Consider the following 141677-nt stretch of genomic DNA (forward strand, 5'->3'; position numbering starts at 1 on the left):
CTTTTCTGTTGGTTCACCCCCCAATGGCCGCTGTAGCCAATGCGCTGCAGCTAGCGCACTGCATTGATCTGAAGCTAGGAGCCAGGTGCTTCTCTTGGTCTCCCATGCGGGTGCAGAGCCCTTGGACCGGGGCCATCCTCCACTGTCTTCACAAGCCACATTAGAGAGCTGGACAGGAAGAAGAGCAACTGGGACAGAATCCGGCACCCCGACTGGGACTAGAACTTGGTGTGCCAGTGCCGCAGGTGGAGGATTAGCCTATTGAGCTGCGTCACCGGCCAATTTGACAATTTTTAACATTTTTCCATATTCACTTCATATATATATACCTACAAATTCATATGATTTTTCTTGGAAGTTGAGATATTAATTATTGTAAAGTGAAATTCAAGAGAGTGATCATAAAATGAGGAAAGAAGGGCTTATTATTATATAGAGGGTACAATTCATATTATTTATGAATTTTTATCTGCCAAATAATATGACATCCACACATTTTGTTGCAAATGTCATCTTTTTATTTAACTAATTTATTTTTTAATGAATACAAATTTACAACTTTGGAAATATAGTTATCCTTCCCTCCATACCCGGCCTCTTACCCACACTCCTACCCCACTTCTCCTTCCCCTTCCCCTTCCCAGTCCCATTCTCCATTAAAATTTTCAATTAACTTTGAATACAGAAGGCCAACTCTGTACTAAGTAAATATTTCAACAATTTGCACACACATGCATGCACACACATATACACACAAATTGTTTGAGAATGAGTATCTAAGTTAACTCTCATAATACTACCCATTGAGAACAGAGGTCCTGCATGGGAAGTTCGTGCACAGTGACTCCTGTTGTTAATTTAACAATAAACACTCTTATGTATGACATCAGTGACCACCCAAGGCTCTTGACATGAGCTGCCTATGCAATGGAAGCCTTTTGAATCCACAAACTCCATCAGTATTTAGACAAGGCCTCCCTTCAGAGAAAAGTACATCCTTCTTTGATGGCCACTTCTTTCTGCTGGGAATCTCACTCACAGAGATCTTCATGTGGAATATTTTTGCCACTGTCTTGGCTTTCCATGCCTGAAATGCTCTCATGGGTTTTTCAGTCAGACCAAGAAGACTTAATGGCTGATTCTGAAGTCAGAGCATTACTTAAAGCAATGGTCATTCTATGAGTCTGCTGCATGGACTGTTTCCCATGTTGGAGCATTCCCTTATTTTAAATTCTATCTATTATAATTACTTGACACTTGATCCTATTGTTCACTTTAACACTTAATGTGATCACTTTGACACCTTACATGGCATTTTTATCACCCAGCTTAATGGAATTTGGAGTCCTAAGACAAGTTTTCAAACTGTACCCTTAGAAGTTAGTTCTTAGGAACAAGTATGTAGAACTATACAGCTTTACAGTTATAAACTTCCTCCTCCCTCTTTTATTCCCGCTCTTGTTTCTTACTGAGGTCTATCCTCAATTGACTTTATACACATATGATTAACTCTATGTTAAGTAAAGAGTTCAACAAATAGTAAGAAGGAAAAAAAGTGAAAAAACAAAAAGAATACAACTGTTCCTTGCCAGTCAAGACAAGGGCAGCTCAAGTCATCCCTTCTTGATGTGTCAATTTCACTTGTGCAGATTTTGTTTTATGTGCTCTATTCATTCTCGCAGATCAGGGAGAACGTATGGAATTTGTCCCTTTGGGACTGGCTTATTTCACTAAGTATGATGTTTTTCAGATCATCCATTTTGTTGCAAATGACCAGCAACAAGGATGTCAAAGATCTCTATGATGAGAATTACAAAACATTAAAGAAAGAAATAGAAGATACCAAAAAAATGAAAAAATCTTCCATGTTCATGGATTGGAAGGATGATTATCATCAAAATGTCCACTCTTTTGAAAACAATTTATAGATTCAATGTGATACTAATCAAAATACCAAAGTCATTCTTCTCAGATCTAGAAAAATGATGCTGAAGTCCATATGGAAACACAGGAGACCTTGGATAGGTAAAGCAATCTTACATAACTAAACCAAAGCCAGACGCATCACAATTCCAGATTTCAAGACATACTACAAGGCAGTTATAATCAAAACAGCTTGACACTGGTACAAAAACAGATGGATAGACCAATGGAACAGAATAGAATCACCAGAAATCAATCCAAGCATCTACAACCAACTTGTATGTAACCAAGGAGCTAAAACCAATCCCTGGAGCAAGGACAGCCTCTTCAACAAATGGTGCTGGGAAAACTGGATTTTCACTCAAAATGGATTAAAGATCTAAATCTCTGACATGACACCATCAAATTATTAGAGAATAGTGGAGAAAACCTGCAAGACATTGGCATAGGCCAAAAGCTCTTGGAAAAGATCCCAGAAGCACAGGCAGTCAAAGCCAAAATTAACAAACAAGATTGCATTAAATTGATAAGTTTTCATACTGCAGGAGAAACAGGAAAGTAAAAAGGCAACCAACAGATTGGGAGAAATTATTTGCAAACTATGCAACTGATAAAGGACTAATAACTAGAATATACAAAGAGATCAAGAAACTCCACAACAACAAAACAAACAACCTAGTTAAGAGATGGGCAAAGGACTTAAAAAGACATTTTTCTTTCTTTCTTTTTTTATATATTTGACAGGTAGAGTTACAGACAGTGAGAGAAAGAGACAGAGAAAGGTCTTCCTTCCATTGGTTCACTCCCCAAATGGCTGCCACGGCTGGCACCGCACTAAATCCAGGAGCCAGTTGCTTCCTCCTGGTTGCCCATAAGGATGCAGGGGCCCAAGGACTTGGGCCATCTTCCACTGCCTTCTCGGGCCACAGCAGAGAGCTGGACTAGAAGAGGAGCAATCGCGACTACAATCTGGCACCCATCTGGGATGCCGATGCCTCAGGCGGAGGATTAACCAAGTGAGCCACGGTGTCAGCCCCAAACAGACATTTTTCAAAGGAGGAAATCCAAATGGCCAGCAGACACATAAAAAATGTTCAGGATCACTAGCTGTTAGAAAAATGCAAATCAAAACCACAATAAGGTTCTGCCCCACCCCAGTTACAATGGCTTTCATACAAAAATCAACAAAGAACAAGTGCTGGTGAGGATGTGGGGGAAAAAGTACCCTAATCTGCTGTTGGTGGGATTGTAGACTGGTATAGCCACTATGGAGGACAGTATGGAGATACCTAAAATATCTGAATATAGACCACCATATGCCCAAGCCATCCCATTCCTGGGAATTTAACCAAGGGAAATTAAATCAGTAAATAAAAGAGTTATCTGCACCCCCATGTTTATTGCAGCTCAATTCACAAAAGCTAAGACATGGAACCAAACAAAATGCCCATTAACTGAAGACTGGATGAAGATATTATGGAATATGTACACTATGAAATACTACACAGCAGCAAATGTCATATCTTTAATCATCATTTATTTGTTTATAAGTGTGTGAAGTAAGGAACCTAAAATTTTATTCCAAGTACAAAATGAGTTATGCTTAATAAATTAATTACACTTTCAGATTTCATTAAAATATAAATATTGACAATGCTACAAAATACATATGAATCTGCTTTAAATTTCCCTTCAGCTGTTCCATTATCACTTTCTCGCTGCAAATCTCACTTATTGGATTGTGACAGCATTCTAGCAAGACTAAAACCCTTCTGAGGCTCAATCCTCTCGTTAGAATTCAAATCTAATCACAGCTATTCTCTACATTTGTGTTTTCTATAGCATTACTTTGTGTGGTTGTACGATATGGTTGTACGCTGTGGTTATTTCAGAAATTTTCTTTTCTTGTGGAAATTGAAATTTCCTACTGGGTGATCAGGGCAAGGAATAGCAGTTAATGGGTCAGAAAAAGAGAAATTTCCTGACCGAGACTGCCCTGGGTGTCTGCACCCACATCTCCCTCTTGCCTCTGAACTACAGGACTTGCAGTGTCCTGTCTCTCATCCACCTGTGCCTGTGCATGTCCAGGAAGGAAAATGTCCACAACTCAGTCTGAAACTGACTTTTCCTACCCTGAGACACAGGTGGAAAAAAAAATAACCAAGTCAGTTGTCTTGTAATTAATCTAGTGTGCTGTCTTAATGGTAATTACTGTTGGAAAGATACCTGGAAGTTGTATTTATGAATGTGTTTGGGAGACTACACCTGGCTTCTCTGGTTTGCTGAGGTAGCAAACTTAGAATTAATCAATATACAGATGCAGCCCATTGAAACATGGCAATGACTGCTGTGTGGTGATGCACTATAAAATGGAGACATCTCTTCACACACAGCAACATATTTATGTAAGGCCGTGGCCCTCAGGGGTGGTGTGGAGACCTCATATGCTCAGTCTGTGTTACGGTCCATTTTAATATGGTGTTGAGGAATGAATTCTGGTTTTAGAATTCGTGCTGGGCCAATGTCTTCTCTCTCTCTGTCACTCTCTTTCAAATAGTAAATGAATCTTAAAAAGTAATAATGACAAAAGGAAATACAAATTAATGTGGAGAACTGGACTACCTCAGGTGAGAAAGAAAGGAAAGGCATGGAAGTGAAGTATTACCCATGGTAGGGGGCATAGTCCTCGAGAATATAATATTTGAAGGCATGTCATCATACCCAACTAGGACTGACCCGTACAATGCTAGAAAGCCTCACACAGATAACCTCTGAATCCAGCAGCCTCCTGCACCCAACACCACAACTCTCTACAACTCTCTACACCTAGAACTTAATGAAGGGTCCATCTAAACTTGGGAAAGACAGTCTTTCAAGTATATAGATATGAAGCAAATATCCATTTAAATTTACTTATTTATTGACTTGAAAATAAAAAAAAGGAGAGGATGATGGAGAGACAGAGAGCGAGAAAGAGAGAGAGAGAGAGAGCACTCCCATATTCTGATTTCTCACAAAAACCAGGGGAGTGACTGCTTTATAACTGCATTTCACATAAGTAAAATATATCTTTAAATAAATGAATAAATAAAATTAAATATTTGGCTGGCACCACAGCTCAGTAGGCTAATCCTCCGCCTGCAGCACCAGCACCCAAAGTTCTAGTCCAAGTTAGGGAGCCAGATACTGTCCTGGTTGCTCCTCTTCCATTCCAGCTCTCTGCTGTGGCCCAGGAAGGCAGTGGAGGATGGCCCAAGTGCTTGGGCCCGGCACCCACATGGGCGACCAGGAGGAAGCACCTGACTCCTGGTTTCGCATCGGCGCAGCAGCAGTGCGCTGACCATGGCGGCTATTTGGGGGGTGAATCAACGGAAAAGGAAGACCTTTCTCTCTCTCTCTCTCTCACTGTCCACTCTGCCTGTCAAAAATAAATAAATAAAATATTCTATACTTAACATTTTAAAATATGGCTTGAGAATCGATTCTGAATTGTTCACCTTTGTTGATAACTCAAAACTCCTGCCTGTTTCTGGACAAGAGAAATCTCTTTTGTTGCAAGAATTTCCTGAACGCATTCTTCACATCTTTGTTTCTCAGAGTGTAAATGAGAGGGTTTACCAGGGGGGTGATCACACAGTAGAACACTGAGACCACCTTCCTGGTGGTGAAGTTGTACTTGGTGGGAGGGTGGACATAGGTAAAGATGATGGTGCCGTAATAGATGGTGACTACAGAGAGATGGGAAGCACAGGTTGAGAAAGTCTTCTTGCGAGCCTCCCGGGAAGACAGCCTGATGATGGTGACCACGATCTTACTGTAGGAGGACATAGTGAGAAGGAAAGAATTGAAAATCACAACAGAGGTGCAAGTGTATCCCACAGCCTCCACCAAGAATGTGTCTGAGCAGGAGAGCTTAAAAATGGGATCTGCATCACAAAAGAAATGGTTGATCTTCTGGGGACCACAGAAGCTCAGATGAGTGATAAGTATGGTAGGTGGAAGGGGGGCAATGAAGCCCCCAATCCAAGACCCTGCAGAGCAGCACAGGCAAATCTGGAGGCTCATGAGGAGGGAGTAGCGCAGAGGGTTGCAAATGGCCACATAGCGGTCATAGGCCATCATGGCCAGCAGGATGCACTCTGTGGCTCCCATGGAGAAAAAGAAGTAGTACTGGGTGATGCAGCCAGCAACGGAGATGGTGACAGCCTTGGAGAGGAGGGTGGCCAGCAATTTAGGCACCGTGGTGGTCGTGTACCAGATTTCCAGGAAGGACAAATTTCCCAAGAAAACGTACATGGGCGTCTGCAGTGTGGAATCCATGAGAACAATGACAATGATGAGGGTGTTTGCCATGAGGGAGAGCAGGTACATGGTGAGAAACATCACGAAGAGCATGCGCTGCAGAGAGGGCGTGCCTGGGAACCCCAGGAAAAGGAACTCTGTCACTGTCGTGTGGTTTGCACCACCCATGTCTCATCTGCTATCGTCTGAGAGGGAGGAGAGCAGGAAGCGAGAATGGATGATTCTGATGATTCTAATGAAGCCCTTGATAATAAAGGAAATGATGGCTTTGCATGGATTATCTCATTTGATTTTCAAAAATATTTCCAATAACTCACTGTTTAGAAATGGAGGAACTGAGGTTTAAGAGCTTTTCCCTCAGTGGCCCCACCCACAAATGGCATGGTAGGTCTGGGGCCCAGGAGGGGTGTCTGGAAGGACCACTGCCCACACTGATACATGAATGTGGGTATGGGGAAGAACATGGTCCTGGTCCCCCATAATGATCTCACAACCTGAAGTGAACACAGCAATGGGGAAATCAACAATGAAGCGAGCAGGGTCCGGTGACTGGGGCCTCTGCATTCACACAGTTACTCTGTGGAGAGAGACTCCTGACAAATGAAATGTTGCCTCCAGCACCATGACCCCTGGTGCACCCTGTGAGTCAGAGATGGGAGGGAGATGGCTGCAGGAGTAAACCCCGTCTGCAGGACAAAGTGAGGGTCCACTCAATATGGCTAAGAAGTTTCATTCTTGAGTATTCTTCTGCCTTTCCTCATCTGTGACTATTTGCTATAAAAATGGTTGTCTCCCCATATTGGTTAGGAAGAGTCAACAACCAATTTTTTAAGAAGGTCAGAAAACTCGTCCGTAGAAAAATAAGCATACCCAGTAATGTATTCATGCTCTTGTGATGTGTTCATGCACTTCAGTGCTGAAGCTTCCAGAAAATAGGTGAAAGTAAAGTGAAAAATCATCCTAGCAGTCATAAAAATGTTTTTGTTTTTGTCTAGAAAAATACCTTTCCAACATATTTAAATTTCTGTAGTAAAGATCCAGACGTGACATCTGTGTTCACAGTGGAAATGGCAATGGAAGGTAACATGGAAGTGTCAGTCTCCTGCCTGTAGATGCCTGTGTCCATTTGTTCTCAAGGTTTTGAGTCATTGACACTGTAGGAAAACAGGTGCCTATGCATTGTGCACCATCTGGGCACTCCCTGTGGGGCTCCATTCATATGGCATAGACCTTTTTCAGCTACACTTTCTGAAATTACAATTCACGCCTGGTGAAGCTGTCCTGGGATGTTTGTGTGGTGGGGACATTTTACTGTCCCAATTCCTGACCCAATTCCCAAAAGCATTAAGGCTTTGACACATTGTTGTTAATGCCAGAAATGAAATTGTCCTTTTTGCATTCTACACTTTAACTCTACTTATTTTGAAAATTATCAGTTCTGGCAATTGCAGCCATTTGGGGAGTGAAGCAGTGGATGGAATACCTCTCTCTCTCTCTGCCTCTGCCTCTCTGTAACCCTGCCTTTCAAATGAATAAAAAAGTCTTAAAAAAAGAAAACTTTCATGAAAGAACTTGAACTGCTTTTTAAAATATTCTCCCATATTTTTAATTATTTGCTGCCATAAGAAAAACACTCAGAGCTATTTGATTCATACAAGAACAAAGTTCCATAGGCTTTCTGGTTACTATCATGAAAAGCATACTGAGGACCACTCTATCCTATTATTCACAAAATTCAAAAAGGAAATACCTAGAGCTTGTGGACAGAATCAGACCAGTGTTACCATAATGAAGAAGATAAAAAAAAAAAAAACCCTTTGCTTTACTTAAACCAGATCATGATTGTTCAGTTTAGCCTAAGCTACAAAAGGATTGCACATTCCTCAGAGGTAAACAATCTTAGAAAGGAACTAGAAGATAGAGAAAATTCATCCTAATCAATCAATACATCTAGGAAAATGAACTAACACTTATATATAAAAAGGAATCTACATACATTTAAATTTTATTTTGCAGTTTCAGTTTGTAAACTGCATGCATTCATCTAAACGAGTATCTGAGGGAGGGAGGGCATTGCTTCAGACCAAAGGAGGATCCTAACTTACAGAAGCACTGGGGTCCCGTCATTTGGCCCACCCCTCCCTCACTCTGTGGGTGGGTGGGAGCAGCATGGATAGTGTCTCCAGGATACACTCACTGCTTGTGTTCTGTTTTGTGTTTTCCAAGAATGTTCTGGTATGAGGTCGATCTTCATCAGTCTCTTTTCCAGCAGGGCTGTGTCTGGGAGCATCCTGTGTCCATGGCATCACAGGGGAATGGACCAGGCGTCTCCTCACTGCTGAGTCGCTGGTGTCCAGACCTGCTGCACTGTGGATAAGTTCCAAACTCTTTTATTTTATTAACATTTTTTGTTGATTTCAGCTGTGATTTCCCTGTGGCCAGTGAGCAGGGAGAAGCAAGGCCTGTGAGACCCTCGTGAGCAGCACAGGGATCATCAGCCTGGGGCCTGGAGGCGCTGCCCTCCACCTGGGACCTCGACCTGGGTTCCCCAGGGCCTCTCCTTGTGAGGGTCAGAGAGTGCTCCCTTGGCAGCAGGAGGAGGGGGGGGAGCATCAGGAGGCACAGAAATGTTGCCTCAGGAACCTAGGGAGAGCACTCTCAGTAGCGTCATCAGCTGCCACTGTCTCTGGTGTGCACCCCTCAGAACAGGAGGGCAGAAATCCATCCCTGCTATTCCAGCCACCAGGAATGTGGGCAGAAAGTTGTGTTTCAGCATTCAAAGTGTAAATTAGATCAACCTTCAAGAGTCTTCCTTTCCCATAGCAGAGCTACAAGAGAAATCACATAAGCACTAGACTGGCATCTCTTTATAACAAGTAACTCAAAAAAGGAAACATTTTCCTCCCTCCCTCTCCCTCTCCCTCCCTCTCCCTCCCTCCCTCCCTCCCTCCCTCCCTCCCTCTCTCTCTCTCTCTCTTTCTCTCTCTCTCTCTCCCTCTCTCTCCCTCTCTTTCTCCCTCTCTCTCCCTCTCTCCCTCTCTCTCCCTCTCTCTCCTTCTCTTCCTCTGTCTCTCTCTCTCTCTTTCTCTCTTTTTCTTTCATCTTTATTTATTTGTCTGAAAGGCAGGGTTACAGAGAGAGAGAGAGAGAGAGAGAGAGAGACAGAGACAGAGACAGAGAGAATGAGATCTTCCATCTACTGGTTCCCTCCCAAATGGACACAGTGGCTAGGGTTTCCAGGCCAAATTCAGGAGCCAGGTGCTTTCTTCTGGGTCTCCCACATAGGTGGCAGGGGCCCAAGTACTTGGGCCATCTTCTACTGCTTTCTCAGGTACATTAGCAGGAATCTGGATTGGAAGTGGAGTGGCTGGTATTTGAACTAATACCCATTGGGCATCAGTGTAAAGTTAGCTTCCTTTTTTCCAATCTGAGTTCATGTATTTATTTCTGATTATTTGTGCAAGGACTCCCAGTGTCATCTTGAATAAACCTGGTGAACTTATGCATCACAGCCTTGTTCCACATCTTGGAGATTAAGCTTCCATTTTTTACGCATTTAGTAAGGGCTTGTGATACTTGGCCTTTATTATGATGAAGAACATTCCTTTTATACCCAATTTATTCTAACCTTTTTCTTGTAAATCATGAAGGCATATTGTATTTTAGCAAATGACTTTTCTGCATCCTTTGGGATGATCATGGGGTTTTTGTCCTGTGTTGTGTATCATATCTACTGATTTGCATATATTAAACCATCCTTGCATCACTGGGAAATATCCCAGTTGATCACAGTGAATAATCTCTGTAGTATGCTGTTGGATTCAGCTTGCTAGTATTCTGTTGAGGATTTTTGCATCCATGTTCATCAAGGTTGTGGGCCTTAGCTTTGTCTTTTTTTGTATATTTGTCTGATTTTGATATCAGGGTGACTCTGGCTTGGTAGAATGGGATTCAAAGAATCTTTGTTGGAAATAATTTATGAAGCTGTAGTATTATTTATTCTTTAACTGCTTGGTCATATTCAGGAGTGAAGTCATTTGGTCATGGGCTTTTCTCAAATGGGATAATGTATATTGCTGACTGAATCGACTGAATCCTGTTAGCAATTATTTTTCTGTTCAAGATTTGTATTTATCCATGATTCAATCTTGGTAACTTGCATGTATCTAGGGATTATCAAATCTGGTGGCATAGAGTTGTTTATTTAATTTTTAATGATTCTTCATATTTTTGTGATGTCAATGATGTTTTGCTTTTTTTTTTTTTTTTTTTTGGACAGGCAGAGTGGGCAGTGAGAGAGAGAGACAGAAAGAAAGGTCTTCCTTTTCTGTTGGTTCACCCCTCAATGGCCGCTGCGGCCGGTGCACTGCGCTGATCCAAAGCCGGGAGCCAGGTGCTTCTCCTCGTCTCCCATGCAGGTGCAGGGCCCAAGCGCTTGGGCTACAGCAGAGAGCTGGACAGGAAGAGGAGTGACCGGGACAGAATCTGGCACCCCGTCCGGGACTAGAACCTGGTGTGCCAGCTCCACAGGAGGAGGATTATCCTATTGAGCCACAGCACTGGCTGATATTGTCCTTTTTATCTTTGATTTTTTTTTGAGTCTGCTTTTTGTCTCACTTCAGTTAAGAGTTTGTCTATTTTGTTTTTCATTTAGAAAAATCAGCTCTTCATTTAGTGATATTGCATATTGTTTTGAAAATCTGTATTTTGTTTGTTTTTCTTTTCACTTTTATTTCTTTCCTTTCATTAGTTTTGGTTTGGTTTCTAGTCTCTTGATGTGTAATGGGAAGTTTTTTTATTAGAGATATTTTGCTTTTTGATGTTGGTGTTGATTGCTATAAACTTCCCTCTTAGTTCCACTTGTTCTGTATCCAATACATTTAGATACATTGTGTTTCCATTTCTACTTGCTTCTAGAAAATTTTTGTATTTGCTTTTTAGTTTCTTTCTTGATCGATTGGTTGTTTGGCAGTAACTAGTTTGACTGCCATGTGTTTTCATCATTTTGAAGTTTATTTTTCTATTGGTTTCTAGTTTATTTCTTTATGATTGGCAAAGATTTTCAATATTATTTCAATTTCAAAATTTGTTGATATTTATTTTTGACCTACTGTACCATGTATCATGGAGAATATTTCACATGCTGTTGAGAATATCGTATTTTCTGCAGCTGTTGGATGGAAGGTTCTGTAGTTGCTGTTATGTCCATTTGGTGTAGGGTGTAATTGATATCTTGTTTATTGATTTTCTATCTGATGATCTCCATTTTGTTGAAGATGAGGTGTTGAAGTCCTCCAGTGTGATATTGGAGCCTATCTTTCTCGTTGGGTCTGAAAACATTTGCTTTATGTAATTAGACAATCCTGAGTTGAGTGCACACATGTTTATAGTTGTTATTTCCTGTTGTTGAATTGACTGCTCAATCATCATGTAGTAATCTTTAGTGTCTCTTCTTAGAGGTTTTGACTTAAATCTATTTTATTTGAAATCAGTGTTGCTACTCCTACTTCCTTTCAGTGTCCTTTTTTTTTTTTTTTAAGATTTATTTATTTACTTGAAAGTGAGTTACTCAGAGAGAGGGAGAGGCAGAGAGAGAGAGAGAGGTCTTCCATCCTCTGGTTCACTCCCCAGGTGGCTTTAACAGCCGGAGATGTGCCGATCTGAAGCCAGGAGCCAGGAGCTTCTTCCAGGTCTCCCATGTGGGTGCAGGGGCCCAAGGACTTGGGCCATCTTCTACTGCTTTCCCAGGCCTTAGCAGAGAGCTGGATCAGAAGTGGAGCAGCCAGGACTCTAACCGATGCCCACAAGGGATGTTGGCACTGCAGGCGGCAGCTCTATCCACTACACCACAGTGCTGGCCCCTCAGCTTCCTTTGAATGGAGCACTTTTTTCCATCTTTTCACTTACAGGCTCTTTATTTATTTATTTATTTATTTACTGTCTCATATATTTAAGTTGATAGTATGCTCAGAGAGACAAAAACAGCTGCCAAGATAACTGAGTTTATTACCAGAAAGAACTCCAGGTACTCATAACTTCTGGATGCATAATCCACTGTGGCCCAGGGCTATTTTGCCAGTCCTGATCTTATGATGTGTGTTATCCATGAGATTATCTTTGCCTAAGATTATCTAGACTGTCAGTTTCTCCTATGAGATGATTTCTTAGCACCATTGGCCTGATCAATGTGGAACTTACTTCAGTTGCAATTTGACATATATTTCTGTAAGTCTTTCATGCATGTCTTTTTTTAAAAAAATGATTTATTTATTTATTTGAAAGTCAGAGTTACATAGAGAGGAGAGGCAAAGAGAGAGAGAGAGAGAGAGAGAGAGAGAGAGAGAGAGAGAGAGAGAGATCTTCCATCTGCTATTTCACTCCCCAAATGGCCACAATGGCCGGAGCTGCCCCGATCTGAAGCCAGGAGCCAGGAGCTTCTTCTGGGTCTTCCATGTTGGTACAGGGGACCAAGGACTTGGGCCATCCTCTACTGCTATCCCAGACCATAACAGAGAGCTGGATCAGAAGGGGAGCAGCTGGGACTAGAACCGGTCCCCATATGGGATGCTGGCACTTCAGGCCAGGGCGTTAACCCACTGCGCTACAGCGCCGGTCCCGAGTGTCTTTTTATACCAAACTGTTACTCTCCACATTTGAATCCTTAATGTTGAGCTGAGCATATAGTCTACAGTTAGCATTCAGTAAATATTTATTGGACAGATAGGTTAATGTACACTACTCACATCTTTTCATATTGCCCCAGAAGTTTGCTTTTACCCTTACCTTAGAACTTCTTGGCCTCTTGTTTGTGCTATGCATATTAGATTTATTCTTAATGTCTAGAGATTTTTAAAGGTATTTGTTAGTGTGAAAGATTGAAAGCATCTAGTGGGAAAAAAGTCATCATTAAACTTATTTTAAAATGAATTAATGAACACAATTTAATTATCATGCCTTTGAACCTAAGAATACTTCTGTGTTTGTAATGAGTTGCCTTGTAATTCATTTTAACAGTAGTGGATTTACTTTACATTTCAAAAAATTTTATATTCTTGAGATTTTACAGTTTTTATAATATTTTAATATTCATTTCATATGTGAACATTATATACCAACACATGTATGTTTTTTTGAAAGTGGGGATATTAATATCATGTAATGTGTGATTTATGACAGGGATTATAAAATGAGGAAAGAAGTGATATTATAATGTAGAGGGTATAATTCATCTAATTTATGACTTCATATGCCAAATAATATGACATTCACACATTTTTATTTTCTTACTATATTTATATATATATATACATATATACACTTTTTTTTTTAAATTTAACTTTTATTTAATGAATATAAATTTCCAAAGTACAGCTTATGGGTTACATTGGCTTCCCCCTCCCAAAACTTCCCTCCCACCCACAACCCTCCCCTTTCCCGCTCCCTCTCCCCTTCCAATCACATCATGATTCATTTTCAATTCTCTTTATATACAGAAGATCAGTTTAGTATATATTAGGTAATGATTTCAACTGTTTGCCCCCATATAGCAACACCAAGTGAAAAAAAATACTGTTGGAGTACTAGTTATAGCATTAAATAAGAGTGTACAGCACATTAAAGACAGAGATCCTACATAATATTTTTTTTAAAGATTAATTAATTTTCTATGCCATTTCCAATTTAACACCAGGTTTTTTTTTTCCATTTCCAATTATCTTTATATACAGAAGATCGATTCAGTATATAATTAGTAAAGATCTCATCAGTTTGTACCCACGCAGAACCACAAAGTGTAAAAATACTGTTTCAGTACTAGTTATAGCATCACTGCACATTAGACAACACATTAAGGACAGATCCCACATGGGATGTAAGTACACAGTGACTTCTGTTGCTGACTTAACAATTTGACACTCCTGTTCATGGCGTCAGTAATCTCCCTAGGCTCTAGTCATGAGTTGGCAGGGCTATGGAAGCCTTTAGAGTTCGCTGACTTTGATCTTATTCCGATAGGGTCATAGTCAAAGTGGAAGTTTCTCCTCCCTTCAGAGAAAGGTACCTCCTTCTTTGATGGCCCCATTCTTTCCACTGGGATCTCACTCCCAGAGATCTTTCATTTAGGTCTTCTTTTTTTTTTTTCTTTTCCATGGTATCTTGGCTTTCCATACCTACAATACTCTCATGGGCTCTTCAGCCAGATCTGAATGCCTAGGGGCTGATTCTGAGGCCAGAGTGTTGTTTAGGACGTCTGCCATTCTATGAGTCTGCTGTGTATCCCACTTCCCATGTTGGATCTTTCTCTCCCTTTTTGATTCTATCAGTTAGTATTAGCAGGCACTTGTCTTGTTTGTGTGATCCCTTTGACTCTTAGACCTATCCGAGCCATCGAATGTGAACTGAAATTGATCACTTGGACTATTTAGATGGCATTGGTACATGCCACCTTGATGGGATTGTATTGGAATCCCCTGGCACATTTCTAACTCCATCATTTGGGGCAAGTCTGATTGAGCATGTCCCAAATTGTACATCTCCTCCCTCTCTTTTTCCACTCTTAAATTTAACAGGGATCACTTTTCAGTTAAAATTTAAACACCTAAGAATAATTGTGTGTTAATTACAGAGTTCAACCACTAGTACTAGAACAACAACAACAACAAATACTAAAAAGGATAAAGTACTACATTGTACATCTAGAGTCAGGACAAGAGCTGATCAGGTCATTGTTTCTTATAGTGTCCATTTCACTTCAACAGGTTTCCCCTTTGGTGCTCAGTTGTCGCCGATCAGGGAAAACAAATGATATTTGTCTCTTTGGGACTGGCTTAATTCACTCAGCATGATGTTTTCCAGATTCCTCCATCTTGTTGCAAATGACTGGGTTTCATTGTTTCTTACTGCTGTATAATATTCTATGGAGTACATGTCCCATAATTTCTTTATCCAGTCTACTGTTGATGGGCATTTGGGTTGGTTCCAGGTCTTAGCTATTGTGAATTGAGCTGCAATAAACATTAATGTGCAGATGGCTTTTTTATTAGCCAAATTAATTTCCTTTGGGTAAATTCCAAGGAGTGAGATGGCTGCGTTGTATGGTAGGGTTATGTTCAGGTTTCTGAGGAATCTCCAGACAGACTTCCATAGTGGCTTAACCAGTTTGCATTCCCACCAACAGTGGGTTAGTGTCCCTTTTTCCCCACATCCTCTCCAGCATCTGTTGGTAGATTTCTGAATGTGAGCCATTCTCACCGGGGTGAGGTGAAACCTCATTGTGGTTTTGATTTGCATTTCTCTGATGGCTAGTGATCTTGAACATTTTTTCATGTGTCTGTTGGCCATTTGGATTTCTTCTTTCGAAAAATGTCTATTGAGGTCCTTGGCCCATCTCTTAAGTGGGTTGTTTGTTCTGTTGTTGTGGAGTTTCTTGATTTCTTTGTAGATTTTGGTTATCAACCCTTTATCTGTAGTATAGTTTGCAAATATTTTTTCCCATTCTGTCGGTTGCCTCTTCACTTTCCTGACTGTTTCTTTTGAAGTACAGAAACTTCTCAATTTCATGCAATCCCAAATGTTAATTTTGGTTTTGACTGCCTGTACTGCTGGGGTCTTTTCCAAGAAGTCTTTGCCTGTGTCTATATCTTGCAGGGTTTCTCCAATGCTCTCTAATAATTTGATGGTTTCGGGTCGTAGATTTAAGTCTTTAATCCATGTTGAGTGAATTTTTGTGTAAGGTGAAAGGTATGGGTCTTGCTTCAAGCTTCTGCACGTGGAAATCCAATTTTCCCAGCACCATTTATTGATTAGACTGTCCTTATTCCAGGGATTAGTTTTGGATCTTTGATCAAATATAAGTTGGCTGTAGATGTTTGGATTGATTTCTGGTGTTTCTATTCTGTTCCATTGGTCTATCCATCTGTTTCTGTACCAGTACCATGCTGTTTTGATAACAACTGCCCTGTAGTATGTCCTGAAATCTGGTATTGTGATGCCTCCGGCTTTGTTTTTGTTGTACAAGATTGCTTTGGCTATTCGCAGTCTTCTGTGTCTCCATATGAATTTCAGCATCATTTTTTCCAGATCTGAGAAGAAGGTCTTCAGTATCTTGATTGGTATTGCATTGAATGTATAAATTGCTTTTGGGAGAATAGACATTTTGATGATATTGATTCTTCCAATCCATGAGCATGGAAGATTTCTCCATTTTTTGGTATCCTCTTCTATTTCTTTCTTTAAGGTTTTGTAGTTTTCATCGTAGAGATCTTTAACATCCTTGGTTAAGTTTATTCCAAGGTATTTGATTGTTTTTGTAGCTATTGTGAATGGGATTGATCTTAGAAGTTCCTCCTCCGCCGTGGCATTGCCTGTGTATACAAAAGCTGTTGATTTTTGTGGATTGATTTTATATCCTGCTACTTTGCCAAACTCTTCGATGAGTTCCAGTAGTCTCTTAGTAGAGTTCTTTGGGTCCGCTATATAAAGAATCATATCATCTGCAAAGAGGGATAGTTTGAGTTCTTCCTTCCCAATTTGTATCCCTTTAATTTCTTTTTCTTGCCTAATAGCTCTGGCTAAAACTTCCAGAACTATATTGAATAGCAGTGGTGAGAGTGGGCATCCCTGTCTGGTACCAGATCTCAGCGGAAATGCTTCCAACATTTCCCCATTCAATAGGATGTTGGCCGTGGGCTTTTCATATATTCCTTTGATTGTATTGAGGAATGTTCCTTCCATACCCAGTTTGCTTAGAGTTTTCATCATGAAAGGGTGTTGTATTTTATCAAATGCTTTCTCTGCGTCTATTGAGAGAATCATATGGTTTTTCTTCTGGAGTCTGTTAATGTAGTGTATTACGTTGATTGTTTTGCAAACGTTGAACCATCCCTGCATACCAGGGATAAATCCCACTTGGTCTGGGTGGATGATCTTTCTGATGTGTTGTTGCATTCTATTGGCCAGAATTTTATTGAGTATTTTTGCATCTATGTTCATCAGGGATATTGGTCTGTAATTCTCTTTCAATGCTGCATCTTTTTCTGGCTTAGGAATTAAGGTGATGCTGGCTTCATAGAAAGAATTTGGGAGGATTCCCTCTTTTTCGATTGTTTTGAATAGTTTGAGAAGAATTGGAGTTAGTTCTTCTCTAAATGTCTGGTAGAACTCAGCAGTGAATCCATCTGGTCCTGGGCTTTTCTTTGTTGGGAGGGCCTTTATTACTGTTTCAATTTCTGTGTCAATTATGGGTCTGTTTAGGTTTTCTATGTCTTCCTGGCTCAATTTAGGTAGGTTGTATGTGTCCAAGAATATGTCCATTTCTGATAGATTTCCCTGTCTGCTGGCATACAAGTCCTTGTAGTAATTTCTGATGATTCTTTTTATTTCTGTGGTGTCTGTTGTTACGTTTCCCTTTTCATCTCTGATCCTATTGATTTGGGTCTTTTCTCTTCTTTTTTTAGTGAGTTGGGCCAATGGGGTGTCAATTTTCTTTATTTTTTCAAAAAACCAGCTCCTCGTTTGGCTGATTTTTTGTAATGTTTTTTTGGATTCAATCCTGTTGATTTCTTCTTTGATTTTAATTATTTCTCTTCTCCTACTGGGTTTGGGTTTGGTTTGCTGCAGATTTTCTAGATCCTTGAGATGACTTGAAAGCTCCTCTATTTGGTGCCTTTCCAATATCTTGATGTAGGCACCTATTGATATAAACTTTCCTCTTAACACTGCTTTTGTTGTATCCCATAGGTTTTGGTATGTTGTGCTTTTATCCTCATTTACTTCCAGAAAACTTTTGATTTCTCTTTTAATTTCTTCTATGACCCATTGTTCATTCAGGAGCATGTTGTTCAATCTCCATGTGTTTGCACGTGCTCTAGGGATTCCCGAGTTGCTAATTTCCAATTTCATTCCTTTGTGGTCTGAGTAGCTGCATGGTATGATTCTAATTCTTTTGAATTTGCTGAGACTTGCTTTATGGCCTAGTATGTGGTCAATCCTAGAGAAGGTTCCATGTACTGCTGAGAAGAATGTAAAGTCCTTGGATGTAGGGTGAAATGTTCTGTAGATATCTGTTAGATCCATTTGGGCTATAGTGTCATTTAAATCTACTGTCTCCTTGTTGATCTTCTGTCCTGTTGATCTGTCCATCTCTGAGAGTGGAGTATTGAAGTATTGGGGTCTAAGTCTCCCTTTAAGTCCCTTAACAAGTCTTTTAAATAAGCTGGTGCCCTGTAATTAGGTGCATATACATTGATAATTGTTATATCTTCCTTTTGAATGGATCCCTAAATCATTAAATAGTGCCCCTCTTTGTCTCTCCTAACAGTTTTTGTGGTAAAGTTTATGTTGTCCGATATTACGATGGCTACGCCCGCTCTTTTTTCATTTCTGTTGGCATAGTATATCTTTTTTCAGCCTTTCACTTTCAGTCTGTATGCATCATTGTTGGAAAGATAAGTTTCTTGTAAGCAGCAAAAAGATGGGTTTTGTTCCTTAACCCAATCAGCCAATCGGTGTCTTTTAACTGGACAGTTGAAGCCATTAACATTCAATGTGACTATTGAGAAGGAGTAACTTTGCCCTGTCATTTGCCAAAGATTTTTGCTAATATATGGTTTGAGATTCCTGTGATGTTTTGCTGTGAGGTTTCCTTCCTTTATCTTCTTTCATATTGGTGACCGTGTTTCTGTGTTTCTGTATGTAACACATCTTTAAGCATCTTTTGCAGGGCTGGATGAGTGGTGACAAATTCTTTCAATTTCTGTTTGCTGTGAAAGGTCTTTATTTCACCTTCATTCACAAATGAGAGCTTTGCAGATATAATATTCTGGGCTGGCAGTTTTTCTCTCTTAGTACCTGGGCTATATCTCGCCATTCTCTCCTAGCTTGTAGGGTTTCTGATGAGAAGTCAGCTGTGAGTCTAATTGGAGATCTTCTGAGAGTAATCTGGCATTTCTCTCTTGCACATTTTAGGATCTTTTCTTTGTGTTTCACTGTGGTGAGTTTGATTACGACGTGTCGTGGTGAGGATCTCTTTTGATCATGTTTATTAGTGGTTCTATGAGCTTCTTGTACTAGGATGTCTCTGTCCTTCTCCAAACCTGGGAAATTTTCTGCTAGTATCTCACTAAAAAGGCCTTCTAATCCTTTCTCCCTCTCCATGCCTTCAGGAACTCCTAGAACCCGAATGTTGGGTTTTCTAAGAGTATCCTGTAGATTCCTGACAGTATTTTTTAGATTTCTGATTTCTTCTTCTTTTCTTTGATTTGATTGTTTCCTTTCCTGTTCTCTGTCTTCTAATTCCGATATTCTCTCATCTGCTTCACCCATTCTGTTTTTAAGGCTCTGTAATGTGTTTGTCATTTGATCTATTGAGTTCTTCATTTCATTGTGGTTTTTTGTCACTATCACAGTTTCCTGTTCTACTAGTTGTTTCATTTCATTTTGATTCCTCCTTAATATTTCATTTTCACAAGAGAGATTATCTATCTTGTCCATTAAGGATTTCTGTAGTTCAAGAATTTGTTTTTGAGAACTTCTTAATGTTCTTATCAATTTTTTGAGATCTGCTTCTTGCATTTCTTCTATCTCTTCATCTTCATAATCTTGGATTGGGGTGTCTTGTTCATTTGGGGGCATCATAGTGTCTTCCTTGCTCTTGTTACCTCGGTTTCTATGTTTGTTGTTTGGCATGTTGGAGGTAATTTATGGTTTTTGTTTTTTTTGCTGTGGTGATTTTTTCTCATTATACTATGCCTTTAAGTGGGCTGTCTGCTTTGATGGATCCTTAGAGGCTGTGATGGGTGTGGCCAGAGAGCTCAGCTTGATTCTTAGGGTTTAAGGCTGTGCAAAAAGCGACTCACCCAGATTGTTCTCTCCCTTGCTCCTTGCTGGATTGCTCTCTCTCTCTCTCTCTTTTTTTTTTTTTGACTCAGTTGGGAAGTTATTCGGTACAGGTGAGTGGAATTGAGTGTAGTTGAAATCTGGCCTCTGTGAGTATTCGTTTGATCTACCCCTGGGACCACACAAAGAGTTTATGCAGCCCTCAATGTGTTCTCAAGTTTCAGGTTACTGAGCTTGTGAACTCCTTGGTGGCGCTTTAGGTATGTAAAATGGCTCCTGCTTTTTGTTTTGCTCGGTGAGTTAATAGAGAGGCCTCTGCTTCCCCCCCCCCCCCATTGTCTCGGGTTTCTGATGCCTTTGTCTTACCTTCTGTTCGTTCCCGCGCTGGCGAGATTCTGAGGCTCGGCTCCCACGGTTGGGTTTCCACGCGGTGGGCTCCCTGTAGGTTCTCTGTGTCACATCCACTAGACCTGGAAGCGTTTCCTCTGCAGTTTTTTTCTTGAATCTTTTCCTGAGGCTACAGTAATTCCACTTTTATGAAACTTTATTTTCCCTAACTATGGCGCACGTCCTCACTATCCGCCATCTTGGCTCCGCCCCCTATATACTTTTTTTTCCTAAATGGACTTTATTTTTTTTTATGTCCGTACGTCTTCATTGTTCTTTGAAAAGCTGTACGTATGTGTGTCTGTGTATGTGTGTGCGCATGTGTGTGTAAGTGTATAAAGTTGAAATGTAGCACACATACCCATTCATGTAATTACTGTAAGAGATCCCAAAGCAAACATTTTAGGTCTAGAAAAGCATAAGCAGGCATTATCTTGTCTAATTCCTGGATGTGATGTAGAAAGGAACTGGAATGGACAAGTACAACCATGTTGGATTGGATGGTAAATATCCTACATGGAGTTTAGTCAATTGAGTGGCCCTAAATAGAATCCTTTTTTGCATGCTATGTATTTTCTCTCATGAAAATAGCATTACATAAAATCTCATGAGTTTGGGGTAAGGCTTCCTCTTGGACGAAGTTAATGGTTTCCCTAAAATAAAAATACAGCTGAAATCCTGACCTCTTCTAGGTTGGAGAGGACTGAGGGGCACGTGGTATTTGTGTGTTAGTGTTGAGGGCTGGAGGGAAGAGCAACCTCTACCTGTGAAGCTGGAGAGCTAGTTGTGAGCTGAGGGCTGCACTCCTATATTCCTGACTTCACCAAGGATGATTTGAGGAGCTGGAAGCCAGTATTTGAAGTGAAAAGTGCATGAGGGAAACAGACATTCTCTAAATCCTGAGTACCTGTTTAAGTATTTTTAAAAGAGGATGCATTGTTAAAAAGCAAGAGCATCACTATCCCCCAAATATGGTGGCTCCACATTGGAGCTCATACACACCTAATTCCAAGTCCTCACTCAGTGAGACTTTATCCAGGAGAAGATAACTCATTGTGCAGTTTCTGGGTCCTCACTCACATAGGCTGTGTTCTGGAGAATTACCACTGAGTGCAGTGCTATGGGTCCTCACCCAGGCTGTGTTCAGGAGAATTAACTCTGGTGCAGTGTTCTGGGTGCTCACTCACATAGTCTGTGTTCAGGAAAAGATACCACAGAGTAGAGAGTTCTGTGTCCTCACTCACCCAGGCTGTGTTCAGGAGAAGCTACCTCAGAGTGCAGTGTTCTCAGTTGTCACTCACACAGGCCCAATTCTGGGGAGTTGACCTCAGTCCTCTGTGTTCAGGGATTTTATCGCAGAGACCTTTATCTTGTCACTTAGACACTAAGATACTGGAGGCAAAGACTCTTGCCCACAGTCTATGGTATCCGCATCCTGCTTAGTTTTCCTAATATCCACTTTCCTTCTCTGAAAAATGAGTTTGGAATTTTCTACACTCCTACTGCGAGTATTAAATGTGCATGTCCTATAAAGTGGTGAGCAGTTTCCAGTGTAAAGGAGATGTTGATGACAGCTGGCTTCTCATCACTGCTGCCATGACCACGGCACAACACACCTTTTCTTGTCACTGGGCTGTGCCATTTGAGTCAGGCACAGAGGCCACAGCTGCTCAGATCTGAGCACTTGTGGAGGTTTTTTCTGAGATTATGTCTGTAGCCTGTGCAACATGGAGTGAGCAAAGTGCACAAGACAGCTGACTGCACTGCTCTCAGCAACATGGTGGTGGTGGTTGGGGGCGGGGTCTGAAGTTGAGCGACTTGACTGCTGGAAAACAGCGCCACCATGAGGTGGCCACAGCTGAAAATGCCCAAATGCTGCTTCCCAAACACTCAGGATAGCCAGGGCTGGGCCAGGTGGAAATCAGGTGCCAGGAACTCAATCTGAGTCTACCATGTGGGTGGCGGGGACCCGAGGCTTGAACCAGCATTGCTGACTCTCAGAGTACTCATTAGCAGGAAGTTGGAGTCAGGAGTGGAGCTGGAACTGGAACCCAGGCACTCCGATATGGGATGTGGACTTTGCAACTGTGTCTCAATCACTAAACCAAATGCCCTGCCCTAATCCCATTCTCCACACAGCTTCTGGAGTTCTGTGTGTATGTGTGTGTGTGTATGTAGGGTATATATTACATACATGCCAAGTGTGCATTATAAGTGAAACATATCAAGCATCTATGATACATAAAATCTCCATGTGTGCATCAGTATGCACCCGTATACACAACACATTCTTGCATACATATTTTTCCAGAGTAGGGGAGGACCTCTCTATAACCAATTGGAAGGAAAGAGAAGATTGGGGATTCATTTACTTGATATTTCCCACAGCACCAAATGCAGCTCAGAGACACTCGACCATGTGGGATGAAGCACAGCAGCACGTGGAAAGACTGTGTCTGCAGGGAAAGAGGACACGTCACTGTGGCCTGTGTCTGAGACTCCTCACCTCTCCATGTTGTGTTAATTGTCATAGTGAGAAATACAGAGAGCAGAGTCTTTTCACCAGATTTACTATCAGAATCAATTAAAACATATTCTAAAGTCCATTCTGAAATACTTGAGTGTCAAAAAATGTACTTGCATTTTTATCCTTGGATTTGATGAGATTGCCAGAAGGCTAGAGCCCTGATCCACTTTGGTTAGATTTGAGGCACACGTGTTCACTCTGTCCTACATCAGTGACCATAGACCTGACATGAAAGGTGGTAAAATTTCAAGATTTGCATTCCCACCATCTACAAGTTGACATACTTGTTATTTTTTAAGGATAAGTATTGTGATTTTGTGGTTTTTTTTTTTTTTGTGGTTGTTGCTTGCTTGATTTGCTCTCAAATTTTTACCCTGGGACTTTGTTCTGTCTCATGCCCAAGTTAAGAACTTGAGTGAGTGAAACCACTCTCATTAAAAGGCCACCTTGGGGGATAAACCTCCAATGACCGGCGCTTGGCAAACTGGTATAATTCTCATTGTTGCTGCTGGGAAAAATGGGCTCTGGAAGTGTGGTGTGCACTTTGCTAAGGAAGTGTGGTGTGGATACGGCCAACTACAGGGTGGAGAGGACGTGTGGTGTGGACACTGTTAACCTCAAGGCTGGCGAGGACGTGTGGTGTGGACACTGCTAACCTCAGGGCTGGTGAGTCATCTAGGAGTCGGTCAGAACAGGAAGAAAGACATGAAGGACTTTTAGGTGAGGTTTGTTTCATTGAGAATCCAAAATGCTTGGCAGAGACCCTGTGATCCATCCCATTAAGTGAGTTTAAATTCTAGTAAATTCAAAGTCCATCACCGCTTGCTGATACAGACCCCAGGTAAAGCAGCACTGGGCAGCAGCACTGGGTGGTACTGGTGGTGCTCGCCTTATGCTTGTTAAATGCCACCAGCTCTCTGCCTGTGGGCACACAGACCAGTGCTGGATCTTTTAAACTGAAGATCGCCGATGCAAAGTACACATTGAACAATGTAAACCCTAATACTCAAAGGAAACAGTTGTGTGTTAAGTTCTGCGCTTTATAAAAGCTTGTGAAGCCCTGTTTAGTGTTGTGGCTGCCAATGGGATTATTTTTTCATTGTTCAATGCGTTTATTTGGGTCTTGATCAGCCAAGCGCTTTTCAGTTGCTCAGTTTAGGGCAGTGAAGGGAACAGCACATCCCCTCTCCTCCTGGAGACTGGGGTTTCCAGAGAATCAACCCTGCCTCCCCACACAAATGTGCAGCTGGCACGAGTCCTCAGGAAAAGGAAATGGCCTGACTGAACCGTGCTTTCAGTTTTACAAATCCTGAAGACTTGGAGAATGGAGAGTTGGTAGTGAATTTTAGAAAAATATTTTGAGCCATTCTTGCTGAGAAAATACATTCAGAGTTATCGAACTGGTGACACAAGTTTTATATGCCATGGCAGAGTTTGTAAGAAAGTTCATTCTGAATGAAAACTGCCAGGTGCTCTCTCCTTCACTCTTCCCTGGGAGCACATATTTATTTCTGTTTGTACAGAACAAGACATAATATCAGAGAATTTCTGAGTGACGTGCAATCTGCATGCACACAAACACACACACATGGACTTGCACCAACATGAATGTTCACACACACACGAATCCATACACAGGGACAAGCACACACATCCACACACATCCAGGCACACAGGGCCATGCACACACAGGGACATGCGCACACATCCATGTACACGTGTGGATGTGCACATACAGGGATGTGCACACACATCCAGGCACACACATGGACATGCACACATGTCCATGTACACTGTCTATGCATGCTGTCTACTCCAAGAGGAGGAGTCACACCCTACGACAGGACCCCAACCCACTGCAGCTAAAGCAGTCCTAACTCTACTGCTTAGGTGTGTTACAGCTATTTGTGTACAATACTTAAAAACTAGTGGAACATAGCAGACAGGAAATCATCATAGGTAAAAACAAAATTAATAATCACTGATTTAATAAAGGTTCCTTTAAAAAGGTCTAATTCATTTAAAATACCTCGCATCTATCATTGATCTTTTTGTCTTATAACCAAGATGTCATCCATCTGTATCATGCATATTAAATAGACAGTGATGTAGAATGAGTGGCATCGCCCAGGGTGTCCACAGAGTGCTTTGGGAACTTATGAACACATCGCCCTACACAGCAGAAGGGGATGTGCAGGTGTGATTCTGAAGAGTGCTGGTGTGGTTTGTCATCGCCAGGGTCCCCACAAGGAGGATGCAGGATGGCAGGAGACAGAAGACGCAAGGCTGGCAGCAGAGGGAGCAGAGAAAAGACGCAGTGCTGTGGACAGTGAGGATAGAAGGGCTCTGGGCCACGGGGTGCAGGTGGCCTTCGGGAGCTGGAAGCAGCAGGTGGGTCTCCCTTGGAGAGTCCAGAACAGGGGCCTGCTGATGCCCTCACCTGCAGGTGTGTCCTCTGGACGCCAAGACACTCGGACCATTTGCTGCAGCAGCAAGGAGAGCCTCAAGGGCCGTGTGGCACAGGGTCTGAGCGAAGCTGCTCCACGCGTCTCCCAGTTCAGCCCAAGGGCAAATTCCTGTAACACAGATCTGCTCCGGAGCAAGGGGGTGGAAGTCCCCATGCTGGCTGTGTGCTCTGACTTTGCGACTTCCCCAAATTAAAAACTGTGAACGCTAGGGGTGTGCCGTGAAGAAATGACTCTAGAGAGATGAAATCAGCTCCCAGTGACCCCAGCGAGGGAGCTGTGGCTGCCTGGCTCTCCCCCGACCCCCCTTCTTTCTCTGTCCATCTCCGGCTGCCCTTACACGATGTCAAATGTCACCCGCGTCTCCGAATTTGTTCTTCTTGGGTTCAGAGGGGGTCCGGGAGTGCAGACGGTGCTCTTTCTGCTCTTCCTGGTGCTGTACGTGGCGGCTGTGGTGGGGAACCTGGGCATGGTTGCGATCATCCAGGCGGATGCACAGCTGCACACCCCCATGTATGCCTTCCTGCAAAGCCTCTCCTTGTTGGACGTCTGCTACTCCTCCACCATCGCGCCCAGGGCCCTGCTGAACTGCCTGCGGCGGGACCACACCATCTCCTTCGGAGCCTGCGCCGCTCAGTTCTTCTTCCTGTCTCTCTTCGGGACCACGGAGGCTTTCCTGCTGGCGGCCATGGCCTACGACCGCTTCAAGGCCATCTGCAGCCCTCTCCTCTACTCGGCCAGCATGTCGCCCCCGCTCTGCGCGCTGCTGGTGTCGGGGTCCTACCTGTGGGGCGTGCTGAATGCCAGCACGCAGACGGCGATGACCTTCACGCTGTCCTTCTGCGGCGCCAATCAGGTCAATGACTTTTTCTGCGACGTGCCCCCGCTCCTGTCCTTGTCGTGCTCGGACACCTCCGTGAACCAGCTGGTCCTGCTCGGCCTGTGTGGCTCCATCATCGTCAGCACGTTCGCCGTCGTCCTGGTCTCCTACGTCTACATCGTCTCCACCATCCTCAGGATCCGCAGCCAGCAGGGCCGCCGGAAGGCGTTCTCCACCTGCGCCTCGCACCTCGCGGCCGTGTGCTTGTTCTTCGGCACAGTCTTCTTCATGTACGCTCAGCCCAGCGCCATCTCCTCCCTGGAGCACAGCAAAGTGGTGTCTGTCTTCTACACCGTGGTCATCCCCACCCTGAACCCCCTGATCTACAGCCTCAGGAACCGCGACGTGCAGCGTGCTCTGCGCAGGAGTGGCCGACAGCTCTCCGTGTTACTCATGCGGCCCGGGCCCGCCTGGCGCCCCGATTCTCACTGTTGCTGTCCACTGTAGAATCTTCATCAGCATTTCTCTAACAGTGGCGGTCCAGTTTTCCTGCATTTCATTGGCTGTTTGTGAAGGGATTGTTCAAGTCATTTTCCTGGTTTCCCTTGTTTTGTAGAAATGTTTTACACTTGGAGGCTCTAAATCCGTCTGTCAGCTGCGTGCATGACAAATATATTCCCACGCTTCTGCAGCATGATTTATCAAAACGCTTGCAATAAAATTCTGATAATTAATTTTGAATTTTGACATATGTAAGTTCTTAAATTTGATCAACTCTTTACTTTCTGTTTTGTTCCTTTTGTTTATTTTATTATCCCTGTACATGTCTTACAGCATGACTTAAATAACTGTAATTAGACTTAATCTCTAAAAAAAGTGTATCATTGAGTGGTAATTACCACAACCTTATTAATCTCCAGCAATGTTCTAAATTAGCTCCCCGGTTTGTGTTCCTTTATAGTTTAAAGTTTGTGTCCCATTGCTGCCACACCCTGGTTCATGATAAACACTGCTCTTTCTACTTCCAGGACGTCGATGTTTTTAACTTGTCTTAAATTCCACCTGTTAGTGGTGCGTCCAGGCTTCCTTTGTAGGTTAGAAGCCAAGGTCATGGTAGCTGAGGTTTCTCATTTGCACACATAGCTATTAACTTTGCCTCTGAGGAAGAGCCCATGCCACGTTCTGCCAGAGTCCTTGGTATTGAGCAAACAAGGCACAGACTGGGTAAAACGACACTATGGGGGCCAGGGTTTGACACAGTGGTTGTGCCTGCTCAGGACTCCCACATCCCATATCAGAGTTCCCAGTGTGTGTACCAGCTCCCCTGCTTCTGCTCCAGGTCCAGGTTCCTTGTAGTGCACCTCTGGGGAGCAGCAGGTGATGTCTCAGGACCTGAGTCTCTGCCTCCAACATAGGAGACCTGAATGGAGTTTCAGGCTCCTGGCTTGGACTTGGCAGCTCTGGCTGCTGCAGACCTTTGAGGAGAGAACCAGCAGATGGAAGATTTGTCTCTCTCTGGCTTTCAGATAAATAAAAAGAAATAGAAAAATGGAAAATGGTACAGCGACTTTGAGAACATATCTGGTGGTGTCTCATAGAGTTGAACACATTTTTGTCCTTGGTCATCAGCATCTCCACTCCTTGATGCACAAGTGCTTGTACAGGAAGGTTCACGGCAGCTTTGTTCATAAGATCGAGAAACTGGAAACAGGTGGCCCTGGTGACCTTTAGCTCCTGATTCTGATGTGTGGGTGGCCTTGTGTAGACATAATATGAGGTACTGCAAAATGATCAGGGGAAAATGGAGTTGAAAGATGAGTTTATTTTGGTGCAAGAAAAGCTTGAAATGCGGCATACTTTTTCCAAATAAGTGTTTTCTGTGAACTTCTTGAGGACCCTTCATACAGTAGAGGTAACAGCGTGTAGCACTGACACAGACTACCGACTGTGGTAGAGAAGGTAGTCTACTCGGGAGCTAAGTGAGGAGTGGTGTCAGTGGGGGTGCAGGCCGTTCCAGGGGACAGCAGGCTAGCAGGCGCTTTCTGAGGAACAGGATTCATTTTTAAAGTTTATTTGATGTTTTAAAACTCAACAGGCATAAAATTACATGCATTTATGGAGTACTATATGTTTCAAAATACGTATACAGTGTGTGCTGTCTAATCAGAGAAAAAATATGTATATCTATTCAACCATTTAACAATTCTTTATGACAAGAACATTTCAATCCCATCTTCCAGTTTTTGAAACAGAAATGTACTGTACACTCCATCACCTGTGGTCACCCCAAGGTGTGGCAGAACTGCAAGACTTCTCACTCCTGTCCAGCTGTAGGTGAGCATCCATCAGTCTAGCTCTCCCCACTCCTCCTCACTCCCAGCTTCTGGTGACCACCTTTATGCTTTAACTTCCATGACATCACCCTCTATTTAGACGACACAAATGAGTGAGATCATACAATACTTGTCTCCCTGCACTTGGATTTCTTCATTTAACACAATGATCTCCAATTCCACCCCAGTGAATGAGAAGATTCAACTCAACTTTATGGCTGAGTAGTAGTCCATTGTGTCCATACCCATCTGAGGAGTCCACTCAGCAGCACCCCATATGGGAGCTCGTTCGAGTCCTGTCTTCTCCACTTCTGATCCAGCTCCCTGCTAATAGCCTGAGAAATCAGCAGAAAATGGCCCAAGTCCTTGGGCTCCTGGCTTCAGCCTAGTTCAGCCCTGGCCATTGTGGCCTTTTGGGGAGTGAACCAGCAGGTGGAAGATCTGTCTCTGTCTCTGTCTCTCCCTTTGTGACCCTGCCTTTCAAATAAATAAAAATAATTCTTTAAAAAATTGGCTTTCCCCTTTTTGTTCCAGGTTTTCTAGTTTTCGAATCCTGTTAGCTATGTTCTAATTTCAAATAAGCATAGTCTTAACGAGTTAATTCATTTCCATGCCTTTTATTATCTAATAATTTTTAAACTATTGTTTAAAATTTTTTTGAGTAGCTATACATATTTTTTTCTGATTGGACATCATACACTGTATACGCATTTTGAAACATCATATAGTACTCCATAAATACATATAAGATTCCAGGAAGTCTGTTCTTGGTATTTCATATGGATGCACACAACATGGACAAATTAAACCCAAATTTCATCTTTTCATGATATTTACACTTAGAAAAGGCTCTCCTTGCAATGTCGGCATTTATCTCCAATTGATTTCTATGTTCCTTTGCATGTCCTTGCTTTAATTTTTATTTTGTCCCTCATCTGATGGGGGTGGCATTACATGATAGCCTAAGTAATTAAACACCCAAAATAAAGCTGTACCCTGGGTTTTCATCTGAGCAGGATGATGCTTGCTTGAACCATGATGCCTGATTACTGGGTGCTTTCTGTGTAAAATCCTGGGTTAATAAACAATTCCGCAAGCTGGAAGCCAGACATTTTGTTTATTGGAATTTTCTCTTGAGACCATCACACTAAGCCTATTTATGTGCAAAATTGATTGCATTTAATACATAAAAATATAAACTGTCATTTTTTTTACTATTTTTTGTTTTTTTAAGAGTTACAGCTTGAGATCTCCCTTGTCCCTTGCAGCAACATTCTGAAGGCATGATCAAGTGTGGTGGGGATGGAGGTGGAGATAGTGGTGAGGATGGAGGTGGGGATGAAAGTGGGGATGGAGGTGATGGTGGTGGTGATGTGGTGATGGAGGTGGGGATGGAGGTGATGGGGGTGGTGATGTGGTGATGGAGGTGGGGATAGTGGTGAGGATGGTGGTGGTGATGGAGGTAGTGATAGAGGTGAGGATGGAGGTGGAGATGGAGGTGATGGTGGTGGTGATGTGGTGATGGAGGTAGGGATGGAGGTGATGGAGGTGGGGATGCTGCTATTGCTGCTGCTGAAGACCTGCCCCCACAACAGAGCTGAACAGGACATGATCTGTAGTCCATCCTGCACTGTCGACCACAATACCTCCCTGGCTTTCGCTGGAGACCCAACATGCTTCTTAAGGAAGTTGTGTTTACTAGTTCTCTTAACCCTTCCAATTTGGAAAACTTTCTGTTAACTAGAGTTTTCTTTATAAATTAGTCTCTGGAGACCATGGTTCTGTGTGAAGTTCTGCCTCTCGGGAAGTGGCAGTAATGAACCCAGGCTCCTCCTGCTTCCAGTCTCCAGCAATCGCAAGACGTGGTCACAGACGTTTCAGAGTTCCGAATGTCGTTGCCACAAGGCAGTGCCTGGGGATATTTGATATCAGTCTCCCTCATCCCCAGTTCATTCCCCATTTGTTTCCTAACCTTACACGGATGTCAGAAGAAGTGACCCCGGCCACAGACAAAGCCACAAGACCATGTGCTGAGCTTTCCCAGAAGGCAGTCTCCCCACCACACCTGAACTTAGTGAAAACCATGAGGCTGCTTCAGCAGGTGAGTAGAGACCTGGTCGGTGCTCTTCTCCTGTGAGAAGGCTCTTTGTTCCACTCCTGTCTCTTGGTTTTCCCCAGCACTGGCTTTCTCTGCTCTTGCTCCCTGTGTGTGTCCCTCGGTGACACCTTGTGTGGAGTTCACTGACTGGATCTTTCTTATCTGGCCCCTTGTGCCAAGCATCGGCTTCCCACAGCTGGTGCCCCTGGATGCAGCTCAGCCACTCGCAGGCCAGCCACAGGGTGCTCAGGAGGCCCCAGGAAAAGCTTTGCAGTCACCACTGGAGGCAAATCCATGAGCACACGCCTTCCGTCGGCACGATTACTGGAATGTCAGCCATGGCCCTGGAGACCACGTCACCACAATGACACGTTTAGTTCTTACTCGCTGAATTTCTGAATTCAGATTTTGGCATTCAAAAAGGTCATTGTAAGGTAAACTCCAATTTTGATCCAAGTTATTTATCGTTCTCATTTCATGAAAAGCTTAATACGCATGTCAGGATTTTATCTGTCTTTCCTTGCTTCCAAATATATGAAGAGAACACATAATGTCAAAACGTGAGCATAGTCAGCAGTAATTTTTGAAAATGTCACAGGTTTGATGCTTTCCTTTCCTTGTGAAAGGTCTGTGGACATCTCATTCACCTTGAGGTGTGATTCTGTGTGGAGATCACACAAGGCTGATTTGATTCCCTCAGTGACCAGCTTGACAAGGCGTAGGTTGGAGCTCGCAAGTTTGGGGCGGTAGCTATTATGTGATCGGGTGGCTGGTTTATTCTTTCTGTATTTTTTGTTCCTAACCATAAAATAAACAGCGTGTAAAGACGCCTTATACACAGATATGAACACTCCCATAGAATTGTGCCGTGAGTCTGTACCTTTCTAGCTGAATGGATCAAGGGCACTGTGATGTCTGTCCTCAGAATGTGTTCCTCCTGCGCCAGTTCAGGACTTGTGTACAGAGGGAGCCGCAGTCTGGTTCCCGTGGGAGGAGGAGGCTCCTGGGTCTGTCTGAGGAGAGCTGGAAGCTCATCAGCTTAGTGTGAACCTGACACAACAGCTATGGCAGAATCTCACACCTGAGCTTTTTGCTGTGTTTGGGTCACCCTAGAGCTGTTTGTAGAGCAACAGTCACCTGTTTGCATCATCAGCCCTCTATGCCTACGACAGAGTAAATCTGTACAGGAGGGGTGCTGCCAGGGTACAGATGCGAAGGCAATGACAAGCTTCTCTTCCTGTCACACCTTGATGGGTCACAGAAACCAGACCAGAGTCATGGAGTTCATCCTGCTGGGCTTTCAGACTGAGCGAGCGACAGGGATCCTTCTGTTGTGCACTTTCCTGCTCATGTATGTGACTTTGCTGATTGGCAACACCATGATCATCCTCCTGGAGTGCGGGGACCACTGCCTGCACTCACCCATGTATTTCTTTGTAGCCAATCTTTCCTTCCTGGAGGTCACCATCACCTCCACAGTGGTGCTGAAGATGCTGGCCACCAGCTTGTCCCCCTCCAGAGCAATCTCCTTCATGGAGTGTCTCACACAATCTTTCTTCTACTTCCTCCTGGGGTCCACAGAATTCTTCATCCTGGCTGTCATGCCCTTGGATCGATACGTTGCCATCTGCAACCCACTGAGGTACACCGTCATCATGAGCAGATGCACGTGTCTGATGCTGGTTCTGGGGTCCTACGTGGGTGTGTTTCTGTCTATTTTGGCACCGTCTGTTCTAACTGCTCCTCTGCCCTTTTGTGGGCCCAACGCAATCCATCACTTCTTCTGTGACAGTGGCCCTGTGCTGAAGCTGGCCTGTGCCGACATCTCTGGCTGAGCTGGCCAACTTTGTTTCCTCTGCGGTGCTGCTGTTGGGCGCCTTGCTCGTCACAGTGGGGGGTCCTACAGCTGCATCATCACCACCATTGTTAGGGCCCCCTCTGTCCAGGGACGGTGGAAGGCCTCCACCTGCATCTCTCACATCACCGTGGTGACACTTTACTACGGAAGCTCCATCTTCATCTACGTCCACCCCAGGAAGGGTGACGGGATGGACGTGAACAAGTTTGCCACAGTTCTCAACACGATTGTGACCCCCATGCTGAACCCTTTCATCTACAGCTTCTGAAAGAAGAAAGTCAAAGAAGCTTTTGGGGATGCCTTCAAGAAGCATGTCGGCATGCTGACAACTTCAGGGGCTCAGAAGTGACAGCTTTACCAAGGGCACTCTTCACATCTAATCCTGCAGTTGTGAGAAGCTGTCCCAGATAACAGGAACGTGAACAACACTCACTCTTCCTGAGCCTTGTCCAGTTCTCTCGGGAGAGGCGCACAATTTTCTGTAGGGTATCACAGAGATCGAAAAGCACGCACCTGTAGCCATCACTCACTGTATATTTTCATTCTATAATTCTTCAAATTTGCTCTTTTTATTCTGGAAACATTGCCTTTTTCAGAACATGACAGCTAGCTGGTCAAGTCTGGTAAGACATTTAGCTATACTTGACCAGAGGTTTCAGAAGCTACTCCGCCAGGTGGCTAGTCTTAATGCTCATGTTAAATGTGAACATTACTTTTAAGTCCTCCTGAAGACTTGCATAGGCTTGTTTTAAATATTTTAAACACCTGTAATAAGCTACAGAGTTTGCTCCTGGTAGAGGTACTCTGGCTAAGGAACAAAATGGTGTGGCCAGAGGAGAAACACGCATTATAAGTATGAATTCAATTCTTAGCAACACACACTGAGTCACTTTTCTCAATAAAAAGGCCGATCCAAAAAAGATCTTTCTATAACGATATATCATGTCCAAATCACAGGGAAAGGAACTGGAATAATTTACCAATTTTGTTTCCTACTACGTGCCTTAGAGTTACCTCATTCAAAATTGGTATTGGACACAGCAGAATGGCATTTGCAGAATGTAAAATTGTAATGACAGGACTGAGGTTGGTTGTGACATACCATTAAACTCTTTGAGTATGAAATGGCTTCCTCTTAATTATATATGTGGAACATTGGTCCAATAACAAAAATAGAGAACAACATTTGGAAATTTATCTCATTCAGTGTTCGGAGATAAAAAGTTAGCCATTCTTTCCATTACTATTCTCTGCAGGTAAGTCCTTGTTCACAATGAGATCTGATGGCAATTACATTGTGGCCTTTCCCCAAGCTACTGTACGAAGAGGATGCTGAAGGCCATCACGACACAGCACACAGCAACTTAAGGACTCTTCGCTCACCAATTCCAGTGCACTTCCAAAATATACCCAACAGTCCAATTTTATTTCTGTCCAGCAGGCTGGGTGCCAAGGATTGGATATAAGCACAGCTACATGTAAGCAGCAAGATTACAATCAACAGAATCTGAAAATTGAAAATGGCAGACATAGTGAGGTCAGCGGTGCCTCAGCCACATCACCCTTCCGGGCCTGCAATCTATTGTTTAAACAATCTTATTTCTTCTTCATTTATTGGAGAGAGAGAGGAAGAGAAACAGAGACACAAGCACAGAAAGAATCAGAGAGCTTCCATCCATTCGTTCACTCTCCACACGTCCACAAAATCCAGGACTAGGCCAGGCCAAACTCAGGAGCTGGGCAGTCAATCCAGATTCCCACATGGAGACAGGAGCCCGAGCTTCTGGGCCATCACCTGTGGTCGGGAACAAATACTGTCATGAGAAAGACATCTTTGGGATCTGTGCCTTTTTATTGAGAAAAGTGACTCAGTGTGTGTTGCTAAGAATTGAATTCATACTTATAATGCGTGTTTCTCCTCTGGCCACACCATTTTGTTCCTTAGCCAGAGTACCTCTACCAGGAGCAAACTCTGTAGCTTATTACAGGTGTTTAAAATATTTAAAACAAGCCTATGCAAGTCTTCAGGAGGACTTAAAAGTAATGTTCACATTTAACATGAGCATTAAGACTAGCCACCTGGCGGAGTAGCTTCTGAAACCTCTGGTCAAGTATAGCTAAATGTCTTACCAGACTTGACCAGCTAGCTGTCATGTTCTGAAAAAGGCAATGTTTCCAGAATAAAAAGAGCAAATTTGAAGAATTATAGAATGAAAATATACATGCAGTTTTCATTCTTTTTAATGTCATTTCTTAAAACTGAAATATTCAGTTGCCCCAAAATGGACTGTATTTTTGTTTTTTAACATAGCACTTTAAACCTAGTTTGTCAACTTGAACTGGAATCTCTTGTGTAACTTTGTAGGTGATAGACAGTTTACGGACTACTTTCCAGTGTGCAATGACATGCATATCCTTTAATTTTGATAGTGAAGGAACACCTCCAGCAATTTTTTGTCTAGGCAAACATGATTTACACATTTTACAATAGGACAATTATTACAAACTTATGATTTTTTTTTGTGAGAGGCAGAGAGATCTCTGATCTTCTGGTTCCTTCCTCCAGTGCATGCAACAGCCTGGGCAAGGCTGGAGCCAGGAGCCAGGAACACAGTCCAGGGCCCCACTTAGGTGACAGGAACCCAGTTACGTCAGCCACCACCACTGCCTTGCAGGGTCTGTGTTGGTTGGAAACGAGCCCGATCCAGGAATTAAATCCTGGCGGATACAGAGGTGTTAATCACAGTGCCTTCACTGGTTAACATTTCTTAAAGTTCAACTCAAACCCAGCTAAAATTTCAGTGCTGAGAGAAGATTAAAGCTTGAATTATCCAGTATTAACTAGATACAGCTGTTAACTTCTCTGTGAAGGTTTAAAAACAAACTTTTTAAATAAAATTATTTACAACAAACTTACAAATTACTATTTCCAAAGTAGCTCTTTCTGCAGAAACAGCATGGAACTGAAAGCCCCTTAATTAAAAGCCCTTTTGGATTACTTGGCGTGGTTCTGGAAGATGTCTAAATAAAGCATATTTTGTGTTGCCTGGTTTGTGTTTTGTTTTGGGAGCAGTTTTGACAAAATACAAAAAGCTGTTGTAGGTTGTTTTTGGAAAAAAAGTAGATTGCAAAGTTCTCATGCACTTTCATAAATCCTCTCACATATGCGCACATGTCTTTCATATGTTGTTTACACATACACACATATAGAGAGGTTAAATAGCATTTTATGTTTATTTTTAAAACTTTTGTTTATTTGAAAGGCAGAGAAACAGAGAGAGAGAGAGAGAGAGAGAGAGAGAGACCTTCCATCTGCTGGTTCACTTCCCAAATGTCCTCAACAGCCAGAGCTGGACCAAGCCAAAGCCAGGACCCTGGAAATGCATCTGGGTCTCCCATGTGGGTGTCAGGGACCCAGGTATTTGTGTCATCATCTGCTGCCTGTCAGGGTGTGCATTAGCTGGAAGCCAGATCAGAGCCTGTGCAGCTGAGACCTGAACCAAGCATTTCAATACAGGATGCGGGCACTTCTGGTGGCGACGTAACCTCTGCGCCACATGCCCAAGCCTCATGTGGTTTCTTTTTCTAAATGAATATTTGCATGACTGATGATGGGTGCATAGTTCGTTTCATTGTGGTAAGAACTATGTAACATAAAATTTACATTTCTTCTCTGTTGGACCCTCACCAGCGAGGGTCCAACGCAGTCATGACATGGTCAGTGTTCATCGGTTCTCAAGGAACTTTCACCCTTTCTCGGTTCTCAAGGAACTTTCACTTGTGGGGGGCAAAAGGAAAGTGGGGAGAGGAGAAAAGAAGAGGAGGGGCCGAGGCGGCGGTGGCGGCCACTGGCGGTGGCAGCTGCGCCGGCCTGCCCAGATCCCAATGTCTCTTTATGCTGATATCGTCCAATCAGATGAAAGGGCACGTATAGCCTCAGGTCGAAAGTTCATCTGTTTCACCTGGTTCTTCCTAGTTGTTTATGCAGAGTCCATTCTGTTTCATCTGGCTGTTTTCATAGGACTTGTGGTCGACCAATTGCTGCAAACTATGTAGATGAGGAGGTTCTCACAGGTGGCCAGCCTGCGGTTCCCCACACTTTGTTCATTGCAGCGGCATTATGTACACTCACAATGCGGTATAATTTTTATCACTACTCATTTCCAGACATCTTCAGTCAACACAAACTGAAGCAGTTAAAGCAGGAACGCCCCCCCCCCCCCAATACTGCCTACCCCAGGCACCAGTAAACACTGTCTACATTCCTTTTGCATGCATTTGAGTATTTTCGGCACCTCTTGTGAGCAGAACCAAAAGATGTTGGCCATTTTGTGGTCTACATTATCTTGCTTAGCTTAATGTTCCAAGGTTTATTCCTGTTGTGGCAGAGATCAGAATTTCATTCTCTTAAATTAGATCAGAATTTCATTTTCTTAAATGACTGAGTAATCCAATTCCCCTTGTCCTGTTACCTGCTGATGGGCATACAGGTCACACCACCTCCTGGGTGTTGGGAACAGCCTTCCAACAGCACGCCTGGCTGAGTACTGCTTTCAGTTCTTCTGAGTATGTAACAAGAATGAAACTCATGTATCCTGTGTAACCATACACGCATTGAAATGTTTAATTTTTTACCACTGACAGATATTCACACTTCACTTTTGAGGAATTACCATTGTGTTGTCACTAACAGGGTGCAGAGACTTCAACTTGTTGCATCCTTGTCAAACGTTAATTTCTGTTCTGTTTTGTGAGTAACAGACATCCTTCTTTATCACAGTGCTATCATTGTATGGTCTTAATTTGTATGCCCCTAATAATTAGTGAGTCTGAATGTATTTTTGTGTGCTTATTGACTATTTGTATATCTTCTTTGGAGAGTCAGTTCAAATCCTTTGCCCATTTTTGAATTGGGTTATTTTTAATCGAGCCATCTTACTATTCTTGAGTTCCCTATATGGATATGTTCTGAACATCAATTCCTTATCATGTATATTACTTGAAAACAATCATTCCCATTCCATGAGTCGCCTCTTCATCTCACTGATAGTGTCCTTTCATACACAGATGTTTTTAATTTGATGAAGCCCAGTTACTTATTTTTTTCCTTTTGTTGCCTGTGCTTTTGATGTCATATTCGAGCTTTCTCTGTTTTCTGGTGACTCCATTGTTAGTTACTCTTTTGGCCCCACCTAAGAAACATAGAATGTTTAGTTTCTTACAGTATAATCTCTGTAAATAAACTGTCTCTCTCTCTGTCCACTCTGCCTGTCAAAAAAAAAAAAAAACAAAAAAACACTATGGTAAGCAACCTGACTGTAGCCACATTTTTTACTTCATTTCAACAAATACCTGACTCATTGAATTCCACTTTTGGGGAGGTCAAATTTTGCATCCCCATCAAAAATCATTTTGGACTGGTTGTTGATAATATGTGCATAGAGATTTAAACCATTTTGCAAATAAGTCTGTTACTGGAACCATAGGCAAGAATGTAAATGGATAAGAAAGTGAAATTATGGGAAGATGATGTGGAGCAAAGCCAGTTTCTTGAAGGATTAATTATGGGATAATTTATATTTAAGTAATGGTAGCCTAACCATCCCAGAATTCATAAACTGATGGTAAGAAAGAAGTTTCTGAATTTTAGACTATTTCAGCAGACACACACACACTCACACACACAAATGAAGACAATTTTTTAGAGGTTTATGCATGAGTCTGGAGCTATAAACACGGTGAGTTTGACTCTTTGAGAAGAGCTCACTGGTCCAATAAATTAGGGATACTGAGGGCCTGGGATTGTGTGTGTGAGTGTGTGTGCCTGTATGTGTGAATGTGTGTCTATTCATGTGTGTGTCTGTGTGTCTGTGTGTATGTGTATATACATGTATGTGTGAGTGCCTGTGTGTATGTGTGAATGTATGTTTATATATGTGTAAGTGTGTGTGTGTGACTGTGTGGATGTATGTGTCTGTGCATGTGTGTGAGTGTGTGTGTAATACAAGGGCTTAATAATTAGATCTTCATTGTGAGTTCTAATCAAGTGCAAATTTACAATGTTGCTAAATAATGCAAACCAACTTTAATTTTGGTCTCTCTCATCTGTGGTCCAAACCACTTAAATCATACTTATATTCACTCAGGAAAAAAATGATTATATATTTTTGCTTATTGAAGCTACTTTAAGTCACCTTCTGATTCATTGCAAAGTGCCATTGCTGTGTTCATGCAACAACATACTGTGACATTTCTTACCTTGAATGTTATTTTCTCAATGAATTTGCTTCTTCATTGAGCATTACTGAATGTAAATAAAGGCAGCCTACACAACGGGAGATCTGGAAATCATGCATCTGCTCAGGGGTGTATTTATAGAATCAAGAATCCGTACAAGTGAACAGGAACAGACAAACCCGATTAAAATGGGTAAGGACATTCAGACACATATCCCTGAGAAAATATGTAAATAGCAACAGCTAATCATCATCATGGAAGCTCAATATGATGATCTCCTCAGACCTGATGATTTAGCAAGTGCTCCTGAGGAGGAGGTGAAGAGAGGATCCTTGTACACCTGGGTGGGTGTAACTCACTGCAGATTTATTTATTTATTTGAAAGTCAGAGTTACACAGAGAGAGAAGGAGAGGCAGAGGAAAGAGGTCTTCCATCCATTGGTTCACTCCCCAATTGGCCACAACAGCTGGAGCTGGGCCAATCTAAAGCCAGGAGCCAGGAGCTTCTTCCAGGTCTCCCACATGGGTGCTGGGGCCCAAGGACTTGGGCCATCTTCCACTGCCCTCCCAGGCCACAATAGAGGCCTGGATCAGAAGTAGAGCAGCCGAGACTTGAACTGGCGCCTATATGGGATGCCAGCACCACAGGCGGTGGCCCTACCCACCGGCCCACACACTCTGTGTTTAAACTCTGAAAACTCAATGCCACAGCCAGCCCTTGGCATGGGATTAGGCTAATTGGAGACACTAAGTTCTGTGAGCCTCGTATTCACCTAACACACAGACCAAACCTCCATATTTCTGCAAGTGTGCACTTGGCCTAGAATGGAGAATTCTCACACTCATGGGAACATCATTCTTCTTCTTAGATTAATTTATTTATTTTGAAAGGCAGAGTTGGAGAGGGAGGGGGAGGGGGGGAGGAGCAAGGAGAGGGGGAGGGGGAGAGGGAGGGGGAGAGAGACAAAGAGGGAGAGGGTGAGGGAGAGGGAAGGGAAAAGGAAGAGGGAGAGGGAGAGGGAGAGGGAATGTCCATCTATTGGTTCACTTCCCTGTTGTCTGAAAAGACCAGGGCTAAGCCAGGCTGAAGCCAGGAGTCAGGAGTCTCATCTGGATCACCCATGTGGGTGGCAGGGCCCCATGCACTTGGGCCATCTTCTGATGACTTTCCTGGGTCAGTAGTAGGGAGCTGGATCAGAGGTGGAGCAGCCAGGAGAGGATCCAGCACCCATATGGGATCCTGGCATCCCTGGTGGTGGCTTTACTGCTAAGCCACAGCGCCGGCTCGGAGCCCATCCATTTTTAACAGTGCAAAGTGGAGGAGATGGAGCCGTGCTCATGGCTGCATCATAGAGCCAATGAGTTCCCAACCCATGAGTCACAGTTCCTGCCCATTTCTGCGAAGCCTCAATGGCTTCCCATTAAAAGCTGAGCTGCAAAGCCTTGGCATTGTTTCTCCTTAATCACAGGGATGGCATCAAATAGCTTCAGTTGGATCTACAGTCAGGCAGGACCATGACCTTCAAAGGAATCCAGAGCTCCTCTTCCTTTCTCCTCTGTCACACCAGGGTGGCTGCTGAAAAGCTGCAGCTGTGACCAGGAGTAAATTATGGAGCTAGGTCTGTGTGTGTTGGGGGGGAGGTGGGGGTTCAAAAGTGTTTCTCTGACTTCTCCTTGAATGTGGGTCATGGAGGATTGATGCGGCCACCCTACTTAGAGTGACTACCTATTTAATCCATGAAATCTCAAGTTTTCAATCATGCAAATATTTCAATGACATGTATTTCAAAGTTATCCTAGTAGTATAGTTTATTGCTCAATTTCAGTCTTTGTAAGTATTCTAAATTTAGGAGGATGGGACATAAGGGGCTAATTCTGCTGTAAATTAAGTATTTCTGTTGCAGATTAAGGTGGAAATACCATCCTGAACTGCCATATATCAAAAACATTAACGAATGACCCATGCGCACAATTGATTTGAAATTGCTTGTATCACCTGCTACAAGCAGCAGAATGTTAAAAGGTTATTGAAAAGTATAGATAACAATGGTTTAAACTGTTCATGTCATCGAATAGTCTATTCTGGTGTCACTGGTACCAATAACATTGCATTGCTTTTGGTGAATCTATGCATACTATGAGGGAAAACATTTATTTACATACAGAATGTCAGGTCACTCAGAATCTTTTTTCTACCTAGTTATGTTGCATGAGGATGCTGAGCTCAGAGTAGAATTGTAGGCTTTTAGGAACTCAGCAAACAGAAATGAGCACCTGGTTGTTAGGGCCAGAGTTACATGGACTGTATAGAAAGACGAGGCTGGGCAGGGTTTGCCAAGAGCCTCGGCCCTCTGGCTCCCACTGTTGGCTTCCAAAGCCCTCCAGTTGCAAACTCAAATGTTCACCCGCTGCTGTAAACACAGTCCACGCAGGCAGATTGATCACTGTTTTGCACACTCCCTGAAACTGCCCAGGACGCCTGCAGGCCTCAGATAACACAGACTGCAGGCTCCTCAGCTCACTGTGCTGCTCAGCTCCCCTGCAATGCCCTCCCCTGGGGGTCCTCTTGCCCCCCTGTGCCTGGTGACCCCGCCCCAGGGCCCTTGGGCTGGGGGTGTCCTGCTAGAGGGACTTCCCCCATTGGAGCCTGTGGAAACACCGTCCAATGCAGTGCTGTGCGGCCTCATCAGTGGGCAAATTCCCCAAAGTCACAGCCGGAAGTGACAAGAGGCCCTGTTTACAAACATCAGGATTTCTTTCTCACTAAAATGTAACACAGCTGGTGAATGATCTGTTAAACAACGGGGAATCAATGAGGGGTTTTAATCCAGATATTTCTAGTTGCCTGGAAGTGAGTGGGAAAGGGTTGGCGTTAGGAGGGGCTGAATTCAGAGCAGGTGAGGAGTCCTCTGGTTCCTCTGGTGTTCCTCACTGCCGGTTTTCCCTCTATGTTCCTCCTTCCTCTGTCTCCCCAGTTCCTGCCGTGTCCCCAGGTGGCCCAGGCACTCCTTGCTGCTCCCTGGGTGCAGGTGGAAGTGCTGTGTAAACACAGGGCTCTCCCAGTGGTGCTGAGCCACGTTTATGCCCCCGCTTGTGCATGGCTGTTTGAGCTGATCATAGTACGAATGAGCCATTCCTTATGATTCTGTATGCGTCTCTCCTCCCTTCCATACTGGAGGCCACGCTGAAGCCGAGTCTGCCCTGACCCCTTCCATAAGACTGTGTCCTTGGGAACCCAAGGGCTGACATGTAGTAGGGGATTGAAAACATTTGTGGGCCGGCGCCACGGCTCACTAGGCTAATCCTCCTCCTGAGGCGCCGACACTGGGTTCTAGTTCTAGTCAGGGCACCGGATTCTGTCCCGGTTGCCCCTCTTCGAGGCCAGCTCTTTGCTGTGGCCTGGGAGTGCAGTGGAGGATGGCCCAAGTCCTTGGGGCCTGCACCCGCATGGGAGACCAGGAGAATCACCTGGCTCCCGGCTTCGGATCAGCGTGGTGCGCCGGCCGCAGCTTCAGACTGCGGCGGCCATTGGAGGGTGAACCAACGGTGAAGGAAGACCTTTCTCTCTGTCTCTCTCTCTCTCACTGTCCACTCTGCCTGTCAAAAGAAAAGAAAAAAAAGAAAACATTTGTTGAATTAATGACCAGAGCAATGGGCAATAGTAGAAGTCTTCTCAGCACTGACAGAACCAAAGAAAATACAAAAGGATCTTGGTTTCTAGTGCACATCTTTTGCCAGCCAGGACTCACAATAGAACACAGTAACTTGCAGTTTCCTTCTCACCCCTAGAATTGCATTGAAAAAAAGATATTAGAAATTCGTTCATTAGAAGTTATTACACACAAATACTTGGCACTTCAAAAATACCTATTCTTCCTTGTGTCTAGTAGGTAATGTGGATCAACGCCCATTTCACACATTTTTTTTTTCATTTCTTCTTTCCATTGCTGTTTAACAAACACCAGTGTCCCACTAGGGTCAGGTCTACAAGGTCCTGAGGAGTTCCCAACAGTTCTTAGAAGTTATAGAGACTTTTGTACCTAAGGCTATTGAAAGGAAAGAGGAATCCCGTACAATCTGAAGCTCACATGTGTGTAGTCACCAGGCCCTGGAATGTTACCATCTTGATTCCCATTAGATGGTAACAGAAAGCAACCAAGGATAAAATTTCCCCCAGCATGGTTTAACAGAAACCATTCATCTTTGATCGGTTGTTGGCCAGAGACCCCCACCAGCAGCTGCTCCACTCTGGCCTGTGGGGTCCACCGTGGGCCCACAGGGACATCAGCAGAGCTTCTGTAGCCACCACCCCCAGCCTCACTCAGTCTACCAAGTGTCCTCCCCAGGCTTCCTTATCGAACAACGGAGCTTCCTCTCACTCCAACTCTGTATATGCCACACTTCCTGCTCACGGCTTTTCTAACAGCCTCTTTGACGTCTTTGTTCCTCAAGCTGTAGATAACAGGGTTCAGCAGCGGGGTGACCACAGTGTAGAAGACAGAAGTGATCTTGCTGATTTCCGGTGACAGCTGGGCATGGGGGCGCACATACATGGAGATCATGGTGCCGTAGTAGATGGTGACAACAGCCAGGTGGGAGCCGCAGGTGGAGAAGCTCTTCATCCGGCCAGAGGCTGAAGGGATCCTCAGGATGGAGGACACAATGAGCATGTAGGACATGAGGGTCAGGAAGAAGCAGATGCAGAGGACGGTGATGGACAGGACAAAGATGGCCAGCTCGGCAACACGGACACTGGAGCACGACAGCTGCATCAGTGGGGGGAGGTCACAGAAGAAGTGGTTGATCTGGTTGGGGCCACAGAAGTCCAATGTGGAGATCATCAGGGAAGGCAGAAAGCCCGTGCCAGCACCCATCAGCCAGGAGGCAGCCGCTAGCTTGGTGCAGGTCTCAGGGCTCATGAGGACAGGGTAGTGGAGTGGGCGGCAGATGGCCAGATAGCGGTCACAGGCCATCATGGCCAGGAGGAAGCACTCGGTAGCCCCAAAGAACACAAAGAAGTAGAGCTGTGCCATGCAGGCAGAGAAGGAGACGGCCCGGCCCCCCGAGAGCAGGCTGGCGAGGAGAAGGGGCACGATGGTGGACGTGTAGCAGATCTCCAGAGAGGAGAGGTGTTTGAGGAAGGAGTACATCGGTGAGTGCAACAGCTGCTGCTGGCTCACCACGGCGATGACAACAACATTCCCTGCAATGGTGAGAATGTAGACAGCCAGGAAAATGGCAAAGAGCAGAGTCTGCCACTCAAGAATGCTCCGGAACCCTAGGAGCTGAAACTCAGTGACAGCGGACTTGTTCGGGGGCATGGCCATTGCCTACAGGGGACAGATAAATTGGGGAGACACACAGAACACAGAAAAGACACACAGAACACAAAAGATGCTGGTAATTTCAATGCTTGGAACTCCAGACAGGATTTTTAATAGTTGATGTCTCTGGGTACAGCTTTCCAGAGGCATGAACCTAAAATTCCATGTCTCTTTAACAAGATACAGCTGAACATGACTATCAGCCCACAGAGGGAGACTGTGCAAGTGCCGTTTTGATTTAATTAAGTGGATACAATTAGTATCAAGATGGGGTTGGTGTGGCTCTTCCCAGAGCTCACACAGGCACAGGGAGCTGCCACCCCGCTGACCCGCACTCCCGGCTCACCCTTCCTAACACAGAAGCCCCTGCCTCTTGCCACTTGTGATTTTGCTGGGGTTACCTCCCAGGGCTGACGTTACCTCAAATCTCATCCGGGAGAGAGGAAGCACAGAATTCGGCTCCCAGGAGGCTGGGTCGGCGTCAGTGCCGCGCAGTGCGATGCAGCTCAGCTCCTGTTTGGCAGCTTTCTTTGAAACAGAATTAAGACAGTTGCTGTTCTTCCATGCAGTCATACATGGACAAAGCAGCCACTGACTTCTCAAGAACTCTGTCTTGGTCACTGTTGTTACTAGTGTGGCACACGCTTGCCACTTGGGGCAGAATTAGTGACAGTTTCCACACTGACGAGCAAAGGTGAGCTGTGCCCTCATAGCTAGGGCTCATTTCCCAGCCCGACATCCATAGCCACAGCAACCAGACCTGGAGATCTGGGCTGTGGGATGCAGCACCCAGCACATGCATCACAGGCTGAAGCAAGCTCCTCCTTCTCCCTGGAAACCCCTTTCCCCCTGCCAGTGCACAGAGCCCTGTGTCGCCCCTGCCCCGGGCTCCGGATTACTCTCCTCCAACCTAATTTGCACTAGGCTTCCATCATCAGATCTGCAGTTTGCCATCTCCTGCTGGTGCTGGGTTTGGGTAAAGCAGCCGCCTCCCTTCAATAACTGTGGGGTGCCTGGGGACCTGCCCTTGAGAGCCCTACTCCCCAGATGCTCTCCTGTGAGTTGCCAATGAGGTGCATGAACAATGAGGTCGGCCTTCTGAGATTTGAATCTGCCCACCAGGGACAGTGGCAGCTCCCATGCTCTGCTGGAAATAGGATTGGAAAACACTGAACTTAGGAGAGGCCCCGGCAATGCTGAACTGGAAATTGAATCAGACAAGAGTGTTCCTCCAAAATGAAAGAAGTAGGCACTTAGTGATGGAACAGTTCTGACGACCAAACACGTAGAAGTTACTCTTCACTGAGTGGCTTCTGCCGCCACACTTTACAGGGGTGGCCATTTGACAACTGTGTACACATAGGTAAACTAAATAATTCATATCACCAGAAAAACTTTGAAGACCCAATCTGTGCTCTTCTGTAACTGGCACAAGAAACCTGAATTTTCTCTCCAAAACCCTTTTAGTCATTTTTAAAATATTTTTTAAAAAATATTTATTTGAAAGGCAAAGTGACAGAGAAAGAGGGGGATAGATAAGCTCTTCCCTCTGCTGGCTCACTCCCCAAATGCCCACAGCAGCCAGGGCTCTGCCAGGCTGGATACAGGAGCCAGGAACTCCATCCAGGCCTCCCAGATGGGTAGCGGGGGCTCAAGGATTTGAGCCATCATCTGCTACCTCCCTGGAGCATTAGCAGGGAGCTGGATGGGGAACATGGAGCAGCAGGGACTGAAACGCGGTGTTCTGTGGGCGGGGACATCCTTCCTGTGAACACCACGGCAGCCGGGGTGATGGAGCCTCGGAACCGTCAATCTTACTGATTTCTCAACTTGACCTTCATAACCTTATTGTTAACTTGTTTTAAGTAACTGCATAGTAATTAATAGTTGCATTGAAGTAAAAATAAACACCCAATGATGTGTAGCACACAAAAACAATATACTCACTGATATCTTTATTCAAACTTTATCTAAAGTGATATTCCAAAACTCTTCTTTCATATTTCTCGGTAAAGCTGTTTTGAAGGTGCCCTTCACAGGTGCATGATCAACTTGTTTGTGAGTGCACAGAGAAATTTGAAGTCCTATGACTATCTTTTACCATGGTATTTTTACCCAGTCATTTACTGGCAATTTTATGCTAACAAATGGCTGCCAGAAATCATTAAAACACAAGAGAAATGATCACAGTTCACTGAGATCACAACCTAACTTCACTGTAAAATATAGAATACTGCCATTTGTGGAGCTTTCGTTGAGTTGGTTTTCAGGGTTGAGAGACTTGCACACACGACCTCACCCTCACGGTGGTCTGCATGTCCAGTGTCCACTTCAAAGAAGGAACTCAGAGGCCCAGAAAGATAGTGATTGGCTCAAGGCCACCAGCTCAAAGTACCACAGCACCACCAGTCCCAGCCAGAACAGCTGGCTGTCGGGGCCATACATGGGGTCTTTGAGGAAGAAGCTAAGCATGGATTTCAAAAATACTTGCACCAGAATAGGCTCATTCTGTTCCCAGGAGCTCTTTAAAGCAACTTTAGTTTGCAAACACATCGTTTCATCTCTAGCCACAGTGAAAGGTGCCTGCTCTCAACATAATGAAAGGCAGTCCATCTGGTGCTCAGCCTGTGAGCATGGGGCCTGCAGACTGTCTGGAGCTCCTGCCTCGGGGTCTGGATCCATGCTCCATGAGGGGTCTGGGTCCATGCTCTATGAGCTCCCAGGTCATCAGTGTGCAGTCCACGGACAGCATCGTGGCTTTCAGGGTCGTGCCGGGAGAGTGTGATGGAGGCTGGGGGTGCCGCCTCCATTGCAGACAAGACAACTTGAGAGAGGAGAGAAGTGGTTTTCAGGGAGGAATTATGACTGCAGTTTCATCCTAAAGTTAAAAGGTGGAGGCTTCAGGAAAATGTATTTTGGTCTAGGAAAAGGAAGAACATTCTGGAACTGAGGCTCCACGCCCCTCTGGAGCTGTGGCTGTGCTGTGTTGACCAGGGAAGTGATGTCTTAGAGAGGCAGGTGCCGAAGTGCTTCCTGAAATCTAAGTCTATTCTAATTTCACAGACAGAAGCGACTGCACTAACTTGCAGGCCTATCTGCCTGAGGAGCAACAAAGTCCATGGGGTGCTACTGTTTTTGGCCTGCATGCTGCAGGTCCACGGCCACACGCTGAAGTGTGTGTGTGGGGGCTCTTACTGGGGTCTACCTAAGGAGCTGCTACACCGGGAGACACAGGTCCAAGACAGCCATGTTCTGAAAGTCCAGAAGAAGGCAAAACCCCTGCCACCCATGTGGGAGACCACGGTGGGGCTCCTGGTTCCGGGTGTTGGCCTGGCCCAGCCCTGGCTGTTGGGAGCATTTGGAGAGTGAACTAGTAGATGGATGATCTCTCTCTCTCTCCCTCTCTCTCCCCCCTCCTCCATCTTTCTCTTTGTTGTTTTCTTTTCTTATACATAAACTTAAGAACAAGCCAGCGCTGCAGCTCAATAGGCTAATCCTCTGTCTTGCGGCGCTGGCACACCGGGTTCCAGTCCCGGTCAGGGCTCCGGATTCTGTCCCGGTTGCCCCTCTTCCAGGCCAGCTCTCTGCTGCGGCCTGGGAGTGCAGTGGAGGATGGCCCAAGTGCTTGGGCCCTGCACCCCATGGGAGACCAGGAGAAGCACCTGGCTCCCGGCTTCGGATCAGCGCGATGTGCTGGCTGCAGCGCGCCGGCCGCGGCAGCCATTGGAGGTTGAACCAATGGCAAAGGAAGACCTTTCTCTCTGTCTCTCTCTCACTGTCTACTCTGCCTGTCAAAAAAAAAAAAAAAGAAAGAAAGAAAGAAAAAGAACAGCAACGAGGAACAATAATCGGAGAAGGCACAAACAGAGGGGACCCCCAGACAAGAAGGATGGCATGTGTATGTAGGGGGTTTAGCTAAACTCTTTGGGAGGCTGTGTTTGTAAAAGTTGGAGTCAGGGAAGGGACGAGGGAGAGAGGGTGTCACACATGGCTGTGACGCCTTACTCATACCCTCTCATTAGGCATCCAGGCCTTGAAGCTGGCTCTGATCACATTCTCTAAGCCCACGCGTTTTAGGACTGGGCTACCTGTGCACAGAGAGACCCCAGAGCTGAGAACCCCCTGCCAAGCAGCCTGGGGGCACAGAAGGTGGAAGCCAGGCTGGAGAAACCAAAAAGCAGCAGTGGCAGTGCCCGGAGCACCCACACCTCTGCAGGAGCCAGAGCCTTACACATGGACATCCAGGACTAAATTCCTCCCAATCCCACAGGCCTGACCCCAGCCCCTCCCATCCAAGCTTGCCCAGCTGTCTCCCACCTTATCCATGAACTTTTCCCACCCAGGGAAGCAGCCATGGGTCATGTTCCCAACACAGAGTGAAATCATGTAGAGTGTGTAAACATAGAATGAGATATCACACAGGAACATGTAAACATGGAGATCATTGATGAGTGTAAACATGGAACAAGACATCACATATGAGCATGTAAACATGGACTGAGGTCATGTACAGGTGTGAACATGGAGATCATTTATGAGTGTAAACATGGAATGAGGCATCATATATGAGCATGTGAACATGGAGTGAGGTCATGTACAGGTGTGAACATGGAGGTCGTACATTAGTGTGTGAACATGGAATGCAGAACATGTGAAATATGCCAGCTACAGACTTCACGTTGGGCCCCTCAAGCCACCTGTGGGAGACTTCTATGATAAGCTAGCCGGTCCTCTCCATTCTCTTTTGCCCTGGTCCCTCCCACTGGTATTTGCTCAGGGTGCCTGTGTGCCAGGTGCTCCCTATAGGTACGGAGACACAGCAGTGAACAAAATTAAAAACACCTGGGGTGAGTATTGTGCCACAGTGGTTAGGCTGCTGTATCCCATGCAGGAGTACCTGGGATCCAGTCCCACTTGGGCTTCCGACCCAGCTTCCCACTAATACCCTCGTGGCAGTGGATGATGGCCAAAGTGCTTGGGTCCCTGCACCCACATGGTAGACCAGGATGGAACTCCCGACTCCTGGCTTCAGCCTGGCCCTGCCCTGGCCACTGCAGGCATCAGTGGAATGGAGCAGTGGATGGAAGAGCTCTTGCTCCCTCCCTCCCTCCCTCCCTTGCTGCCTTTCAAGCAAAACAGTTAAGTCTTCAAGTAGAACCCTCCCTGTCCTAATGCAGCTAGCCCTCCTCCACTTGTTTTGTCATTTCCTTTCTTCCTTCTTCACCGAAATGCATACGCCAGGTGCCAGGACCTCTGTTAACTGTACCGTGTCAGCCAGCTCACTCAGCACCCTGAGCTCCGTGTAAGAGTGGCAGCCTGGTACCGTGTCAGCCAGCTCACTCAGCGCCCTGAGCTCCGTGTAAGAGTGGCAGCCTGGTGCCGTGTCAGCCAGCTCACTCAGCGCCCTGAGCTCCGTGTAAGAGTGGCAGCCTGGTACTGTGTCAGCCAGCTCACTCAGCGCCCTGAGCTCCGTGTAAGAGTGGCAGCCTGGTACTGTGTCAGCCAGCTCACTCAGCGCCCTGAGCTCCGTGTAAGAGTGGCAGCCTGGTACTGTGTCAGCCAGCTCACTCAGCGCCCTGAGCTCTGTGTAAGAGTGGCAGCCTGGTACCGTGTCAGCCAGCTCACTCAGCGCCCTGAGCTCTGTGTAAGAGTGGCAGCCTGGTACCGTGTCAGCCAGCTCACTCAGCGCCCTGAGCTCTGTGTAAGAGTGGCAGCCTGGTACTGTGTCAGCCAGCTCACTCAGCGCCCTGAGCTCCGTGTAAGAGTGGCAGCCTGGGTATCCTTGCTGTCTGAGAGCTGGCACAGCTGCTTCAAGCCTACTGGCGGGTGGCACGGCCTGCAGTCTGCAACCAGGGCCTGCTCTCCTTCTTTGAAGTCCTCTGCCCTTTTGCTGTCTTCTCCGAGGCTTTGCTTACCTGTGTTTGTCCTCAGAGTCCATCCATTTTAATGACCCATCTAACCCTTCAGACAGATGGCCTCAAAATCCCTCAGACCCTGCTCCCCGCAGAGCTCCAGGCCAAGACTTTGTTCTTACTATAAACCCTAGACTTCCCAGGAGCTGCCAGGGCCTGAGTCATGGACCCGCCTGCCCCAGCTTTATCTGTTGCCATGCACCAGGCCCTGAGTCCTCCGCTTGCCCAGGAACCGCTGAGTCATTCAGGGGCCGGCTGCCCTCCCCTGCAGCCTCGGAGGGGGTCTCTTCCTCCTTTTCAGCTGATATTCACTCTCACAGGTCAGCTTGGAGACCCTCAGGGGCTGCCCTGGTCCCTGCGCCGCCTCCCGAGTCTGTTTTTTTCCTGCAGGACTGGCCAGGACCGTGGTGCGTGTCTGTCACATTCTGTGCCAGTCTCTCCCAGCGGCTCACATGGCTCCTTGAGGACAGGGTCCTGCATTCCCTCACTCTGTGCCGTCTGAACCTCTTCGCAGCCACAGAGAAGCACGGCCATGTGCTGAGGAATGGCGGAGGCCTGCAGGCTCTTGCCCTACCCATGGCTTCAAACTCACGCACACCGCAGTTGCGCTCAGTCCCCCTGACAGTCATACCTGGGGCATGTCTGCTCCTTGGGCGCGCTCCCTGACTGTGCCTCCCTCCTGGATGCCGCCCTCGCTGTCCAGCCTCCTGCTCCTGATCCACAGGGGTAGCGTTGGTGGGCTCTTCTGAAGCATTCCTGCTAAGAAATAGCTCAGCCCACATCTGTGCCCCCTCCGAGATTTGCTTTGCACACCCTGGTGCATCTCTTACCAGACCCTCACTGAACTGGGCTGGACAATGGTCATCTGTTTAGACTTGTTGCTGGGCTGCACACCTGCTGTTAGCATGCTCACAGCCAGTCACAGAAGTGAGTGAGGGGTGCAGGTGCAGCACAACACCCAGGTGAGGGTGTGGGGTGCAGGTGCAGCTTGGGGCTACTCTTAAAAGCACCAGGTCCCCAGAGGTGAGGCTCCCAGGGATGTCACTTTGTCCCTGTCTTTCTGGGTGGCAGACTGGCCGGCTTTCACCGGGAGTGGCTCAGTTGGAGTCCAGCCCAGGGCAGCAGATAAACCCGTTGGGCGGAGACTGACTGGGCATCTAAGAAGGTCGGGGTGGCCCAGTGAGACGGGGCGCGGAGCCTGGGTGCGCGGCATGGCCTCGGGGGCGCCCGCAGACCGGCTGCGCGACGAGGCCCGCTGCCCCGTGTGCCTAGACTTCCTGCAGGAGCCGGTCAGCGTGGACTGCGGCCACAGCTTCTGCCGCGCCTGCATCTCTGAGCTGTGCGAGAAGGCAGAGAGCTCGCGCGGCGGCGTCTACGCCTGCCCGCAGTGCCGCGGCCCCTTCCGGCCCACTAGCCTCCGGCCCAACCGGCAGCTGGCCGGCCTGGTGGACAGCGTGCGGCGGCTGGGGCTGGCGGCGGTTCCGACGGGGGCGCGGCGCTGCGCGCGGCACCGGGAACCACTGAGCCGCTTCTGCGAGGAGGAGCTCCTGGCGCTGTGCTGGGTGTGCACGGCCGCCGAGCACCGGGGCCACCGCACCGCGCCGCTGCCGGAGGCGGCCGCGCGCTACCAGGTGAGGCTCCGGGTGGGGCTCTCGGATGCCTCCAGCTGGAGCTCCTGGGAGCTACAGGAAAGGCTCCTGGGCCCTGCGAGGTGAGGCCAGAGAGGCTCCCGTCGGAGTGACCCTCACCGCTCCAGGGTCCTGGGGTCTGCTCTGCTTGTGCTGGGTGAGTCCAGGCTCTGGTCGTCTGGGGACGCCTGCTTAGGACTGGCCGCTATTCCTAGGCCCTCCCAGCCCTTTGACGTCACTCACGGGGTGTCCTGCGGGTGCCCACGGCCCGGAGGAGGCCGAATGCCCTGCGGGGTCTTGATTCCATGGGGCATCTGCGGCGAGCTCTCACTGGGAGTCTCAGGTGGGCAGCACCTTGCATGGCTTTGTGTGCTCTGTGGGCGTGACTGATGCAGCCACCATTGTGGCATCGTCGGGAGTGGCTCGGGCTCGACAGGTCATGGCAGAGCACACGCTGGGCTGCCCAGCCCAGCAGAGCCAGACTGCGGTCTGAGCCTCCTGGTGGGCACATTGCTGCACCAGCTCTGAACCCACTCTCGGGGCTGCACCTGAATCCAGGGGCTGTCTCCTTTCCCCCGGGTGCTAACCACTGGGCCATCACACTCCACTGCGCAGGAACTTCCTTAGTTACTTAGTTCCTTAGCCCAGGGCCTGGGCTCCTTCCCCTCACCTTCCCTCTGCAAACCTTCTGCTTTTCCTCCTTCATTTATGTTGCCATCTACGAGAGTCCAGCACCTTCCAGATAGATGCCATCCCTCCTTTCTCCCATTTGGAGCGAGGCTAGAGGTCTTTCTAAAGCTGTTCTCTGCGTTATTTATTTATTTATTTTTTAAATAAAATAGGAGTGTAGTGCTAACCCCGGCAGCAGGTGCTAAGTCATGCTTCTGGGGGCCTTTGGAGTACCCAGCCTTGGCCTCCAGCGAAATTTGCGTCCTCACTGTTGTCCACGGGGCGCCGCTCTTGCTCTCACCTCTCTGCTTCTGGGGCAGTGTGGGTCAGAGACTGCTTCTCCCACCTGCAGGCTTCAACTGCACCTTGGCAAATGCGGTGCCTGCACCTCCCCAGATGCCACCCCACCGGTGTGCTCTGCAGCATTGCCCTTCGTGTAGGACTTGCACTTTGTGGTCAGAGCTTTTGTTGTAGCTGCTTTAGACTCGTGAGATGTAATGGAGTCGGTGTTTGGCCCAGCAGTTTAACTTTTTGGGATGTTTGCTTCCAACCCAGCTTCCTGGGAATGGCACGGGGTGGGGAGCAGTAGTGATGGCTGCAGTACTGGCATCCTTGCATCCAAGTGGGGGACCTGGATTGAGTCCCCCGCTGCAGACTTTGGCCTGTCTCTGGCTGTTGTGGGTGTTTGGGGAGTGAACCAGTGGGTGGAAGTTCTCTCTGTGCATTTGTGTGTCTCCTCCTCTTTGGTTTTCTGCTTTGCAAATAAAAAATGAAAATTAGATAAATATTAAAACATGTTTATCTATCATTGTGTTGTATTTCTTATTAAATATACTTCAATACCTTACTTTTTTTTTTAATCCTAGAAACCTTTTATTTCAGGTATACCAGCTTCAAGCATTTCGTATATACAAATTTAGGAACATAGTGATTCTCCCCACCCTGCCCTCCCTCCCACCCTTCTTCCTCCTTCCTCTCCTAGTCCTATTATTATTTTTTACACAGATCTATTTTCAGTTAACTTTATACTCATCAGATTAACCTTACACTAAGAAAATAGTTCAACAAATAGTATGAAAAGAAAAAAAAAACTTCCTCAACAGTCGAGACAAGAGCTAATCAAAGTCATCACTTCTCAAAGTGTCAATTTCACTGCTAAGGATTACCTTTTAGGTGCTCTGTTAGTTACCATATTAGCTTTATTCTGTCTGGCTAATCTAAAATATTTTTCTCTATCTGACTTTCAGTGTTTTAAAATCAGTTTTACTCCTGTGAAGATTGATGCAATGAACACGATTGTAGATGACTCTGGCTGTGTCTGGTGTTAAACTGCACCATGCTCATTTAGACATTAACCAAGAGAGTGTTTGTGTGGGCTCTGCTGTAGCTGGGCTCTGCGCTGCCCCAGGCTCTGGGGGGACGTCGGGTACCCAGGGCACCAGTAATGGTTCTGGAAACTCTTCCTGAACAGGTGAAGCTCCAGAGGGCTCTGGAGCATGTGCGGAAAGAGCTGGAGGAAGCCTTGGTGCAGGAGGCCAATGTGGGGAAGAAGACGGTCATCTGGAAGGTAGGCGGCTGTGTACACCAGGACCCTGGCTGACCATGGGCTTCAGGGGCTCTCACTGAAGGGTGCAGTTAGTCTGCAGGTCACTTGGCCACTGTCCCTCCCACTCCGGCCTCTTTCCATATTCCTGCTGCTGGGGACAAACATCTCAGTGCCATCCTGAGTCCTCTAGGGCCCATAAGTCACGGCGTCCCTTGTTGTCACTTCTATCGACACTGCCAGTCCTCACTATAAACAAGAGTGTTGCCATCTTCACCCTGCTGCATGCCCACAGCTGCACCCTTCCACCTAGGGCTAAGCTTCCTGCTGCCACTCCTCGTTACGAATGTTTCTGTCAGGGCATTGACATAAAGACAACCTCACGACTTTGCACACATGGAGTGCAGCCAGTAACACCTGCCTTACGAACAGGGTCGTCCTGAGAACCTGCAGCCTCGTTCAGCCATCCCTCCAGGCACCTCTCCAACCCGATTTCCTTTCACTTAGTTCATTTACACACACACACACGCACACACGCACACATACGTGGTGGTTTCCAACCCGGGAAGATTTCATATTCTCCCCAACAGACGTGTTGCAAAATGCAGAGGTATATTTGGCTGTCACACTGGAGGGGATGGCATCTCACGGGTGGGCAGAGCCAGGGATGCAGCTAACGCCCCATGAGGCACAGGATGGTCCCTGCAGCTCACTCCAGAGTGGTCTGATCGAGATGTCAGTAGCAGCAAAACTGAGAAACTGCGTAGAAACCATGTGCTATGTGACATCTATAAACTATGCAATATGCCATATGTACACAAGCTATGCATGCATCACATACAAACTATGCATATTTAAACTCCACATGTATGTTATATATGCAATGTATTATATAATATCTATATACTCAATGTGTGTATTTTATGTACAATGTGCCATGGGTATATAAACTATGCATGTATCACATACACAATGTTATATAATATATAAACTCTACCTGGATATTATATATGCAATGTGTTTTATAATATCTATAAACTCAGTGTGTATTGTATACGTAATGTGTTATATTATATGGCAGCCAGGGTATGTGTTATAGAATGTTGCTATTCTTTCTCCTTCTCCCAACAACCTTTTCTCTGACCATTCTCTTTATTTTTATAATTCTTTCTTTGTTGTTTTACTAGAAAATTTAGCCTCACACTCTATCCTTAGGTAATTCCATAAGGACCATTTTATTGTAAAAATGTTCCTCTGGGGTCTTATATGTTCCTACTGCTCTGTAAATTGTAGATAAGAGTAGAAATTAATCAGCAATTTTTGTTACTTTTACCTAGTGATCCAAGTCAGCTATGTTCAATCCCAGCCTGACTGTAGATTTAAGAACTCAGAACCCCTGTATCTAAGACCTGGAGTCCTGTATTATTTTAAACCCTCCAGGTATCATTCTAACATAGAGATGATCCTAAGGTCCCTTTCAAAGACAAGTGAACTCGTGTGATCGTTGCATCAGTAATGTACCCAGGGAGACAAATGCAACAAAGACAGGACTGATACATGTGAACTCCAAATTCTACAAAAACACCTAATCTTTCTATCCTTGAAGATATAATTGTAGAGCTTAGGATGGTGTGAACAGACCATGAATTGTAGCCAAATTCCTTCTCCCAGCACCATCCCTCTGGCTCCGGCTATAACGGCGCTCTTGTCCCATGGCTGTTAGGTGCCCCATGCACCGACAGCACAGCTCCAACATGCAGGAGCATCGCTCATATTCACGTGAGTTGTTCAGCACAGAAATCCGATTACAGAATCCAGAGTTGGTTGGTTTTGGAAAGAGACTGGGACTGCATGAATCTAGTGACTTACAAAGTGGTAGAAAGAGGTAGGGATGGAAAATCGGAGCAAGGATTTGAGTCTCGTGAACTTGGAGTGAACCGTTATTGGGGTTATAAAAAAGATACTGGTTTTATCTTTTTATCAAACTGAGAAGTCATAATGTGAAAATTGGGGCAGGGAATCCCTGTTAGCCCTGCTGTGAGAGGGTGAATTGCGTCTCGTACTCTTTCAAAGCTGATTCCCTGGGCCCGGCGCTGTGGTGCAGTAGGCTAAGCCTCGGCCTGTGGCTCTGGCATTCCATATGAACACCCATTCATGTCCTAGCTGCTGCTCCTCTCCTGATCCAGCTCTCTGCTGTAGCCTGAGAAAGCAGCAGAAGATGGCCCAAGTGCTTGGGCCCCTGCACCTGCATGGGAGACCTGGAAGAAGCTCCTGGCTCTTGGCTTCAGAATGGCCCAGCTCCAGCCATTGAAGCCATTTGGGGAGTGAACTAGCAGATGGAAGACCTCTCTCTCTCTCTCTCTCTCTTTCTCTCTCTTTCTCTCTCTGTCTCTCCCCTCTCTGTCTGTAACTCTATCTCTCAAAGAAATAAATCTTAAAAAAAAGCTTATTTCCCACAAAACAACCTCACAAGAATAACATTTAGATATAATAACCCCACAGCAATGTACGTTCCTTAGATCCACTCAACACTTTTGGGTGTGGGAGTAGGGTAGAACTGGGATTATTTCTGTGCAGGTCCCCAACAGAGCTAGTGGTCAGGAACCTGCAGTCTGTCCTGGCTGTGCAGAGAACAATGACCTCAGGTTGGGTTCATGGTGACTGTGTTTGTTAGCCTCTAGCCTTCCCTGTCTGCCCTCGCCTGTGGGGGTCTCTCTAATCCCTGCGTTTCAGTTGTCTGTGTTGTTCCCATGGCTCATCTCAGGGGAAGCAATATCTTCTACAGTGCAGCCATGGTGTGCTGGCCGCTGTTGTCACAGCTCAGTTGACCCTGAGCTATGGTCCCACACTACTCTTGGATGTCATCTTATATGATGTTGGCACTGGGATGTAAAAGTGCCTCCCTTCCAAGCCTGGGGCAACATTGGAACCAAAATCCAATGGTTTTTCCAGACACTCCCCTGTGGATGGTGTAGGGTAGACAGTGCACGGAATTACAGAGCTCAGTGGGTGCAGGAGGCGGGAGCCAGGCCACTCTGCCCCAGGTGGTGACGATGCCATCCCCTGTGCGGCTCCAGGAGAAGGTGGAGATGCAGAGGCAGCGCTTCCGGCTGGAGTTTGAGAAGCATCGGGGCTACTTGGCCATGGAGGAGCAGCTGCAGCTGCGGCGGCTGGAGGAGGAGGAGCGAGGCACGCTGCAGAAGCTGCGGGACAGCAAAAGCCGGCTGGCCCAGCACAACAAGGCCCTGAGGGAGCTGGCCGAGGAGCTGGAGGAGCGGAGCCGGCGCCCGGACCTTGACCTGCTGGAGGTGAGGCCAGGCCCTGGGGTGCGGGCAGGCTCAGGGACGTCACAGGCAGTGCTGGCATTACCCACTGAGGAGACGTCCTCACCCTAGACACCAGCGTCAGAGTCCGAGGGACCCTGGAGAACCGGGTTGTGCATGGGGAAGGCAGAGCCTAAATATTTAAACAGCTGAAGTCCATGTAGTGATTTAGGAACACACAGAAGGCCAGCTGCAATGAGAAGCCCTGTGTGAGTGGTGCCTGTGCTGGTTTTCAGCGATGTCCAGTGTCCAGTCTGGAAGTCTCTGGGGACCCAAAGGATGATGGGTGTGTTACACTGTGTAACACACTGTGCAGCGGGAAACCCCACGTTAAAACTGTAGGTCTGGTGCTGATGCCTTAGCTGGCGCCCTGTGCCCATCCCAGGACTCCCGTGTGAGTCTCTGTCTGCTTGGGAATGGAGAGCAGATAGAGGCATCACAGGGCACAGGGCACAGGGCATGAGCCAGAGGGCATAGGGCCCAGGCACAGGGCACAGAGCTGTTCGCTTTGAGTTCCCCTTGAGAGCGTGGGGAAAGACCCGGCTGCTGTTGTGGGTGTTGTCTCTGTGGAATCTGCAGGAGAAATTCAGCCAGCAAAGTGAAGATGCCCTCATCCCATATCAGGTTGCTTGGGTTCAAGTCCCAATTCTGCTTCCAGTTCCGGCTTCCTGCCATCAAGCAGCAGGTGCTGACTCAAGTACTTGGGTGCCTGTCACCCATGAGGAGACAAAGATGGAGTTCCAGGCTCTTGGCCTTGGCCTGGCCTGGTTCCGGTGATTGTGGGCATTCCAGGAGTGAACCAGTGCATGAGAGTGTCTGTCTGTCTGCTGTCTCTGTCTCTCTCTGCCTTTCAAATGAAATAAATAAGTAAATAAAAATAACAACAACAACAACAAAAAAAAAAAACAGAAAGGGAAAGCAACTTTCTGGGCATCCTCCGAGTATTGGCCCAGAATTCTGAATGGATTTCCTGGAGTCTCCCTCCTTAAGGCAGCTCCAGACATCGCGGGCACCATGCGCACACATGGTCACGTGAGTGATCTGTGCAATCCTTGCAAGCAGTCAGTGAACCCTGCTTCTGACAGGGAGGGAGCTTCAATAAATTAGCTCTACAACATGTTTATTTACAAAACATTGCTATTTAAATTTCTCTTCTTCAAAGTATCTATGTAAAAGTCAAATGTATTATTAGCTCATTTCCTTATGAATTAATAAGGAGTCAGGCATAAATTAATTTCTAAATGACAGCAATAAACACAGAAATCCCAATATTCTCAGTGACATTGACTATCTTACCTTACAATGCCTCAGATATCTTATTTAAAGTGAAAATTTCTTAGTACCTAATAAGTGTTAAAATGAATAACAGACATCTGAGAGAGAATATATTCTCAAACAGTAGGCACTCATCTGTAATAGCAGCCACAGGGAGAAGGTGTGTGTAAACAGAAGGCACTCATCTGTAATAGCAACCACAGGGAGAATGTGTGTGTAAACAGAAGGCACTCATCTGTAATAGCAACCACAGGGAGAATGTGTGTGTAAACAGTGGGCTCTCATCTGTAATAGCAGCCACAGGGAGAAGGTGTGTGTAAACAGAAGGCACTCATCTGTAATAGCAGCCACAGGGAGAAGGTGTGTGTAAACAGTGGGCTCTCATCTGTAATAGCAGCCACAGGGAGAAGGTGTGTGTAAACAGTGGGCTCTCATCTGTAATAGCAACCACAGGGAGAAGGTGTGCATAAACAGTAGGCACTCATGTATGAGAGAAGCAGCAGGGAGAGCATGCATGTAAACAGTAGGCACTCAGCAGTGCTCTCGGCAGTAGACAGTTGTTTTGCCGTTCACCGTTCCCTGCCTTCCCTGTTGCCACTTTCCCCACAGCCAAGGCGCAGTCCTTCCAGTCCCGTGCTGAGGGCGGGGGGGTGAATTTACACCAGTCAGTTATTCTGATGGGTGACTTTTTCCGGAGAGGAGTGACTTACTTGACAACTGCCCCAAAGATAAAATGTTGCTAGATGGGAGTGCCTTTCTGCTTTATCTAATTAGGTGATGCCCATATGAGCAGCTCTGCCATCTGTGTCCAAGCACTGGGAATTTGGGGTTCCCGCAGAGACATCAGGCTGCCATTGTACCTCTGTACTTACAATGATTGCTCAAATTCTTCAGGTTTAGATCCATCGCGCCCTAATTCCACCTGCAATTGATGCAGAATGTGACGCTTTATTAAAATACCCAAGTGAGAGGATATCAATTGAGGGAAACACTAACACTGGTAGAGTGGACAGGTGTTGTGCGGGCTGATTCTGTCTGCAGGTCCACAGGGAGTGAGGCTTGAATGAAGGCAGATGCACTGTCCCCGACAGTTTTACCTTAAACAAGAGAAATTCCCCGTAGTTCTCAGGCATTCTCCAGGCATGCCCAGAGTGGGTGTGAGGGGCAGCTCAGAGGTCTGACCCTGTGTCTCTTTCACTTTTAGGGAGTAGGAGGAGCCTTGGGCAGGTATGTCGACTTTGCATCTCCATGGGAGGGGCGGCAGAGCAGGCATGCGGGGCCCCTCCCACACCTGTGACTGTTGGTTCTGTGCCCCATCCAGAAGTGAGGCTGTGACTCGCCCGGAGCTGGAGACCATCCCCCTGGAGCTGAGGACGCTGTGCCGCATCCCGGGCATGCGAGACATGCTGAGGAGGTTCCGGGGTACGTAGCACCTCATACCTGCAGAGCTGTGCCTAGGGCTTGGGGCTTCTGCGCTTGCTCTGTGTGGGTGGGCTGCAGGGGCCATGGCAGCAAAGCGTTCTCTCAAGATCTTGCAGCTGCTTTGCTGCAGGAGCCTGGGGCGTTGGGCCACAGCCTCTGACCCCAAGACCCACGTCGACAGAGCTGCACCCCCCTTCTTGTGCTGGTAGCCATGGAAAGGAAGGCTATGAATGAGGGAGGGAAAGGCATGCCTGCGCTCTCACATGGCCGGGCAACACAGCACCTCTGGTCACCAGATAGCCATTCTGTGGTGCCCTCTCGGCAGGTATACTCTTGTTCAGCTGGATTCTGGCACCGTCCAGAGACAGTGCCAGCCCCAGGGGCTGAGGGCTCAGTGCCCAAAGCACCCCACTGTTTCCTCCAGCACCCAGCCCCCAAGCTGAGCTGTCCAGCCACTCACCCTGCCCCAGGCATTTCAGTGGGGTCCAAGAGATGCTGTCATTTCTCTGGAGAGTCCAGATGTGGCCCCCAGGCTCATGGTTGGCAGATTTTAAAAATAATTTGTTTTTTATTTATATAGACAACAGATTTCATGTAGTTCATGGATACAGTTCTAAGATAATTCCCTGCCTCCTTCTCCCATCCTTCCTTCCTCTTTTGCTCTTTCATTCTTCCTAAAGTTTTGCAATAGCATATTTTCAATTTACTTTATAGTTGCAGGCTGAATGTGTCACTAAAAGTTCAACAGGTAAAAGCAGGAAGACCACTGTTCAGCAGGAATGAGCAATAACCTAACCCCAAGATGTCAATTTCACTCATAGACATTAATTTTTGTGTCCTCTCTATATTAGCTACCACAAATCAGGGAAAATGTGCCAGTTGCCTGTGGTTCTGGCCTATTTCACCAAACATGATGGTCTCCAGGTGCATCCATCTTGTTGTGAAAATCAGGGTTTCATTCTTTTTATGGCTGAGCGGATCCTATAGTGTATATATACACCACATTTTCTTTATCCAGTCATCAGTTGATGGACATCTGGGTTAATTCATTGGTATTTTGATTAGGATGGCACTGGATCTGTAAATCGCATTTAGATGGTATCGGTTCTTCCAATCTACCAACATAGAAGATTTTTTCCATCTGGCAGTTTTGATTGACATCTGGGAATTGCAGTCCTTTGCTGTCTGTGCATGTGGCTTCCCAGCATGCACCTGGAATGCCCACTGCACAAAACCACAATGCTGATGATATCATGTGAATTGTGCAATGATTTAGGGTTGCTCCAAAGTCAGACAGGGTCTCACTGTGCACGTGCCATAAGCTAGACTTTTCTGGTTTGTCTGAGTTCCCATTTTCTCAGAACTCTTGAGCCACAAGGTAGACTACCAGGTGGGTGGTCTTGGGTGAGACCAGGTGGAGCTCAGGGTCCCTGGTAGCTCACGACACCTGGGGGTCTCGGGCCCCTCCGTGGTCGCGCGTGTCTGTCCACACAGCACATCCAGTATATTGTCTCTGGACACGCAACAAGCCTCACCAAATCCCCAGGCCACGAACAGGGCCTGGCGAGTCTGGCAGGAGTCAGACTGAGCACGCATGAGGACTTCCTACGGATTTAGGGGCTTCCAACGCTTCTGCACGGTGCGGCAGGGTCCCCGCCTGCCGGCGCATCCAGAGGACAGGACCTCGAGGCCGATTCTGCGCCGGGTGACACCTGGTTCTGGGGATCGTGGCCGCCGAAGTTGCCAGAAAGGCACAAGCGTGCGCTCTGCCTGCTGGAGCCAGGCTGGGGCGATGTGGGGGGCGCTTCCCGCCCGACCCCTGCCGAGGTCTGATCCACCCTTTACTCCTCCGCACGCCCCCCGCAGCCGACGTGAAGCTGGACCCGGCCACGGCGCACCCCAGCCTGCTGCTGACCGCCGACCTCCGCAGCGTGCAGGACGGCGCGCGCCCCAGGGGCGTCCCAGGCAACCCCGAGCGCTTCGACACGTGGCCGTGCGTGCTGGGCCTGCAGGGCTTCTCGTCTGGGCGCCACTACTGGGAGGTCGCCGTCGGCGAGCGCGCCGAGTGGGGCCTGGGCGTGTGCCAAGACGCCGCGCCGCGGGCCGGGGAGAGCACGCCGTCCCCGGAGCACGGGGTCTGGGCCATGTGGCTGCTGCGCGACGACGAATACCTGGTGCTGGCCTCGCCGCCAGCGCCTGCCGTGCGCTCGCGCCGGCCGCGCCGCGTGGGCGTGTTCCTGGACTACGAGGCGGGAGAAGTGTCCTTCTACGACGCCGCGGACGGCGCGCACATCTACTCGTTCCGCCAGCTCTTCGCGGGCGTGCTGCGACCCTATTTCTTCGTGTGCGACCACACGCCGCTGGTCCTGCAGCCGCTGGGCGACGCCGGGGAGGGAGAGGCGGCCTGAGGCTCGGGGGAGGGCGGGCGCGCCGCGGGCACTGTCCCTTGCAAGCCCCCCGAGTGCCCCGGAACTGTGCGCGGGAGGAACGCGCGGGGGCGGAGTGGACCCCGCTCCCGCAGCGCTCCGCACATGTCCCGCGGCTTCCTCCCTGCCGGCGGCTTTGTGTAGGCAGACTCTCACGCCTTCACCTTCACCTCCTTGCTTCCCGGCCCTCTCGTCCTGCATCTGCGGTCCCTGGGGCTTGGCAGTGGTGCTTCCGCAGCCCCTGGGCGCCACCTTCGGGGCCTGCTCCCTGCGCCGCTCTCCTCCCCGCTGCGCCTCTGCCTGTCCCTCGTTCTCCTCCTTACTGCAGTGGTGTATTTACCGTGTGGCTTCACACTAACGTTGACCCCCATGCTCTCCCAAGACAAGGTGTGGACCACTCCCTGCGCCTTCATGGCCCTCATACCTGGGCCCAGGTGCCACCCACACCTTGGTCCCCGCGCCCTCGCAGTTTCCTTAGCTGTGCGCAGGTGCCGGCCACCGCTGCCGCCACCGCCTCGCTCCTCGCGCCTTTGGGTCTCCTGTTGTGATCGCCTCTTCATTTTTTTTTACCCGATTCCGAGCTTTCTGCAATTTTCTCTGGAATTTTGATCCATTATCAACAAAATCTCGTGCATCCATATCTATTTCCTGACATCAGCCTACACAGCTTAAACTCAAAGTGTCTGGAACTGAGCCCTGCATCTCCCCACGCCTGCCTCTAAGGAGAAGAAAGCATCCTGGACTTCTTCATCTGAGGGAGACCGTCCTGCTGGTCACCTGTGGAGGCCGCGCACCTATGGCCACCTGCAGAGGCTGCACACCTGCTGGTCACCTGTGGAAGCCACACGCCTGTTGGCTCCCTTCTGGATTCCACCATCCGCAGAACCCACGGGCACCTCTTTCAGGGCCTGCCCAGAGCCCGGAGCCCAGATCCCAGAGCCCAGAGCTCCCTAACTGCCCCACTGCTGGCCACCAGGCTCTCCCCCACCCTTCTCAGCGCAGCAGCGCCTGGGCTGCCATCCAGTGCCCGGGATGGTGGTGCCCTTGCCCTGACCTCCCATTCAACTGAGAGTGGAGGGCCCAAGGCAGGTGAACTCTGATCCCTTCTCTGGCTCCGGCTCCCTCTGCGCTCTGCTCCAACTCCCCTGGCCTTATGGCTGGGTTGACACCAAGCAGACGCTTGCATCGTGGGGCTTTCCAAACTCTGGCTGCTGCTTGGAATCCCCCACCTGCTGAGGTCCCCCGACTGCTCCCTCCACGCCAAGCCTGCTGAATCCAGCGGGTGACACAGCCGCCCACCCAGGGCTCAGGGTTCCAGCCCTGGCACTGGACTCATGGAGACTTTTTCCATATTGTGCATCAGCTTCTAGTGTATGGTACTCTTGTGCACTTTATTATTTATTTATTTATTCTTTGCCTTTGTTGCTAAAGAGTAAGAGTGAGCATCAGCAGTGGAGGGATCTCTGTCTGCTGGTGACATCTCCCAAGCACCTCAGACGCTGGTTCTTGCTCAGTTCATGTTTGTTGAATGAATGCATGACTCACTGTCTGGAGTGCAGAATTAAATAATGGATCTGAAAGTGTTCTGTGGAGGTGTTTCGCAGGGTGCTGAGAGAGAGCCCTGAGTGAGGGGACTGGGAGGGGGGGTTTGTGGCTGGAAGTGCAGCAGCCACATCGGGCAGCAGAAGTCGGGGACAAATTCCGAGTGGTGCTGGTGAACCCCGCCTGCTCTGTGTGCCCCGGGAATCTGCTCGAATGTTCCTCAGGGAGGAGGATGGAGCCCAGGTGCCTGCATGCGTGTAGAACATGCACCTGCCTGTGTACATGTGCACACACACCTGCAGGCAGAGTCTCCCTTGCTCTGATTCGGTGATGACGTCTGCTCCACGGTGCCTGAGCATTCGCCTTCACCTGACTTCACTTCACATGAACGCGCGCCCCGTGATGTCATCCCCCACCCAGTGCACTGGGCTTGCTCTTTTAGTCCAGGAAAGTCATGGTGAAAGGAAGATGTCCAATCCTGGTTGCTCTGCTTCCGGAGCTCTAAGGAGGAAGGGAACACTCGCAATGCCCCTCTGGGTAGGGCGGGGCTGATTTCGCCCGGGCTCTCCACCGGCATGATCCTTCTTGGGAACACTGGCCCCTGGGTGCCTAGGGAACTGCTGTGTTGACAACAACACATCAGCTCCCTGGCTTTGCTTACCTGAGGGACTGCATCGCTTTTACGTCAAGGGGCAGAATCCCAGGGTCCTCATTTTCTGGGTAGACCCTGGGGAGTTGAGGGAGTCTGAGGAGATGCAGGCCTGAGTGTGATAAGGGCCCCCAGGGGTCAGAAGCCCCCACACTTGAGGGAGGCTGGTGAGCCTGGACCAGCCCCTGGCCCCTGGCATCCCTCTCCCAGGGAGCTGCACCAGCCCGGAGGTGGCACCGCCCTGTGCACAAAGGCAGTGTCGCAGACCTGCAGAGGGTGAGGCCAAACCCAGACAGGCACCTGTGTTTCCTCCTGCAGGTGCAGGTGCAGGTGTGCCTGTGTGGGAGTGGAGGGGAAGACACCTCCAGGGCCCTGACTTCCGAGGCTGCCCCACAGTGCAGGAATGAGATGGTGAGTAGCTTCTGCACTGGGGAGCCCAGCTCAGACGTCGGCACTTGGCTGTGCGTTTGAGGAAGTGCCTGACAGGTAAAGAAACAGCGTCCGAGTATCACCCTCGTGGCCAGGGAGTGTGCCGGTGCCGACAGATGCAGAGACACAGACACGCACAGGGCAGCCGCACGGCGCCTCCTGTGCTGTGTCTCACAAAGCAGTGCATTTATCCATGCAGATTTATTCTCTGTATCTTTACAAGTTTAGAATTTGTGCTGCCGGGGCAAGCACCAGATTTATTCTCAAAAGATTAAATATGAAGGTGTGGGGAGACAACACGAAGAGACACATTTTTTTTAAACATCAAAGTTAGACTTTGTAGGGGGAAAAGACTCTCTAGGATTCGTCAGGCAGAAGCAAGGAAAGAGGATCTATGGTGTGAGTTTCACTTTGCCTTAGGGGACCCCTCAACCTGCACCCCCTGCCCTGAGGGCACCCACGTGTCTCTGCTTGCCAGCCACACTTCTGCTTCCATTGGTTTCAAGGTCTTTAATATTCCAGGTTTAAAGATTTATCTGTATTTGAAGATTTAAAAGCTACATTTTTATCTAAAAATGTGAGCATTTAAAAATGAACTGAAATCATCCATCCTGTGAGTGCCCCAGTCTCCAGGAGCTGAGACAAGCACCGGTCTTGGCTATGGCTTGGGTGCAAATGCATCTGAGATGGAGCAGGGGCATGGGGGTGATGACTGCTCGACCAGCATCCTGGGCAGAAGGGCATTGTCCTGTGACTCTGGGCACGCCCCCAGGCTCCCAGGCTCTCAGCTACACTGTCCCCTGAGTGGGTGGCCATGTCTGAGCAACCCCCAGTCTGCAGTCCTTGGTCTGTTTGCTGGAGGATTCAGTTATTGCCTGTAGTGTGGCGTCACAGAGAGGCATTGCTTCCCGTGGTGGGGGGTAGGGAGGGCGAGATCTGAAGAGTGCAGTACTAGGTCTTCCAGGGGACCCTGTATGGTGCTTGGTCACCTGGTGGGTGGTCCGGCTTAGCAGAGCACCTGCACTATGCCAGGGGTGAGAGATGGCTCGGTCCCGCCGGCACCAGGAGGGGAACCTTGACAGTGGTGAGAAATCCACGTGATGTGCAGGGCACTTTGCTGTGTACAAGCGAAGGTGCCTAAGTAAGGCCGACAAGATCCAGTCCATGGTGGCTGCAGAGGGACTTGGGGAGGGTGGGAGGCCCAGGGAACTGTGCACCGGGACCCTGATGCTGAACAGATCTGCCTTTCGCACCTGGTCAGGCTTGAACGTTCCTGAGAGGTGTGCGCCAGCCCCAGGGCACTGCAGGGACAAGTCCTCCTGCCCTGTGCTTGTGCTTTGGTCTTGGGGAGAGAAGCAGCATTTATTGCCCCATTTGAAAAACCTCATTTATTTATTCCCATTTATTTATTTATTGCCCATTTGAAAACTCATCTTTGCTGAGTCCATCCGGGTTTGGCCAATGGCATGATATGCCCTCTGGGGGACTCTGGCGGGGGACAGGGCCCAAAGGAGTGGGCGTCAGCAGCTTTCTCTGAGAGGGGAGATGGCTGCGGGGTGGCTATGAAGCCTGAGTCCAGCGTCCCCTTTAAATCTGCGCAAGTCACCCAGGGGAGCCTGCCCACCAGCCCAGCCGGGAGATGACCCTGGCATCCAGTCAGCCCCGGCCACCACTCCACTCTCCTGTCAGAGCCGGCTTGAGACTGAGACCCTGAGGCTGTGTGGAGCTTTGCCAGGTGCGGTGGAATTATTACAGTGACCTGTGCCTTTCACCCTGCTGTTCACTGTTTTCATTTCAGGAAATTTTTGTTTAGTAAGGTGGCTGGGACAATGATCCCTGAGAAGGGGATGACGGAGCGAAGAAGACGCAGCAGCAAATGCAGAGGACAGGAAACAGTGCATAGGGAATTCTCTGAGTCTAACATTCTACCACACGCACACACGTGCTCTTCCCAACATCATGAGCTTGTTGGGTATTAGGTGTTAAAGATGGAGTCATGGGAAACGAAAGTCGCCCAGAGCCGGAAGTGTGTGCTTGGAGATCTGGTGCTGTTCTGAAGAGAAAACCCAGCCACACCTACACACACGTGTTCCAGTGTATGCGGGATCTCCATCGTACGATTCGTAATGTATCCCCAGAGAGAGAGAGCAGGTGACAGGGCAATGCAGTGACACTACACACAACCTCTCTCTATGCTCTATTTAACTTCCCACTTGTTTAGAGTATTACTCTTTTGGATGAACTTCTGGCTGATGCCATGTACACATACTTACTGAAACGTTGCTAAAATTTCTTGTCTCCAGCTCAAAGCGGTGTCATCGTCGTCTGTTGACTCATGCCTGGAACGTCACCCAGGTGCATTACTTCGAAGTATTTTCTACTTCAGGGCTACAAGAATGAAGAATCTAGGGGTGGCTATATATCAGCTGGGAGTTAATAAATGCAGGATACATTACTAGACATGGAATTAGTGAGGCCAAAGTACAGATGTGATTCTAAGTTCAATGGGAGATATTTGTCTCTTTTGTTACAATGACACTTATGGGGGGGGGGGTGTTCGATATAACAGATAAGACGCCGACTGGGATACCTGTAACCCAATCAGAGTGCCTGGTTGCAGGAACAGCTCCATTCCCAACGCCGGCTCCTTGCTCACACGCACACTAAGAGCCAGCAGGTCGTCCACGTGGGCTGGCTGGCTTGAGCACCAGCCCGCAGATTCTGCCTGGTCCGGGCTCTCCTGGTGAGGGCATGTATGAAGCTGCTGAAGGCAGATGCATCCCCACCCCTCTCTCTCCACCTCCCCTCATCACTCCGTCTCACGGCCTTTCAACATATTAGATAAATGAAGGTATAACACAGTATCAAGATGAAGGTATAACACGGTGTCAAGATCTTTTAAAGATCTCTGAGAGGTGCCATTCGGCATAAACCCAGGGTCCATGGGAGTGGCATTTCCCACTTCTGACCTCTGGGCAGGGCTGGGTTTCCAAGCACTCACCTGTGTAGAGAGGAATGCTGCATTTGTGTTTTAGCTTTCCTAGCCCAGGCCTCCGTGAGGACACTCACAATGTTTAACGTGACTTAGGAGCTTGTATGGCATTATTTTCTGTGAAATGCTTCTTCAAAGTAATTGGCTGCTTTCATTTTGTTACAGATCCTCCTGGCCTAATGCATTGAAAAAACAAAACTTTAAACAAGGTAGACGTTCGATTGTCTTGAACAATCGTCCTGCTTCTCCAGACTGTGTCGTTACGGCCGCCTGCAGTGCACAGGAGTGCTTTAATACGCACCAACATTAACTCACATCTTGCAACACAGCAAACAGTAAGTCTGATGATGCGGGGTGCTCCTGTCGGTGTGGGTGACTGTTCCTGGCAGGAGAGATGGACGGGACCAACAACAGCAGCCTCGGGGACTTCATCTTGGTGGGTTTCTCCCACCACCCCCATCTGGAGAGGGTCCTGTTTGCGGTCATCCTGATCGCCTATGTGCTGACCCTGGTAGGCAACAGCGCCATCATCCTGGTGTCCCGGCTGGACCCACACCTGCGCACCCCCATGTACTTCTTCCTCACCCACCTGTCCTTCCTGGACCTGAGCTTCACCAGCAGTTCCATCCCCCAGCTGCTCTACAACCTGAGTGGGCAGGACAAGACCATCAGCTACGCAGGCTGCTCCGTGCAGCTCTTCCTGTTCCTGGCGCTGGGGGGCGTGGAGTGCCTGCTCCTGGCCGTCATGGCCTACGACCGCTTCGTGGCCATCTGCAGGCCCCTGCACTACTTGGCGATGATGAGTCCCAGGCTCTGCCTGGGGCTGGTGTCCATGGCCTGGGGCTGCGGGGTGGCCAACTCCCTGGCCATGTCTCCAGTGACCCTGAGCCTGCCGCGCTGCGGGCACCGGCGTGTGGACCACTACCTGTGTGAGATGCCTGCCCTGATCCGCATGGCCTGTGTGGACACGGCGGCCGTGGAAGGCAGTGTCTTCGTCCTGGCAGTGGGCATCGTGCTGTGCCCCCTGGCGCTCATCCTGGTCTCCTATGGCTACATCCTGAGGGCGGTGTTAAGGATGCACTCCTCCTCGGGAAGGCACAAAGTCTTCAACACCTGTGGCTCGCACCTGACGGTGGTGTCACTGTTCTATGGGAACATCGTCTACATGTACATGCAGCCGGGCCGTGGCAGCTCCCAGGAGCAGGGCAAGGTGCTCACCCTCTTCTACAACATCGTCACGCCCCTGCTCAACCCCCTCATCTACACCCTCAGGAACAAGGAGGTGAAGGGGGCGCTGTGCAGGCTGCTGCTGGGGAGCAGAGAGAGGGGGAAGGCGTGAGCAGGGGAGCTGCAGCAACAGGGCAAGGTGCTCACCCTCTGCTATACCACCGTCACACCCCTGCTCAACCCACTCCTCTACACCGTCAGGAACAAGGAGGTGAAGGGGCCATTGACAGGTGGCAGCCTGTGGTTATTCTATCCGTCCAGGCACTGACGCCATCTGGCAGCACTGGGCCAGACCTGATGTAAGCCACAACCTCAACTCCACCCTGTGCCCTGACCCCAGGCCTCAGTGCCAGGAGTCCAGGCTCTTTTGGACAGAACTGCTCCATGCACCTGCTCACAGCTGACATGTAGGGCAGCTCCAAGGTCAGACAGAGCGAGGAAGAGAGAAGCTTCCAGAAAAGCACATGGGGGTGTGCGCTGCACTGTGGTCTGTTGCTGTCTGTGTTGGTGCCTTGCGGATTCCAGGTCTTTTCCCCAGGATGACCCAAATCTCCCACTGTACTCGCCATGGTCCCAGGGCTTCTCTTGTCTCACTGCCACCAAACGTGGGCTTCAGCAAGGGCGCAGTGTCACAGTACAGATTCATGGAATCACCATTTCTCTATGCTTCCACCCAACCTGTGGCATTACCCCGAGGTCTGAGCTCCTGGGTGGACCCTGATGGGAGCTGGGCTGACCAGGCATGCACTGTCACTCCCATGGCCTCAGCACCTCTCAGGGTGGCTTTGTTTGGGCAGCGACAGGACCTGACTGCGGTCCTCTCTGCCATGAGCCAGGAGCACAGATCTGAGGTCAGCTCTGGTGTCCAGTCCCCGTGTGACCAGCCTGGTTAGCAAGCCTGCAGGTGAAGCTGCTGTTCAGGAGAGGTGACCAGGGATGCTGACTTTGACTCCCAGTCCCCACAGGCTCCTGTTGACAAGGAGCAGTGTGCCTGCCTGTTTGTCGAGCTGCGTCCAGGACTTCCAGGCTAAAGAGCATGGTCCCTGCCCCTTCACACAGCTGCAGAGCAGGCAGCTTCCTGGGGGTTGTGACAGTGCCGATTGTCCGTGCTGTGCAGGGGCCTGAGGCTCTGCATTTCTGCACCACCCAGGTGATGGCCTCGCTCCTGGGACCCAGACCACTTTCCATGGCCTGGAACTCGATCCTCTGTGAGCTCTTTGCAGGGGGCGGGGTGAAGGCTCCTCTGGGAATGGGGTATCGGGGGATTGGGGACAAGGGGAGGTGCAGGGGAGGGGTGAGGGGAGAGGAAGCTGAGGGCTGGGGCTGCTTGCTCTGAGGCAACTCTGCCCTCTGTGCCCTGGCTTCTCCACTGAGGGCCAAGGGGTTGCCTGCTCTCAGCCCACACCTCATCCCTGCACTGAGCCCAGCCCCTGGGACTGAGGGTTGCACTCCCAGCGCACCCAGGAGAGGGCACTGCCTGCTTCAGGGGCCCTGTCCTAGTGCTCAAAGCTCTGGTTTCAGGGAGGAAGAGGTGCATGGCTGCCGGGGGCTCAGACCAGGCTGCCCCGGGGGTGGGGGGTTCTCTCTGAACAGTGTGCCCCCTTGCTGCCCTGGTCATGTGCCAGCCAAGGGATTCTGCACAGGATCTGCCCAGCTCTCAGGGCTGCTCCACACCCTTCACTTGGGAAGAGCTCCCTGGTGCACTGAGTGTCCTCCACGGGACAGCCCCATTGCTGGGAATCCCAGGGTTCTGGGCTCTGCAGATAACATCCAGAGAGAAGGAGGTGATTCCTGTGGTTCTACCACAGGGAAGCAGCTGGGCAGGCGGCAGAACCTGCTCTGGTCATCAATGACAGGGGTCAGCTGTCCAACTCCGGCAGGGCAGCTCCTACCGGAGGCCTGTGCAGTACGAATCAGGTGCAGGTAAGCACCCCCCTACCTGGGGCTGGGGTGAACGGCTCAAGCAGACCCTCCCGCACGACCCTGAGAAGGCAACCTCAGGATTCACAGACCCCAGGGTCACTGGGGCAGCTGCACTGTGCTGCGCTGGACGCCTCCACTACTGGAGTCTTCCTCATAGACGGTGTCCGTGCCACATCACCTTCATCAGCTCAGCTCCTGTACCTGTGCAGGGCCTGGGTCCAAGCCAGTTTCCTCCTATTTACCAGGCAAAGTCTCTGAACCCTAAGGACACCCACAGAAAGGGCTGGATCTGCTGTCCTGGGACAGGCAGGGAGCAAGTGGCCCACACTCATGCTTCCTTTCTGCTCACAGGACTCGCACAGCTGAGGTCCTGCCATGGCCCCGCTGCAGATTTACCCACTTATTCAAGCTGAATACTTGGTGCCCCAGCTTGTCCCACAGTGAGGACCGTGGGGCTCGGAGATGCCCCTGCAGTGAAGGGGAGGGGGAGCTGGGTCCTGAACTGGGCTTTGCTGGCTGCAGGGAGGGTTTCTGCTCCTGGCTGCTCGGCTGTGCTGCTTCTGCAGCCCTGAGCGTGCGGAGCCTGCACCCACAGACTGCAGAGTGGGAGCCCTGCACCCAGGGGCTACAGAGTGGGAGCCCTGCACCCAGGGGCTACAGAGTGGGAGCCCTGCACCCACAGGCTACAGAGTGGGAGCCCTGCACCCATGGGCTGCAGAGTGGGAGCCCTGCACCCACAGGCTACAGAGTGGGAGCCCTGAACCCACAGGCTGCATAGCAGGAGTCCTGTACCCACAGGCTATAGAGTGGGAGCTGTGCACCCAGGGGCTGCAGAGTGGGAGCCCTGCACCCAGGGGCTACAGAGTGGGAGCCCTGAACCCACGGACTATAGAGTGGGAGCCCTGCACCCACAGGCTACAGAGTGGGAGCCCTGAACCCACAGGCTGCATAGCAGGAGTCCTGTACCCACAGGCTATAGAGTGGGACCCGTGCACCCAGGGGCTACAGAGTGAGAGTCCTGTACCCACAGACTACAGAGTGGGAGCCCTGTACCCACAGGCTACAGAGTGGGAGCCCTGCACCCACAGGCTACAGAGTGGGAGCCCTGAACCACGGGCTATAGAGTGGGAGCCCTGAACCCACAGGCTACAGAGTGGGAGCCCTGTACCCACAGGCTATAGAGTGGGAGCCCTGCACCCACAGGCTGCACAGTAGGAGCCCTGCACCTGCAGGCTGCAGAGTGGGAGGAAGCTCAGTCTTCCTGTGGGGAAGGAGGTCCTCACTAGTTCATTCTGGATTTTGCTTCCCAGTGGGTGAGGCTCCAGCCTCAACCAGCGACACCTGGGCTCCTCTGCATGGGCAGTCTTGGAAGTTCATCGTCCATGTCAGGTGCAAGGCTGTACCCCTCCCCACCCCCCGCTCTGAGGCCGTCCAGGTTTCTCAACCTAATTTTATGAAACCACTCCCACCTCTTAATGGACTTTCCACACTTTCCCTTTCCTGTCCCTCCTGCCCCCATGCAGTGGAGCTCACAGAAATGATGGTTCCTATTTTTACTTAAGCACTGTCCTAGCTGAAGCTACTTTGCTTCCCAAGTCCTGTTTCTCACCCCTTAGGCTGATGGCACCTCTGACACCATCAGATCTGGTAGGAATAGGCCTCCTGTTGATGAACAGATGCCCGGTCACCTTTCCAGGAGACTTGGAGCTCAGGCCTTGGGAGCTGACTGAGAGGCCAAGGCTCTTGATTGGGAAAATTTCTTGGGGAGAAACCCACACTTGAGGCTCTCCATTGTCTGCTGTCTACACAGTGAGGCAAACCTCACACCCCTGATCTTGTCCAGATTCCTTCCCTGTGTGAGCCAGGGCTTCCTGGCTCCGAGGGGTCCCCCATCCCCACCCCTCTGCTGCGGACTATGCTCCTGATGAACCTCCCATGGAGTATTCCCCTCGGTAGCAGCCGGGGTGCTCACATTCTAAAACACACAGACAGCACATGTATGCATACATCACATGTGCACACGTGTATGTATTCACATTCGCATAGATTTGCGCATGTGTGTGTGTGACTTAGAGAAGCAGTTCAGAGGAAGGGAACACTAGTCACACAGTGCAGGTGTGTGTGCTACAGGCTGTGGGACAGCACAGGAAAGCAATTCCTGAATATCGTCTTATTTACAGTCGGTGCCGTGGGATTGTTTGCAGAACAAGGGATGCGCTGTGCTTTGCGCGCTGTTTTCACACATGGTGAAGTGTTTGACAACCTTGAAACTGAGTCAGTCTCTGCTGGCCGCATTTCTCTGTGATTTGAGCCCCAGGTTTGTCACTGGGTCCTGCCCAGTGGGAAAGTCCACAGCACGGGACCCTTGATCCAAACCTGGGATTCTTCCTGGTGCTGCTTTCTCACTCCTCCCCCTTCCCGTTTGCTTCCTTCCAGTCCTGCTGAAGTCCTGGCCTTCCCACTGCCCCAGTGACAGCGCAGCTCCACCGCCATAGCTGCCACCTTCCCTGTGTTGTCAGCATTTGTAGCATTGCTCCTTGTTGGATGAGTAACAAGACCTTGTGCCAGGAGAGTCCAGGGGTGGGAGCTCTCTGTTTCTCTTTTAATTAAATCAAAAAATTAACATGCAGATGTCGAGTTGTGTGCGTGTGAAATCACAACCTCTTTAGCATCTCTCCAGATCCGGTTCCAACTGAAACTCCAGTCGCTGGTTCCTGAGAACCATTCCTTCCCCACCACAATCTAGGCTCTAGACAGTATCACATTCCTCCCGTCTACCTGTTGTGAAAGGAAACATCTTTGTATTTATGTGGTAATTTTTATAAACTCAGTCATCTGTGAGGATAGGTCTAGTGTTTATAAGTCAGTTCTTGGGAAATCATGTGTTTTCCTGTGCTTGCTGATTCAACGTTGTTACTCTTACTACTGTTTATGGGTGTTTCATTTTTTAAAATATTATTTATTTTCATTTGTTTGAAAGAAAGTTACACACAACAAAGACACACATGCACACATAGCACACACACAGGTAGAACAAGAACTTCCATTTGTTAGCTCAATCCCCAAATGCCTGCATCAGCTGGGGCTGGGCCAGGCTGAAGCCAGGGACACAGAACTAAATCCACGTCTCCCACGTGGGTGGCAGGGTCTCAGGTACTGGAAACATCACCTGGTGCCTTTCCAGGGTGTGCAGGAGCAGGGAAGTGGGATAAAAATGGAGCCAGGACCTGAACTCTGGCTGTGTGAATGGGATGTGGATGTTCCACAAAGCCACTTGTCCACTGCATCTAACAACCGTTCAGTTACAGACGTCTCACCAGTTTTTTAAAAAAAGATTTATTTATTTATTTACTTGAAAGAGTTACACACAGAGAGGAGAGGCAGAGAGAGAGAGAGAGAGAGAGAGAGAGAGAGGTCTTGCATCCTCTGGTTCACTCCCCAGGTGGTTGGAACAGCCTGAGATGTGCCAATCTAAAGCCAGGAGCCAGGAGTTTCTTCCAGGTCTCCCATGTGGGTGCAGGGACCCAAGGACTTGGGTCATTTTCTACTGCTTTCTCAGGCCATAGCAGAGAGTTGGATTGGAAGTGGAGCAGCCAGGACTCAAACCAGCGCCCATGGGGGATGCTGGCACTGCAGGTGGTGGCTTTACCTGCTATGCCACAGCGCCGGCCCCCTCACCAATTTTTTAAAAGAAAAGTATTAACCATGCTAGTCATTCAACTGCCTTGAGCTTTTCTGCTTTTGTTTCACCTGTAGATCTCTCTGGTAGCCATCTTAGAGAGCATGGCTTTGTTTAATATGCACTTGGGTTGACTCCTGTTCTGCCTCATAGCTGGGCTGGCCAAGCCTATGAGATGTAGGATCATCAGAGAAAGACAAGAACAGAACTTGGGTTGCCTTCTTAGGGTGGAAGTGAGAGCTCAGAGTGAGGACATCTGTAATGTGTGATTTGTTTGGCGTGGGGATAGCAGTGGGGCTACACCTCGGCCACTCTTCCCTGCCCAGGCTCTGACTGCTGGGTCTGAACGTGTGTGAGGCACCCAGGGGAGTTTCTCCCCCAGGTTTTCTGCCCAGGACCTGCCTGTTCATCCTATGGCACTCATGTTCCTGGCTCTGATTCCAGGACAGGTGGGCTTCGTCTGGCTCCTTTGCATTTGTCCTAGCTTAAGAACACCTGTCAATATGCACAGTGGGGTGGATAATCCTGATCCTAGATAAGGCAATGACCACAGGGCAAGTGTGCTCTCCAGGGCCATGGGCACTGTTGAGGGGTCGAGTTGTGGCCAAGGAGTCTTCCATCTGCTGCCCTCTCTGCCTGCAAGACTTATGGGGACCTCACCAAAGACTTTTCTCGGAGTGTGATTCATTTCTACAGCTGGATTCTCAGAGAAGCTTTTACTCATTTTTTTTGTTGCATGAGAGTTTGTCCTTGTTTGTTTACGTATTTTGTTCAGCCAAGTTCTCCCAAGTTCATTGGAATGACACATATACACTCTATCTCAAGAGCAGACACAACGGAGGAGGGGGCTGTATGTGAGTGCTGTTTTAGGATATTCATGCTGTCCTGCATTGCTTGTCTATCAGGTCCTGATGATGACCTCATGAATCTTGGCCAAATGAACAGCATGGTCCTGGGTTCCCACTGATGAAGAATCTGCAGTAGGCAAAGTTCCTCAAACACCATCAACAGAAATCCCTCAAACAACACTTTGTGGCTTCCTAAGTAGTGGCAGGGGCCCACGGGCTGGGGCTTCTGGGGAGTCAGAGCTGGGGACACAGCAGGATTTGTTACTCTGATAGGAATCAGGGTGGCCCCAGCCGTGGCTCAGATCAAGTGTCCAGGGCCCAGGGCCTGGGGTGTCTCTCAGCTCTGGCCCCTGTCTCCTCAGGAACTAGTATAAATCAGGTGCCTCGGCTTGCAGGCCAGCATGCCAGGGAGAACAGTGACAAGAGCGCTGACTGCATATCACTGCTGCTGGGTGAGGTGAGAACACAGAGGTGAAATCCACAGAGGGATGGTGGGCTCCCAAGAGACCCCGCTTGATGGAGGGTGCTCCTGTTGGTGTGGGTGACTGTTCCTGGCAGGAGAGATGGATGGGACCAACAACAGCAGCCTCGGGGACTTCATCCTGGTGGGTTTCTCCCACCACCCCCGTCTGGAGAGGGTCCTGTTTGCGGTCATCCTGATCGCCTATGTGCTGACCCTGGTGGGCAACAGCGCCATCATCCTGGTGTCCCGGCTGGACCCACACCTGCGCACCCCCATGTACTTCTTCCTCACCCACCTGTCCTTCCTGGACCTGAGCTTCACCAGCAGTTCCATCCCCCAGCTGCTCTACAACCTGAGTGGGCAGGACAAGACCATCAGCTACGCAGGCTGCTCCGTGCAGCTCTTCCTGTTCCTGGCGCTGGGGGGCGTGGAGTGCCTGCTCCTGGCCGTCATGGCCTACGACCGCTTCGTGGCCATCTGCAGGCCCCTGCACTACTTGGCGATGATGAGTCCCAGGCTCTGCCTGGGGCTGGTGTCCATGGCCTGGGGCTGCGGGGTGGCCAACTCCCTGGCCATGTCTCCAGTGACCCTGAGCCTGCCGCGCTGCGGGCACCGGCGTGTGGACCACTACCTGTGTGAGATGCCTGCCCTGATCCGCATGGCCTGTGTGGACACGGCGGCCGTGGAAGGCAGTGTCTTCGTCCTGGCAGTGGGCATCGTGCTGTGCCCCCTGGCGCTCATCCTGGTCTCCTATGGCTACATCCTGAGGGCGGTGTTAAGGATGCACTCCTCCTCGGGAAGGCACAAAGTCTTCAACACCTGTGGCTCGCACCTGACGGTGGTGTCACTGTTCTATGGGAACATCGTCTACATGTACATGCAGCCGGGCCGTGGCAGCTCCCAAGAGCAGGGCAAGGTGCTCACCCTCTTCTACAACATTGTCACGCCCCTGCTCAACCCCCTCATCTACACCCTCAGGAACAAGGAGGTGAAGGGGGCGCTGAGCAGGCTGGTTTTGGCTAAACTAAGCTTCAGGAAGAAGTTGTAATAAGAGGCACAGAGATGAAGTGCTGTGTACATAACGTGGGAGCTTTCCTTCTTTAACCGTGATTTCCATCAACAGCATCTGTGCGACTTTGGCAGCGTTCAGCAGAGACATTGTGGCCACTCTCAGTTTTCTTCTGCATGAATCACTCTGGGCCATGTGAATTCTGACATTCAAAGCCAGCACCCCTGGGTGTGAGCTCTAGGTCCCATGCTGGTCTGGGGGGGGGGGGGTTACCCCATAGCCCCCAGGGCTGGGTGGTCTCTCATCAGTGTGCAAATGAGAGAGAGGAATGTGGAAGTGGGAATTCTCACCTGCACTTCCAGAGATGCTAAACCATCACTTGAAACGGGGCCATCAAAGTAGGATGTACCTTTCTCTGAAGGGAGGAGAGAACTTCCACTATGACTATGACCCTGTTAGAATAAGATGGAAGCTGGCGAACCCTAAAGGCTTCCATAGCCTCGGCAACTCATGACTAGAGCCTAGGGAGATTACTGACGCCATAAACAAGAGTGTTAAATTGTTAAATCAACATCAAGAGTCACTGTGTACTTACGTCCCATGTGGGATCTGTCCTTAATGGGTTGTCCAATGTGAAGTAATACTATAACTAGTACTGAAACAGTATTTTTACACTTTGTGTTTCTGTCTGGGTGCAAACTGATGAAATCTTTACTTAGTATATACTGAATCGATCTCCTGTATATAAAGATAATTGAAAATGAAAAAAAAAACCAACTTGGTGTTAAATTGGAAATTACATAGAAAATTAATCAATTTTTAAAAAAAATCATGTAGGATCTCTGTCATTAATGTGCTGTACACTGTGATTTAATGCTATAACTAGTACTCCAACAGTTTTTTTTCAGTTCGTGTTGCTATGTGAGGGCAAACTGTTGAAATTTTTACTTTACATATACTAAACTGAATTTCTGTATATAAAGAGAATTGAAAATGAATCTTGATGTGAATGGAAGGGGAGAGAGAGCGGGAAAGGGAAGGGTTGCGGGTGGGAAGGAAGTTTTGGGGGGGAGCCATTGTAATCCATAAGCTTTGGAAATTTATATTCATTAAATAAAAGCTTTAAAAAAACCCCATTACTTGAGAAGTCAAAATCCCACTTCGATTGCCCAGTATTTTTAATATTTAATTTGTAATTACATGAAAGGTAGAGTTAGAGAGAGAGGAGAGAGTGTAGACTGTGCAGTGATGAGTCTCATTCCAGATCAGAGACCATTTTGATGAGATTCCACATAAAGGCAGCAGTGTCACTGAAATCTGTGGGGGACTGCCACACTCATGTCCCATTCCAGAGCACCTGGGTCTGAGATCCAGCTTCGTTCAGGACTCCAGCTTCCTGCCCGGGCACAGCCTGGGACACAGCCTGTGTGAGTGAGGGCGCAGCCCGCCTGGGATGAGTCCCACCTCCACGTTCATTCCAGCTTCCTGCTGAGGCAACCAGAAGGCAGCAGCTGATGCTCCCGACAGCCATGTGGGAGACCCCATGCATCCTGGGTCTCCTGGCTTCAGCCTGGCCCAGCCCTGGCTGTCTCAGGCATCAGGGAGTGAACGAGTGGCTGGGAGATCTGCGTGTCTGTCTGTTTCTCTCTCTGCCTCTGTTTCTGCCTTTCAAATAAATGCATAATATATATATCAATAAATTTTATAAGTCTGTGATATACTTTCCTTCTCAACAAAGAAAATAGCAATTACATCTCACCTAGATGAAGGGATTCTAGTATCTCACGGTTTTTACAGGGTAGCTTGCCCATCACCTGAGGTCACAGGAGATGGAGGATGTGGATGCGATTCCAAGGCATTCGGCAACAGAGATTATTAAGAAGGAAGAGCAGTGGCCCCTCAGGAAGTGCAGTACTGGACGGATGGGAGGCATCATGAGTGCAAGCTGTGTGGTGGGTCATTGCTGTCATCACTGGTTTTATCAGGCAGACATGAGGAAGTCAACCTCAAAGTACAATTATATGCATACATATAGCCTAAGGACTTATGAATTTATTCCAAAGACAGAGTACTCCCACAGCGAGAATGAGGGCAGAGTTCTTCCTTCTTCCTTATCACTCCCCAGGCCGCCTCAACAGCAAGGTGGCAGCCTAGCCTGCTATGCCACAATGCTGCCCTCCAAATGCAATTATACTACATAGATGCAAACAAGTTGCTATGTGCAATTCAGCTTTGATTCTGTCAGATTGAACACGAGACAGAACAACAAAGCTAAGATCTACTGAGGGCTTCATATTCTAGTGGCTGTTTCTGTCCAGCGCTGTAGCGCGCTGTTGGAGTTCAGAACAATGCCAGGGCCACATTTCTTCACACTGCGATGTAATTTTCAATAACTATTCCTTCCCAAGAACTGTTGCTTGCGTCTTACTGTTCCCCTAACTTATTTGCTCTGTTTTGGTGAATCACAGCTTTCTGGGGCAGGTAGGAAGTACATCAAACTAGTGGGAAACCTGAAAGTCCTCCCAACCCCACTCAAGGTAGAATCTTTGGAGCAGGTCCTCAGCTGGGGCATGTTAATGAGACCGTGTTTGTAGCCAAGGCTGGCAAGGGGCCACACCCTTCCATGGGACACTCCAGGGGCTGATGCAAGATGCAGACATGGAGGAGTGGACGCTTGGAGGGGGACAGGAAGACAGTGCCGCTGTGGGATGCACCCGTGGGTCATACCTGTGCGCACACCCTGCTGCCTTCCTAGGATTCAGTGACTGGCTCAGCGTCTTAGCTCCAGAAGCCACATTTCTGCCACTCACTCTCCACGGTGTGGCTGGTTGCTCTCGTCTAGCTGCAGTCAAGAAATAAAGCATCTCCCGGTGACAGCCACCCATCCATCTGTCAAATGACTTACCTCTTAACCACTTCATTTTTTCCCATGGAACATCGATTAATCACTTCAACATTTCTGGTAAGAAATTTACTTTTCATATCCAATTTTGGCAATAAAATTGGAAAATGCAGAATGGGAAATGATAGAATCTGTGCTAAATTTTCTGTGATTGATCCAAGGGTTTTGTTGGAAAAACAAAGGCATTCATCTGTGCCTTCTAGTAGCGTTGAAGGGCAGCATGAGGTTTAAGGCAGATGTGGCGAAGTCAGCATCACCCGAGTGAAAGGCTCCAGAAACTGCACAAACGGCGCCAGCAAAGCCCCAGCTTTCCGCAGTCCCAGAGAGGAGGAAAAGGAAAACCTGGATTTTCCAGGGCAGACAAATTTCCTAGCCCAGCATCAGGCAGTTTTGAGCGCCTCTCTCCCAGCCCCCTTTTAATATTTAGATATTTTAATTGCAAAATAACCCAATTTTTCATTATGAACTTCAACTGCTTTTTTTTTTTTTAAATCTGTGGTTGATTTTTAGGAATTGTCACTCTTTGTGCTGACACACATTTAACTGGTTGCCAATGGTCTCACTTGTATAATATCGACAGAGAGTGATTTATTAGTAAAATAAATACCCTATGAAGTCTGACAGAAAGGTGCTGACACCCTACTCAGCTTAAATTGGCACATTTATTTGACCTTTCCCTCCAATGACCTGAACATTATTCTATGCAGAATAGGCAATAATTTCATAATGATAGTCACTTTACACATTTATTGCTCATTTAAAAGTATAGATATATCACCTGTCGTCATAAAAAATCAGGTGCTAATGATTTCCAATTAAAAGTCTCTTGGCCGGCACCGCGGCTCACTTGGCTAATCCTCTGCCTGCGGCGCTGGCACCCCAGGATTCTAGTCCCATTTGGGGCGCTGAATTCTGTCCCAGTTGTCCCTCTTCCTGTCCAGCTCTTTGCTGTGGCCCGGGAGTGCAGTGGAGTCTGGCCCAGGTTCTTGGGCCCTGCACCCGCATGGGAGACCAGGAGGAAGCACCTGGTTCTTGGCTTCGGATCGGTGCAGCGCACCAGCCATAGCGGCCATTTGGGGGGTGAACCAACGGAAAAGGAAGATCTTTCTCTTTGTCTCTCTCTCTCACTGTCTAACTCTGCCTGTCCAAAAAAAAAAAAAAAGTCTCTTAAACTTCAGAATAAGAAAATGTTTTTGTGAACCAAAAGCCTTGGTGGTTTTACAATTGTTCTCTAAAACTCACAGATCTCCTTAACGACGTAGGCAGAGTAACTGAAAAGATTGTAGTTTATGTGACATCTTATTTCTTATTGAAATAAGGGTGCTTAGAGACTGCTGACCGCGTCCCCACGGCAACCCTGTGGGTGCTGAGCGTCTGCTGGCCGGGTCCCCCAGGACAGGGCCTCCGCCGTCTGCCACCATGGACAACGCGAGCTCCACGGCAGACTTCGTTCTCCTGGGGCTCTTCAACCACACGCGAGCCCAGCAGCTTCTCTTTGCACTGGTCGTGACCATTGCCTTCACCTCCGTGGTGGGCAATGCACTCATGCTGCTCCTGATTGCCCGGGACCGCCGGCTCCACACGCCCATGTACTTCCTCCTGAGCCAGCTCTCCCTCATGGACGTCATGCTGGTTTCCACCACGGTGCCCAAAATGGCTGCCGACTACTTGACCGGAAGGAAGTCCATCTCCCGCGTGGGGTGTGGGTCCCAGATTTTCTTCTTCCTGACCCTGGCCGGCGGGGAGAGCTTCCTCCTGGCGGCCATGTCCTACGACCGCTATGTGGCAATTTGCCACCCACTGCGCTACCTGGTTCTCATGAGCTGGCGCTTATGTCTGCAAGTGACCGCGGGGTCGTGGATCCTGGGGGCTGCTGACGGCCTCCTGCAGGCTGCCGTCACCCTGAGCTTCCCGTTTTGCAGGTCACGCGAGATCGACCACTTCTTCTGCGAGGCCCCTGTGCTCATGCGCCTGGCCTGTGCCCACTCGTCTGTCTTTGAGTATGCCATGAACATCTGCTGCGTGTTGATGATCCTCGTCCCCTTCTCCCTCATCCTGACCTCCTACGGCCTCATCCTGGCTGCTGTTCTCCACCTGCGCTCCACAGAAGCCTGCAAGAAGGCCTTGGCCACCTGCTCTTCCCACCTGGCAGTGGTGGGACTCTTCTACGGAGCCACCATGTTTGTCTACATGAGGTCCAGGTCCTCCAGGTCAGCCAGCCATGACAAGGCTGTGTCGGCCTTCTACGCCATCTTCACGCCGGTGCTGAACCCCCTCATCTACAGCCTGAGGAACAGCGAGGTCAGGGGCGCCCTGAGGAAGTGTGTGGCTCAGGGCATCTCCCTGGCTGGCAGGATTCCATCCCTCTGCCTCGGCTTTTGTGTCTCAGCAAAGTGACTGCGTGAGGTTTCCGTAGAACACTCTGTAACCCCTCTCCATGGGTGTGCCTTGGATGTCCCCCAGCAGATCCTGGACGCTCAGATGGTGCTGAATCCTGAATCTGCACACCTTTTCCCTCTGCACACGCACAGGCTGTGCTGTGACAGTGGCAGCTTGAGGTCCTGCGGGAAAATGGACAGAAACTTCTGTTTCCTCCACAGTTTCATAGATGTGTTTGTTCTATCTCAAACCTTCTCAAAGTCAGGGTCCATTTTTCTTCTTTCCTTCTTAAGTTAAGAACATTCATCTTTTCTTTGATAAGACTTACTTATTTACTTATTTGAAAGAACAGCAGGGTGGGAGGGGAGAGAGAAAGAGAGAAAGAGAAAGAGAGAGAGAGAGAGAGAGAATCTTCCATCCATTCCCCAAATGGCTTCAACAGCCGCAGCTGGGCCAGTTGCAGCCAGCATCCTGGACCTCCATCCTGGTCTCCCCCTGGCTCCAGGAGCGCCCGTACTTGGAGCATCACCCATTGCCTTCCCAGGTGCATTCACGGGGAGCTGGATCAGCAGCCGAGCCCCTGGCGCTGGAATCAGCTCTCCAGGATAGGATGCTGGCATCTCTCAGGGGCTCACTTTCTCGCTGTCACTTGCAGGAATCACTTAGCAGATTCGTTGCCATATGCCAGTGGCCAGCATCTCTTCCCTTGCACCTTAGGGTGCTAACAAAGACATGTATGGCTGATTGACGAAAGCACGGCCACATTCCCACAGGGGGCACGAGAACCCAGACAGCCTCTGGGTGACCAACAAGGGGAAGCGTATGTGGCGTGGATACCTGGTGGCAGGAGGGCTTCATGGCCAGGGCAGGGTGGCGTGGGGCTGAGTGAGACTGCACTTTGCTATCAGAGCTACACGCAGTTTAAACCTCACCATTATTTCTGAAAATTTCCTCTTAATACTTCAGAACCACACCTGATGACAGGTGACTGACAACTCAAGAGGCAAAACAATGTTATGTGTGTGGGGGTCGAGGGGTGGGCTGCTGGGTGAGCTCGCACACCTGTGTCTGCTCGCTTTCCTTTGCATTGTAGGTGACTTTATGGCTGCTCCATTGCTGAGCTGTCAGACCAAGACAAACTGAATTGTTGTGAATCTAGGAACCACCATTCCTTTATATGAAATGGTCTCTTCCATACCCCAAAATTGATTCTTTGCTCAAGGACTGAGTTAGCTCATTGCTCACACCATTTTGAGGATCCGTGGTGGCCCTTTGTTTCTGAGGGAGGTCTGATTCTCAGGTGGTAGCGTGTCTGAACCTGCGGTGCTGGCAGCACCTGCCCTGCAACCCACTCCTACCCACGGGAGAAGAAGCATCCACTGGAACCCACTCCAACCCACAGGAGAAGCAGCGTCCACTGGAACCTACTCCTACCCCCACGAGAAGCAGCGTCCCCCACCCTAGGCAGACCCCTGTTGCCCTTTTCCAGTGCAGACGCTACCCCAGATGCAAACATTTGTCAGCTTTAGATCCCATCTTTCAGTGTGACCTTCGTGTTTTAATCCTATTTTGTCTCTCAGCTTCACATCTGTTGGAAGATTTCTCCACATTTTTACGTTCATCACTATTTGCTGTTTTAATTCCACTGAGTACATCACTATTGGTTTTCCCATCACGTGTTTAATGTTTGAAAATTACTATTTATTTGAAAGGAGGGAGAGATAGCAAAGAGCCATAGAGAGAGAGAAACATGTCCACCTGCTGTTAGCTCCCTAAATGCCCAGGGAGGCCAGAGCCGGGAGCCGGGATCACAGTCCAGGCCTGCGATGTGGTTGGCCAGTGCCATTTTTCTGTTTGGATCTGTAGCCTAAAGCTGCTTCCTGGAATTGTGTTTTTATTTCCCTTACTAGACAGATGATGAAGATTGTTATAAAACTGTTTCAAGCCAGTTGCTGTTTTGCATTACTTGTAACCCACACAAGGTTCAAACAGCTCCAGTGCTATCAACCTGTGCATCATAGCAACTCCAGTGATGCAGTAGTGACTCATTTTGCTTTTAGCTTGCATTCCTGGGAAGGCTAGTGATATTGAAGACTTGTGTTAGATTGTTGCCGCATTGTGTGCCTTCTTTTGTTGACTGTCATTTAGTTTTTGAAAAACGAAAGCCAAACAAAACACTGAGATATTTCACAGCCAACCTAGTGCTTCACTCATAGACAGTACGTGAAATTCATAAAGCTTGCTGGTATTTTTCAGAGCAAACTATATGTTGAGCTGTTACCTATGTGTTTCAATTAGAAGCCTGAAGAATAAATATGCTAGTTAAATGTGTATTTATGTAACGCTTCTTTCCCATTATCTCCATTTTTCCTTAAACTGTAAATTTATTTGTTATTCTTAGTTGTGATTTGGAACATAAGGTTAGGGACCCGCTGAAGGAACAGAACTGTTGTAAATATGAAAGGCAGGTGAGGAAAGACAAAACAGTGTCAATAAAGCTAAATTTCAGGTGTTCAGAGTCTATTTCTTATCTTCTGCTGGCAAAAGATTATCCATCCATAATAATTTTCGGGTAAAATTTTGATATTTTGAAAGAGACTATTCATTTTGCTAAGGATACTTATATAAATATATGTATATATTCACTTATAAATATATTTTTATATGTTCTCTAAAAAGAAGACAATTAAATACAAAATTAGTTGTAAAAATAGTTTAGAATAACATTCCTACATAATAATTTTTTTGCTTCTCCTTTTGTTAATTTGCTTTAGTTTGAATTCTTCTTTTACAACTTTCCGTGGTTCCACTTTGGTCCTTGACTCTCTCAGATGTGAATGGCAAGCAGAGGGGTCGACAAGCATCAGGGGCATGGGCTGGTGGCTCCGCAGGGCCCTGCATCTCGAGACTGAAGATCAAAGACCTGAAGACTGCCTGGGACAGACGCTCATGGCTCTGCATCTTGGATGGGTCACAGCCACTTCACAACCCCCACACCTGTGTGCTCCCATAGCACCTATGTATGTTCACCAAAGCTGCTTCATTGCCTGTTTTGTTTCCATGTTTAAGTCCTGGCCGGTGGGCTGCTGTGCCTCTCACCCAGATGTGGTAAAAACAGTCTAACTGGGGCCGGCCTTGTGGCACAGCTGGCACCCCTTATTGGAGTGCCAGTTCAAGTGCCAGCACCCTGCTCCTCCTCTAGCTCCCCTCCAATGCCTAGGAAAGCAGTGGAATTGGCCCACGAACTTGAGTCCCTGCTACCGCATGAGAGACCGGGATGGAGTTCCTGGCTCCTGGCTTCTGCTGTGGGCACTGGGGAGTGAACTAGCAAAATGAATTCTCTCTCTCTCTTGCTCTCTCTCTCTCGCTCTCACCCTCACTCTCTCTCTTTCTCCCTTTCTCTCTCTCTTTCTCCCTTTCTCTTGATGCTCTTTTCCAATAAATAAAGATGTCAATCTTTTTGAAAAGCATTTTTGTCAAAAAACAACAAAAATAGTCTTCATTCTTCCAGTCCTCCCTGTATTTCTACAGCTTGCTGATTGTTTCACCTTCATTTTCCATTTTATTGATTAAGATCTTATCAGAGGCAGGTTCAGAGGTAAATCTCATTTTTGAAAAGTGGGGCGCTATTGGGATGAAATCCATTGTTCCCGCCCACACAGGTTTGAGCGCAGTGTCTGACCTGGAAAGTTGCCTGTAGCCAGTGCCAGCTGGGGCGGTGGGACTGAACCCCCCGCCCCCGACTAGCTCTTGAGGACAAAGAGAGTTGTCACGTGGAGTGAGTGAGGCAGGCTTGTGGGGATCGGAGGGTGAGTGACAGCCCTCAGCCCCGCGAGTCAGCCACGTGTCTGCTGCCTTTACTGAAGCGGTGGGTTCCCTGGTGGGCGCTGACCGGCTCTCGAATCAGCTGTCAAAAATGAGCAGGAACAGAACACTGGGACGAGGTTGGCCAACTCCGCACAGGACAGCCAGAGTCCATCACAGGGTCTGGGCCAGCGCTCTGGGCCACTCAGGAAAGGGGGATCTGATGTCAGGGCTCAGGAAATCAGTGTTTTTGATACTATTCTTAACTTTAAAAATGTATTTGAGAGCCAGAATTACAGAGGGGGAAAGAGGCAGAGACATAGAGATCTTCCATTCTCTGGATGGAGCTGGAGTCACCAGAACTCAAACCCATGCTCACATGTCACTACATCGCCAGTGACAGCTTAACCTGCTGCGCCGCCACGCAGGCCCCAACAAACACTGACTCTGAATCTTGCTTTGTGCAACCAGTGCAGACCCAGGCTGTGTCTCCCCTCCCCCAGACGCTCTGCACTACCCCAGGGACTGGCCGCTCTGCCTTCCTCACTCTCGGTGGCCGCGTGTGCCCTGCTCTGTCCCCCGGGGCTCGGCTCCCCTTGATGCTGCCTGACATCACCAGCTCCAGTCAGGGAGCAGCGCAAGCGTCTTCTAGGTCTACTTGCTGCTCCCTGCATCTGCTCCCGGGCCTGAACCCACAGCCAGTCTGCAGCGGTCTGTCCTGCTGCGGGACACAGCGCCATGGCCGTCTGGCTGTCTGTGTGGAAGAAGTAACAGGCTGACCAACAACCCGCTCACCACACAGCACAGCTGCCCAGGCTCTGGGACCCACGGGAGCCTTCACTTTCAAAAGCCTCCACTACAGTAAGGAAATGCTTTGTGCACCACTGCTTGGGGTGATGGCGTGCGTAGCCAGGAAGAATCAGGCTCTGCCAAGAGCAAGAGACAGGGTAAACAGGACTCAATCATAGAAGCACATGCGGCTTTTAACTCGCTCGCAAGGTTTCGGAGCCAGGTTTGATGGCCGCGGCAGCTGCTGGGGTGTTGACAGTGGCTCACAGCCCCTCGGGTCTGATTCTTGCAAAAAGATTGCAGGGACCTGCACCACCATGAAACCCAACAGGAAATTGGCAAGACGGGTGTGTGCCGGCAGTCCCCCTGCCAGCTGTCCTAAGGGCCAGAGTTCAGCTGTTTGACCTCAGTCTACTGGCTCTGAGTGAGGAGAGCAGTGTGCCAGTGTAGGTGCTGCTCAGTGGAAGGACAAGCGGAGACCGGGGTGTGTGTGTGTGTGTGTGTGTGTGTGTTGGGGGGGCTGGGGCATATCCCCCACGTCCCCACTGCACTGGGGCCTCCCTCAGCCCTGTTGAGCCACCTGTAGGGAGTCCCAGGCAGCAGAACGTGTGCAGTCTGACACTCGTGAGCCAGTGTGCTCTGCAGTGCTCCGCTGTGCTCTGACACCTCCCAGCCCCTCACCTGCCTCATCCTCCCTGGTACCCTCCACCCTCTGCCTAAAACACAATGGCTTAGACCTATATTTAGAGAATATGGAAATAATAACAGTTATAGAAATACTTGTATTTTCAGAACACCAATGTTAACATTGTTTCTGAATATTTACTGTCAGGCTGTGTTCTCTCGCTCCCTCCCTCCTCCTTCTCTTTCTCTCTCCACAGTCCCATCTCTCAATGGTCGGTTTTTAAATTTTTTAATGAGAAAGTTAAAAAATTATTATCAGATAACAAAAGATATAGATGCGAAATCAGATGTAGTATTGCTAGGATTTTCATTAACAATTCTTTTCCAAGTAAACATTTTCCAGACAGGCTTGAGTTGGTGCTTTTTTATATCGTGTGCTTGCCTTTTTGAGTCAAAAATATAATGTAGGAAATGATGGGACATAATAATGATGAACTTATTAATGTGTAGGTCTAACAAGATTAGTGCATAAATAACCTCCAGTTCATAAAAGCTTAAAGAAGTATTTTGTATCCTTTATCTGTTTCATGAAAGGTCTGGTAGAAGATGAAAATACTGTTTGGGTCCAATTTAGCCACGGTTAGTGAGTGCATGGTGTACTTTAAGACGCTCCCTGAATACAAGGTGCACAGTGGATCTGAGGGCAGCACAGTCGGTGAGTAAAGTCCCAGGGAGAGCGGGTGCAGCTGTGGGCTCAGCTAGAAAATGGACTTAAGGCAGGGAAGAAGCAGTGGAGCCTCGTACACTAGCCAGCTAGGAAGAGTCTGATGCCCTCATTGAAACAAACATTAAGTTCCAAGGAGTTTCATCGACACCATCAGTTTGAATATTTGTACTCAACTGGTTGGGCTGATTGGCTCGAGAACTTAGGGAGCCTAAGTTACTTTTGTGAATGAAGACCTTTTCCAGGTGTATCGAGACATCCTTGTCACGCCCTCAAACACACGTGTTGCATCACGCACGGTTGTTTGGAAGAAGGGTGGCGTGTCCGGGAAGGTGACGCATTGTGCGGCTGTCACTCTCTGCCCCTTCCTCTGTGCCACAGTCTATGCTTGCTGAGGGAGAAGGGGCTGAAGCTCTGTGTCTTGGAGAACGACACCCTGAGGGTAAGTCCTGCACCAAGCTCACTCCTGCTTCTTCTGCACTAGAAAACTCACCGTGGAAAGCCAGGGGCAGACTCTCAGAAGATGCAATGGAAATTTCCTAGAACACAGACTCGGAGACTTTTCTGAAAAACTTGAATCCTAAAACCACATGGAGTGTGTATACCCCGAACCCCCGGAGCTCCTGGAAGAGATGGTTGGGTGGGTGTGGTCACGTCTTTTCTACAACATCGGGTCTCAGCAGCAGCATCTGGAACCAGAAGGAGGACAGACTTGACCTCAGGAGGAGCTGGCCTGGGCAGGGGAGGCTGCAGTGGTGGGACCTTGACCTCAGTAAGGGGCTGGCCTAGGTGGGGGAGGCTGCAGTGGTGGGACCTTGACCTCAGTAAGGGGCTGGCCTAGGCGGGGGAGGCTGCAGCAGGTGGGACCTTGACCTCAGGAGGAGCTGGCCTAGGTGGGGGAGGCTGCAGCAGGTGGGACCTTGACCTCAGGAGGAGCTGGCCTAGGTGGGGGAGGCTGCAGCAGGTGGGACCTTGACCTCAGGAGGAGCTGGCCTAGGTGGGGGAGGCTGCAGCAGGTGGGACCTTGACCTCAGGAGGAGCTGGCCTAGGCGGGGGAGGCTGCAGCAGGTGGGACCTTGACCTCAGGAGGAGCTGGCCTAGGTGGGGGAGGCTGCAGCAGGTGGGACCTTGACCTCAGGAGGAGCTGGCCTAGGTGGGGGAGGCTGCAGCAGGTGGGACCTTGACCTCAGGAGGAGCTGGCCTAGGTGGGGGAGGCTGCAGCAGGTGGGACCTTGACCTCAGGAGGAGCTGGCCTAGGCGGGGGAGGCTGCAGCAGGTGGGACCTTGACCTCAGGAGGAGCTGGCCTAGGTGGGGGAGGCTGCAGCAGGTGGGACCTTGACCTCAGGAGGAGCTGGCCTAGGTGGGGGAGGCTGCAGCAGGTGGGACCTTGACCTCAGTAAGGGGCTGGCCTAGGCAGGGGAGGCTGCAGCAGGTGAGACCTTGACCTCAGTAAGGGGCTGGCCTAGGCGGGGGAGGCTGCAGCAGGTGGGACCTTGACCTCAGTAAGGGGCTGGCCTAGGCAGGGGAGGCTGCAGCAGGTGAGACCTTGACCTCAGTAAGGGGCTGGCCTAGGCGGGGGAGGCTGCAGCAGGTGGGACCTTGACCTCAGTAAGGGGCTGGCCTAGGCAGGGGAGGCTGCAGCAGGTGAGACCTTGACCTCAGTAAGGGGCTGGCCTAGGCGGGGGAGGCAGCAGCAGGTGAGACCTTGACCTCAGGCGGAGCTGGCCTAGGCGGGGGAGGCTGCAGCAGGTGAGACCTTGACCTCAGGAGGAGCTGGCCTAGGCGGGGGAGGCTGCAGTGGTGGGACCTTGACCGCAGGTGGAGCTGGCCTAGGCGGGGGAGGCTGCAGCAGGTGAGACTCTTGTTTTCTCCGCCTCGTGGCAGAATTGAGACACTCACTACAGGGCATTCCTCTGTGGATGCAAGTGTTGCTTTCATCCAAAATCCAAATGCCCCCAGATAGTGTAGAAGGAACAACCTCATCCACAATTCCAGCATCATGGGAGAAGACTCCAGACTCTGATTAAAGAATTGGCAGGAAGTGGACACAAGCTTGAGAAAGGAAAATGTTAAGGAAAATAAACAAAGCATTGCAGTGAAGAGAGAAAACCAGTACTACCGTCGACAGCATGAACTCTGTAGAAGCATAAGGGCCAGTTGAGAATACAGGGAAGGACCGACTGATGAATACTCAAAAATATTCTCATGTCCAAGACCATAAAATCAAGTCAATCATTCCTGTGGAAGCATCCGATGAGACCTATGTAGGCCAGAGATTCTGCCAAACTGATGAGTCAGTAGTTAATGAGTTTACTGAAAAAGTAAAATGAGAAGGATAATATGATTCTAGAAACTGGGGAAATGAACAGCTTTGGATACAGATATGTGGAATGTGAATTGCCGGTAGTATTTATTGATTCTGGAAACCCACTTGTGATTGGCTCGCAGGGCATTGTCACCCTTCAGTCTGAATCTGTACCGATCACCAAACTTTGCTGAGCTGTGTGTCAGATCCATCAAAATGGACAGCACCATGCAGGCAGGTGCCTCCCCAGACGCTCCATAAATCTAGTACATCTTCACTAATCCACAAGACAATTGAAATGAAGGCTCGACATCTGTGCAATGAAGGCAGACAAGGGTGAGCCGTTTGTAGTGAGAGGGACATGACTTCTGCACTAATTTCCGTGGCAGTGGCAAACCTAAGTTCATTTTGTTCACCTGTGCATGGCTGTTCATGTTGTGGCAGGCGTGTTTCTGGCTGCTTGTTTCCAGCGATCACACTAGGCGTATAAAGAGGGAGTCTCGGTTGCTGTACTTGTGTTTCATAACCTTTATAGATATGTGTGTGCATGGATGTGTTTTTCATACTCAGAGAAGGAGCATGCACACAAAAGGTGCTCAGTCCATCGTGGTGTAAATGTTTAAGTAACCATTATCCAAGCACCAACAGATAACAGTAATGACTCATTTCCCATGCATCGAATCCACAAGTTACAACTCAGTCTCTATATGTCAAAAATGCAGAAGTAAAATATATTCCTAAAGATGCATTGTTTATTTTTATATTTTTTAAGGATGTATTTATTTCAAAGGCAGAGTTACAGGGAGGTAGAGGCAGAGAGAGGTCTTTCATCTGCTGGTTCACTCCTCAAATGGTCCCAATGGTCGGAGCTGGGCCGATCCGAAGCCAGGAGCCAGGAGCCAGGAGCTTTTTCCAAGTCTCCCACATGGGTGCAGAGCCCAAGGTCTTGGGTCATCTTCCACTGCTTCCCCAGGCCATTAGCAGGGAGCTGGATCAGAAGCGGAGCTGCTGGGATTGCAACCGGCACCCATATGGGATGCTGGCACCGCAGGCGGAGGCTAAGCCTACCATGCCACAGTGTCGGCCTGTGTTGTTTATTTTGACCGAATAATGCCTTCTTTTATTATTTTTCAAATATTGATGACGTTTCAAATTACAAACATACAAATAGTTTCTGATCCTGTATTTTATTCCTTTATTATTTCTTAGGAATTCTACATTTTATTCTTTAGACTTTTTTAATAGATAAGTCCATTAAAACTCAAGTTGCATAGTTCACTTATTCCATTCACATGTTCAGCAAATATCCCTGAGAAACTGCTGTGTGCACTGTTGTGGGTGTGGTTTGGTTCCACCAGCAGAGCAAGGAGCTCTCATCACGAAGCCGAATTCTGGTGGCGAGAGTGGAAATAAGAGCAGGTATGACCCTTGTCCTCGCTATTCAGTATGACGGGAAGGGAAGGACAGTAGGAGGACAAGGGGCTCACTGTGGGGCGGGAACTGCAGGTACATGGTGAGAGGGACATGGGAGAGCACCTGGCCCCAGAGTGGTCTGAGCAGCCGAGGTCTGGAGGCTCAGGGAGGAGCCCGGGGCCCACACAGTGCAGGAGCCTCGTCACTTCTACACAGGCTCCGAGCACGTTGTGTGCAAGTGGATGCCTCCAAACCCAGCTGACAACGCGTCAGCAGCCAGCTCTGATTATGTGGACAGGGATGACAGAACTGACAGGGCCCAGCTCCGGCCTTCTGTCCCTCCACTTGCCTGTCTTCCCGCAGGTGGAGCAGCAGCCCCAATGCAGGGCGGCGAGAACCACAGCCTCGGCAGCGACTTCACTCTGCTGGGACTCTTCTCCTCCCGCCAGGCCAGCCGGGTCTTCTTCCCATTCCTAGTCTCCATCTTTGTGCTGACGGTGACAGAAAACGCGTTCATGATCTCGCTCATCCGCAGGGACCGGAGGCTCCACAGCCCGATGTACCTCTTGCTCAGCCACCTGTCCCTCATGGACATCTTGCACAGTTCCAACATCGTCCCCAAGATGATCGCCGACTTCCTGTCGGGCAGCAGGACCATTTCGTTTGCAGGCTGTGGGCTTCAGGTGTTTCTGTCCCTCATCCTGCTGGGCGGTGAGTGCCTCCTCCTGGCGGCCATGTCCTGTGACCGCTACGTGGCCATCTGCCACCCACTGCACTACCCCGTGCTGATGAACGAGAAGACGGCCGTTTTCCTGGCTGGGGGTGCCTGGCTCGTGGGGCTCCTCAACTCCACGGTTCACACGGCTTCTGTTCTCCTTTTCCCCTTCTGTGGCTCCAGGGCCATTGACCACTTTTTCTGTGAGGTCCCCGCCATGCTGAAGTTGTCCTGTGCAGACACATCGCGCTATGAGCGCGGCGTCTTCGTGAGTGGCATCATCTTCTTGCTTGTTCCTTTCTGCATGATCTCTGCGTCGTATGGCCGGATTCTTCACACCGTGCTCCAGATGAGATCCTCAGAGGCGCGGAAGAAGTCCTTCTCCACCTGCTCCTTCCACATGGTCGTGGTGGGGATGTACTACGGGCCCTTTATTTTCACCTACATGCGACCCAGGTCCTACCACAGCCCCGGGCAGGACAAGCTCCTGGCCATCTTCTACACCATCGTCACCCCCACACTCAACCCTGTCATCTACAGCTTCAGGAACAGGGACGTTCTGGCGGCAATGAAAACCATGCTTGGAAGTCACTTCCTGCGTGAGAAGTGAACCCTGTGTTCCCATGATTTCCCTGTTAACACAGCAGGATGTCCACTGAGGGTTTCTCCTGAAAGCAAATAAAAGCTTTGAACGCCCCATGTGTGGGAAGAAGTGGATGCTTCCAAGCCCTGATAGTTATTAAGTTGTGACATGTCTTGGTTTTTAAACTCAGGAGAGTATACTTGCACTTGCTTCTGTGATACTAATCACCCAGGTGCTATAAACTCCACTTGAAGTCTCCATTGTTCATCACTGAACTTGCTTGGACATCTCTGCTTTTTAAAGTGAGAAACATACATAAACACACAATACATACATGTAAAATACATATATACACGATTATAGTGAAATCAAGTTACTTTCTGCTGGAATCAAAATTATCATGTTTTTAAGAATATCCTGAAGTCATCTTGCTTTATATATATATATATATATATATATATATATATACACACACACACACACATATTCAGGCACAATTGATCCACAACCAATATTATAATAAAGAAAATAAATAAATGTTCCTATTTAGAATTCAATTAAATGACTATACCAAAACCTAAAAACATCACAGTTTATTGTGGCAAATGCTTGATTTAATTTTATTATAGCATATTAACTAAATATGTATTAAATAAACATCACAAAATGTTTAACTACATGTGAAGGGATTGTTTAAAGCTTTAATGGATGAAACATTATTTTGCCTTTCACAATGGGATACTTTAAAACATCAAGGATGTTAACTAAGTTTTGGTGAATTTGACATTATACTATATTGTAGTTGGACATGAAATATGGCACCAAAATATTAAAATGAATTGGTCCCAGCCAGCAGATCAAGGAGCTCTCATCACAAAGCTGAATTCCAGTGGCGAGAGTGGAAATAAGAACAGGTACGACCCTTGTCCTCGCTGAGAAAATCAAATGAGACTATTGAATACATCATTAAATTATCTTCTGAAATCATGTTTGCTGATGTGGAGTTTGAGGACATGTAATAAACGACTCTTGCATAGCAGCAAAGACTTTCCAGTCTGGAGATTCGGGTTTTTCTGGCTTGCTTCTGTCCTGCAGCCTCCTCCTGTCCCTGGTGGGCTGCACTAGGAGAAGAAGGGAAAATTCTCTGCCACGATAGCTTATGCAGCTATTTCTAGGAGTTGAAAGTTCACTACAGACACTGGTGTTAAAAGCATTCGCATCGTATGCTGTCCATTTTTAAAGCCTCTTTTTGCGTTTGCGAGAGTCCTGACTGGGATCTGATCAGGGTGGTGAAGCTGAGAGCCAAGTCATTGCTGTCGGCAACAGGAGAAAATCCTGCCTCGGCGGAACAGACCTGAGGAAGGTAGACACCTGTAAGTCAGAACTCCGAGACCTTCAAGCTCCAGACGAATATGCAGCAGCAGCAGCGGGAACTGCCGGGGGGCTAACAGAACACAGACAGGGTGTCACTGAGATTGAGGAGAGCATAAAACTTCCCGGCAGAAAACACATAGTGACTGACACAGAGCAGCAAGGAATTCGAGGCCGAGAGTAGGAATGGTATCTGAAACACACGGAGCCTTCCACTATGTAATCAGCAGTGCATTAGAAAACCAATGTCCCTCACACTCTGCAGTGTGACGTTCCCTGCCAGCCTCTCCTCCCATACAGAAATACAGGGCTGGGAAACTAGAGTCAGAAAAAGTCAGGTCACCCTGGGTGCGTTCAGACGGCCGGTCCACACGAGCAGGGGCCATGGTCCATTCCAAGACGGACCTTGGTGATTTCCTCCCACGGGACCCCTTTCTTTCCCCTACTGCTAGGTTTCTCCATATATCAACAGATGTGAATAAATTCATTAAAATAATACAGTTACTCAAGTAATTATTTCAGCAAAATGCTATATTGCTTTGAGTCTAGGTTGTCTAAGCCAGCTTCTCCAGCAAACCGCTCAATCAGTCACGTAACTCACATAAACACTCAGACTGGCTCCAGCGAAGACAGATAGGTAGTTGCCACTTCCTGTCTTCAAAAAAATATTTATTGGGGCCGGCGCTGTGGCACAGAGGGTTACAGCCCTGGCATGAAGCGCCGGCATCCCATATGGGCGCCGGTTCGAGTCCTGGCTGCTCCACTTCCAATCCAGCTCTCTGCTCTGGCCTGGGAAAGCAGTCGAAGATGGCCCAAGTCCTTGGGCCCCTGCACCCACATGGGAGATCTGGAAGAAACTCCTGGTTCTTGCCTTCGGATCAGCACAGCTCCAGCCATTGTGGCCATCTGGAAAGTGAACCAGCGCGTGGAAGACCTCTCTCTCTGTCTCTACCTCTCTCTGTAACTTTGTCTTTCAAATAAATAAAATAAATATTTAAAAAAATATTTGTTTATCTGAAAGCCAGAGTTACAGAGAGAGAGAGGGAGAGACAGGGAGAGATCTTCCATCTTCTGGTTCACTCCCCAGATGGCTGCAATGGCCAGGGCTGGGCCAGGCTGAAGCCAAGAGCAAGGAGTTCCTCCAGGTTTCCCACGTGGATGGCAGGAGCCCATTCTTTGATGCTTTTCCCATTCTGCAAAGAAGAAAACAGTAAACACTAAATTAGCAGAATGATAAAAGTAATAAATATCTGAACAAAAAATTAAACAGAATAAAATACTAGAAAAAGTGTTGATTTGAGCAAGGTTCTTTTGTCAAAAATGAAGAGAAATTGAAAAGCTCTTAGCTGGACTAAGGAAAAAAGATGACTGAAATAAAATAAGAAAAAAAAAAAACCAGGAGAGACAGTAAAGTAGATTTCTCCAAAATTTTAAAATGATTACAAGATGCTACTGTGCACACTTCTATATCAGCAAATTAGATCAGCTGAAGGAAACACCCAAATTCCTAGAAATGTACAGTCTACCCAGGCTGAATCAAGCAGAAATAGACAGTTGGCACACAGAGGAAGGTGTTGGAGTAATAACTAAACATCATCTAACAAGAGTGAAAAAGCCCAGGTACAGGAGGCTTCAGATTTGGATTCTAAAAAATAGTCACATGATAATTAGCACCATCCTTCTTAAACTCTTATGAGAAGCAGAAGTAGGAGGAATATTTCCAAATTTTTTCTGTTAGGCTAACAGCAACCTGATACCAGCACTACCCAAAGATATCACAAAAAAACTACAGGTCAATGTGCCAGGTAAACAAAGTTGTAAAAACCCTTAATAAAATACTGGCAAATCAAGTTCAACAACTCGTTAAAATGATCAGACACCAAGGCCAAGTGCGACTATCCTTGGGATGCAAGGTGGCCTCTTCATGTACAAATCAACAGTGTGACCCACGGCATTAACAGAATGAATTCAAAGCTGCATGGCCCTTTCCATATATGCAGGAAAGGCATTCAACACAGCGCGGCCTACTTGCATGATAAAAACCCTCACCAAAATGAATAGCAGAAATTTCTTCAACACAGTTGTTTGTGACAACGTAGAGGAAGCTGTGTGGTTGGTGTGCCACGTGTGAGAAGTTAGATGCAGAAAAAGTCACTTGTGATCACTTACACGTGGAATCTACAGAATTCCAGTATATTGCAATAGATGAGGAGGATGGGAGGTGTTGCTCCGAGTAGAAAGCTTCAGCTGTGAAAGGTAAACACATCTAGATATTTAATGCACAGAATGAGGACAACAGCTAGTAATATTTTAGTGCAATCTGGATATTTGCCAAGATTTGGTAGTCTCACAAAAAAGGGGTACATACTTGAACACAAGAACTTGTTCATTGTTTACCTCTAACAGTCCTTATGCTATACACTACATACATGCATATCAAAGTGTCTTATTGTATATGTGAACTATACACAATAAACTACAAAAGTGAAAAATAAATTTAGTGTCTTATAGATAGAAGCTATATGCTCGGATCTTGGTTTTCAATCCACTCAGACATTCCGTATCTTTTAAAAACGCATTTATTGACGCATTTGTTTATTTTGAGAGGAAAGCACAAGCGCAAGCACCGCCATCCGCTTGTGCAGTCCCCAATGTCCACACCACCCAGGGCCGGGGCCGGCTGAAGCCCGCAGTGGAAAACTCAACCCCAGGATCCCAGGCGAGTGGCAGGGGCGCAAATGTCTGAGCTGTGCCTGCACTGACCGGAACCTGGAATCACGAGTGGAGTCAGGCGTAGGGTCCAAGTGCTCCCACGTGGAATGTGGGTGTCCGTGTGAGTCCACATTTCATTACCGTAACTAAAACGGAGAGGAGTTTGTTAGGAAAGAAAGCTCTATCTCAGCTTCCCATTTGGAGGATGTGGTTCAGAACTGGGCAGACCCCGCCTGGTGTCTGCTGGAGCCCAGTCTTGGTGGGTGTGGGGGGAAAATGATCGCCTGGTGAGCCAGGAAGGGAGAGAAAGCAGTTAGGCAGAATTTGCACTCAAATAGTCTGCTGCCAGAACCGCGCTCCCAGTGACCTACGGCCTCCTGCTGGCGCCACCTCCTGGCCATCCTCAATCTTTCAATCATTAACATGAAGACGTCAGGGTTGAAGCATCTACCGAAATCTCACTTTAATAGAGAATTCATAGTTTTTGCTCAGGTATAAAACAAGTCGCTTTCCAGTCCTCTTACTGAACTTCTCTCCTTGTCACTTGATAACACAGCATAATCTGATTATATGTACAACATATGGTCCTCAGCATAAAGATGACGGGCCTTATGATTTTCAACTTTACATTAGTGCAAAAACAATGCACATTCACAAGGAACCAGACTTAAACCTTTGAGTTTTGCCCTTCTCCAGGGCACATGTGGTCCAAGGCCCTTTCACGACGCCAGGCAACATCCCTGAGCTGCAGCTCAGGGTTTACCACACGATCATGAGTGTGGACAGTGAACGTTATAGAAAACATGGGGATACTGTGATGCCAGCATGTTTCGATACTACATTTTGTGTTTTGGTATGCCATCATCTACAACGTGTACATCTATGTGTGTACTGAAGATATTCATACACTTATTATGAAATGGACTTTGTGTTAGCTGATTTTGCCCAACTGTAGGTTAATGTAAGTGTTTTAATCACTTTTAAGGTGGGATAGCCTAAGTGATTATGTTCAATAGGCTAAGTGCATTAAGTGAATTTTTAATTTACAATATTTTAAATTTATAATGGGTTTATCATGATGGAACCCCATCATAATTCAAGGAACCTCTCTCTCTCTCTCTCTCTCTCTCTCTGTCTGTGTGTGTGTGTGTGTGTACAGTGCTTTGAAATCCTGCTTTTATATTAGACACATAGTTGGCACTAGTGCTGTGGTGTAGCAGGTGAAGTCTCCAACTGCAATGTTGGCATCCCATATGGGCCCTGGTTCAAGTTCCAGCTGCTCCACTTCCAATCTAGCTCCCTGCTAAGGTGCCTGGGAAAGCAGTGGAGGATGGGCCAAGTCTCTAGACCCAGGCACCCATGCGGGAGACCTGGAAGAAACTCCTGGCTCATGTCAATGATAATCAATCATCTTTAATATACATTTGAGACAAACTATTGATTTGGAGCAGGTGTTCAGCCTCCCATTTAAGACATCCACCTCTACTATCAGAGGGCAGGACTCAGTTCTTAGCTCTGGCTCCAGCTGCTGAATCCAGTTTTTCCCCACTGCAGATCTTAGGAGACAACAGGTGATAGTTCAAGCACCCCCATAGGGACCTACACCCCCACAGGGACCTACACCCCCATAGGGACCTACACCCCCATAGGGACCTACACCCCCACAGGGACCTACACCCCCATAGGGACCTACACCCCCACAGGGACCTACACCCCCATAGGGACCTACACCCCCACAGGGACCTACACCCCCATAGGGACCTACACCCCCATAGGGACCTACACCCCCACAGGGACCTACACCCCCATAGGGACCTACACCCCCACAGGGACCTACACCCCCATAGGGACCTACACCCCCACAGGGACCTACACCCCCACAGGGACCTACACCCCCATAGGGACCTACACCCCCACAGGGACCTACACCCCCACAGGGACCTACACCCCCATAGGGACCTACACCCCCACAGGGACCTACACCCCCATAGGGACCTACACCCCCACAGGGACCTACACCCCCATAGGGACCTACACCCCCATAGGGACCTACACCCCCACAGGGACCTACACCCCCATAGGGACCTACACCCCCATAGGGACCTACACCCCCATAGGGACCTACAGCTCCCTGCTTAGGCCCCAGCCCTAGCCACTGTGGGCAGCTGGGAAGTGAACCAAAGGGCAGGAGCATTCTCTCTCTCTCTCTCTCTAACTTGCAAATAAGTGAAGATGAAATATAAATTCTGATATATATGTATATATACACATTTATTTACTTTTCAAGTGATGACAATAGAAGAAAGAGACATTTATATGTGTTTCCCATGAATAACTGTCATATTGGTCTTGACCAATCCTTCAAATATCTATTGTCTATTACACATATATGTATTATATATGTAATATATATAACTGTACCTTATAAATTATATTTTAAAGGAACAACTATATATTGAACACTTATTCTATTTTTTAACCATTTTAATTGAAGACATCATTATTTTGAGTGAACCATAGTCGGTACGAATTCCAATTTCAAATTTACTCTTTTGACTTAAAAATGTGTTTAATTTATTCAGCTGACAAAGAGAGAATGAGAGATCTTCTACCTTTTTTTCTCTCTTAAATGCTCACAATAATGAGGCCAGGCCAGGCAATACCGGGCATCAGGAATTCCATCCAGTGGGAGGAGGCAACATATTGGGCCATCACCTGCTGCCTGCCAGGGTTTGTTGGATGTGGGAGCAGAACTGTCACTCAAACTCAAGCAATCAGATTTGGAATGCAGGCAACCCAATGCAGTATCTTAATCACCACACCAGTTTCCAACCCCACCATTACTGGTGTTTTATCATAACATTTGAAATGATCCAACTAAATGGTCTTGATAACTTTTACATAATGTTTCCATCAATTTAATTTCAGCATAACATTGAGAATTAGGAAGCCCCACCTAATTTCTCACAAGTGTTTTTTGAGATCTAAAGATTTTTCAGATAATTGTGTTGATGCCTGTAAACATATCCAAGTTTCTTTTGATTTACTCAAATCTTATTTAATGCCCAGAATTCTTCTTTCTCTTGGGAGAGTGAGGGTGGGGAGGTAATTAGCTTCCCATGGCTGCCCCCACTCGTGAGTTCAAATCACTGTGAAGAGGTTCCCCGTGAGATGAGCTGAGATGATGCAATCCCCAGAAGAATCACACACCTTTGGATTTAGATTGCTTTGGTTAGTATTTATTTCCTGGTGACACATGAGACAGTTATACCAGAAAATATTCCTACTGAAAGACCTATTTCTTTAGCTTAAACATTCCATTTGTGATCCAGTACAGGGTGCTAAGTATATCTGGTGGGTTTCCTGGTCTTTGTGAGGCACCAATTAATCACCTTGAGGGTAAGTAGCTATAAAATGGATGTTTCTAAACACATAATTTGAAATATGTAACTATGGAAGATTTCATCACTTAAATTTCAGACACACATCCCTGGGTGGGCATCAGAGGCTTGGGGCTGTTTTTGAGATCTTACAGGTGTGATGGTTCTGTTGTGTGAACAAAGATTCTTCCTCCTGTTGCTGCATCTACAAGGACTCCAGAGAACATCATTTTAATTGCATCACCACAGTGTCAGTGAGGGATCAAAACTTGTTTCTGATTTTCTATTTAGCTTTTTGTCTTTTTATGTCTTCATTAAAAATGGGCAATTTTCTCCAAGTAGTGATAAGGTAGTAGAATCTTACCAGTTTCAAAGTTAAGGTGGCTATGAAAGTCTAATTGTGAATCATAAAATAATCATTTGCAGAAAGTAAACTCTGTTTGAAATTCTCCAACCAAATGTACATTATTCTATTTTAAATAAGCACTTCTATGAAAGCAACCTATTACAGTTCTCTTCTCCTAATATATTCTGCATTTGTTGATTGTTGCCTTTCTAGGTCCTTGTTGAGATCCAGTCCTATTGAAATACTCACTGTCACTCAACAGTTTCTCTGTTGTACTCTTACATTAACTAGATTCTATCTTCTATAGTCATCATTCATCATTTAACATATGAAGCACAGTATAGTGCTTAGAAATCCAATGGGCACATGAATCAACCATTTCAAATTTTCTTATTGTCTGATTGGATTTTTTCATACCGTGTGAGGTATCATCTCCATTTTAAGTTAACAAAAATATTTTTATTTAAAAGAAAATTTCCAGGTTATATAAACTTTGAAATTAAATCTAGTACTTTTAAAGACACAATGAAATTCAAAGTGATAGGGAAATACAAAGGAAAGAAGAAAGGAAGGAGAGAGGGGGGTGGGAGGGATAGAGGGAGGAAGGAAGGAAGAAGAGAGGGAAGAAAAAGAGAGAGAGAGGAAGGGAGGAAAGAGAAGTGAAGGAGAGAGAGGGAGAGGAGGAAGGAAGCAAATAACCAGCCCTAAGGATTTGGGTGCGTAACGAGGATAAACAGGAAAAATGCAAATGCTGACAGCCTTAACTGTGCTCCATCTACTACCCTGAAGAAGCTCCGAGGTCAACAGTGTTTTCTGAGGGTGGGCTCATCATCCGATCACCTGATCATCTCATCGTGCTGGGGTGGGGGTGACGTGAGGGCCCACGACATAAACTTGTGTAAAATCGTCAGCCCGCGTGGGCTGAGTGGGGCTACAATCACAGCGTTTACCCTACTTTCTGCTGACAGCATCTTCTGCACACAGTGGCTGCCGTTCCGTGGTGCTTGCAGAGGAAACATTTCTGGGTGCTGCAGCACAGGCCGTCCATGTTCACACTCTCCTAGTGGCTACAGGAGGAGGATGACAGTGATGGCTCTGATACAGTAAACGCCATAAGGTGAACAGGCTCTGGCTCCTGGGAGTGAGAAGGGCTGTAAAGGAAAGATACGCTGATTACTCAGTCACCTGTTTGCCAAAAGGCACCATTCACTCTTGACAATGCGCTTTGTGGTACCACAAAGGCCATTTAATTTTCTCGGTTAGATCTGGAGCTAGTCAATTTGCCTGACTTACCCTAAGAAAAATGCAATTTAATAGTATTGCTTTATTCATTTAAAACTTAACAATTTAAAAGTGCATATTGCCCTTTCACATATTTCATGTAAAGAAAATATGAAATAGATTGTCCATCATCTCAATTTTGTTAGTAACAAAGCAGAGGCTCAGGATGTGTAATCTCATCCAAAGACACAAGCTAAGCTGGTAAGTGCGGGGAACGGAAGCCAGGTGTTTTGTGATTCTACACTCCAGCTCCCTCCACAAACATGTAATTACCTATGTATTTAATCATGTCTGATTTCTATGAACGAATAAATAAGAATAGGATAAAAATGTGATGTTTGGAGTGCATACTAGTTACAGAGAGAAGACGTTTAGTAATAAGTGAGGCATTACCCACAGGAATGGAAGGGGCAAGGCAGCAGACATATCAAGGGCCATTGTAACCATGGCGACACACCACTATAGAATATAAAGGTTGGTGTTACAGGGACTGGAGTGGTCAGTTGGCGGTGGGTCTAGAAGCTTTGCTTACACCTTGGGAAGATTCTGGCAGATTTTGGGCAAATAATGAGTGGGAAAAGGTGGAAGATCCAGATGGAAAGACATGTGAGAAAAGGTATGTTTATGTCAAGATTTCTCATTCATCCCAGACATGAGATTTGTAGCACGAAATGTTAACATCAAAATAGCATTTGCATCACATGAACTATGGTTTATTTTAATTCTAGTTTACTAAAAATAGCAATATCCAGAAGAAAAACCTGTTGGATGTGAACTAAAAACCACCTCACTAATTTTTTTCTGATGTCCAGGTAATCAGCCATGTTGCATGATGTTGGTAAATCCTACAGCTGTTATTTTATTTTTGTTTTCAGGTTATACTATTTATCCTGATGATGGATAGTCATCGACTTACTCTGCTATTTAATGTTTTCTTTTTTTTCTTTCTTCCTTTCTTGGTGGGGAGGGTTGTCTGTGTTGATCATCCAGTGTATGGTGCTCCATATTTAAAAGCAAACACAGGTTATGGAATAAATTGTTGATGAAGATTTAACATGGAAATATGTTTTTTAATTCAGCATTCACACAAACTACTCTCCTCCCCACCTTGCAAACCATCAGAACATAATTTATAATGTGATACTTACAATGTATGAAATTCCGGAAAACAGAGGGCAACATTAAGTCAGAAAGTGGGCAAAATTATCTCGGAAACAGCATTGTGCCTTACTGTGCTAAATGGTGGGCTGGCAAATGATAACACATCTTTGTCAAACTCTGGCTTCCACACAGTAAAGCTTTGCCTTACCACTAAGAGAAGGATTAAGAGTGTTTCTTAAAGCAATGTGAGATGGAGGAGTTTAGAGCTCGGCCTGGGCAGTGGGGCTGCGGTGTGTCTGAGGAGCCTGGCCAGGGCAGCGGCACCAGGCATGCTGGAGGAAGGCCTGTCTTGTTTTGCAGTGGGGCTCTAACTGTCCTCAGGGTTGCAGCACATGGAGGACTTCCAATGGGAGCACCTATTGTGGGGCCCATGCCTCCTTTCTTCATCACCAAGGGTAAAATTCCACAGGATTGTTCTTGAGGTAGGGTGAATGGCCCAAAGAATGAGTGACATCTGTGGGGAAACTGAGTGTGAGACACTCGTGATATAGAGAAACCTGTAATTACCTGAAGTCAGAGAAACACCTACAAAACACCAGCTCCACGGAGGAGAATCAGTTCTGCCTACCCACACATGTGTCCATAGCGAGGTCACCATGCCCAGTGCTAACAGAGCTCTGCTTTATTCTAGAGTCCAAGGTGTGAAGCCACGGAAGCCAATCTGATCAGCAGTGTCCCACCAGCAGCCCTGGCCAACAGCACTGGTGGGCACGAGTAAGAGACCCCTTCATTCAACCCCGTCTTCAAAATACATTAAAAGTCAGTCTTTCACATTTTAGAGTATGAATCCAAACAAGACAAGTGACATTTGGTCAAATCAAATCTGTAGTCACGACTTTTTCCAAATATCGTGGTATCGGCAATGCTGGTTTTGATGGGTTAGCCTTCAAACAGTCCCATACGATTTGGAAAACAGTTTCCAGACTGACGTGCTTTTTCTTTCGGAGCTGCGCGGCGTTTCCAAGGATGCCATGTTTGGAGAATCGCACCGGCACAGAATTCGTGCTCCTGGGCCTGCTGCAGTACAGCCCCGCCCACTTCTGTGTCCTTGCCCTCATCACTGTGATGTTCTTTGTCACACTGACTGGAAACGGCCTCCTGATTCTGCTGATCCTGGTGGACCCGCAGCTCCACACCCCCATGTACCTGTTCTGTTGGCAGCTCTCTCTCATCGACATCCTCTTCACACTCGCCATCGTCCCCAAGATGGTGTCTGACTACCTGCTGCACAGGATGCTCATTTCTGCTGCTGGCTGTGGCTCGCAAATCTTCCTGGGGTTGGCGCTGGGTGGAGCTGAGTGCCTCCTCTTGGGCCTCATGGCCTACGACCGATACGTTGCCATCTGCAAGCCTCTTCACTACCCGCTCCTCATGAACTGGGCCCTCTGCAGGCAGGTGACAGTCAGCTCATGGGCGAGTGGAGCTGTCAATGCCTTGATTCACACCGTTCACACCCTGAGACTCCCCTTCTGTGGGCCCAGAGAGATCCATCATTTCTACTGCGAACTTCCTGGTGTCCTGCGTCTCTCCTGTGGGGACACCTCTGCCTACGAGATGGGTGTGTTGATCAGCACCACGGTTCTGCTCCTTATCCCTTTCTCAGCCATCCTCGTCTCCTACTCACTCATCCTGATCACCATCATCCGAATGACTTCTGCTGAGGGCCGAAAGAAAGCTTTCTCCACCTGCGCGTCCCACTTGATGGTGGTCAGCCTGTATTACAGTGCCATCATTTTCATGTATATGAGGCCAATCTCTTCCCACTCTTCAGGCCAAGACAAGGTAGCATCTATCTTCTACACCATTCTGACTCGCATGCTCAATCCCATGATCTACAGTCTTCGAAACAGGGATGTGATGGGGGCCCTGGGAAGAATCCTACACGAGTGCTCGTCGTGTATGAAAGTGCAGATGTGAAGAGCTGGGGGGGATCCCAAGGTTACAGAAGGTGTCCACCAGGTGTTTCTTTGTGACCTTTCTTGACCTAACCATGCACCCATATCTACCTCTCCATCCATGTTGAGTGACATCTTTTCACTTGGAAACAAAGTATGCTCTGTCTCAGGACAAAGGCACAAAATTTAAAAAAAAAGAGAGAGAGAAGAAAATTTACTTTCATTGCAACCCTTTTAAAACTACATACCAAGGGACCGATGCTGTGGCATAGTAGGTTAAGCCTCCACCTATGACTCTGGCTTCCCATATGGGTGACAGTTGTAGTCCTGGCTGCTCCACTTCCAATCCAGCTCCCCGCTAATGGCCTGGAAAAGCAGTGGGAGGATGGCCCAGGTGCTTGGGCCCCCATGCCCACATGGGGGACCCAGAGGAAGCTCCTGGCTTCAGATCAGCCCAGATCCAGCCATTGCAGTCATTTGGGGAGTAGACCAGCAGATGGAGCGCCTCTCTCTCTCTCTCTCTCTCTGTCTGTAGCTCTCCCTCTCAAATAAATAATTTTTAAAAGAAAATTACAGGGGCCGGCACTGTGGCATAGCAGATAAAGCAGCCGCCTGCAATGCTGGCATCCCATATGTGTGCCGATTCAAATCTCTGCTGCTCCACTTCTGACCCAGCTCTCTGCTATGCCTGAAGATGGCCCAAGTCCTTGGGCCCCTGCACCCATGTGGGAGACCCAGAAGAAGCTCCCAGCTCCTGGCTTCAGATTGGCCCAGCTCCAGCCATTGTGGCCAATTGGGGAGTGAACCAGAGGATGGAAGGCCTCTCTCTCTCTCTCTCTCTGCTTCTTCTCTCTTTCTCTCTGTAGCTCTGACTTTCAAATACATAAATAAATCTTTAAAAAAAAGAAAGAAAACTACATACTCAATACCATTTTGTTAATAGTAACTACTTGCACTGACTTGGTGTTATATAAAGAAGTTGTATCAAAGGCAAGGCTTCACAGACACCTGATCGCCCATATTTCCATGGGATTTTAGTAACAGCCATGTGATTAGCTCTGGGCAGTGAACGCTGGGACGGAGCAAGAGGCATCGTGTCCTGTCTCCTCTGTCTTTTCAAATAGTGGAGCCCCTGGAAATCGTGGGGCACAAGATGGGCAGCGACAGGAGGGGCAGCCCCAGTGGCATCAGAGTGTGGCTCTGTATGCCAACACCACCTATTGCCACAGTTAATGCCAGGTGCCCTCACTAGCATGGCCAAGTACACTAGCAGGCTTTTCCTGATGCTCCTTGGGCTCATGAGAACGCGGGGGCCACACAGAGCCAAGTTCCGTGGCAAGCTGAAGGAAAACACGCCCTTGTGAACGATTTTGATGATTCCTCTGTACTTGTGGAAGGCAACGTTCATGTTTAGAAATATAAAAAACTAGACCACATCAACACATTTCTAAACTTTCTGGGGCTTCCCAAGACAACAGGAATTTTCCCTGTAGTTAAATACTGGCAGGTTATTTGTCTGGACTTCCCTTCACGCCTCGGAGCCGGTGTTTACCGGTGCTGTCAGATTGTCTGTAGTTTCATCTGCCACGGCTGTGTGTGGAGGACGTCGCTGGCTTGGCGCCTGTGTTGGGATTTTCCAGGTCTTTGGATTCTGTTCACTTTTATTTCATTCACACTTTGCTTTCTGAAAGTGACCACTATGAATTAGTTTACTGTTTCTCAGTAATTGAATCACCTAATCTCAAAACACTCCACTTTGACTCACAGAATGAAGATTAAGTAGCGAGCTTGCCTCTGCCAGGCATCTGAAGGCCGTCTGGAGGTGTGGTGGGTCGGCGCGGGGTGCACACGTGGCCTGTGAGGACTCCTCTGCCCTCCTCTTCTTCCTTCTCCCTGAGGCCCAGCAAGGACACGCGTGGCTGGAGTGTGCAGATCTCAGGATGGGGACTCTGTGGTCTCAGAGCCACCTGGGCAAGGTTATCTAAATGGGAGCATGGGGCCCACTACATGCATAAAGCATTGAAGCAAGTTTACATTGATTAAAGTAGGACAGCTTATCCTCCCTGATTTCAAAACTAACTGCAAAGCAACAGTCAAAAATACTCATTGCACTGACTTTAGCAATGATTTCTTGGATTATATCAAAGTCACAGGTCACGAAAGAAAAGTAGTTAACTTGTAATCCATAAAAATTAAAAATGTTTGTACCTCAAAGACCGCTTTCAATAGATTGAAAAGATGACACATGCAATTGGAGAAAATATTTGTAATTAATACGGACAACATATAAATATCCAAACTCTATAAGTAACTCTACCTTAGTACCAACAATGGTCAAAACGATTTAAATGGGCAGAGGATTTAATTACAGATTTCTCCAACGAGTATACACAGTGGGGCTGGCGCTGTGCCACAGCAGGTTAATCCTCTGCCTGCATTGCCGTCATCTCATATGGGCACTGGTTCTAGTCATGGCTGCTCCTCTTCCGATCAGCTCTCTGCTATGGTCTGGGAAAGCAGTGGAAGATGGCCCAAGTCCTTGGGCCCCTGAACTCTCACGGGAAACCCAGAAGAATCTTCTAACTCCTGGCTTTGGATCAGCACAGCTCCGGCCACCGCAGCCTTTTGCGGAGTGAACCAGCGGATGGAAGTCCTTTTTCTCTGTCTCTCTGTCTCTCGTTGTCTGTAACTCTGCCTCTCAAATAAATAAAATCTTAAAAAAATATACACACAGTGGACAAGTTCATGATAAGATAGTCAATATATGAGTAATTAGGGAAATCCAAATGAAAACCACAATGAAATAAACCCTCATCCCTTTAGGAAACCTATGATCAAAAAAAAAAAAAAAAAAAAGAGGAGACAATGAGACTGGCACAGGTGACAGGATTTGGACAAATCGGGGTCCTTGTGCATTGTTGACGGGGATTTTAAATGATAGCCATTGTGAAAAACAGCATGGTGTGTCCTCAAAGTGTTAAAACAGAACTAGTCTATGCCCAGCAATTCTACTTCCGGGTGTAAATGAGACTTGAAAGCCAGTGCTCAAACATACTGTACACACAGTTCATAGCACTGTGACCCACGGTAGCCCAAGTGTGGACAGGATCCAAGTGCCAGAGGACAACTGGCGAGCATGTGACGAGTCAGTGCTGTGGAGCATTCTGTGGCCGCGTGCTGCCACACAGGCCAGACTGGAGAGCACTTTCCCAAGTGAATGAGTCCTGTTTTGTGCAGAGGAGCGCTCAGAAGAGGCGGTTCGAACAGCTCCCCGACTAGGGAGCAGGGAGCAGGTCTGGGCGGGGGCAGCAGGAGGCCCTGGTTCAGGGCGAGGGGGATGGTGCTGACGGGCACACAGAGGTGTGCATCTAATGTCATGCAATAGAACAGCACACACAATTACTGTGCAAACTTATGTGATGTGTGTTTTACCACAGCAAAAAAGCTAGGGAATAGAAAGGTTAAACTGTGCCAGTAGGCACTTCTCCAAGAAAAACACATCGGTAATTAGGGAAAAATATAAGACCATTCAGGGCATTATCTGTAATTAAAAAATGTATATGTTTGATATTTTCTAACTAGTATCTCCCAAAGTGATTCATGCTATCCTTTTATTACCTATTTTGAAACTTAAAAAAAAATACTTTAATCGTTTACTAGTGATTTTTGACATAATGAGAATAGTACCTAAATCTTTAATTATTCCCCAACTCAATATTGTAAGAATTTCTGGGGATATATTTGTATTAAATTTATCACATTCAATTTAATGTACTAAACTGGCTAACCAATAAAATCACAGCTGACAAATAAATTAATATATGTAGACACATCCCTGCATGTAATTACTGAATTCAAATGTTACAATATATGACTCCATATAGTTTTGAGATATATTGGAAGACACAGAATAAATATATCAAATTCTCCATTGAGTTCACAATTAATATGCCTAGGAAACATTTAAAGAAATTAGCAGAACTCAATCCGTGACCTTGGTCTTGTGTTATTACTGACTTATTCTCAGTGGACATTCCTGAGGGAACACACACACACACACACACACTCATCTCCACCTGAAGAGTGCTGCGGCCGTGGCTGCTGCGAGTCTTCGTGGGGAAACCGAAGACGTCAAGTACAGGGGTGAGAGGTGAAGACACACATGGGGCTGAAAAAAAACATCCAGAGAAATTCAGCGAGAAAAATGACTGTTCGTATGACAGCAGGATGACTTCAGCTATCCAATCCTGTGAGTCTGAAAGTGCCGAGGTACAAAGAAGCATAGGCTAAATGCATTTTTATTTATTATGTAAAAGTTGGGATTTTTTGAAAGAGGTTAAGAGAAGTTTTATTAGAATTAATTAAGTATTGTTATTTACAAAGTCCTAATATAAACAATCCATAAATAAGCAATTTAGTAAGTATTAGATTAAGCAATTAATTTAACCAGAGAACTTGGAAAGAAAATTATATTTGACTGAGATGAACATAAAAGATAGGTGGATAGATGCTTTTCTCATCAAAATTGAGAAAGAGAATGGGCTACTCAAATACTTATAAACCCTTTTAAAAAAAGGATACTCATTTTAAACCTGAAGCAAAGATTACTACACAACTCTTTAAAGAGTATCTGTGGTTCCTTAATGCCCAGGGTGATATAACAACAAAATTGAAAACACAGCAAATGACAGACATTATCTATACAATTTTTGAGTAGTTTTACAGTGAATAAGATCAATGTCTGCACCAAATTATACTACATTCTTAAAACATGGTCCATTTAAACATAATAATGAAAATGAGTGAGGATATTTGCTAAAATATTCATGAACTCTAATGGTGTTTCAAAATGTGAAAGAATTTATTTAGCCTTAAATGCATGCAAAATACTGAAAGAAAGAATAAAGTTTGGGAGGCAGATGCTGTGCACCGTGTCCAGACCTGAGACAGACCCCTGGGCAAGTCACAGTCACCTTCAGATGGGCCGGGGCTGTGGATGATGTCCCCAGGAGTGGGCACCTCCGTGTCAGTGCAGGGCATGGGAAGGCAGGTGCCCGTATCTTTGGTGGATTGCCGTCTGCACTAAAATCATTCCAAACACACAATGATCTGTGCAAGGAAATGCGTATATAACCTGTGTGGCCGCGGTGATTTCAGAAGCAGATCCGAGCTGGAGTCTGGGTAGGAATGGCTAGGTTTTTACAACAGGAAGTGGTTCAGGAGCTAACCTGTAAAGACACTCCCTGATTAAAGGGAGATGGGTTCTGAGGCGGCATTGGGTCCTAGCAGATGAGGATTTTCATGGTTCCTGTGCAGAGGTTGGAAGTGAAGGTCAAGAGTCCAAATCCTCGGCAGTGGTTGTGGAGGCTGCGACTTCCTATGTCTTCCCTGGAGTTTTGTAGCTTTTTGCTTTGCAGTGAGTGCACAGACGAGAACAACTTTACATATCTAGCAATTGGCAATCAGAATTCACCATATATTTTTAAAATTCTGAGTCAAATAATGGCCCCTGATTTTAAGAGAGGTTGACCCTGCCCTGTTGTGCCAGGAACACCCAAGAAAGGGATTTTATTTCTCAATGTGAGTGATAGGTGGCTGCAGACTTGAGGTAAGCCTCGGCATAAAAACATGGAAGAAGGATCACTCTTAGGGGTTATAAAAATATATTCAGATATGAGTTAATAATTTATTCATTTACATCAATTTCTATGCCTATGCTTCTAGTATAAGATGTGATATTGATGACATTTCAATCTTCAGGGAAATAAAATACCCATATCATAATAAAGTCATTTTGGAAATATATTATTCTCATAAATTCACAGAATACCATAAAGTCTTGTGGCCGTGCACGTTTACTTCCTCAAAGTTTATTTATGAGGTAGAAAATGGGATGCCTTTTTCAAAATATTCTGTTCTTTATAGAAAAGCTGAACTATTTCATGAATGAGGAAGTCAGCTAAAACAGTGAGTTATCAATGGAGTAGTGCTTCACGCGTAACTGTTGACTCTGCGTCCGGGGAAACCTGAAGAATGCTTCATGGAACACCACAATCAGACGTGCGCTGATTTCATCCTCCTGGGCTTGTTCCCCCGCTCAGGGGCTGGGCTGCTCCTCTTCCTCCTGGCTGCTCTCGCTTTCCTTGTGGCCCTGCTGGGCAACCTGTGCATGGCCCTGCTCATCCTGCTGGATGCTCGTCTCCACTGCCCCATGTATCTCCTCCTCAGTCAGCTCGCCGTCACCGACCTCAGTTACAGCTCCACCATCGTCCCCAAGATGGCTGCAGACTTCCTGTCTGGGAACAAGGCTATCTCCTGCACTGGGTGTGGCCTTCAGAGTTTCTTCTTCTTGACTTTAGGAGGTGCAGAAGCCCTGCTCCTGACATGCATGGCCTACGATCGCTACGTGGCCATCTGCTGCCCTCTCCACTACGCCGTCCGCATGAACAGGAGAGTGTGTGCACTGATGGTGACAGCGTCGTGGATGATGGGCTCCCTCAACTCCTGTGCTCACACTGCCTATGCACTGCACATCCCCTACTGCCGGTCCCGGGCCATCGACCACTTCTTCTGTGACGTCCCAGCCATGCTGACCCTGGCCTGCGTGGACACCTGGGCCTACGAGTACACGGTGTTCGTGAGCACCGCCCTCTTCCTGGTGCTGCCTTTCCTTGGCATCGTGTGCTCCTACGGCCAGGTCCTCCTTGCCGTCTCCCGCATGCACGCAGGGGAAGGGCGGAAGAAGGCCTACTCGACCTGCAGCACCCACCTCACCGTGGTTACGTTCTACTATGCACCCTTTGCTTACACCTATCTACGCCCAAAGTCCTTTCGTTCCCCAGCAGAGGACAAGGCCCTGGCTGTCTTCTACACCATCCTCACCCCCATGCTCAACCCCATCATCTACAGCCTCAGGAACAAGGAAGTGACAGGGGCCTTGAGAAGGGCAACTCAGAGAATCTGCCCTGTGTACGTGTAGGCCAGGCTCTCGGCCGTGGTTCCCAGGACTGAGTGCGGAGTCTTTCAGAAGTGTATGTTTATGGAAACTATCACTTCCCACCTAGAGTGGAAGGACTGACAACCACATGGAGAAAAAAACACCACTCACCTGGACAAAACAGCCCTATACATGCGTGTCTGCCTCCAGACTTAGCCTTCATCTTCATGGAGTTTTTGTCTGTTGATAGCAAATGTATTTATTTACTGCTGATACTCCTAAGTTGTCAATGAAGGTTATTTCTTGCCCTGTAGAAATGATAATAGAAATTGCCTAACAGAAGGGGTATTCTGCATCATTTCTGCCTTCCATTTCTTTTCCGATAATTTTCCATTTTTATTTTTAGTAAATCTAAAACAGATTGATGGCTGTTTTCTGAATGACTAAATCTAATTGAAATCATTAAATTCATTGTTTCTTTCCTTGTAGTCATTTAGCTTTCCTGGACCAGTTCCTCCTACCTTCAGTGTAGGCAACTTTTCCTTTTCGCAATTCAGTCGAGTTTGCCAAGATTCTGGAGTCCTTATGCTCTCATGGCTAGAAGAGGACATGGTTTTGCTTTGTGTGGGGTCATGGATCCTAGTGCTTCAATGTCTGGTCTGCTCTAGTCAACAACCCCTTCAAAAACATTGTGATAAATTCCTGATAAATTATCTCAAAATAAATATTTTAGTACATCTATAGCTGGTAATTCTCAAAAATGAAGCTTTTCTTAAGATATCTAACTTTATACAAATCAATTTCATGCATGCAAACTTGAATTCATTTGAATATAAACTTAATCACTACCATTTAATGATTTTTTTCAATTTGGGAATGACTTGGAGAAATCAGACAAAAAACAGCAGTCGCAGGCTTCAAATGCCTTTATGCATCCCATCACTGTATCTTCCAATGCAAGGTAAATTAGCTTACAAATTTTTCTTTGTCATTAACAATTAGTTCACCTGAATCTTAATATGAAAATCATTACTTTTCATTAAAAAATCTTCAGTTTTAATTGTTTCTTTTGAAAAGGATACGGGCTCTGAGGGAGTTCCCATCTCCTGCCCCCCAGATGCCCACAGCATCCATGACGGGGCTGGGCTGAAGCCAAGGGCTGAGAACCTGGTCCTGGCTTCCCATGCAGGTGGCAGGGGCCCAACTCCTTGAGCCACCGCCTGCTGCCTCCCAGGCTTTGCATTAGCAGGAAGCTGGAATGGAGAGCACAGCTGGGACCCAAACCCAGGCACTCTCAGTGGAATGCAAGCATCTTAAATGGGTCTTAACCACTAAGGTAAAAATCTACCCTAGTTTTCTTTTGTTAATTTGTAAATATTTTAAAAATTTATTTCTATTTCAGAAGTTGTAGCTATTTTCTTTGCAATGCAGTAGATTTTAAAGCCATGGACTTGCAATGAACTCTGAGAATCTGCCATGCTTTATACTACTACAGTGGTCATGTGCACACTTTCATTTTCTTCTAATTTACAAAATAAATTGTTATTTTTAATTTTGATTATTTTAATTTTTGATGATGAAAGTCGAATATCTAAGCTCCCTGGTGTGTCCTGCCTTAGCATTTACAGCAGGGAGTTAATGTTAAAGCAACACTACAGGGATGGGCTCTGGGCAGAAGAGTCATCCTCCCACCAGGGGTCAGTTTGCTACCCACACCAGCCCTCTTGCATCCCAGCCAGTGCCTCTTCCACCCACTCTGCTACACCTGCTGCTGCCACCACCACTGATCTCACCACAGCCATTCCCTTGGGACCCGTGGTGCCCAGAACTGTCTGTTTCAATGTGGATGTGTGTGCCGTTGGGGAGCCCAGGTGACTGTGCAGGCACCATAGCTAGACTGCAGCCGTGTACTGATGCTGCCCTGAAACGGCTCCTGTGCATGCTCAGAGATGAAGTGAGGCAACAGCACAGCCACAGTCTCATCCGGGTCCCTTCTCACTGCACATGCACAGGTCCCACACTCCGGGGATGCCCCTCATTCTCTAATGCATCGTGACCTCAGACAACAAGGTGCGCCGCGTCAGTTTGGATGATTTTGTTGCTGAGTGCAGGCACATCTGCACGTTGTATAGAAAGCCAGTAACTCAAGGGCGAGGTGCTGAAACAGAGAAAGCAAGTTTATCAGAGTACTGGTAAACCTAGGAGAGGTTGACAAGCATCCTGCTGAGACTGTCTGCTCTGTCCTTTACAGCTGGTTTTACATCCCAGTGGCTGGACAGAGAGGGACAAACCCAAAGGTGAGAATGGCTGCAGACCCCTAGCAACGGTATCACTGGAACTCTCTGTCCTTCTTGAATTGACTTCAAAGATGGGGTCAGGTGAAACTGCTTCTTCTCGAAGTTCTATGTTGGTGTTTGATTGGTGTTACGCTAATGTCACAAACAATTTTAATTAAATGAAATTGATTCATGCCCATGGTACAAATGTCATGTGATTGAAAGATTTTGAAAAAGTCAGGAAAAATATTTTAAATCTTAGAACACATAAAACCTTTTAAAACCATGATTAAAAATTCATAATTTAAAACGATGAGGGCACGGCGCCGGCACACCGGGTTCTAGTCCCGGTCGGGGCACCGATCCTGTCCCGGTTGCCCCTCTTCCAGGCCAGCTCTCTGCTGTGGCCAGGGAGTGCAGTGGAGGATGGCCCAAGTGCTTGGGCCCTGCACCCCATGGGAGACCAGGAGAAGCACCTGGCTCCTGCCATCGGAACAGCGCAGTGCGCCGGCCGCAGCGCGCCTACCGCAGCAGCCATTGGAGGGTGAACCAACGGCAAAAAGGAAGACTTTTCTCTCTATATCTCCCTCTACTGTCCACTCTGCCTGTCAAAAATTAAACAAACAAACAAACAAACAAACAAAAAAAAAACGATGAGGGCAAACACTTAGCACAGCAGTTAAAAAACTGATAACACTTGTGATCCAGCTTGCTGCTAACACAAGAGGTAATTTCTCAAATTCTGTGGACCTGCGATCCCCACAAAGACCCGGACATCAGTACGCTTTCTGGAGGGCACCTGGTTTTGCCATGAGAGAAGGCGTGTGTATGGTCTGTTCCCTCCAATCAGTTCTATGAGCCACCAGTGGCAGGTCCAGCTCCCTCTAAAGCTAATTCCCAAGCCCATTCTTCCACTCCATGTGGTCACTTGGATTGTCCTGCGGGGGCTCCCTGACTTGTCTTTGTGTCCTGCTGGAGGCTTTGCTCCCTGCGCAGATCGAGAGCTGTCCTCGGTAGAGCCCCAGACCTGTGACCTCTGTGCTACTGCACATTGTATTTCTCCTGACATTTTTGACAAACTTTCATTCAACAGTAATATAGAGTAGGTAGGAATCACTTTGATTTAGTTAAAAGTATTGGTTCAATTCGGATGCCAGTTGTACACCACTCTAAAACATGAGGAATGCAAACAGAGTGTCCCGGTACCGTGTCCCAGAACACACTGTCTTTCAGGTCCGTTTCATTTCCACTTGGTGTATTTCATGCTTCCACTGAAAAGCCAAGGATGAGAAAATCAACAATTATGTGTGGATTTGTGCTAGTGAGCAGTCGCTTCCATGAACTCGCTCCTGCATTGAACACAACGATCATGGGTCAGGTCAGGGAGCCCCTGAACAGCTGTCTCCATTCCAACTGTGGACAGGGTGTGGGATCAGGTGAGCCGCTGACAGGTCCTGCACAAAATCCAAAGACAGTGTTTCAGCTCAGATAAATCCTGAGAGATATCTCCATTCTGTCCAGTAGCACTGTGCCAGTTCACATGATGCCAATTGTGTAGCATTCAGAACTTGAGGAACACAAGCTGTTTCCAAAGTTGATTATGTCACATTAACACACTAGAAGCTATAAACTGCATATGTGGCTCATGCAGTATTTGGACTGGGAAGCAACAGTCTGGTCTGTTCAAACACCATGGAGAGGGGCACAGGGGATGGGAGTAGGCAGCCAGGACTACTGCTTCCGGGAAGGGAAAATCCCGAACACCCTGGTCACAGCCCCCAGGACCTCCTTGTTCCTGAGGCTGTAGATGATGGGGTTGAGCATGGGGGTGAGGATGGTGTAGAAGACAGCCAGGGCCTTGTCCTCTGCTGGGGAGCGCAGGTTCCTGGGCCGCAGATAGGTGTAGACAAAGGGCGCGTAGTAACAGGTCACCACGGTTAGATGAGTGGAACACGTGGTGAAGGCCTTGGTTCTCCCCTGTTGTGAGCGCATTTGGAAGACAGCAAAGAGAACCCTACCGTAGGAAGCAGTGATGCCCAGGAAAGGCAGGAGGAGAAAGAGACTGGTGCTCACAAAGACCATGTACTCATACACCCAGGTGTCCATGCAGGCCAGAGGCAGCATGGCTGGGACGTCGCAGAAGAAGTGGTCAATGGCCCTGGACCTGCAGTAAGGAATGTGCAGGGCGTAGGCTGTGTGTGCCAAGGAGTTGAAAGAGCCCAGGGCCCAGGATCCTAGGATCATCTTCACGCACAGGCGCCTGCTCATGCGCACTGGGTAGTGCAAGGGGTGGCAGATGGCTACGAACCGGTCGTAGGCCATAGAGGCCAGGAGCAAGCCTTCTGAGCATGCCATGGTCAGGAAGAAGAAACTCTGCACCCCACAGCCCAGGAAGGAGATGGCTTTCTGTCCAGAGATGAAGTTGAAGGCCATCTTAGGCACGGTGCTGGAGATGTACATCAGGTCCATGAGTGAGAGCTGGCTGAGCAGGATGTACATGGGTGTGTGCAGCCGGGTGTCCATGCGGATGAGGTGGATCATGGTTGAGTTGCCTGCCATTGCGAGAAGGAACACCAAGATGATGAGTGACAGGAGCAGGGCACCGGTTGGGTTTTGGGGAAACAGCCCCAACAAAGTGAAGTCATTGGAAGTGTGGTTCCATCTCTCCATGAATGCCAACCCCCCGTCTGCCTGAAAGGAAGAAGAGAAACCAACGGGAAGCACAGAGGGGTGAGGAACCAGGAAACAGGGCCTTGGTTGTCTTTGCTCAGGGTGAACTTCCCTGTAGCTCTGCAGCCGACTGGGATCCAGCTCGTCATCAGAACCCTTGGCCCAGTCCAGCCACCTCCAGCAAGTGACTCAGCAAGTCAGGGAACCCAGGGGTTTCAAAGGGTTCATGGGAAATGGAGTTGAGAGACAGGTTCAATTTGCTGCAGAAACGTGACATTCATGTATGGATTTCACAGCATGCATTCTCCATGGATCATTTGGTGACCTCTGCTCTGACCTGCCTCTGGGCTCTGCGTCTGAGCTGCAGCACCAAGGCTGTCAAGATAAACAGAGAGAGCATCCTCCTGAGCCTCCTGGCCATGCACAGCCCTCGCATGTGATCTCAGGCCACAGGCACTTAGTGAACCGGGATTGCCCACACTGCCCAACAGCTCCATCTACTCATTCACAGTAGAAGCTCCCATGTGTGACTCGGAAACTTGCTGAAGGTCTAGATCCTAGGTCCTCCATTACCCCACCCTCACCTACATCTGAATTCTTGGTCTCCCTCAAAGGTAGAGGCTCCTGCCCAATGACCCTGTGGCTGCCCTCTGAGACTCATCCCTTCCCAAATCCTTTCTTTATGGTCAAGGCCCCATAGTCCAATAAGATTTGATGGATTCCACGTGAGGCTTCCATGTGGGTGGAAGGACCCAGGCACTTAGACCCTCACCTGCTGCCTCCTAGAGGCATTGTCAGGAAGTTGGAGATCGTCATACATTGACTTGGGTGCTGCTCAAGTTCTTTATTTTCCAGTTGCAAAGAATAGCGAGTAACAGCTTGTGGCGATTGTTTACTTTCAGAGCCTGAAAATTAGCTGGACCCTACTGTGGTTTTGCTAAGCGTGACAGAAATGGTTAATGAGGGTTTGTCAGAGCTAATGTGGAATTGATATTACAGATGACTGATGGACAATGCCATCAATGAAAAGTGAACAGAAAGGACTGGACAGGGGCATATACCACTGGGCAAGGGTGACCGCTTGGGTGACAGAGTCCTTGCTTTCTCTACCATTTAAAAACATCCTCCCTGTGGACAGCGGTGTGATGAGCAGGTAAAGTCATTGGCTCAGCTCTCCAGGCCATATGGGAGCTATGTATTGAATTGAACCAAGTACTTGCCTCAGAACTATGTTTGGTGAGAGTTCTCTCTTATAGAGTGAAAGCAGATCAGTTAAGATTATTCTTGCACATAGAAGCCCTGGAAATAAGCAGAGAAGAGCCTCCTCTGGCTGCTTTCTTCATTGCTTTTTTAAACTCAGGTTTAGATTCAAGGGAAGAAAAAGTCCAGCAAGGCTCCCAGCAGGTGTGGACTCCACAGCAAGCCCTGAGCACAAGGGACTGAAAGTTTCCCTGTTCCTGGGCTTCCTGTTCAAAGGGAGACACAGGTTCACGTCTTGATGTCTGCTGTGCAGACTGGAGCTCAGTGCGACATAAAGGATGCCTGATGACCGTCACTACAGCCTCTGTGTTTCCTAGGCTGAAACTACACACGATGCCAGACAATGGAAGCGTGGTTCTTTTCAGGATTCTGTGAATCCTGGACTTGCAGCCTCAAGACCTGGGCTCTGGAGCTGGGCTCAGGGTCTATGTCCATTGATACCTCACCACCCTATTGGGCAGGGGCCATGATGTGCTGCACCAGAGTCACAGGAAACACCACCTCTGCGGTCATACTTGCACCTGGAGAATACTGTTCCTGTGACTGTGGAGTGGGCCCAAGCTTAGTACCTCCCTTGGACATCTAGAAAGTTTTTCTCTGAAATTTAAATACATTTCAAAAGAAAGAGATTACAAGATCCATGAGCTATTATATGTAAGCATAGAAAATGAAGGTCCTGAACTTATTTTCCAGAAGTGAAGAGTGATCCACTCTTTCAAAAAGACTTCAAGACCATCAGACCAAGACCAACAAGCCAATCGCACAAGGCTCCGCTCACTTCCTGCCGACAGCTTGGCAGACAGAACTGAGTGAGCTGTGCACACAGCTGGTCCCCAGGAAGGTCACTCTCCTTGTCATTCCCTACTTAGCCCCTGAGAGGCCTCTTGCCCAGAGGATTCAGTTCTGAGCCTGGCTTCACAGGCGAGAGCAGGTGCACCTTAGACTCACTTTTGGCGTCGGCAGTTTTTCATGGAGCTGCCTGTTTCCTGGACAGCACAGCCATTTCCTTGTGCTAGAGAAACTGCATCTCCATCATAACTCCTTGGGTTAAAGCTAACCCAGGTATCGGGATTCAGCAGTGTTACAGGGACCTGCTTTGTCTCAGGTCCCGAGCGCATGTACTGAAAGAAGGAGCAGTTTTAGTGTGACACACTTTGTGCTGACAGCCCATTGAAATTTTACAATGTCCCAGTGCCACACGGTGCTCACACAGCATGTCACCAAGGCAAAGATAAACGGATGTGTCACTGATCAATGGGCCCCTCATCAAACCAAAATCTGCTACAGCTGTGAGAATCTCATAATCTGAAAAAAATCCATGGGAGGGAAGTCCTGAGAAACGGTGTCATGCCTCCTTCCCCCACCCCAGCCCTTCTCCTTACGTTAAAATCAGAAAACACCTCCGCCACCCCTTGTGCACTCTTTCTCTTCCGCGTGTGCCATGCTGAGCGAACCCATCTCCCTCTCCTTCCACCTTGCTCCTAGAAAACAGACCAATGTTTCTCACGCAGCTTGCTCAGGTCCTGCATGGAGCCCTGGGGTGTGAGGTGCTGTGCTTTACGTGCAGGGCCTCACCCCATCACCTTGACACATTCCTCCCTCTCCGCTAATTGATCCCCAATGTCCAAGTCCATGGGGACCCACACCTCGGCCTTTCCACCTGCCCTGCTGGGTTGCAGATCAGCGCAGCCCTGGACTCGGATGGGTCCGCACCCCAGCCGCTCTGCTGCATTTGGCTGCTGCTCAGAGTGAGATGAAGAGAGGACACCGCTACTGCCTGAGCACGTGACCGCAGTGTTTGCGGGGCCTCGTCTGTCAGGGACTCAGGGTTACAGATGCAGGAAGTGTGCGTCCAAGTGCTCAACTGAGCAAAGTGAAGCTGGCACCATGGATAATTTCCTGTCCCCAATCTGCCAGGTTTGCAGAGGGTATTACTAGGGATGGCGGCTAAATAAATGTTGTTATGACAAAAGTGCTTTCTCCCGTTTGCACTAGGGCAAACAGGGACAGCTGGTTCCGATATGCGGTGCCATCAAGCACGCTCCCACTCCAGATTGGTGCACCATGGACAGGGAAGCAATGCAGGCAGGGAGACTGGAGACTTCACGTCTTTACAACGGGGGCTTCAGGGCACTCTAGGAACTAAGGGAGACAGCACAGTGTCTTCTTCCAGGGCAGGGATCAGCAGGCTCCATGACGTTGAACCATCTCACACAGCCATTGAACAGAAATCCAGTGACACGTACAAGTCTGTCTTCTGGATCATGGCTTGTGCCCTAGGGTCTTGTAACATGTTCTCGGTAATATCAGTGCCTACTAAGACGCAATGTCACACAGGACAAAACTGGCCAAAGGAGCTCTGCTGCTTGACACGTGGGGTTGGAGGAGCTATGCACAGGCAGAGGTCTCATGACCGCTGTTGTCTTCTACTGGCACCTTCGGCAGTGCTGTCCCTGCATCTACCTGGAAGACTCCAGCTCAGTGAAGGCCACCTCAGCCTGGCACCAGCCCTGCCCCACACAGGAAGTGAAACCCAGCTCAGGGAACCCCGAACCCCGACACAGGCTCTCTGCCAGGTTACAGTCACTAAAAATAGTAATCCAGGCCTCCCTCACTCCCCCCCCAAACACCAGCCCACTTTCACAGTCCTTAGAATCAATTGGGAGAAGAAACTGCAGGGGTTGGTGCTGTGGTGTAGTGGGTAAAGCTGCTGTCTGCAGTGCCAGCATCCCATATGGGCACCGGTTCAAGTCCCAGCTGCTCCACTGGTGATCCAGCTCTCTGCAATGTCCTAGGAAAGTTGCAGAAAATGGCCCCAATGCTTGGGCCCCTGCATCCGTGTGGGAGACCTGGAAGAAACTCCAAGCTCCTGGCTTTGGATGGGCTCAGCTCCAACCATTTCTACCATTTGGGAAGTAAACCAGCAGATGGAAGACCTCTCCTCTCTCTCCCTCTTTGCCTCTACCTTTCTGTAATTCTACCTTTCAAATAAATAAATCCTTAAAAAAATGCATTCAGGGGCTTGCACCATGGTGCAGTAGGTTAATCCTCCACCTGTGGCTCCAGCATCCCATATGGGCACTGGCTCTAGTCCCAGCTGCTCCTCTTCCAATCCAGCTCTCAGCAATGGCCTGGGAAACCAGTGGAGGGTGTCCTAAGTGCTTGGGTCCCTGCACCTTCGTGGGAAACTCGGAAGAAGCTTCTGGTTCCTGGCTTCAGATCAGCTCAGTTCCAGCCACTGGGACCATTTGGGGAGTGAACCAGTGGATGGAAGGCCTTTCTCTCTACCTTTCCCTCTCTCTGTCTGTAAATCTACCTCTCAAAGAAATGAATAAAATCTTAAAAAAAGAAGAAAAGAAAATGCATCCAGAATTCAAATTCTCTTGGACTGAGCATCCGGCCGCCCTCCCTCCAGGCCTCACCCTTGGCCTTGCTTCTGTGGGTGAGCATGGAGGGACTTGCTCTGCCCACAGCTACCCTCTGTAGGGTCCACTCCTCCTGAGCCTCTCCTCACTCCACTCTGTGCTGCACCATCCTCATCCTCATCCACACGGGGACATGAATTCCCAGGAGAACTGTCTGTGTTGCTGAAACTGGTGTGAAGTCGGAGCCCCTGCCCAGCGGCTGAGACTCAGCCATAGCAGCGGGGGTCGCGGTCAGGCAGGGGGGCACTGGGGGGCAGGAAAGGGGTTTCCAGAGTCCCAACCATGAGGAGCCCGAGGGTGAGTGGGTTGCTCCTGTGGCATCTCCATAAGCCCACTCCGTAAGGAATAACCACAGTTGGGTTAACCATGGTGAAGAGGCTTTCTGAGAAGAAAGGAAGGAGGGAGGGGAGGAGGGAGGAAGGGAGGGAAGGAGGGAAGGAGGGAGGAAGGGAGGGAAGGAGGGAAGGAGGGAGGAAGGGAGGGAAGGAGGGAAGGAGAGAAGGAAAGAAAGAAAAAAAGAAGAGAGAAGGAGAGGGAGAGATGACGAGGGAAGTATCATTATCTTCTTGGAATTGCACCTATGAACTGTATGGAATGTATTCTGTCTGTATTAATAACATATTAACATGAGAATTGATGAGAACTGTGTTGTAGTAATTATCCCGCATTTTGTGTGACCCTGAGAATCTAATATATTAATAAATTTCTTTTAAAAATAGAAGAAATCCAGGAAAAAAGGGAAATATCGCTCTGAGACTCTACTTTCTACCAAGAAGTACAGTGACTAGCTCAGAAGGTCACTGAATTTTTAACTTCTTGAACTGCACACTGTTTTTCACAGTGGCTCTATCATTTTGCATTTCTTTCTTTTGGTCTTTGTTTGATAGGTAATGAGAGAGAGAGAGAGAGAGAGAGAGAGAGAGAGAGAAACTTCCATCTGCTGGTTCACTCTCCAAAAGCCTGCAACAGTCAAGTCTGGGTCAGGCCAAAGCCAGGAGCCTGGAGCTCCATTCTGGTCTCCCACATAAGAGGTAGGGGCCACGCTCCTAGGCCGTCTTCCATTGCCTTCCCATGGTGAATGAGCAGGACGCTGGACTTGAACCAGCGCTCTGATATGGGCATGAACACTGCAGTAGCCTGTTACTCCACATGCAGTCCTTCCACCCACTTTTACATTTCTACCGGAGGTCCCAGACCTCAGCAGCTCTGTCTCTTCCTGCACAGTGTCTGCCTCTTCTTCGCACAGTGGCCTCCCTGATGCTTGTGAGGTCTTGTGATGGCCGTGATTTGCATGTCCCCCATGACTCATGGTGCTCAGCGCTGTGGTTGGATGGAGTTTCCCTCCCGAGATTCCTTGAAGCCCTAAAGTTTGACATGAATGGTTAATGAATTAATATTAATTGTTGACGGACTAAGTATGGCACCTGCAGGCACTGGACGAGACGCCAGCTTCTCTTGCTACTGCCATCCCATTCCACATGGAAGTCGGGAGACTGTGTTCCCCATCTCAGTGCTTCTGGGCTGACCACATGATCCTCTTCTGCTACACCACAACGGGGGCTCAGTACTGTAAATCTCTCTCCCTAGGAAGCTCCTCTCACACACTTAGGGGTGTAAAAATCTGCCTAATGATCCCTGTAGCCCGAAGTTTCTATCAGTTTGTAAATCTGTGTATCTGAGCTGGAAGCCAGCAGGCTCTGGTCTCTCAGACGCCTTCCCTTGCCTTGGGGTTTCCTTGTCCTGCGTGGGTGATTTCAAGTCAGCTTCCTGACCCATCAGCCCACAGCGTCCCCACCACAGGGCTCATGAGGTCAGCTGTCTCCTCCACAGCTAACAGCTCCATGTTAGCTCCTGGATTAAGGATTTTTTTTTTCTTTCCACAGGAATCCCAGGCCTGGAAAACAACAAGACAGCAGCCTACAGGTAGCCCCCAAGGTAACCAAAGCCTATTTGCCATTGCTGAAATTCCCAAAAGAACGCAATGTCACTGACCAGTCACAGGAGGGCCCCGCACACAGCAGAGCAACCAGAGACCCACACAGGAGTGGAGCACGCGCCCATCCACGCCACTGTCCACATGCATGACCCCTAGCTCCTCAGGAAACCTAGGAACTCGGAGACAGCTGTCTGGTTTCTGACTCTGAGCTTTAGAAAATAAATACCTCCTTCCTTCTACCAGCTGCTCGGCTGTGATTAGCTCCACAATGAGACAGGGGGCTCAGGAAGAGACATGAGACTCATTTAGAATGGCTATTCTGGGTCACAGAATGGGTAAGGGATGGAAGCAAGATTAAAAGCAAAGCAAAACGAAAGGAAAACTAATCACACAGATTTGAGAATTGATTAACAAAGCATTGAAAACCAGCTCAGGATTGACTCAAAATTCACATTTAGGTAGTTCATTTTTTTAAAAAAAGATTTTATTTGCTTATCTGAGAAGTAGAGCTACAGAGAGAGGGGGAGAGAGAGAGTAGAAGGTCTTTCATCTGCTAGTTCACCCCCCAAATGGCTGCAATGACCAGAGATGGGCCAATCCAAAGCCCAGAGCCAGGAACTTCTTCTGGGTCTCCCATGCGGGCGCAGGGGCCCAAGTGCTTGGGCCATCTTCTATTGCTTTTCCAGGCCACAGCAGAGAGCTGGATCAGAAGAGGAGCAGCCAGGACTAGAATTGGCACCCATATGGGAGGCTAGCGCCCCAGGCAGAGTCTTAGCCTACTACACCACAGCGCCAGCCTCAAGCTAGTTCATTTAAGGTGGTGTTTCTCAGCATGCAAAGAACAAGGCTTCAAAGGGTTCCTGGTGGTCCCCTAAAGTTTGAGAACCAGAAATCTAAAGTGATCTGAGCACTGGATTCTTCTGTGGTGCTGGTACTGCTTGCATTGCTATAGGATAGAGACACTGACATGTAGAAGGGCTGTTTCGAAAATCAAGTCGGCCGGCACCCTGGCTCAACAGGCTAATTCTCCGCCTTGCGGTGCAGGCACACCGGGTTCTAGTCCCGGTCGGGGCGCCGGATTCTGTCCCGGTTGCCCCTCTTCCAGGCCAGCTCTCTGCTGTGGCCAGGGAGTGCAGTGGAGGATGGCCCAAGTACTGCACCCCATGGGAGACCAGGAGAAGCACCTGGCTCCTGCCATCGGATCAGCGTGGTGTGCTGGCCGCAGCGCGCTACCGCGGCGGCCATTACATAGTGAACCATCGGCAAAAGGAAGACCTTTCTCTCTGTCTCTGTCTCTCTCTCACTGTCCACTCTGCCTGTCCACTCTGCCTGTCAAAAAACAAAAAAAAAAAAAGAAAATCAAGTCAAGCACATGCAAGTTCTAAAATGCCCGGTGTTCTCACTAGCACCTGGAAATGATTGACAGGTAAAACCTATCCCTGTCATCACACCACTTAAGAAGTTGAGCAGTGTCTGTTTCAGGCAATCTGGTGACACCCGCTGGGGGCTCAGGTCTGCACTTGCCTGCCCCTCGCTCTGCCATTCTCACCTGGCAGGCCTCTTCTGCTTCTGGCACAAGCTGGGAGCTAAATGAGCTCACCGCATTAGTTTCTGCTAGACAACAATTAAATACCTGATCCCCTGACAATGCCGTTTGCCTTTTAAAGCGGCTTTGCTCCAGGGAAGGTGTTCTGGAGGTGCAGGGAGTTAGGAGCAGCCAGAGAGGATTTTAAATAAGGCCGAGGCCAAGGGCATGAGCAGTGTGAACCGCAGCCACCCTGTGGGAAGACGCCAGGCAGAATCCACGCCTCACCGACCTGGGTGGGCTGCTCACAGGTAGGTGTGATCAGAAAGCAGTTAGGGTCAGATGTGCTGCTCCATGAACAACACAAGCATCTCCCTTTCTCTCTCTGAAGGATGCACATCTAGTTGGACAGCTGTCCATCTCCTATTCCTGGAGGAGGGCAATTTCTCCCACTTCTGGGAAAACAGTGTGTGTGTGTGTACATGTCCATCCATATACTCTAAACTGTTTCTAAAAAGTGTCTATATGGTTTTAACTTTTCCTCTCATTTTGCAGGCATCTTATTTAATATCTTAGAATACAGCAGCATCCACATTCTCATGAATTTATTACATAGCCTTTTAGTTAAGGAATAAATATTTCTCTAAGAGCATGAGTGCAGCTGTTTATCCATAATGCCCCAAACTCTTCATTTAAAATAGACTTGAATGAATTTTAGCAAGATGATCAAGTGTAAGACCCCTTAAGCAGGCGTCCCACAAATTGACCGGACCCCAGAAACACGACCTCCACTCCAACAACCGCTGTAATAACAAGAGGAAGTTTATTTCATTTGCAAATGGGCTGTCTCAATAGCACCCTCTAGTGTAGTGCAGAGAGAGCAGCCTCGAACATCAGTTTTCCAGGGTATTTAAAGCTTTAAACCACAACATTAGCATATTTAGTCGTGTTACAATTTCATTGGATATGTTAATGGTTACTGGGTAAGGGGCTAAGGAAGGGGGCAGTTCGGGCAGTTTCCCAAGCAAGCAGGGCGGGGGCGTGCAGTAAATACCCTGCATACTTTTGCTGTCTGCCGGGACCTACAGATAAGGGGCGGTTGGGGTGCTTCCCATGCCTTTATCTGGCGCCTTATCTCGAACTGCAGCTGCCTGCCCTCGACTCATAGTTTCGGCCCAATTTCCAGGAACTGTTTTACTAGAGTTCCCTAGATCCTAGTTTTTTAGCAGGTAAATTTTCAGAAGTCCTTCATTCCCCCCTTTTTGTTTTTGGCCAATTTTAATCTTAAAATTTTAGGGATCCCCCTTAACCCCTGTCTCTGTTATATCCTCTGTTGAAGGTCTGAAACAAAGGAAGGGAGCGGGGTGTTTGAGATGCAGATGCATATAGTTGTCTTCTCTTTAGGCCTGTCACACACACATAAGCTCATGACTGACTTCCTACCTAACATTTCCCCTCAAGAGGAATACCCAAAATTTTTGGGATTATGGATGGAGTTCTGTCTTCTGTAACTTCTTCAAAGCTGGCATGTGGGCGTCGAGGGAGATTTGGGTATTTCCCCTTGCTATCTGTCTTATGGTATGTGACAGTAGCCTTAGAAAGGCTGTGTTGCTCGGTCCAGGGGGCTGCTCAGGTCGTCCAGTGGGATGGGCTGGAAGCCTTATCTGACGACAATTTGGAGTTTAACAGCTCTTAGTCTGCTAGAGACAAAACGAACAAGGGCATTAAAAACACACAGTCCGAAGAGAAGCAGCAAGATTACAGAAGTTATTGGGCCAAGGAGAGGAAATAGCCAAGATTTCCATGACCAGATGTTAGGCCAGAAATCCCAGCCCTGCTTGGCCTGGTCCTGGAGCTGTTTGGAATTGTCCAGGAAAAGTACAAATTTGGGTTTGTACCTGTCCAGTCTGATTGACTCAGAGACAACATTTTTCCTGGAGCATGGCACAGATACCCCCTGGAGCAGTAGTTAGTATGTTTAACACTTTTTCTTATAACCTTTTGTGACTTTCACACACCCTCTTCAACTTACTTTAAACATTTCACCATTTCCATTCCAGTCTAGAGTAAACTAGCCATCAGGATAAAGTCATTCTTACAAACCATGTCCTTTCCTTTTTTTTTTAAACCCTTCTTACCAACAACACTCTTTCCTTCTAAGCCTTTCTTACCAAGCACACATTTCTGTACTTGATGTTTTCCATAGAGCCTGGTTGGCCCTTCTTACCTTACCAGAAGACTAAGGTCTCCATGCAGAGTGAAGATGCCTTAAAAATCCCTTGTGTGATCTAGAGCTCTGGTTAAGGCAATCAGTTCTGCTAGCTGAGCAAAAGTTCCTGGGGGCAGAGCACGTTCCAATAACGTGCCATGCTGTAACTGTTGCATACCCTGAGAAGCAGGTCCTGTCTGACAAAGCTGCTTCCATCTATGAACCAAACTTTATTTGCATTAGTCAGGGGGCTGTCTTTTAGGTCCCTTCTGTTGGCACAGATCAAGTCTATAGCCTCAGTACAGGAGTGGAGGGGACCACTTTCCCCTGGAACTGGCATGAATTTGCTGCATGGCCCATATCCTCTCTGGGGCTGGCTTTTTCTCCCCAGGGGAGAGAATAAGGGTTAAATATTTAACACTCTAATGGACTACCAATGCTTTGTTTTCCTCCAGATACCTAGTAGCTAGTTTTGCTAGGAAGTTAAGACTCTAGACTAGAGTCTCAGACTGGGAAAGGAGACAGACTACAAATTATTTACATTTAATCATCTACATTATGGATTATTGTGCACCCCCCTCAAGAGATAGTCCCTTTAAGTCCTCAGTGAGGACCTGTCCGAATAGGTGCAGGACTGAGTTAGCTGTTACTGAAAGTCCTGTTTTTAGGAACTGGCAGGGAGGACTTTCTCTAAGCTTAATACTATTGGATAGATGTTTAAGGCCTGGCTGGGTGCATGAGGCCCAGACCTATACAGGGGGTGCTGGAAGAGAATTGTAAGAGATGCAAATCTCCTTTAAGGGAGGCACCCTGTTGACTTGCATTACCTGGCTGGACTAGGAGGAGAGCTTTAATAGGAGGCTGGTACAAATAGGCAACTTGCGTTTCACTGACCCTAGGCCATCCCCTCAATAGCAGTGGCTGGAGCTAGAATCTAGGCAGAGGCTGGGCAGAGCTAAAGGCTTTTTAGCTCGGGGCCACAAGGTCTGCGGTTCTGAACCAGGAGTCCTTCGACACCCAGGGCAGTTCCGTGTCCAGTGGCTGTGCTCTTGGCAGAGCTGACAGAAGACAGTTTCTGTCTCGACAGCTGCTTGCCCAATGCCCTGGCTCCTTATATCAGCAACAGGTGCTGTTTGGGGTGCACTGGCCTTGCTGGGTCTCCTTGACGGCAGATCACCGTGCAGAAAGCCATAGATTAGCCTGTTGCCTATCCTTATATCGCTCCTGCTGCTAGCTTGCTCCTCGTTCTCCTGGTCTCTAATAAAATAGACCAAGGAGGCAGCCTCTATGTCAGTCAAGGGGGTGCTCAACCCAAACCTGATTTTTTTAATATTAGGGTGAGCTAAAAACTATGGTCATGGGCAAATTCTGACACTTAGTATTTTCCTGCGAGTTAAGACCGTGCCCATGAGGAGAACTATGACCTTTTAGGTAAGATCAACTGTGGTGACCTGCTTGCATACTTTAAGGTCATCAGTACAACTTTATTTATCCCTCAATTTGGTCTAAAAGGGGAGTCCTGCCCATTTACCGCATACACCAAAAAATCGATCTAGCTGTCACATTATTTTATAGTTTAACCTCTTATTTTGGCTATGCTGTTTGGTCCTCCATACTGTGGCCAGGCATTATTACAGAAAAGGTCAACCATTCCTTACATAAGGTCAGGGGATCAAACCGTACATCACAGTGGAGAGTCCTGCAGAACTGTAGTAACTTCCCTTCTGGAAGAGAAAAGAGGAGAAGTGAGGCAGCTGAGTCGGGTCTCCAGACTGACTTCCTGGGCTTCCGGGCTTTCAACGTGTAGCCTGTGGACACTAGAGTTTTCTTGGACTCCTGGAATCTGGTTCTCTAGCACCTGCCGCATAACCATCTCCCATTGTCTCCAAGTCTCTTTTGGAACACTCTCTCCCTTTTGGCTAGACCTCCCATTTGATCCACATTTAAACTAGTAATACATTTGAACTAGCAATGCCTGGTTGTTCAGCATTAGCTGGACAGAGACTTCGTCAGTCCCTCTTTAAAGGATCTGGCTTCTGAGCCAGAGACTGGAGCAGCTAGAAAGAAACACGTTTATAGCTGAAGTTTAGCATCATTTTACATCTTGGCACCACTTTTAATCTAAACAGCCGATTAGTTATTATCTCTGCAAGATGAGAGATATCTCTTTTGACATGTCCAGGGGCCCTCTGGGGATGTCAAAAGTCCGGATAATTTAGAACTCTGATTTTCAGAAAGTCTGTTAAAGGTGCCAAGAGAACTTAAGAGTACCTGGTCAAAATAAAATTCCTTAACATCCTGAAATGATAGCCATTCATTAGTCAGGGTGATTTTTACACTTTTAAACCAGATCTGATCATAATACTTAACAATACTTTTTATTAATCTGAACTTAACAGAGACAGTAGAGTACACAATAGATTACTTTGGCAGAACATGAATTCTATGTTTCTTGTTTGTCGAATAAACCAGAAATAAAAACCTTAAACATAAGGGTTCACATAATTTAGAACTATTTAACAGAGTCAAAAAGAGCTTACAGGACCTAACTCTAGAAATGGCAGAGCAACCGATTAAGCAGACACTGTTAAAATAGACATTACAGTTTTTGCAAAAACAGATTCCAAGATTTACGACTTAGACCATTTCCCAATATTTACTAACATTAGTGCACAATTTTTTTTTAAAAAACCTCATTGTTGTAACAGAAGATTAGACTTTAACTTTAGGTAAATGTAATTTTGGCATTAGCACTCAAAGAAAACTCCGTAAACAATTTTAAAGTTGTAAACCTTTTAAAATTTTTCATGACTTGCTCACACCTTCTGAAATTTTACACCTGTAGTTACTTTTACATAGTCTTGAATTGTTATGTATAGACAATCTATGAGAATACATGCTAACAAACTTAAACAGTCTCTCTTATCGAATTTAAGATGTGAAAAGTACAATACATTTTCCCACATTTTGCTTAGCATTGGTGCCTAGATGGCTTAAGACACCGAGTTATTACTGAATACCACACCATTATTTGAATTAAAAGTCAAAATTACATTTCCATGCTCTTAAGTAACATAAGAATAACTCCTCCTGGACAGCAAACATGGACACAACTTTTGAAAAGATCTTCATCGTTAAGAGAAACATGTTTAAAGCATATCAAAGACATGTAAAACCGAGCAAGTGAGCTACCAAGCAAACCAAAGGGCTTTGGCATTAACTTAATTCTCTGAACCAATGTTAGCAACATAAAGGCTTGTATACACACAAATTTACTCTTATTTTTATAAGACCACTCTAGCTGGAAAGCAAAAACATGAATACAGCATAGGTCTGACACCATTTACAACATTTTAATACATTTTACATAATTTGAATTGACTCAAGCAGCTGTTACTTTAACAAATTTTAGAGTCTCATCCTTTGAGAGTTCCAGGGATCCGACTGGAAGCCCAAAGTTGGAAGACTCGGTTTAGAATTTAAGCTGTCAGAGTCAAGCGGTTTAGCCAACAATTAGTACACTTCTGATCAGTTGGGTAATCACTCAAACACTGAAAACAGATAAACAACATAAACAACTTTGCGTTGCAGTTTTCCCAATCAAGACTCATAATGGCAATAGAAAAACGTGAAACCTTCAAGGCACTTATCTCATCAGATAAGTCAGGGACAGCAGCACAGAAAAGAACTAGACATCAGCATATGAACCATTGCTTAGGCTTCCATTAACTGCAAAGAGAAAAACCCATCAGGTTGGAAAGGGTTAATGGCTTAAGGCTCTGGCTCCCTTAGGTAAGGCCGGCAGTAGTATTGAACTGGAAATTCCTCCAGGAGAGGAAAAAAAAGCAGCCCTGGGGGGGGGGGTGCTTTTCCATAGGGATATCTGGCTATGCCTGCCTGGGTGCAGCAGGCCACGTGGACTGGAATAGAGTGCAGAGAAAGGCTGTGGTCCCCCATTTACAGGGAAAACTGCGCACACCAGGGCCTGGCAGGACTGGCCGTGGGGTTGGGTAGGTGCGCCATTTCACCAAGAGTGCTGGGAACCTCCTATAATTTAGCCAAAGCCAGATCAATTAGGACTACTGCAAACAGTCAATTAAAACAGATAGTTAACTTGAGCTCCTTTCCAGATTCAGTCCTCAGACAATCAAAGCCTAGCAACAGTAATAGCTCACAAAAACTTTAAGATGTACCAAAGCTACCATAAGCCTTCTACCAGGTTGGAAAGGGTTAACTGGTAACAGCTTATCCCTAGGTGGAATTCCCTCATACTCTCTCCTAGCCAGCAGTATAGGAATGGAGATGAAGAGAGCAAAGAGTGGGAGAGGGAGCCCCGGGAGAAGATGTGAGCGACTGCCCTCACCTTCCCCTACGAATCTCAGCTGGAGGAGAGCACAGGGAAAGGCCCTGGTGTCTAGGGGCTGAGGGGGGTTCGAAATCTCCTATCGCTCAAGAGTGCCCACTACCTAGTTGTCTGAGTTTACCTGGAGGGCCAATATTAGCCTCGACCAAAGCTAAGCCCTGCTCGCGTAGCAGTAGGCAGCGTGACCAGGCGTCCCTCCAAGAGAGAGACCTGATCCTCGGGTCGCGGTCCAGCCGCCGGGAAGCCAAAGCGAGCTCAGGGGGTCTCCGGGCTCTCAGGCAACTGCCCTTCCTAATCGCCCTCCCGTTCCTTACAATCCCTCTGGAGTTTCGGCCGTAGCTAAGCCGTGGCCGGGGGGACTCCGCGTTCTCGGAGAGCTGTGGGGTGCCGGACACTCAACGGTCACTTCCACAGATCCGGTCCCGCTTGAGGGAAGGAATACTGACCTCCGATGTCTTCTCAAAGTTGCAGGGTTCTTGTCTTCGCGCAAGAAAGAATTCAGGCGTGAGACAGAGAGCAGCGGGAGGCAAAACAGCAAGGTTTATTAGGAAGGGACATCGGTAAGGATGGATGGGCACCTCTCCAGACAGAGCCTGAGAGACTTGGGGGAGGAGGAAGGAGGGAGGCTCGAGCGGAGAGGCCACACCCGACCAGGCCAGGCGGGCGGCCCAGCAAAGACGCAGAGAGCTGAGTGCGCAGTCCAGCCAAGGCTCAAAGTTAGTCCATGTCCCATGTTAATGACAAAAGGCAAGTAAACCGTAACACAGAACACAATCACAAGATAAACAGAGACACTGCGCGCGACAACAGAACAGAACAAAACTGAAACAAAAACTTCAGATGGGGTCGGCCGCTCTATCAGCCTTTCCCAGACGAAACAAAACCGAAACAAAACTGCAGATGGGGTCGGCCGCTCTATCAGCCTTTCCCAGACGAAACAAAACTGAAACAAGACTTCAGATGGGGTCGGCCGCTCTATCAGCCTTTCCCAGACGAAACAAAACTGCAGATGGGGTCGGCCGCTCTATCAGCCTTTCCCAGACGAAACAAAACTGAAACAAGACTTCAGATGGGGTCGGCCGCTCTATCAGCCTTTCCCAGACGAAACAAAACTGAAACAAGACTTCAGATGGGGTCGGCCGCTCTATCAGCCTTTCCCAGACGAAACAAAACTGCAGATGGGGTCGGCCGCTCTATCAGCCTTTCCCAGACGAAACAAAACTGAAACAAGACTTCAGATGGGGTCGGCCGCTCTATCAGCCTTTCCCAGACGAAACAAAACTGAAACAAGACTTCAGATGGGGTCGGCCGCTCTATCAGCCTTTCCCAGACGAAACAAAACTGCAGATGGGGTCGGCCGCTCTATCAGCCTTTCCCAGACGAAACAAAACTGAAACAAGACTTCAGATGGGGTCGGCCGCTCTATCAGCCTTTCCCAGACGAAACAAAACTGAAACAAGACTTCAGATGGGGTCGGCCGCTCTATCAGCCTTTCCCAGACGAAACAAAACTGCAGATGGGGTCGGCCGCTCTATCAGCCTTTCCCAGACGAAACAAAACTGAAACAAGACTTCAGATGGGGTCGGCCGCTCTATCAGCCTTTCCCAGACGAAACAAAACTGAAACAAGACTTCAGATGGGGTCGGCCGCTCTATCAGCCTTTCCCAGACGAAACAAAACTGCAGATGGGGTCGGCCGCTCTATCAGCCTTTCCCAGACGAAACAAAACTGAAACAAGACTTCAGATGGGGTCGGCCGCTCTATCAGCCTTTCCCAGACGAAACAAAACTGCAGATGGGGTCGGCCGCTCTATCAGCCTTTCCCGGGGGAGGAGGGAGACAAAGTCCTTCCCTTCCCCCCAATACACCGTTGGGGGCGTCCCCCCACGGCTGAAGCCAGGGGTCCGGACACGTCTGTCCTGCCTACTACCAGCTTCCCACTCTTTCGGCGCTCTATCGCCCGGACGCTCTATCGCCCGTACAGACAAACAATAAAACACACAAAAATACACGGAACAGAAAAGACTTACCTCCGGTTGGGAGATGGAGGGTGGATCTGGGGTTCCAAATCCCGGACGAGCCCCCAAGAAATGTAAGACCCCTTAAGCAGGCGTCCCACAAATTGACCGGACCCCAGAAACACGACCTCCACTCCAACAACCGCTGTAATAACAAGAGGAAGTTTATTTCATTTGCAAATGGGCTGTCTCAATAGCACCCTCTAGTGTAGTGCAGAGAGAGCAGCCTCGAACATCAGTTTTCCAGGGTATTTAAAGCTTTAAACCACAACATTAGCATATTTAGTCGTGTTACAATTTCATTGGATATGTTAATGGTTACTGGGTAAGGGGCTAAGGAAGGGGGCAGTTCGGGCAGTTTCCCAAGCAAGCAGGGCGGGGGCGTGCAGTAAATACCCTGCATACTTTTGCTGTCTGCCGGGACCTACAGATAAGGGGCGGTTGGGGTGCTTCCCATGCCTTTATCTGGCGCCTTATCTCGAACTGCAGCTGCCTGCCCTCGACTCATAGTTTCGGCCCAATTTCCAGGAACTGTTTTACTAGAGTTCCCTAGATCCTAGTTTTTTAGCAGGTAAATTTTCAGAAGTCCTTCACAAGCTGCATTACATGAAAGAAAAATTAAGTAGTAAATTTAAATTGATTTTTGTATAAAATTATTTGATTGCTCCAGCACCCTGAAAAGTCTAATTTATTACACTATTACACACAGGGTTTTCTCAGTGTAGGAGAACAGAGTCAGTTGTTTGTTATGTTACCGGTGAATGGCAGGGTTCTTGTCTTCGCACAAGAAAGAATTCAGGCGTGAGACAGAGAGTAGTGGAAAGTAAAAGAGCAAGGTTTATTAGGGAAGGGACGTCTATAAGAATGGATGGGCACCTCTCCAGACAGGACCTGAGAGAGAGTGCCCAGTCGCTCAGACTAGGGGAGAGTGGGGTTCCATGGTTGAGTGGAATACAGCTGGCCAGGCCCGGCAGGCGGCTCAGCAGAGAGGCGCAGTCCAGTTGAGGCCTGGGTTTTTTAAGGAGATGGGTCTTTATCTTCACACATCTCCTCCTGAAACAAAAGACTTTATGGATGTAAATACTAAAAACTCCTATCTGAGTATTCCCCTTGAAGGTATCAGATAGGAGGAAACCTGCCTGGCGCCACCCTGAGTTAGAAGAAGGGTGAGCAAACCCCCTGGAGAATCAGGACCCGGAGCAGGATATTTGAAATGCAGATACTGGGCTGCATCTGGAAGATTATCAGGCAGAAGGGGTGGGGACCCACCTGGCAGGTTATTGGGTAGAAGGGGGCAGGGCAGGATGCAGATACTGGACTGCCCTGAAAACGTTATCGGGATGACTTTGAAATGCATAGATGTCAACTCCTTAGGCTTTTATGTCACATACAGATAAGCTTATATCTGACTTCCTACCTAGCAGTTACATTTCTGCTTTACAGTGTCACAGTTACAAATGAAAGTGATAGAGTTAGCTGGAGACACACTTGTGTCTCTCTGTATTGTGTCTGATGCTCCCCCCTCTCTCTCCTGTCCCACTTGTACCTCTAGTCTTGGAATATTTAATTCTAAAAGGTTATAACCATCTGCAATGCAGAATTTATTCTTTTCAAATCTTCAGATCTTACCTTCTCATTGCAACAGCCTTAGAGCAAATCATCAAATTGCCATTGTGTGCTGTGACTTTCAAGCTTGTGGATATGTAAAAAATAAAAGACAACATAGGATGCAGACTTTACAAAAAGTTGAAATTAAAATAAACTGAGAATATGCTAAATGCTTTTTTGCAACCATTAAAAAAATCTTCTGTGTGCAAGACATTTATCTCTTTGAATAATCTGCTTAGAAGATTTATAATTTAAAACATACAAATCAACAAGGAAGTAAAAAATAATTTAAAGCAACTTGTTCTGCATTCCACAGAGAATGACAGCCATGATTCTTTGCTTTCCCATGATTTAATATTTGACTTCTAGCATACAATGTGCATTTCATATGCAGTACTCAGAAAATATCATTCCGTGTTCTTTGTAAGTCCTGTCACAAAGCACAGTTGTGAAGCTGCTGTACTTGGAATGCCGTGACTCCTAAGCCAAGCCCTGTCTTCCCAAGTCCCCTGTTCTTTTACAGCAATCAATGGAGTGGGAAGGTGGCTTCAAGTTATGGTGGAGGCAAAGGAAGCTACAGCCAAGGAGTCAGCGGCTGTGGCAATAAGGAGACAAAGATGCTTTAAATGCTGTTTGTGTGAGCACCAAAAACGCAAAACAAGGGGCTGCTCAGGCTAGACAGAAGGCTGAGAAAGTCAAGAAGACTGGACAAAACATTAGGTGAAGTCTTGGCCTGTTTTGCCTGTTTCCCTTTGTTACCGGAGAAATTGCAGGGTTCTTGTCTTCGCGCAAGAAAGAATTCAGGCGTGAGACAGAGAGTAGTGGGAGGTAAAATAGCAAGGTTTATTAAGAAGGAACATCTGTAAGGACGGATGGGCACCTCTCCAGACAGGGCCAGAGAGAGAGTGCCCAGTCCCTCAGACTGGGGGAGAGCGGGGCTGCATGGGTGAGTGGAGAGTACACCCGGCCAGGCCAGGCGGGCGGCTCAGCAAAGATGCAGAGAGCTGAGAGCGCACAGTCCAGTTGAGGCTGGGGGTTTTAAGGAGATGGGTCTTTGTCTTCACATGCTTCAACCTGGAAAGAAAGACTTAATGGATGTAAATGTTAAGAAGCTTCTTCCTGTGGAAGGTCTGAAACAAAGGACTTTATGGATGCAAATGTTATCAGACCTGAGGAAGGGGCAGGGTGTTTGAGATGCAGATGCTGAGCTGCACCTGGGAGATTGTGGAAGATTTAGCAGGAGGGGTGAGGGCCTCCACCTGGCAGGTTACCAGGTAGAAGGGGGCAGGGCAGGCAGGATGCGAAAATCTGGGCTTCCCCTGGAACATTGTTAGGATGACTTTGAGATGCAGATGCATATAGATGTCTTCTCTTTAGGCCTGTCACACACACATAAGCTCATAACTGACTTCCTACCTAACACCTTCACTTTACTTCAGCAAGCCACCCCAAAGACACTGGTGGGTTTTTTTTGTTTGTTTGTTTGTTGTTTTTTTTTTTTTTAATTAACAGATGAGTTTATTTTGAAACCATGTGTGGCCTTTCTTTTTCATAAAGTGCATTTTCCACACATTTTTTCCTGATAACTTACTTTTTCCATGTTATGAGTGTTAGATCTGCTTGCATCTGAATGTACTTGTGGCACACACAGCAATTTTTTAAAAGATTTATTTTATTTATTTGAAAGGCAGAGTTAGAGAGAGAGAGAGAGAGAGAGAGAGAGAGAGAATCTTCCATCTGCTGGCTCCTGCACCAAATGGCCACAATGGTCAGGGCTGAATTATCCTGAAGCCAGGAGCTGGGAGCTTCTTCCGGGTCTCCCACACGGGTACAAGGGCCCAAACACTTGGGCCATCCGCTGCTGCTTTCCCAGGCACAGTAATAGAGAGCTGGATTGGAAGTGGAGCAGCAGGGACATGAATGGGTACCCATGTGGGACGCTGGCTCCACAGCCTGTGGCTTAACCTGCAATGCCATATCACCTGCCCCACAGCAACTCACTGAGCCACAGATACTGCCCTTCTGCAGCCCCCGGGTGGGAGGCAGCTGTGCAGCAGCAGGGCTCCAGCTGCCCCGAGCTCCCAAGCTCCTGAGCTCCCGGCATCAGGGGAGTCACAGCATCAAGCAGGAAACAGCACAGTCCTGGCTTTGTGCAAATGCAGAGCCTCAGGGCATTGTTTGCATCAGAGAGGAGCTGACTTTTTGCAGCTCTATGCTCTTCTGCTCCTTCAAGTTTGCAGGTCATGTTCTCACTACGCAGCTCAAAAACCATAAAGAGCTGGTGGGGAGCACTTAGCCTGGCAGCTAAAACGCTGCTTGGGAGACCCGTGTCCCGCAGAGCAGTGCTGGGACTGAGTCCTCCTCCTCTTCAAGTCCAGCTTCTTATCATGCACACCCTGGGAGGCAGCAGGTGATGGTTCCAGTAGTTGGGTCCCTGCCACCTACATGGGAGAACCAGATGGAGTTCTGGGCTCCTGGCGTCAGCCCTGGCCCAGCCCCAGCTGTTGCTGGCATTGGGACTGAACCAGCAGATGTCTGTCATCTATCCTCTATCTATCATCTCTCAATCATCTATCTCTGTTTCTCAAAATAAGTAAATTAATAACTTAAGAAAATTATAAACATAAGAAATGCTTTTCTTATGCTCAGTGTATAACAGCCTGCGAGCTGTGAGCCAATGGAACTGTGCTCATCTTTGTGGGCTCAGTAACTTTGCATATCCTTACACACATGAGTAGTTTGTGAAATGCTGAGATCTTTTAAAAGTATAGGCCTAATATCAACTGAGGTATTTTTTTAAAAATGCACTTGTTTTTCTTTCTGAATCTGCTCTTCCTCTGTGAGTAACAACAGTGCTCCCTGGAGCTCTGTCCCATGCTCCTCACCATCTCCCTCCTGCCACCGGCAGACAGCCCCGTGCTCCCCTGCTCCACTGCCAGGCCTCCGGGTCTCCGTGGTGCTGCACTTTGGCACGAGGCTGCGCAGCGTTTCTCTACAAACCCCTGTAGACTTGGGAAGAAATCCTGCTTCTTCTGTGAAGTGTGGGCCAGGTGCTGAAGGGTTCAGAGCAGGAAGCACCGGACAAGAATGTCTGCATCTTAATGATCAGGTTAAAGAGCCAGTTAGTGAGAGATCAGAGAATTTTCATCAATTACTTAGGAAACTATTACGGCTTAAAGGAAGATGCTCTTTTATTTACATGCATATATTTCATTCTGTGAGCATTCTGATTCACATGAAAACAAAGAACTTCTCTTGTTTATTTTTCAGAGGACCCTAATTTAAGTTTCCAAACACTGAAGACAAATCATCTGTGACTCAAACAAATATAAGCAGCATTTTTCCAAGTGACTATTTTTTTCCTCAGATGGTTAATTTTGGTTTGAGCATAATAAAAACTCAAGAATAGCAGTACAAACAGTATAAAAATGGCAAACGTAACCCTTGGCCATTATTTAATCCTGGACAGTGTGGAGTACATTCTCGACATCTGTTAAAACATTATAAAACCGAGTTAGAAGAGTATTCAGAAAGTTCTGGAAAATGGAATTGAAAACTAAGCTTATTTTGGTGCAAAAACTTTCGATATCCATGCACTTTTCACCAGAATATGTGTTTCCACGAACTTTTTGAAGACCTCTTGTTCGCGCAAAGCCAAGATGGTGGCGAGTGGGTGGGAGGGCTTTGGCCTAGGGCCTTGGAGTCCACGGCCAGCGCACGTCCAGCAGTTATGTAAGCACAGTCAGTGCGTCCAGACAGTGACCCTGCCTCTCTGCTCCTCCCATTTGCAGACATCATGGAGAAGAGAAACGCCACCGCAGACTTCATTCTCCTGGGGTTCTTCAACCACACGAGACTCCACCACTTTCTCTTCACAGTGGTGCTGGCAGTAGCCACTGCCTCCGTGCTGGGCAATGCACTCATGCTGCTCCTGATTGCCCGGGACCGCCGGCTCCACACGCCCATGTACTTCCTCCTGAGCCAGCTCTCCCTCATGGACGTCATGCTGGTTTCCACCACGGTGCCCAAAATGGCTGCCGACTACTTGACCGGAAGGAAGTCCATCTCCCGCGTGGGGTGTGGGTCCCAGATTTTCTTCTTCCTGACCCTGGCCGGCGGGGAGAGCTTCCTCCTGGCGGCCATGTCCTACGACCGCTATGTGGCAATTTGCCACCCACTGCGCTACCTGGTTCTCATGAGCTGGCGCTTATGTCTGCAAGTGACCGCGGGGTCGTGGATCCTGGGGGCTGCTGACGGCCTCCTGCAGGCTGCCGTCACCCTGAGCTTCCCGTTTTGCAGGTCACGTGAGATCAACCACTTCTTCTGCGAGGCTCCCGAACTGATGCGCCTGGCCTGTGCCCACTCGTCTGTCTTTGAGTATGCCATGTACATCTGCTGCGTGTTGATGCTCCTGGTCCCCTTCTCCCTCATCCTGATCTCCTACAGCCTCATCCTGGCTGCTGTTCTCCACATGCGCTCCACAGAAGCCTGCAAGAAGGCCTTGGCCACCTGCTCCTCCCACCTGGCAGTGGTGGGACTCTTCTACGGAGCCGCCATGTTTGTCTACATGAGGCCCAGGTCCTCCAGGTCAGCCAGCCATGACAAGGCTGTGTCGGCCTTCTACACCATCTTCACGCCGGTGCTGAACCCCCTCATCTACAGCCTGAGGAACAGCGAGGTCAAGGGCGCCCTGGAGAGATGGTTTGGGATATCCATAACTCCAAAATTCCAGCAGACTTAGGCCCATTGTTTAAGATGAACTTAACTGCCTGAACTGAACATCTTAAATATGATATTTTCTCTATTTTAATAATGAATGAGGCAAAAGTTAAGCTTATGAATCAGCATGAAAAGTTGCTAAGAATTGAGTCAATTGTATAGAGAAATATAATGTCTGAGCATTTACTTTTATTTATTTGAGAGACAGAGAGAGAGAATCAGAAAAAGAAAAAAAATACAGATAGACCAGTGGTAGCCAGGTAGACATGAACCTATGTCTGTATGAAGGGGCCAAAGAAAAAAATCAAAATTTCTGTGTGGTAGAATGATGAAAAAAATGTAGAAACATGTCAGTATTTATGGATCAAAAGCCTTGTCTTTGTTCAGTAGCCTGGTTGGGTGGGTCCCAGCCCTCTCTCTGAGGGCAGCTTCGAGGAATCTCATCTGTCCTTCACCAAGGGGGCTATTACGAAGTTCTGGGGGGGATTCCATATCCAGAAAGCCCTGCACAGAGGGATCCTACAGAGAGGTACAGGGAGTGTTGTGTCCGGTATGAGACCCTCCTCAAAACAACTCACAAATGGCAGGCTGATGCAACAGCATGAGGACTTATTACCAGCTCGCTGGGGCTCTTAGCAGCACATGCGACGTAGCACAGTGCTGAGGTGAGAAGCCCCATCCCTCTCCCTCCCAGCACTTTTATGCACTCGAGTGAACAAGTACATACTTCACTCCACACGTAGGTGAGTTCCTTATTATCTACGCATTTCATTGGTGCATTTGAGCAACTCAGGGGCCAGGTGTCACACAGGAATGCAGGAGAATCTAAATTCCAGGAGTAGTTTCACTCCTGTACCCTTAGGCCTGTCTTTTCTGGCTTAAAATAAAGCCTGTCATGGAGGAACAGTGGTTCTCCCAACAGACCCTAAAAGCTCCTGAGACCAAGATTTAGCTTGATTTAATATGTTGCCCCATATTTTATATCACTTAATCTTAACATACTACACACTATTAAGTCTTAACTCCAAATGTACTTAATCTAAGCTAACTTAGGGTTTGAATTAATTACTCATAACTGAACTCCACAGGAGCAGAACTAGAAGACCCATGCCCCAGCCATAAAAACTGCAGTGAATGCAGACTGGGCTCTTGGTTCTTTACCGAGAGGTCTGCCTGGTCTGTCAGGTGTACTCTCTTCATTATACGTGGCTATCATGCTTATTGCTTTTTTAAAAAAAGAAATACAGATAGAGCATCCATCCACTGGTTCAATCTCCAAAT

General features: G+C 47.7%; 12 protein-coding genes and 1 pseudogene across 12 annotated transcripts; 9 read left to right on the forward strand and 4 right to left on the reverse strand.

Moving 5' to 3' along the window:
* Window positions 1–5433: 5433 nt before the first annotated feature.
* LOC133758867 (olfactory receptor 6F1-like) lies at window positions 5434–6393 on the reverse strand. The gene has a single exon (XM_062190002.1). The coding sequence runs from the start codon at window positions 6391–6393 to the stop codon at window positions 5434–5436; it is 960 nt and encodes a 319-aa protein (XP_062045986.1).
* A 19387-nt stretch (window positions 6394–25780) lies between these two features.
* LOC133758869 (olfactory receptor 9S13-like) lies at window positions 25781–26764 on the forward strand. The gene has a single exon (XM_062190003.1). The coding sequence runs from the start codon at window positions 25781–25783 to the stop codon at window positions 26762–26764; it is 984 nt and encodes a 327-aa protein (XP_062045987.1).
* Window positions 26765–31965: 5201 nt separating this feature from the next.
* LOC133758870 (olfactory receptor 6S1-like) lies at window positions 31966–32814 on the forward strand. Its single transcript, XM_062190004.1, has 2 exons — window positions 31966–32330; window positions 32580–32814. Exons 1-2 carry the CDS (start codon window positions 31966–31968, stop codon window positions 32812–32814), a joined length of 600 nt encoding a protein of 199 aa, XP_062045988.1.
* A 1045-nt stretch (window positions 32815–33859) lies between these two features.
* LOC133758630 (protein kish-A-like) lies at window positions 33860–34104 on the reverse strand (annotated as a pseudogene).
* Window positions 34105–43135: 9031 nt separating this feature from the next.
* LOC133758871 (olfactory receptor 11L1) lies at window positions 43136–44110 on the reverse strand. Its single transcript, XM_062190005.1, has one exon. It carries the CDS (start codon window positions 44108–44110, stop codon window positions 43136–43138), a length of 975 nt encoding a protein of 324 aa, XP_062045989.1.
* A 7120-nt stretch (window positions 44111–51230) lies between these two features.
* On the forward strand, window positions 51231–62287 carry TRIM58 (tripartite motif containing 58). The gene is made up of 6 exons (XM_062190006.1): window positions 51231–51650; window positions 53788–53883; window positions 56937–57167; window positions 59662–59684; window positions 59779–59879; window positions 61746–62287. The coding sequence occupies exons 1-6, from the start codon at window positions 51231–51233 to the stop codon at window positions 62285–62287; spliced, it is 1413 nt and encodes a 470-aa protein (XP_062045990.1).
* Window positions 62288–68311: 6024 nt separating this feature from the next.
* LOC133758631 (olfactory receptor 2W3-like) lies at window positions 68312–69256 on the forward strand. The gene has a single exon (XM_062189834.1). It carries the CDS (start codon window positions 68312–68314, stop codon window positions 69254–69256), a length of 945 nt encoding a protein of 314 aa, XP_062045818.1.
* A 6901-nt stretch (window positions 69257–76157) lies between these two features.
* Window positions 76158–77105, forward strand: LOC133758873 (olfactory receptor 2W3-like). The gene has a single exon (XM_062190007.1). The coding sequence runs from the start codon at window positions 76158–76160 to the stop codon at window positions 77103–77105; it is 948 nt and encodes a 315-aa protein (XP_062045991.1).
* Window positions 77106–81387: 4282 nt separating this feature from the next.
* Window positions 81388–82365, forward strand: LOC133758874 (olfactory receptor 2T8-like). The gene has a single exon (XM_062190008.1). It carries the CDS (start codon window positions 81388–81390, stop codon window positions 82363–82365), a length of 978 nt encoding a protein of 325 aa, XP_062045992.1.
* A 10022-nt stretch (window positions 82366–92387) lies between these two features.
* On the forward strand, window positions 92388–93332 carry LOC133758632 (olfactory receptor 2AJ1). The gene has a single exon (XM_062189835.1). It carries the CDS (start codon window positions 92388–92390, stop codon window positions 93330–93332), a length of 945 nt encoding a protein of 314 aa, XP_062045819.1.
* Window positions 93333–111491: 18159 nt separating this feature from the next.
* On the forward strand, window positions 111492–112430 carry LOC133758633 (olfactory receptor 2L8-like). The gene has a single exon (XM_062189836.1). The coding sequence runs from the start codon at window positions 111492–111494 to the stop codon at window positions 112428–112430; it is 939 nt and encodes a 312-aa protein (XP_062045820.1).
* Window positions 112431–116395: 3965 nt separating this feature from the next.
* Window positions 116396–117334, reverse strand: LOC133758634 (olfactory receptor 2L13-like). The gene has a single exon (XM_062189837.1). It carries the CDS (start codon window positions 117332–117334, stop codon window positions 116396–116398), a length of 939 nt encoding a protein of 312 aa, XP_062045821.1.
* Window positions 117335–139473: 22139 nt separating this feature from the next.
* On the forward strand, window positions 139474–140418 carry LOC133758876 (olfactory receptor 2T33-like). The gene has a single exon (XM_062190009.1). It carries the CDS (start codon window positions 139474–139476, stop codon window positions 140416–140418), a length of 945 nt encoding a protein of 314 aa, XP_062045993.1.
* Window positions 140419–141677: the final 1259 nt, after the last annotated feature.

This window comes from Lepus europaeus, chromosome 4, assembly GCF_033115175.1.
Source record: "Lepus europaeus isolate LE1 chromosome 4, mLepTim1.pri, whole genome shotgun sequence".
Lineage (NCBI taxonomy): Eukaryota > Metazoa > Chordata > Mammalia > Lagomorpha > Leporidae > Lepus > Lepus europaeus.

Excerpts from the sequence above, each read along its gene's own strand:
- LOC133758867 (XM_062190002.1), bottom strand. The coding sequence starts at position 6,393 with ATGGGTGGTGCAAACCACACGACAGTGACAGAGTTCCTTTTCCTGGGG.
- LOC133758869 (XM_062190003.1), top strand. The coding sequence starts at position 25,781 with ATGTCAAATGTCACCCGCGTCTCCGAATTTGTTCTTCTTGGGTTCAGA.
- LOC133758870 (XM_062190004.1), top strand. The coding sequence starts at position 31,966 with ATGGAGTTCATCCTGCTGGGCTTTCAGACTGAGCGAGCGACAGGGATC. Across the intron at positions 32,331-32,579 it reads GCCATCTGCAACCCACTGAG|TGGGGGGTCCTACAGCTGCA; the intron begins GTACACCGTCAT and ends TGCTCGTCACAG.
- LOC133758871 (XM_062190005.1), bottom strand. The coding sequence starts at position 44,110 with ATGGCCATGCCCCCGAACAAGTCCGCTGTCACTGAGTTTCAGCTCCTA.
- TRIM58 (XM_062190006.1), top strand. The coding sequence starts at position 51,231 with ATGGCCTCGGGGGCGCCCGCAGACCGGCTGCGCGACGAGGCCCGCTGC. Across the intron at positions 57,168-59,661 it reads CGGACCTTGACCTGCTGGAG|GGAGTAGGAGGAGCCTTGGG; the intron begins GTGAGGCCAGGC and ends TTTCACTTTTAG. Across the intron at positions 59,880-61,745 it reads CATGCTGAGGAGGTTCCGGG|CCGACGTGAAGCTGGACCCG; the intron begins GTACGTAGCACC and ends CGCCCCCCGCAG.
- LOC133758631 (XM_062189834.1), top strand. The coding sequence starts at position 68,312 with ATGGACGGGACCAACAACAGCAGCCTCGGGGACTTCATCTTGGTGGGT.
- LOC133758873 (XM_062190007.1), top strand. The coding sequence starts at position 76,158 with ATGGATGGGACCAACAACAGCAGCCTCGGGGACTTCATCCTGGTGGGT.
- LOC133758874 (XM_062190008.1), top strand. The coding sequence starts at position 81,388 with ATGGACAACGCGAGCTCCACGGCAGACTTCGTTCTCCTGGGGCTCTTC.
- LOC133758632 (XM_062189835.1), top strand. The coding sequence starts at position 92,388 with ATGCAGGGCGGCGAGAACCACAGCCTCGGCAGCGACTTCACTCTGCTG.
- LOC133758633 (XM_062189836.1), top strand. The coding sequence starts at position 111,492 with ATGGAACACCACAATCAGACGTGCGCTGATTTCATCCTCCTGGGCTTG.
- LOC133758634 (XM_062189837.1), bottom strand. The coding sequence starts at position 117,334 with ATGGAGAGATGGAACCACACTTCCAATGACTTCACTTTGTTGGGGCTG.
- LOC133758876 (XM_062190009.1), top strand. The coding sequence starts at position 139,474 with ATGGAGAAGAGAAACGCCACCGCAGACTTCATTCTCCTGGGGTTCTTC.